This window comes from Equus asinus, chromosome X (genome assembly GCF_041296235.1).
Source record: "Equus asinus isolate D_3611 breed Donkey chromosome X, EquAss-T2T_v2, whole genome shotgun sequence".
NCBI lineage: Eukaryota > Metazoa > Chordata > Mammalia > Perissodactyla > Equidae > Equus > Equus asinus.
In genome coordinates, this window is record NC_091820.1 from 118,940,954 (window position 1) to 119,083,899 (window position 142,946).

At 46.6% G+C, this 142,946-nt stretch overlaps 3 protein-coding genes, 1 long non-coding RNA gene, 1 other non-coding gene and 1 pseudogene across 12 annotated transcripts; 4 read left to right on the forward strand and 2 right to left on the reverse strand.

The window, feature by feature from the left end:
- Nucleotides 1-21,513: 21,513 nt before the first annotated feature.
- Nucleotides 21,514-49,954, forward strand: XPNPEP2 (X-prolyl aminopeptidase 2). The gene is made up of 21 exons (XM_044763911.2): nt 21,514-22,000; nt 24,359-24,432; nt 25,875-25,985; nt 27,319-27,382; nt 28,389-28,493; nt 28,749-28,826; nt 29,699-29,845; nt 32,439-32,540; nt 33,161-33,242; nt 33,541-33,736; nt 34,522-34,611; nt 35,721-35,830; nt 36,551-36,628; nt 37,744-37,815; nt 39,844-39,904; nt 41,235-41,304; nt 41,820-41,924; nt 42,332-42,391; nt 42,914-42,990; nt 45,444-45,533; nt 46,180-49,954. The coding sequence occupies exons 1-21, from the start codon at nt 21,952-21,954 to the stop codon at nt 46,372-46,374; spliced, it is 2,016 nt and encodes a 671-aa protein (XP_044619846.1). The 5' UTR covers nt 21,514-21,951; the 3' UTR covers nt 46,375-49,954.
- LOC123282547 (uncharacterized) lies at nt 22,008-36,187 on the reverse strand. Of its 4 annotated transcripts, none has more exons than XR_011499684.1 (7): nt 35,751-36,187; nt 35,438-35,513; nt 33,587-33,717; nt 32,646-32,672; nt 32,403-32,538; nt 24,675-25,116; nt 22,008-24,260 (listed from the first exon to the last, which is right to left on the reverse strand). It is a non-coding gene; the product is annotated as an uncharacterized lncRNA (long non-coding RNA). The 4 variants fall into 4 exon arrangements; XR_011499683.1 differs by having other exon boundaries at nt 32,646-32,710; XR_011499685.1 differs by lacking the exon at nt 32,646-32,672 and having other exon boundaries at nt 32,412-32,538.
- On the forward strand, nt 23,341-23,402 carry LOC123282766 (U7 small nuclear RNA). The gene has a single exon (XR_006523005.1). It is a non-coding gene; the product is annotated as a U7 small nuclear RNA (small nuclear RNA).
- Nucleotides 49,955-56,097: 6,143 nt separating the features above from the next.
- Nucleotides 56,098-69,124, forward strand: SASH3 (SAM and SH3 domain containing 3). Of its 2 annotated transcripts, XM_014866234.3 has the most exons (8): nt 56,098-56,376; nt 62,824-62,919; nt 63,258-63,404; nt 64,885-65,026; nt 66,284-66,432; nt 66,583-66,792; nt 66,947-67,097; nt 67,605-69,124. In XM_014866234.3, exons 1-8 carry the CDS (start codon nt 56,320-56,322, stop codon nt 67,793-67,795), a joined length of 1,143 nt encoding a protein of 380 aa, XP_014721720.1. In that variant the 5' UTR covers nt 56,098-56,319; the 3' UTR covers nt 67,796-69,124. The 2 variants fall into 2 exon arrangements, with proteins under 2 accessions (XP_014721720.1, XP_044619902.1); XM_044763967.2 differs by lacking the exon at nt 62,824-62,919 and having other exon boundaries at nt 56,144-56,376.
- Nucleotides 69,125-78,172: 9,048 nt separating this feature from the next.
- Nucleotides 78,173-107,452, reverse strand: ZDHHC9 (zinc finger DHHC-type palmitoyltransferase 9). 4 transcript variants are annotated; one of them, XM_014866235.3, is made up of 11 exons: nt 107,210-107,433; nt 106,798-106,863; nt 105,342-105,643; nt 95,577-95,737; nt 91,439-91,597; nt 86,538-86,675; nt 85,581-85,629; nt 84,706-84,808; nt 83,811-83,914; nt 83,332-83,428; nt 78,173-79,709 (listed from the first exon to the last, which is right to left on the reverse strand). In XM_014866235.3, the coding sequence occupies exons 3-11, from the start codon at nt 105,506-105,508 to the stop codon at nt 79,593-79,595; spliced, it is 1,095 nt and encodes a 364-aa protein (XP_014721721.1). In that variant the 5' UTR covers nt 105,509-105,643; nt 106,798-106,863; nt 107,210-107,433; the 3' UTR covers nt 78,173-79,592. The 4 variants fall into 4 exon arrangements, with proteins under 4 accessions (XP_014721721.1, XP_014721722.1, XP_014721723.1 ...); XM_014866236.3 differs by lacking the exon at nt 106,798-106,863 and having other exon boundaries at nt 107,210-107,452; XM_014866237.3 differs by lacking the exon at nt 86,538-86,675 and having other exon boundaries at nt 107,210-107,427.
- A 21,598-nt stretch (nt 107,453-129,050) lies between these two features.
- On the forward strand, nt 129,051-129,683 carry LOC106847109 (coiled-coil domain-containing protein 169 pseudogene; annotated as a pseudogene).
- Nucleotides 129,684-142,946: the final 13,263 nt, after the last annotated feature.

A 142,946-nucleotide genomic window follows, 5' to 3' on the forward strand; every position in this document is an offset into this window, starting at 1 on the left:
GGGAGTGAGACTGATTGCAATGGTCTTCAAGAAAACTTTTTGCCATGATCAAAATGGTGTAAATCTTGATTGCACTGGTGGTTTTCCACACATGGCCATTCCTAGGGTGCTCAGAGGCTGGGAAAATACCTTTTGCACAGCCCCTGTCTATAGACACTATTTGAATCATCCAAAATCAGTATGTCAGTACCATTCCGGTTGCCCAATTTCACGTGAGTGTGGCAAAAAAAAAATAATAATAATACTGCATTGGCTAGTGGAGCAATTCACCTGCCATGCTGCCCTCCTGGAACCAGGTCCCAACCGTGAGTCCCATAGGTGAGAATTCTGGAGTTCCTTGGGAAATATGGTGGCCCCCAGCATGCGGGGGGGGGGGGGGGGGTCTAGAGGCTCAAAGAGCGCCTTGAATGAGAGAAACATGGATCCGATCCCATGTCAACCTGGGACCAATTCTGTGCTACGGGCATCCCACCCTGATGATATTGCTGGCCCCGGCTACTCCCAGGCACTAAAGGGGAACTTTGAAAATTTTAAGGAAGGTGTTGCTAGAACACTGGCCCCCTATCCCTGAGATGCAGGGCACAGGGCAGGAGCTCCATTTGGCCAAGGTATAAAGGTGGTACTGGTTACATGGCTATATACATTTGTCAAAACTCATTGAACTGTACACTTACAATGGGGACATTTTATTGTATAAAATTATGCCTCAACAAAGTTGAGGATAATTACAAACAATAAGAAAACCCCTCTATCTCAGATTCCCAGGACCCACTCCAGACAAAATCAGGTTGTTTTCTGTCCGGGCACTCTGAGAAACCCTTCTCTGTTGGTTCTCAATTGCAGAGAGATCACATGCAGGCCCTTTAGGTTGGCATATGATGCACTTTCTGACTCAGCCCTGACCTGCCCCTTCAGCCTCAGCCCATGCCATTCCCTTCCCTGCCCGTTACTTCAGACTCACTGAACTTCGAACCAATTTCAATCATTCCCCTATGCAATCATGTGCCTGTACACATTAGGTTTCCTCTGCTTGAAATGTCTTTCTAGAGCTGCACCTTCTCCATCCAAGGAATTCCTACATATCTTTCGAGGTCTATCTGGCATGTCACTTTTGTCTGTGTAGCCTTCCCCAACCCCCAGAGTTGGATGATCCCCTCTCCATGAGTCTTGGGACACACTGTTTACTACTATGACACTTGTCAGCAGTCGACTGTTGGCCCCTGTCCTGGGGTTTTCTCCCATACTAAACTGCAAATTCCTCCAGGGCAGGGACCATACCTTCTTCAATCCAGCACCCAGCACAGCACATAATAGGCTCTTAATAAAAACTGTTGAATGAATGAATGGATTAATGAGTCAATGATTGAATCTGTTCCCCTCTTGTGACTCTTTAATGCGAGCCTTCATTGGAGAGTGGCTTCACCACAAAGAATGACCTATAAGCAAGAAATTTTAAGAGCTGACCCAGCCCAGAGAGGAGGGGTATTTGGCCAAGGGTCCATTTTCACCCCTCAGATTATGTCACTGATGTATTTCAGCTCACCCAGGACCTGTATTTGTGAGATGGCCAGAGCTGGGCCTTAATTTGTGGCCAGGGTTAGGTGTTAGATACCCACTGTCATCACCATCATCATCACTATCCTTTAGTGGGCACTTATTATGTGTCAGGTGCTGATATAAACACTTTCGTATATTACCTCATTTAATCTGCACGGTAAGCCTGGGAGAAAGGTGCTATTGGGTTGAACCAATATGAAATTGCCAATATTCAACCTTTCTTAACCTACAAAATAGCATTTTCATGTGGTTTAACCCAATATTACCATCCCTTTTTTGGAGTTGAGGAAACTGAGGTTCAAGAAGATGGAGTTCCTCGCATAAGTCTGGTCAACTGGTGAGCGGCGGAGCCCAGATCTGAATGTCACTCATCTGACTCCAGAGTCCAGGCTATTTCCTTCACACTGCCCGGCTTCCATCAGCTGTGAAATTCCTGCTATAAGCCAGCCCACAGAGGCCAAGAGGTCGGACAGGGGCGAGCATGGCTAGGGTTTCAAACACTCTTTTGCAGGGGGGGAGAAGCTGGCTTGGCCTGCAAATGTTAGCCTTTTAGTGGTCATGTTTCCAATTTCTTTTCATTCTCTCCCTCCTCCAGAATCCACCTCCCGCACCACACGCACCTACACACACACACACTCGGGAAGGAAAGAGCTAAGCAGCTGACGCACACGCCACACCGCAGTTGCCTTGACTTGGTTCACATAGGCTCAGCCGCTCGAGACTCCTGCCTCAGGCTTGGTGCTGTCCTTAGTTGGCACCCAGAGGATCCGCTGAATTCTCCCCCGGATGCCTGGAGTAAGCGATGGCTGGACTGTGTTCTTGCCCTGGGGAAAGACAGCCATTAAAGGCTGGCAGAAGCTCAAGTCCGAAGTCAAAGGTGGTGCCCCACATTTGAAAGAGCACAGGCAACAGTGGGGAAGTCCTGCCAGCTAGGTCTTTGGGCCTGGGACAGAACTAGCAGCAGGTGACGCAGACCCCACCCCCGACGACATCTCGCCTGCCCTCTTACAAAGCCCTGGGTGTGAGCTGTCTGCTGGGACAATAGGCTTAGCAGTGTTGGGGGTTAGGAAGAGAGGAGACATGGTACAGAGCGCAATGACCCCCGCCGCCCCCGCATCCAGGAGAGGCTTGCACTGACTGCGGTTCCCAGCCTGATGGCAAGGACAGAGCGTTGCCTGGATGGGGGTTGGGCAGAGAATGGAGGGCAGGGAAATGCAGCCTTGGGCAGAGCCTCAGACATCAGGTGGGCCTGAGAGGCCTGGCTGGGGAATGGAAGGAGAGGCTGGAATTTCAGGCAGACCCCCATGATGTTTCACCTTGAGACGAGTGCCGGTAAGGGGAGAGTCAGGCTGGCTGGGAGGCTGGCTGGGGCTACAGGCGCTGGGCCACAGGAGGAGAGAGGAAACTGGAAGGGCTTCCTCCAAGAACCCCATAAGCCTCTGGCCTTTCCTGGCACAACTAGAAAGAGAAGCAGACAGGCCCCAGGATCTTAATAAAAGACGGCTCAAAGCCTTGTCTTCCTGTTTCCTCTGTCATGAAGGGGCCACCTGAGATGCTGCAAAGCATCCTGGGTGGAAAGTTAGGAGGCCTGCGTTCTGGTCCCATCCTTGCTTCCTGGAGCCTTCCCCTTCCTGGGCCTCTGTGTCCCCATGTGTACAGATGATGAGGCAGAATAGATAGAATGAAGTCATGGTTTTCACACTTTTTCAGTTTGGAGCACTTTGTTTAAACAAAATCTGATGTAGCAGCTCAACATGTAAAGCAGACGAAAATAAAGCTACTCCAGCACCCCCTTCTGCTCCCACCGCTCAGAGGTTCCCCAAGAACCTCCACGGCAGCTCAGATCCCCCCCTTTTTTTTAAGAAGTACTCTATTTATTTATTTATTTATTTATTTATTTATTTTATTTATTTATCTTCTGAGGAAGATTAGCCCTGAGCTAACATCAGCTGCCAATCCTCCTCTTTTTTTTTTGCTGAGGAAGACTGGCCCTGAGCTAACATCCGTGCCCATCTTCCTCTACTTTATATGTGGGACGCCTACCACAGCATGGCTTGCCAAGCGGCGCCCTGTCTACACCCAGGATCCGGACCGGTGAACCCCGGCCACCAAAGCAGAATGTGCAAACTTAACCACTGTGCCACTGGGCTGGCCCTCAGATCCCCTTTTAAAGATAGCTGGGTTACAGCAGTGGTCCTCAGTCTTGAGCGTGCATCAGCATCCCCTGGAGGGCTTGTTAAATCACAGATTGTTGGACCTCACCCCGAATTTCTGATTTGGTACATAAGGAATGGTGCTGAGAATTTGCATTTCCAAGAAGTTCCCAGGTGCTGCTGATGTCACTGGTCCAGGGACCACACTTTGACAACCAATGGGTTATATTATACCTATGGGCCTTTCTAGGATTCATGCCCAATCATTCAATATTTACATTAATCCACCTCAGATAGATTGTCTATGATATCCAAGCATTGGAGAGCACCTGGCATCGTGCCTGGCACATAGTAGGCACTCAGTCAAAGCTGGCAGGATCCATTTTAAATGCCTTGCCTATAAGTCTCTTTAGGTGTAAAGCCATGCTAGCAACTGGTCGAGGGATTGACAGGGGCATCAGCCTTGCCTTTAACGAGTTTACCATCTGCCATGCCCCTTCCCCCCCGCCGGAAATAACACCCCCGCTAATTCCACCAATAGAGGTTATTCCATGTTAAGCATTATCCTTTCCAGACATTCTCTTTTGTCCAGGTAAACTCCCTGGGAAGGGAGTGGCCGTTTGGTCCCTGACCCCTCAGCGTTTCCCAGATGCTTTCCCCATGTGTAGGGAGCACAGCCTCTATGCTCTGCGAGTTCTTCTGGGCCAGAAGCTTACCTGTATTATTCTTCTCAGCATCTCCCATGGCTCCTAGCCCATCGCCTGGGCACAGAGCGGGCACTCAAAACAAGTTTGCCGGATAGAACAAAGGGAGCCTCAGAGCCCCACCTGAACCCACCACACCCCCTATCGTGCCTGGCTCAGAGCCCCAGACCCCAGCCTCTGGTCAGGGCTGCTCACTTGAGGACTTGGGAAGGGTGTGTGGGGAGGGCCGGCCTCTAGGCGCGTTCACCTGGGATTGCTGCCCCGGAGATTTTCCAAACCGGCTGCAGGAATGTACAGGGCCTCCCATTCCCCACATCCTCCTTTTCAGCCTCGCCACTTTCTTAAATAAATTGGCACTGACCCTGGTGACAGACTTGATCATTTCCTTTTGCTCCGTGATTGTGTTAAGTGGCTGCCAAAGGCCTGTTCCTGAGTAGTCAGCACATTCCTCAGGACGGCGAGTGGGAGCCCATCTGCTCCGGGAGCGCTTCCTTTCCTTTATTGTGCTATTTTGGCTTCAATTTCCCATTTGGACAGGAGCATCTTCCAGCCGGTGGGGAAGGGGAGAGGGTGGAGGGGAGTGCCACCATCGTTCTTCATTTCTCACTCATCTCCCTGGTTTCTCTGGAAATAAATCAACAATAATCATACTACGTGCCAGGCGCTGCTCTAAGCTCTCTACACGTGCTCACGCAGTTAACCCTTGTGAGGATATAACACCCCTGTGAGGAAGGTACACGTACTGTCTCCATTTTCCAGATGGGGAAACTGAGGCACAGAGCCATGCAGTGACTTGCCCAAGGTCACACAACCTGTGATAGAGCTGGGATTGAACACAGGCGGGTGTGGCACTGGAGGCGGAGTTCTTCCCATTGGCCCCACCACCTTGCAGGGCTTGGATTCCTGAGGCTGTAGATCTGGGCTCAGTGGTAGCAGAGGCCATGGCCTCTTTCCCTCTTTACTGTTTGTCAGCAGGACGTAAGGTCACTTGCATTAAGCATGGAATTCCTTGCATAGCAAACGGGGTTCCCCAGCCCTTGCCAATGACTCACTCATTTAAGGTTTGGACTCCCAGATCCTAGGCCAACAGGAGAATGTGGCCTCTACCCCAGGGTTAGCTGCAAGGGCTGGTGGAATGATGCAAAACAGCTGCTGGGAATCAAGTGCTCACCGTGTGCTCTGCTCTTTATGCATCGCCTCCTTTAAGTCTCACAGGAACCCTACAGTAGATTGCGGGGAGGAACTGAGGCTCCAAGAGCTCCCAGCCAACCACAGACCTAGCGCTTGCCCACTTCATTGCTACATTAGGTATTAAATAGCCAGGTCGCCTTCCCTGGGTGCCAGATATTGTCTAAACACTCTCTTGTATTGATTCATTCAATGCTCACAACAACCCCATGAAATAGGTACTATCATTACCCCTATATGTCTATTTCACAGATGAAGAAGCTGAGGCACGGAGACGTCCAGTAACTTGCCCAAGCTTACACAGCCAGGAAGTGGTGGATCTGGGATTTGAAGCCAGACTGTTGACTTAGACTGTTGGATCCCTGGCGAATGCTCTTAACCACCGCCTCTTGACATTGAGGCCACCTCAGGGCCCTTGAGGTGCCATGTCACCATAACCCCCTCCACCTCTTCTCCATGTCACCCCGCTGTGCCAGGTGGACTTGATCTTTCTAATAACCACAATTGGAGGCTCTGGAGTCAGACAGTTCTGGGTTCAAATTATAGCTCTGCAACTCACTAGCCGTAGGACCTCTGTTTCTCTCTGTGCCTCAGTTTCCTGATCTGTAAAGTAAGGATAATAACGATAATGACCTCATAGGGTAGTTGTGAGCATTTAGGTCAAGGAGGGTAGATCCCCCCATCACCACCACCACCTCCTCTTCTCCAGGCCAGCTGCAGCATCCTGCAGGGGGAAGCGGTGCTTCACGCCCTTGCACTTATCAGTCTCGCCCTCCGTGTCTGTCTCTTCCTGTCCCAAATGAAAGGCAGCCTTCAGTTACAGATTCCCTAGGCTTTTCAAACTTGGTGATTACAATTCCTCCCAAGAGATCAGAGAAACCCATTTCCCTAGCATTCTAAGCAGGAATTCTATTGTCATTTGGTAACTCAAACATGGTCAAGGTGGCCCAGCCCATCTCCTTTCCTCCCCACCCTTACTATAGGCAGAGAAGAGACAGCTTCGCTGAAACATACTCCTGCCATACCTTATGGCCAGAGTCTCCCAGAGAGAAATTCACAGCAAAAAAAGGCATCCATTTCAAATATTCATTTGAAATCCGAGAATCCCTTGCTACACCAGTGACTGTAGAAGTCAGCCTCTCCTTCTTGCTTTCCTTACAGAACGTGTTTAAGTACTGGGCAGGGAACATAAATTATCCAGTATCTTTCTTCTCCATCCTAAATGTCTTTGTCCCACAATTCCAGTCTCCTCTAGTTGTCTAGTGTCTTGCGTCTTAAGCTCAGAGGGGTAGAGCATTGGGCCACCTGTAAGTAGGCAATCAGGATTAGAAAAGGAAGCCCCCCTTCAATTAGGTCTTCATCCATAGGCTGAGCCCTAACCCCGGCCACTGACGGCCCTTAATCTGGCTCACAGACTGAGAATTCATCGTGGAATGAAGTAACTTGAACCTAGAGTGCTGAGGTAACTCGAACCTAGAGCCGTAAAGCAACTCGGACTTCATCACACAGAACCCATCCTCCACCCCAGGCATATACTGACCATGAACTTCAGCCCATGTTTTTACCCACAAGGGACAAGACTACAAGCATGAGGATGCATCCGTGCAAAGGGATCCCTATTACTAAGGTTCCAACACAAGGACGGGTGACTGGACAGCAGATCTTTTTCTCTGAGTGAGAGCCCACTGTTCCAGTCCTCCCAGAGAGCTGGGCTGTTCGAAAGAATTCTTGCTTGGGGAGAGTGATTTGAGTGAAGAAAGAAATCTGTAAATTGCTATTGAATGCAGTCCAACCTCACTTACTCAAACTAATAGGAGGTAGCCCTTCAAATTAGGGAACCATTTATATTGTAGGTTACTTGTGAAGAAATGAAGCTTTATTGCTTTGAATAATTCACTGTAGCTCCAAGTAGGCTAACAAATTGTAGCCTAATCGAGGTCTTAGGAGACTCGCCTTAATGAAATGAAAAGAATCCTCAGCATCAATCATTTGTATGCAAATGGTGCTGTCAAAGGAGTGACAAGTTTGCTGCCTTGAAGTGTGGAAACTCAGCGCACAGAGCCCATTTATTCAGACGACTCTTTCTGCCGAGAGTGAGTGAAGTAAGGCCAGGTAGGGCCCAAGCCATCCCCGTTTGGTACTCAGGGAGTGTCTTCTTATGAGGTTTAGCTGTAAAAGGAAACAATCAGAGAGTGACCTTACAAGTAGCAGGTGCAATCCATCCACGGATGGAATAAAAGATGGTTTGGGGATACTGTCACTTCCTTTCATATTTTTTCCTAAGAAGACATTAGGAAAAAAGTTACCAACGCAAGGCAAGTACCTCAGTGCTTTGTCAAAACCCGGAACAAACATTAACAGGAAAAAAATCTGAAGGTCGAGGAAGGGAAATAAACAAGAAGAGTAAGTAAAGCATGAATCATCCATTACCACCTGATGGCTCCTTAAAAATAAAAATAAAACCGTGGAAGGAAATACAGTCTCTGCCACAGTTTGGCATTTTGCTAGAGGACCTGTGCCCTTTTATTTCACAGATGGAAGTGACCTTTGGCTTCTGACTTCGATTGCCTTTTCCCCAAGGCCTCACAGAGCACAGGGTTAGATGATGCTCGCTCAGCACCGGTGCCCACTTCTCTCCGGGACACTGGGAGTGGAGACGGGAGAAGTGCATTTTATTTGCATGGATTTAGTTCCTTATACCTTATTTCCCAAAGACTTTAAGATGTCTTACAACAATAAAATAATGATAAAGTAGAAACGAGAGTGGGGACCAGGGGAAATATCAATAGAACTTTAAAAGATCAAGTGTAAAAACACCTCAAAGGCCATTACAGAGTTGAGCTATAGAGAGGTAAAAACAGCAGAGCTGAGATTCAACCCAGCGCAGTCCAGGGGACCACCTCCTGAAAGAGCACAGGCTCCCCAGATGGACCTATCTATAAATATGATCTTGGGCCAGATATCTCACGTCTCTGAGCCTCAGTTTCGTCATCTGAATGATAGGCCTAATAAACATTACCTATTTCGTAGGATGTTACAAGGATTCCGTGAGACGATGTCTGTAAACCACTGAGCCCTGCTGTGTGGCAGAGAACACACGCTCACTAAATGGTACATATGAGAACCGATATGAAGACAGCCTTACGCTATGCGGTACAAAGCATTTGCCCATGATGGCGTCTCATTTGCTCCTCACACCAAGCAGGACTTGGGCCCAGGGTCACAGAGAAGGGACAGCAAAGAAAGCCGGGAGCCTTCCTGCAGGAGGTGGTACTCCCACTGGATCTTCTGAAGGACAGAGAGGACTTAAGTAGATGGAACTGAAGGACAGAGGAGGAATGAGAAGGCAGTGTATAGGGAAGTAAGAAGACCCTGCCTACTTAGAGCAGAGGGACAGGTAGGAAATAAGGGTAGGGAGGCGAGATTAGGGAAGATCGGCTCATGGAGTTGCTTGACTCTGGCCAGATGGTGAAGGAATTTGGATCCATTTTGACAGGAAATGGGGAGTCACTGAAGAATTTTGAGCAGGTTGAGCAGGGCAAGGATGTGACGCGTTGAAAGGGATGTTTGCAAAGGTGGAGTCTGTCTGCTGCTGTCTGCTGTGTGCAGGCTGAGGTGGGGGGTTGGAAGGAGGCAGAGACTGGCAATCCAGCTGCAGTGACCCAAGGAAGGGACAGACGGCGAGAGCTCAAGCTGAGGCAATGGGGATGGAGAAGATGGGCAATTCTCAGTTCCAGTCAAGGGCGCTTGAGAGGGAAAGATTTGCAATTGACATACTTTCCTTCCAGACTCAAAATTCCGTGAGGGCAGGGACCAGGCACGCCTTGGTCATCACTGGGCCCCCAGGATCTAGCATAGTGCTTGGCACATAGTGGGTGTTCAGCAAGCGTTGAATGAATGAATAAATGAAGGAATGAATGCCTCCATGCAGACACTGAATAAGAATAAGAATGGTTGCTTGGTCAATAATAAGCAATAGTACAAGGAAAACCAAAGATCATCCCCCCCAAAATCCCATCACTTTAACTGACTTTTACTGTCCCTGGACCTACACTGACAGTCTGATGTAGGAAGGTAGCCCAGGAGAGAGCCAGAGCAAGCTGGGAAAGAAGCCACCTAAAGCAGAACACACATCAGCATTAATGCTCTGTAGGAAGCATAGCAACCACACATCCCCTGGACAGTTCACACAATATAGGAACATCACAAAGCAGATAAATTATAGACTAGTGGAGATTTTGTTTAAATGGTGGTATTTACCTTACAAGAGAACTACCTGAGAATCCATTTAAAGTAGGAAACTGCCTTGCTATTATACTTAATTTGAGACCAGCATATGACTTACTAAAATTGGATTTCCATCTAAGACAATGTAGACTAATATAAAAGCCCTGACTTCGGGGTCTGGAGGCCTAACCCTTGGCCTAGGCGAGTAGCAGAATGTGGTGGTCAATAGCACAGGCCCTGGACTCAGGCTGCCTGGGTCTACATCCTGGCTGCACCTTGGGCAAATGGCTTAACCCTGCTGAGCTTCAGTTTCCTCATCTGTAAAATGTGATAAAACAACATTTGATTCTGCCTCATTAGGTTATTGTGAAGGTTAAGCAAATAAACGTGTGTAATATGCTCATCAGCTCCTGTAGGGTCTCAGTAAGCATTGACTTTTACTTTGAATTCTAATTATATGACCTTAGGCAAGTCACTTCCCCTCTCTAGGCTTTGGTTTCCTCAAGAGCCTGAGGTTTCTTTCATCCACACCTTAGGGATGTGGCTCCTACGGTACTACGAATTCATCACTGAACACACAGAAGGGTATCTCCACCCTCTAGGGTCCCCAGTTGATAACTCTGCCCTTAGAAAGACCATCGAGACTCTGAGAAAAGAGAGAAGGCCCAAGTAGACACAAGACTAGGATAGACGCCTTTTCCTTAATATATTTTGTAAGCATCCTGACTTAGCTCCCACCCCTAAATTCTAGCCCTTTCAGCCCCTCTCAAGCTGCCTTACTTCCTTAGTCATCTTCATTCCAGGCCCTAAGAGCTCTTGTCTCCCCTGGTACCTTCCTCAGCCCACCCCGCATTTGGAATTCGTACCCCAAGTTCTTCCTTTAGGTTCTTCTTCCCCACCCCCACTCCAACCCAGGGAACTGCAATCGCGTCAACCTCTGCTGCCCTCTGCTGTCTCACTCCAGACATGCTGGCTCCAGTTGGGCAGGTTAAGTCAGCTTCCAAGCACCTATCAGTCTCTTCAGGCCCTAGCCACCACCCTGACCTCAGAAATACAATGTAGATGTCTTCCACAACACCACACTCGCCCCTAATGAACACAAAGGCACACACGGTCTTCCGAATTCAGACCCTACATCCCTAAGCTCCAGCTGGTGTGGTCCATGAGTTCAGAGCTGTTGTCTTCAGCAAAGAAGGTGGGAGAAATGAAGAGATTCATTTTGGGCATGGTGAGTGTGAGATATCCAGGTGGAGATGGTCAGTGGGCAATTGGTTTTATGAGTCTAGAGCTCAGGAAAGAGGTCTGGGCTGGTATCAACTTATAGATGGGTAGGATTATCCAGGGAGAGTGAGATGCAGGAGAAAAGAAGAGGGCTAAGACCAGAGCATCAATATTTAAGGGGAAGGTAGAACAAAAGAAGTGTAGGTAGAGGACGAAGAAGCAGCAGCCAGGGATAGAGGAGGAGAACCAGGAAAAATTGACAAGGAGGTCTAAGAAAGAGAAAGTTTCAAGGAGGGAGAAGTTCTACCATTCAACTACCACAGAGAAGTGAGTGCCCCTAAAATGTTCCTTTAGATTTTGTCATGAGAAGGCTGTTCTGGTTAGTTATAGCTATGTAAAAAAAAAGTCACCCTAAAATTTAGTGACTTAAAACAACAAAAATCACTGATTTATCCTATTATCTCTCATGATTTCTGTAGGTTAGGAATTTGGGGGGCTGAGTAGTCTGGCTCAGGGCCTCTCGTATAGTTGCAGTCAGAGAGTGGCTGGAGCTGGAATGCTGGGGAGAGGGACGTGGCTGGAGAGGCTGGGGGCTGACCAGTATCTCTCTGTCTTCATCATGTCTCATCATATGGTCTCAGGGCCTCTCCAAACCACCTTTCTGCATGGGCTACTTTGGGCTTCCTGAAAGCCTGGAGGTCTCAGGGTAGGCGGACTGCTTACATGGCAGCTGAAGGCTTCAAAACTGAGAATCTCATGTTTCTAGACAATGGCAACAAATAATCCAAAAAGAACTTAAGAAAGCAATTCTATTGATAATAGCAAACAAAATAATAAAATATCTACAGTAAATATAACCAAGGAAGCGAAAGACTCGTATACTGAAAAGTATAAAACATCGCTTACGGAAATTAAAGAAGACCTAAACAAATGGAAAGATATCTTGAGTTCAGGGATTAGAAGACTTGACATTGTTAAGATGACAATACTGCCCAAAGTAACCTCAAGATTCAATGCGATCCCTGTCAAAATGCCAATGGCCTTTTTTGCAGAAGTGGAATCGTTGAGCATCAAATTCATGTGGAATTACAAGAGGCCTCAATAGCCAAAACAATCTTGCAAAAGAATAAAGTTGAAGGACTCACACTTCTCGGTTTCAAAACTTCCTACAAAGCAGCAGTAACCAACACAGTGTGGTGCTGGCATAAAGACATACGTATAAACCAATGGAATTGAATCGAGAGTTCAGAAATAAACCTTTACATCTATGGCCGATTGATTTTCGACAAGGGTGCCAAGGCCACTGCACAAAAACTAGCTCAAAATGGATCAATGATCCAAATATAAAAGGACAAATTATAAAACCCTTAAAAGAAAACATGAGGGTAAATCTTCATGACCTTAGATTTGGCAATGGATTTTTAGATATAACACCAAAAGCACAAGCAACAAAAGAAAAAAATAGATAAATTGGATTTCATCAAAATTTAAAACTTTTGTTCATCAAGGGAATTACCAAGGAAGTAAAAAGATAATGTATAGAATGGGAGAAAATATTTGCAAACCATATATCTGATAAGGGCCTAGTGTCCAGAATATATAAAGAACTCTCACAACTCAACAACAAACAAACCAATTTTGAAATGGGCAATGGACTTGAATAGATGTTTCTCCAAAGAAGATAGACAAATGGCCAACGAGCATGTGAAAAAAATGCTCAGCATTGTTAGTCATTAGGAAAATGCAAGTCAAAACCATGAGCTACCACTTCATACCCATCAAGATGGCTATAGTTAAAAACAGAAAATAAGTATTGACAAGGCTGTGGAGAAATTGAAACCATCGTACATTGCTGGTAGCAAGGTAAAACGGTGTGGAAAACACTTTGGTGATTTCTGGAAAAGTTGAACATGGAATTACCATATGACCCATCAATTCCACTCCTACATATATACCCAAAAGAATTGAAAACAGGTGTTAAAACAAAAACTTACACAAAAATGTTCACAGCGGCACTCTTCACAAAGACCAAAAGAAACAGCTCAAATTCCTATCAATGGATGAATGGGTGAACAAATTGTGATATACCCACACAATGGAATATTATTTAGCCACAAAAAGAATGAAGTACTGACACATGCTACAGCATGGATGAACCTTCAAGACATTAGGCTAAGTGAAAGAAACGAGACACAAAATGTCACATAGTAAATGATTTCATTTAAACAAAATGTCCAGAACAGGTAAATCTACAGAGACAGAAAGTAGGTTAGTGGTTGCCAGGGTGGGAAGAAGAAAGGGAGGAATAGGGTATGACTGCTTAACAGGCGTGGGGTTTCATTTTGGAGAGATGGAAATGTTTTGGAACTAGATAGAGGTGGTGGGTGCACGATGTTGTGAATGTACTAAATGCCACTGAATTGTTCACTTTAAAATGGTTAATTTTATGTTATGTGAATTTCGCCTCAATTTGGAAAAAAAAAAGGGGGAATGTTCCAGCAAACAAGGCAGGAGCTGTGTTCTCTTTTCTGACCTGGCCTCAGAAACGGCATGGTGTCACTTTCATCATACGCTGTTGGTCACAAAGTCCCGCCCAGCTTCAAAGGGAGTAGACATAATTCCCCACTCTCAATGGGAGAAGACCCCAAAGGTCATGGTCTAACAAGAGCACCTGTAGGGGAGTGGGAGGGACTAAAATCAGGTCACAGGGGGTGAGGGTGAGATGGAAAACTTGACCGAAGGGCATAAAATCCTGACTCAATGAAAAGACATGGTATGTTCCAGGATAAAAAGACTCAGTCTTATAAACATGGACATTCTCCCTAGATTAATCCATACAGTCAACGCAATCTCAACTTGAATCTTAAGATAGATTTTTATAGGACTTGAGGAGCTTATCTTGAGATCATCTAGAGAAGAAAATACGCAATTATGACAAAGAAGTATTTGAAAAGGGGGGAGGGAGCGTTGCACTACCAGCTCTCAAAGCATAACCCAGACTGTAGTAATTAAAGCAGCGTGATGCTGGCACAGTAACAAACAGATCAATGGAACAATCAGAGTCTAGTCCAGTCCCGTGTATATGTGCGAATATAACAGACACTGGAGAAAGCATCACAAGTCAGAGAGGAAAGCTATACTCGTCAATAAATGGCCTTGGGACAATTAGTTGTCAAACTGGAAAATAAAAAACAATACTGTTGAATCTGTACCTCTTATATCCAAACCTAAATTCCCGATGGAATAATGAGCTAAACACACATGCACTCACAAAAAAGAATCTAGAATGCTATAAGAAAATGCAGGATAATAGTTCCCTTTCAACTAAGTCATAAATCCTAGAAACTATAAAATAATACCTTGCTAGATTTTTTGACTCCATAAAAAAACTCAAGTTTCTAAAATCAAAAACAGACAAAGCTAAAATGGAGAAAATACTTGTGGTATATAAATATTTATAATATGTCAAACAGATAAAGGAGTATTATGCAAAATATATAAAGATCTTTTCGGGGGCTGGCCCTGTGGCCTAGTGGTTAAGTTTGGTGCACTCTGCTTTGGCGGCCCAGGTTCCATTCCCAGTGCAGACCTACACCACTTCTTGGCGGCCATGCTCTGGCAGTGACCCACATACTAAATAAAGGGAGATTGGCACAGATGTTAGCTCAGGGTGAATCTTCCTCAAAGAAAAAGAAGAAGATTGGCACAGATGTTAGCACATGGCGAGTCTTCCTCAGCAAAAAACAAATAAAAAACAAACCATAAAAAACATATCCAACCTCTACTAGCAGTTAGGTAAACACAAAACAATGAGACTAATGTTCATCCATCTAGTTGACAAAATTTTAAAACATTGATGATATCCAGTGTTGACGAGGTTGTGGAAACAGTTATTTGCATGCCCTCTTGGTAGGAGTGCAAACTGGTGCAGCTTTTCTTGGAGGCAAATTTGGCAAAATCTACTGAAATGAAAAATGCACACTTTTCTACTTCTAGATATGGATCCTAGAGAAATCCTTCTATGTGTGCACAGATTTTCAGGCCACCTGTTTGAAATAATGCAAAGTCGGAAGTAACTTGAAAGTCCATCAGTCATGGAATGGAGGCAGGGTAGGGGTTTGAGGACAGGGTAAAGATCAGAATTGCCGACAAGGGCAACAGGAAAGGGAGCTGACCCAGGACAAGTAAAAGGATTGCCAAGCAGCATCAGGGAGATTGCTGAGGTTGGACACCATGAATCTGGAGTGACTCCAACCCAAGGAGTTGTGATATTTTCTCCTGTGGAGAAAGACAAATGGTTCAAATGCCCTGGGGTTCACTCATGCATCAAACAAATATTATGAGTACCTACTAAGTGCCAGGCAGTGTTCTAGGCTCTGGGATACAGGGGTGAACAACATAAATAGAGTCGCTGCTCCCATGGGGCATGCACACTAGTGGGGAAGATGGACAAAAATTATCAAATAGATGTATAATATAACATCAAGTAAACGCTCTCGAAGAATAAATAAAGCAGAGTAAAGGGATAAAGAATAACAGAGGTGCTGTTTAAAGGAGATCAGGGAAGGCTTCTCTGCAGAGGTGACATTTGAACGGAGGTCTGAATGAAGCGGAGTGAGCCAGCTGATATCTGGAAAAAGAGCATTCTTTTTTTATTGAGTTCATAATAGTTTACATTGATGTGAGATTTCAGTTGCACGTTATTTCGTGACTGTCACCACATAAGTGCTCCCCTTCACCCCCTGTGCCCATGCCCACCCCCACCCCACTTCCCCTGGTGACCACTGAACTGTTTTCTTTGTCCCAGTGTTTGTTCATATTCCACATATGAGTGAAATCATCTGGTGTTTGTATTTCTCAGTCTGGCTTATTTCACTTAGCATCATTCCCTCTAGGCCCATCCATGTTGTTGCAAATGGGATGATTTTATCCTTTTCTATGGCTAAGCAGTATTCCATTGTGTATATATACACTACATCTTCTTTATCCAGTCATCGGTTGATGGGCACCTAGGTTGCTTCCATGTCTTGGCTATTGTGAATAGTGCTGCAGTGAACATAGGGGTGTGTAGGTCTCTTTGGATTGTTGATTTCAAGTTCTTTGGATGAATACTCAGTAGTGGGATAGCTGGGTCATATGGTATTTCTATTTTTAGTTTTTTGATGAATCTCCATACTGTTTTCCATAGTGGCTGCACCACTTTGCATTCCCACCAGCAGTGTATGAGGGTTCCCTTCTCTCCACACCCTCTCCAACGTTCGTTATTTTTGGTCTTAGTGATTATAGCCATTTTAACAGGGATAAGGTGGTATCCTAGTGTAGTTTTGATTTGCATTTCCCTGATGATTAGTGATGTTGAACATCTTTTCATGTGTTTATTGGCCATCTGTATATCTTCTTTGGAAAAATGTCTGTTCGTCTCCTCTGCCCATTTTTTGATCAGGCTGTTTGCTTTTTTACTCTTCAGTTGTGTGAGTTCCTGATATATTATGGAGATTAACCCCTTATCAGATATATGATTTGCAAATATTTTCTCCCAATTGGTGGGTTGTCTCTTTGTTTTGATTATAGTTTCTTTTGCCTTGCAGAAGCTTAAAAAGAGCATTCTTATTAGTGGAAACAGTATGTGCAAAGGCCCTGGGGTGGCAGCATGTTTTACTTGAGGATAGAAATTGGCAGGGTGGATGTAGCTTAAGGACAAAGGGACGGGAGCACTAAATATGCTAGTAAAAGGGAGATTGGAGTGATGAGTTATGTAGTTTGGACCAAATAGGGAAGGAAGTGAGACCAGGAGATGCTGATAAATGGAGAGGAAGAACATAGGGCAAGTGACAGGAAGTTTTAGCGAGGTCAAAAAGCAGGTGTAATAGGAGTGAGGGAGAGAGGACTATCGCCAGAAGGATAGGAGGATGTGGTTGGAGAATGGGAGGTTGGACTTCATTTCACCAGAGGACAGTAATGCCAAGCAACGATGAGGCCCAAGATGCTGCTTTCCATGTGGGAGGCTGAGGAGGAGTAAAGGAGAAAGGGTTTTGAACTGAGGGGCTTTGAACTTGAAGAACTAGGACTGAAGATGGATCATTGACAGGAAGTTTGATGTCACCCAGGGTACTGGCAGACGTGTGGGGGAGAGGCAGCCCTGAACTGGTTGCTGTGCTCCTCTCCATGACTGGGGAAGTGTTGGGAGGCAGGCGACAGGAACTGTGACACAGATAGCAAGAGGACTAATAAGAGGATTTGACCTAGCCAGCGGGTCAGGGAAAGCTTCCCAGATAAAGTGTCACTTGAGGTGAGACTTGAAGGAAAAGGAGTTCACAGGGCAAGAGAGGAAGGAAGGGCATTGCAGGTGGAGGCAAAGGGCCTGTGGTAGAGGGAGCATCTCGAGTAAGAGGGACTGAGAGCAGGGCAGTGTGGCTGCAGTGGAGATGGTGAAGAGAGAGGCATAAAACGGCAGAGAAGTAAAGGGATCAGACTACTGAAGAGGACAGATGGTTGGGAGAGTGCCCAAGGACCACCAAATGGAGGCTTGAGTGGCATCGAGTGGAACCTTGGTGAGCCACAGTGGTGCTCCAGCCACGCATCCTGAAGTAGTGCAAGGCCTCCGAGGGGGCAGCACAGGTTTGTGACATGACTGGCTGGGCTTAGGACTCAGGCCGGGCTCGGATCTGACTTAGTCTGTGCCCACAGAACCGAACCAAGCTAACTAGATCACACAGGGCTCCAGCCAGGCCCACTGGGTCTCGCTAACAAAGTTCCTGGACCACCACCACCAACTTATTCCATGGGAGGAAGAGTCCTAGGCAGCTGGGGAGCTGCCGGAAAGGAGCTGCCCACTGGCTCCACCAACCACAGCGAAGGACAGTCCAACCCTCACTCTCAGGGGATAAACCCCCTTCCTGCTGCCTGCCTGGCTCGGGAGTGAGGCTCTGGGTTGCATCACAGCAAAGACCAGCTTCCAGGAAACGGACTCTCGCTCCCTCCCCTGTGACCACTCCCTACGCGTGTGAGCGCACGCACACACACCCCTGACCCAAGCAGGACTGGCTTTTTGTCAAAGCGGGGCAGGTGTGATGGAAGGGACACCCAAGGGGACCACAGCAGCCTTCTGGCGCTAGACAAGCGCCCTCTATCAGGGCGCTTTCAGCTTAGGATGAGGAGGCTGGACCACACATTGTTGGACTTTAGCATCAATTCACCAAACTTGCGTCGAGCCCACTCTTTGCTGGGCACTGTCCTGGATGCTTTGGTGCATGCAAAGATTTATAAAAGCAAGCTCCTGCCCTCAGGGATGGGTGACCTAGGAGGGGAGGGTCAGGAAAGCAAAGGGTTAATGCAAAGGTTTTAAAACAGAGACTCAAACAAAATGTTATGGGAGCCCCCGTGGTGGAGGGATGAATTTGAGAAGGAGGTTGGGACTTGGCGGACAAGGTGACTTTTGAACTAGACTCTGATGGATGGAGAGAATGTGGACAAGAAGAGATGGGCAATGGGACATATCAGGCAGGAAGGGCTTGACCACTGGGCTGAAGAGATTGACTTCCGTCCTGAGGTCAGTGGGAGCCATGGAGGAACTTGAGATGGGGGCAACAGTGAGGCCCAATGGAAGGAGCAGGGGCTCTGAAGCACCCCCGACCCAGGTCTCAGGTCTGAGTCCCAGCTCTGCCACCAAACAGCTTGGACGCGGGCCAAGCCACATTTCTTCTCTAAGCCTGTCTCCTCTTCTGCAGGTGACACTCCACCTGTCTCCCAGCATGGTTGACAAGCCTGATAGAAGGGTGGGAAGGGGCTGTGGAAGCAGCAGCCACATGCTATGTCCATGTGGCCAAGGGTGTCCAGTCTCTGAGCCTCTGAGGTCACCTCGACAGTTAGATCCGATGTCCCTTCCCACCTGCATAACTGCAGGCCCCCTTTTGAGGTTTCAACCTCAGGATCTTGGGACATTGCCCAGTGGGGTGTTTCACAGTGCTCAGAGCCCCCTTGCGTCTCTGATTTTCCTGCTGCCATGGCTGCTCCAGGCCGTGACGCTGCCTGCCTGTGTTCTCTCAGGCTGCTGTTTATGTTGTTGCCACCAATCTGTCCCCTGATCACTGACCCCCCTGACGAGCACTGCCTGGGGTGCCATTTTTGCGCCCCTCCTGCGCATGTTCGCCCCACTGCTACTCCCCAAGGCTGCCAGGATGCCCTCTGCCGCTCTGGCCTGCTGGCTCTCATCACACTTCTCAGGCCTTCCTCGGGTTCCACTTGTCCAGAGGGTCCCACAGCAGAGCAGCTCATGGCCCCTGGTGCTAGAGCTCCTTGGTCGCCGGTCACCTTGCATGCATTCTCTCAGTCACACACATGAAATGGGTTGTAATCATGATTTGAACCGTGACTCAGGACACCTATTGTCACCGACTGGGAGAAAATGCAAGTCAATTAGGTGCATTCTGGTAGAAGTTAGGTAGGCATTGGTGCCCAGAGAGGGCAAACCCAGGTAGGAAGGCAGGGTGACAAGCCTGGGGTGGGATCAGGTGCAAAAAAGGAGGTGTGGACTGGAGGGACCCTGAAGAACGAGTCATCCAATTTCAGAATTTGGCCTTTAGGCTAGCCTTGGGCCCAAGAGTGAGACAGGCAGAGATGAGCTGCCTGTGAAGGTCACAGCAAGACTTAGGGTTCTTCCAAACAACTGTGATACCAGGACTCTTGGCCACTCACCCTCCCCACGCTGAATCACCTCTTCCCACTTCAGGCCTGCTGCCAACTTGGGTTCAAGTCCCCCAGACTGATGAGTAAAGACGGCAGTTTTGAGATAAGGAGATAAGGAGGAGCTGAGGCTGAAGGCATCCTCCCGAGACCATCCCCGGGCAGAGTCCAGCAGGTGGGGGAGGGAGGCCCGCTCGGCCCGTTTGCTCCCAGGCGTGGCACCTCAGCCCGGCTCATCTTCGGTGCAGCATTAACTGCCGTTTCAGCAGGGTTGCATGCCAGGGGCGGAAAGAACAAGGTACACATGAGACTGGGTTTAGTTCTAGTTATGTATTTGACTTAAACACTTAGATAGCATTTACTCATGGCAAGCACGTTCTGACAGCTTCACAAACATTAACCCACTTAATCCACATCACACTCTGAAGAAGTTAGTACTGTTAAGACCCCATCTCGCAGGCGAGGACACTGTGGGCTCCAAGAAGTGACGTCCCTTGCCCTAGACCGTTAAGAAAGTGGGTGACGGAGCTGGGACTGAAACCCCGGCAGACTGGCTCCTAGGCTCACTGGCGAAGGCAGGCCTGTTTGTCCTAAAAGGCTGTCTTCATGGTCCCGCCCCTGCACAACCCCATCAAGTCTGCCCGCTTGCCCTTCGGGGTGGCTAATCCAGCGCACAGGGGAGGGAAAGGCCTTTGAAGGGGCATTTCCCCAGTCGTCTGGTCTCTGGGAATAACTTCATTCCCACTTCTGGAATGGGAGGAGAGCAAGGAAAAGACAGCAGGTGCATCAGCAGTCCCAGAAGCACACCAGGTTCCCGCAGTCCCTGTCCCTGGCCTGTCCTCTGAGGCTGTGGGCTCTGCCCTCCTCTGTGATTCCTGGACGCGGACCTCACTGAGCCTCCTCCCTCATTTAGACTCCCTTCCTTCAGTGAGGCCTAGGAAGGCCTCCTTTTCCTCTTCAGAATGGTCGATTTTATTGTATTTGGATGGGTTATTTGAAAGCTGCCTTGAACTTGTTGTGGACATGAGCAGAGTGTAAATATATTAAAAATAAGATCAGAAGGAATGGGGTTTGCCTCTGGGGCCCTCCAGGCTAGGTGAGCACCCAGCCATTGGATCTGTTTGTCTCTCAGAAGACTTCCTCTCTGGGGCATAAGGCCGAGGATTCTGGAGGGCATTTCCCAGGAGCTGCTTTGGCGCTGGTGCAGCGAGCTGCCCTCCGATGTGGGTGGGTGTCGAGACGGGCTGGCCTCAGCTCCTCCACTTCCCCACGGGGATGCCGGTTAGGAGCCACCCGCTCTGCAGGGGAACCAAAGCCCTGTTCTAGAAGCTATGGCAGAAAGGGCTTGTCCAGTTAACCAAATTTGTCTTCTGGGAGCCTCCAAACTCCCTTTTCTGGGTCTTCCTCCCTCTTCAGCGGCATCTCCTCTTTCCAACAAATAGGCCTTTGGGGCTTCGTTCTCTCTCAGGTGTGGATGGCACCAACAGCTTGGATCTCCCAGAGTGGAGGACACGCAGTCAAAGGGGACTCCATCAACCTGCTGTCCACAAAGAAGGGCAACCTTCCCCTCCACCTGTGGCTGCTGGCACCTTTACAGAGTGGGCTCTCCTGAGGGGACTCCCTCCGGCTCAAGGAAAGAACTCTTCAGCTATAAGCCACTTCCCCAGGGGCGCAGTGGGGCTTCCCAGGCACTAGGGAGAGAGGACGCGGCCTTCTTCTGAGACTGGCCGGCTCAGAGGAGGAAAGATAAACATCCATCTCAAAGCAAAGGTGGGGCTTAGCCAGAGCCCAGGGTGGGGGAGCTAATGGGAAACAGCTTGTTGGAGGGAGGTGGACAGAATTCGGGAATGGCTAGGGCTGGGCTGCTGAAGAGGGGGCTGGGAGAAGCAGGCTGATTGAGACCAGCTGCTGCTCCTCTGTCCTGGAGATCTTTGGACTCTGCCCGGGGCGGACTTACACCCTATTCCGGGCGACTGGGAGCCAGCAGAGGCTGCCTGGGGCAACCGAGGCTTCTCCGCCACCCTGACTCCTGGAGCCCTCAGAAACAAAAGACCAGGGGGGACTCTCCATCCACCAGCCAAACGCCTCCTCCCCATCGCCTGCCCCCACCCCCTGGCTGCTCCTGTCCCGGAAAGGCCCGGAAGAAGAGGACAGGGAAACAGCCCTGCCTACTCTCCCCCGTCCCTCCATCCACCCAAGCACCGGCATCTGGAGATCCCATGGCCTGGGCTCGCTGGGGCTGCTGCCCCTGGCTTGTCCTCCTCTGTGGTATGTGCATCCCAGCCTCCCCCTCCCAAACAGGGAGGGCATGTCCAGCTGGAGAGCTGCTCTGGCCTTCCCCTCTGGGCTCAGAAAGGGTTGGAGTGAGGGCTGGGGCCCAGATTGTCTCTTTTTCTCTTGGTCTCCCTGTCTGTCTTGAGGAAGAGGAACCCCAGCCCTTGGGGCCCTCGAGACTCAGGTGAAGTCTGGTTTGGCACCTTTCCATTCCCACCTGTTAAAGAAAAAATGATTCTGGCATTTGTTAAAACAGTAAGGAAGATTTTATTCAAGACTATTGCCATAGGGGCACTGCGATAGGGGAGAAAGATTGGGCTCAAATCTGAATACAGAGAAGAGGGCTGAGGACTTATAGCCAATGAGAAGAGTGAGGGGGTCAGTGGATGGAAAATTACCAAGGGGAAGCATCAAGGGCAGGGAGAGTCTTGCTAAACCGACTTAATAGGCAGGCCAGCTGATCAGATCCCAAGGGCCGGCGATGAGGAATTTGATCAGATATCCAGGGTGATCAGATATTAAGGGTGCGGGATGCTCTCTCAACTGACTTAGCAGGATTCTTGCTAAGACTGGGCAATGCTGGCCCGGCAGAGACAGGGTGGACACGGAGTGCCTAGTTGACAAGAGGACCCAGAGGAGCCTAACTAAGTTTGGTCTTTGTCACGCCTACAGTGCCCTGTTTGTCCTCTTTGGTCACAACTAAGTGCCCAGCTCAGCACCCTCCATACCCACTCCACCTCTGGCCTTAGGGAGGCCTCCCCTCCCTTCGCTCTCTGTCAGTAGGACTCTCTTCATTCATTCCGCACCCAGTTTCTGAGGACCTCCCCAGTGCCAGGCCCTGTGCCAGGGGCCACAGAGTGGTACGGCTGCAGAGCCTACCCTCGGGAGCCACAGCCCTGGCCTCACAGAGCAGGAGATCTGGATGTCCAGCGGGACATAGGGTGGCTGTGTTCCGCTTCTTGTGTTGGTGTCTTAGCCCCACTATTTTGCCAGAGATCCGTTCCTACAGAAATGGGGGTTTATTTTCTTGCATCAACAGTAAGGGTCTCATCTCCCCCTTGAGTTTATGAGACCAAGACAGCCAGGCAGGGCATTCACGGTGTTAGACCCAGCCACCCTCCTTCCATCGGCAGCTCAACTCGCCCAGAAGGTAAAAGCATAGTGTCTCCCCAAACTCAGACCCCCATTACCCTCTAAGGAGATTACCCCTAAAAGGTGGGGGACTAGACGGAAGAACTATCAGAGACCACCGAACTTTCACAGCGGGAAGGCCCAGAGCCCATAGGACTTAGCCCAGTACCTGGCACACAGTAAGCACTTAGAAAATGTTTCCTCAGTGTTACGGATCTTTTAGAATTTGTCTAGCAGCTTTTCCCATCCTGACCGGAAGACCCCCCCACAAAAACAAGACAACACAAAAGGTTTGCTCCATGAATACGGGGTGACTGTCCTTAGCTCACATCAAATTTGAGACAGAACCCAAATTGGAAACCGAGTCTCCATGCAGTCTGTCCCTTCTGTGGCACCGCCCTTCCACGGTCAGCTTTTTATACTCAGACAGCCTGGGTTCAAATCCCGCTCTACCACTGACTCACCATGGCAAAACTTGGGCATATTACCAAATCTATCTAGGCCTCAGCTTCCTTCTTTCTAGAAAGTAGACAAGAATACCCACCTCACAGCATTGTCGAATGAGTATCGACAAGCATCGAACGAGACACTGCAGATAAATCGCTGAGTGCAGTGTCTGGCACATAGTAGGAGCTCTTTCAATGCTAACCCACCTTTCCCCACCAGGCGACCATGTTGGACTGGGATCACCTGTCTTATATATTTAAAATGAGCCTGGAATGATAGGCAGAGATTTGGGTGGTAAGAAGTGGAACGAGTGGGCTTTGCATTTAAGTAAACTCAATATATATAAAATTAGATTTAAAGAAGGGTAAAACTAAGGTGGGGATGATTATTTAGCAAGATCCTCTAGAGCATTTCAAAGAAAATCTGATTAGAAAAATTTAATTTACACACAACTTTTCCAGGTCGATAGACCCTGAAAAGACCCAATTAGATTAGAAAGGGAAAATTGACTTAATGAGAACTAAAACCCATGCAAAAGTGGCAATCGCTTGTCAATGAAACAGGATTCTTTGATTGTGACCCAGCGTGCCATCCAGTTCGGCCTGATTTCCCATGAAACGTGATTATTTTCATCCTCAAGTAGAGTTGGACAGCCTCTCGCGATTCAATGGAGGCCCTGCGGGGACAGGGAAGGGGGTTGGAGGAACACGTCCCTGCACTCTCTAGGAGCTATCTGGTCTCCAAGTGACCCTGGATTTTTCTCCCCATTTCTAGCTTGTACCTGGGGCCGCCCAAAGGCAGCGAACCTGACACGAGAGGATGTGAGAAACTGTTCCACCAGCCCTCCGGTGAGGCCCTGGCCCCACCGGGGCCCCAGCAGGCCACCCTTTAAAGCTCCCATCATCCTCCCCATCCCCCATTGGCTGGGTTGCTAGCCTCTCCCTCTATCAGCCCTTCTCCTGGCTTCCGGACTCTGGGGCCCCTGTTTCTGATTAACATCCCTCAGGGCAGGCAGCACATTCTCAGGTGTCTGACATCCACCCCCACATGCTTCCCTCCCACCCTCTCCCACAGCAGGTTAACTACTTACGTCCGGGCCAGGCTTGGGCAGCCCCCGCTAAAGCGAGGGAAAGAGGGCAGGAAGCCCCTAGCTAGCCTTTGGCTGAGGCTAGGCAGAGGCCAGGAGGAGGCTGGGAAGAGAGAAAAGAAAAGTTCTAGAAGGACAGGGTAAGAGGGAGGCACAGAAGGGAGGAGGGAGGAAGAAAGAGGGCAACGAAAGGGCAAGAGAGGGAGGCAGAGGGTATGAAGACTGGGAGAAGGCCCGCCCCGCATATTGGAGCCGAAAGGGCGCCAGCTTCCTGGCTGGAGAGCAGAGTGATCTTTCCACAAGCAGAGCAGGGCAGCGCTTCTCCAGGCAGGGGCGGGTCGGAAGGTGACAGCAGTTCACTCCGCCTCGGGACCCACGGGGAACGTCTTCTTGCAATGTCCACTTTATGAGACCACTGGGACAGGCAGGTGGGCGGGCAAACCTCCTTATGTTTACATCAAAGCAAACACGGATATATCGTTGAGTAGAAGGCAAACCAACCAAACAAACAAAAAAACCCCACGTTTTTTATTGTAAAGCTAAAACAGCCTTTAAAAAAATGTCAGGCTTGGAGAAGAACTTTATAGACAATGTCCCAAACTGCTGGGGATATTCATTCCCTCTCCTCTGCATGTGAGACCAGTGAGTGGAAACTTGAAAAAGCCCGCAAGGTAGGGTTGCCAGATGACACATAGCATGCCCAGTTACATCTGAATTTCAGGTAATGAATAATGTTTTAGTGTAAGTATGCTCTAAATAGTACATGGGTCATACTCATACTAAAACGCTATTGCTCTTTATCTGAAATTCAGATGTGACTGGCTGGGTGTCCTGTATTTTTATTCGCTAAATTGGCAACTCTACCCCAGGGTGTCCAAAGAAGGACCATCCCCCTGGCCAGACCCAGCGCCACAGCTCAGCCCCCCACCCCAGACTCAGGTCCCATTACTGTCACAAAAGGTCCCTCTCCAAGTTCTTCAACACCCCCAACACCACTCAGCCCAGGCACCTTAATCTAGACTAACCCATAACATCAGCTGCCACCCCATCCCTCTCCAGGCCGGCCCAGCCTACCACCTCCAGCCCCTGCCTGCAGAAAGGCAGGTGGCTCCTCTGGACGCTGGAGGCCCAGGCATCATCTTCTCTGAACAATGTGTGTCTGTGTGTGTGTGTCTTGGTGTCTTCCTTCCCGTCACCCGTCAGTACATTCCAGTTACTGCGGTCAATACCACAGAGCGGCTCACGGCCCTCCGCCAGCAGATACAGATGCTGAATCTCTCTGCCTACATCATCCCGGACACGGATGCCCACATGGTGAGGGACAGCTCTTCTTCCCTCCCAACCCCACCCTCTCTGCTCCCCCAGGCTGGCCTATGCAAAGGGAAGGAAGTGGGGAGCTTGGACACAGGCGTTTTAGGGCAACTGAAAGAATGTATGCCTTTACACAGGAGAGAAGACACCGCCAAATTTCCTTGCCCTCCGGCAATGAAACAACAGCTTCAGAATCGATTCCTGGATGGCAGATCCAGAATGAGGATTTAGGGCGCCCCCTCCGTAGGAGGTTACAATGTGGGCTGGGAATTGGACTGGAAGAGCTCTAAGCTCCCTTCCAGCCCAGCCCTGCCCACAACCTGATAGACAAAGCATTGAAATGATCCAGAGTCCCAGGTTCGGACTACACGAGTTTGGGGTGTAGGCTGGGGGAGGAGGAGCAGACAGGAAACCAGAGGGTCCGAACAAGAACTGCCCTTCCTTGGGCCGGCCCTGTGGTCGAGTGGTTAAGTTCGGGTGCTCTGCTTCAGTGGCCCAGGGTTTCGCTGGTTCGGATCCTGGACGCGGATATGGCACCGCTCGTTGGGCCATGCTGAGGCAGCATCCCACATGCCACAACTAGAAGGATCCACAATTAAAATATACAACTATGTACTGGGGGGACTTGGGGAGAAAAAGCAGAAAAAAAAGAAAAGAATTGCCTTTCCCAAAGCAGCGCCCCTACCCACCAATCCCACCCTTTCCCACCACTGGTTCCACCTCCACTCTGCTCACCTTCCCAGCAACATCTGGGTTGGAGGAGAAAGCATTCTCGGTGTCAAGGAGATTACTTGAACTAGTTTTCCCACCTGCTAGGGAGGGCTAAGGACCTTGGGTAAGTGTCTGAACTCCTCTGAGCCTCAGTTTTCTCTTCTGCAAAATGGGAATACTGAGATCTGGCTCCAAGGATTATGAGGATCAAAATACAGTAATGTGTAAAGCTCTCTGCAGAAGTTATTTATGATGTACCCGGTGTCCTGTGCTAGATGGGGAGGAAAGGGGAGAGCTGGAGAGGAGAGCCCGGATGAACCAAAAGACATCATCCCAGACTGCCCAGAATTTGCATTCTGGCCAAGGAGACAAGACTCCTTTGCAGAACAGTCCAGTGCTGGACTGTGGGGTTTAGACTCCAAGAAATATAGTTGTTCAAAAGAAGGAAAGATCCTGAGGGCTGGGGGAGTTCCAGAGGGTTTGCTGGAAGAGGTGCCCAGCGTGCTTGGGCTTGTAGGACTGGTTGAATCTGCACAGACAGAAAGAACTGGGATGTGGTTGGGGGCCTTCCATGTGGAGTCTGAGTCCATGAAGAAGGCTAACGGAGCTGTTGTTGATTTCCTAGAGCGAGTACATCGGTGACCATGACAAGAGGCGTGCGTGGATTACAGGCTTTACGGGGTCTGCAGGTGACAGCCGTTACCCAACCCTCATTGCTTCCCTTGGTAAACCCAGAGGCGGTCACAGAGGCCCTGGTGTGGCTAGTTCTCAACAGCCAGGACCCCAGGACCTGGTGTTCAGAGGCCCTGCTACTCTCTCTCTGCCTGCCTTCCACCAGTCCCAAAAGGGTCACCAGGGCACACATCTCATAGCCCACCAGCCACACTTCTGCACAAGGCAGACGGCCCTCCTGGCTTCCTTCCCATGCTCCCTGCCTCTGCCGCAGCCAAGCACAACTAGCACTCCCGGAGCTCCATTTCTGGGACAGTTTCTGCTTCTATACCTAGCCTCTAGGAGCCCGCTGATTCCTTTCACACAAGGTCCCATTTGGGGACAAAGTTTTACTTTGCCAGTCCTTTTATAGACAACATCACCTCACATGGCCAAATGAAATACAAACGTAGAGACCTTTCATGGGGTCCCAGTTTCTGAAGGGGCTCCCATCCTGATCCTGGCCCGTTGAATAAAATCTAAGCTTCTTTGCTGATCCTTAAACATTCCTCCCCTGGGCTTCAAGCTGCTTTGCCCATCATGGGCCCTTCTTCTCTTTGCCAAAGTCGCTGGGTTTGGCTTCTCTGCCTGTCCTCAGCTAAGCCCCTGGCTTAGCGTCCCTATCAGCCACCAAGTCTTGATACTGACTGCCACGCCATCTTTCCTGAGAGCACCTGCGTGAAGCGTTGACTCTCTTTGACTGCCAAAGTAGACCCCACTGGTCCTGGTAAAAGTCCTAATGGCCCCCTTAGCAGAGGCCCTCGACACAAAGCAGAGATGCCTGACCCAGGGCTCCCTTTCTGCTGGCTTCCCCTAACGCTCACTTGAACATCTCCTGCCTCACTTCCTTCCAATAGAGGAGAGAAACCCTTCCCAGAGGCCCCTTGTCCCGTTCTCAGAGCCAGCACTGTAACGCACACGCACTGACTAAAGCCATGTTCCTCACCGTCCGCCTCACCTCCAAGTGTCTGTGTTCTGCCCCAGGAACCGCAGTGGTAACCATGGGGAAGGCAGCTCTCTGGACCGACAGTCGCTACTGGACGCAGGCTGAGCGGCAGATGGACTGCAACTGGGAGCTCCATAGGGAAGGTGAAAGGGGCTCACAGATTTGTCCCCCAAGCCCTGGACCCTGAACTAGGTTTGGGAAGGTACAAGTGAGGGGGTGCACGCAAGGCTGTGCTGAGCCCCTCTGGGAAGCTTGGGAAATTTGAAGCCATCCCTAACCTTTGAGGCTGCTATCAAGGAGGAAGCACATGGCAGGACTGTCACAAACAGAAGCCTGGCTGGAGGGCCTGGGACTGGCCCTGGAGATGACGTCTTTGTTCCTTCTTGTGTTTCTTTCAGGCAACATTGTCACCTGGCTTCTCACTGAGGTTCCTGTTGGAGGGCTCGTGGGCTTCGACCCCTTCCTCTTCTCCATTGGTAAGTTCTCCTCACAGTCCTGCATTTGTCCGCGCCGGCGAGGGTGACTTAGCTCCCCCGCGGTGTAAAGAAGCATACCTTGTTGGAAGGAGGGGCAGGGTGGCTCAGGAGAGAGTGTTTGAACTTGTACTTGCAGAATATTTTGCAACAAGGATGTATTCATGGATTGTTTAATGAAAACCTATTTAAAAGAATGAATACAGATTTTTTTTTTGAGTCATGAATGCAGAGACCCAACCTAGAAGACTCAGGGAGTCATTAAGGTCTAGCGGATGACTAAGCTAGGATGTCCTTGAACCCTGAACCATCCTCCATGCCGTGGAACTCTATCAATTAGGGCACTAGAATCACTTGGTTGCCCTCTTCTGGAAGGCAGCTTGGAAGGGTCAAAGGAGTTGAGAGGGCCTCTGAGTAAAGAAGCACAGTCCCCTCCCCAGGGCTAGCCAGCCTGTCCCCAAGGATGGAAACCTCATGAATATGTACTGAAAGAACCCATTTCAGAACTGGCTTCTTTGCCAGCCTTTCTGATGGCCTGAATGTCACCATTCCTTTGGGCTGTGACGTTGAAGCTCAGTTAAAATTGGCAGTACCAAAAAGAGGGCCACACAGCCACTGGCACTTAAAAAGAAAAGCTTAGCCAAGTGGCTGTGGATGGTGATGGTGCGGGCTCAGGGCAATTATGCTTTGAAAGCAGAAAGAGGAGGGGAAGGTCAGAGGACATACCCTGGAGAGCCAGACTGCCTGGACTGGCTCTGGACAGCTGCAGGCACAGAACGGGAGGCAGAGCAGATAAGGACTAACTTTGCCTCTGTCACGATTTTTCCTGAGATGTAAAGGGGCAGGGGACAAGTGACTCCTTCGTGTCTCTGCAGACTCCTGGGAGAGTTATAACGCAGACCTCCAAGCCTCTGACAGACAGCTGGTGTCCATCGCAGACAATCTCGTGGATCTGGTGTGGGGATCAGAGAGGCCTGCGGTTCCAAGCCAGCCCATTTATGCCCTGCAGGAGGCGTTCATAGGTATTTCCTAAGCTGCTTCTCTTTCCCCACTTGTAGTAACACGGGTCACGGCTACTGCCCCTTTGGCTGAAAAATTCTTCCTGAGAGGTACCAAAGCAATGGTTCTCGAACCTTCATGTGAACCCGAATAGTTTGAGATGCTTGTTTAGAATGAAGATTTCGAAGCCCCCTCTCCTAAGAGAGTCTGAATCAGAAGGTCCTCAGACCATATTTAGAAAATGCTAGAATAAAGAGTGTTAGGATTTAAAGTGAGAGGGAAGAGAAAGGGAGGAAATAAAGGAGTCAAAGCAAGATGAAAAAAGAAAAACCCTTTGAAGAGAGAAAAAACAATATGAGTTGATTGTCTGGTAGTAGAGACTGGTTTGTATTGAATCATTCAAACCTGGACTTCTGGACCCTCTATGAGAGGAATTTAGATTTGAGGTGGCTGGGGTTGGGTGGGCCAAGATGGACAAAGGAAGCAAATTAGGGTTCAAGTTCTGGCCATACTACAAAGGAAAGTTAACTGACCCCCCCTAAATTCTAACATGAATAATCTTGACCCCGTTGACACCATCTAAATACGTCATAAAAGTACAGTCTGTTCTATGATTCTTGTAAGTAACTAAAATCCTGACCAGGACCAGGCTGCCGATTATGAATCAGTGTCTTGGCCACCACCACCCCCTACCTCCCTGGGAATTCTGAGTGAGCCAATGGACTTTGACTCCTCGGAATATTGGGCAATCAGAGAGGCCCCTTTCCACACACGGGTCCATGCACACGCTTGTTTGGAAAGCAGTCAAAAAGGCAGGAGGGAAATTTCAAAATAGCAGGTCTGATGAAAGCAGTTAAAATTGTGTCCAATTTTCTTTATCCATCCTGATGTAACTCGTGGAATCATTCTTTCTGCATCTCTACATGGTTTCTGAAGAAACTTGCTACCCAACACTGTTCAATCATCAATAAAACTCATCCCGTTCAGATCAAGAAGGGCACAGTGATGTCTGGAAGAGGAGGAGATAAAGGAGAAAATCTACCAGGAACTGGGATAGAATTTGCCTTGGTTTTGTCCCCTCCCACAAGTGAGAGGATGCTGAGCTGTCGCAGGCTGTTAGTCTTCAAGGAAAAGCCATCCAGAGCCAGAACTGGGCCTGGAAGGCCAAGAACAGAGCTCTTGAGTCCCTAAGCTTATAGAGACGAGAGAGACTTTCTCTCCAGCGAGTCATAGGGGGACAAAGGGCAAAGGGCAAAGGGAAGAGCATGAAAAGTTAGTACTCAAAGATATCTGTAACGCATCAGACAATTAAAATTTGCTTTCATCTGTTTTCTCAAAAATGTGTCACATCCTTGAACCTTGAAAACATAATTCTGAGTCAAAGAGCCAGCCAGAGCAAGCCCCATATTGTCAGATTCCATTTGTATGAAATATCCAGCGTAGGCAAATCCATCGAGACGGAAAGTAGATTAGTGTTTTCCAGGGGCTGGGGAGAGGGGGGAATGCCTTTTGGGGTGATGAAAATGTTCTGGAATTCAATAGTGGTGGTGGTTGCACAATCTTGTGAATATTCTTAAAGCCACTGAACTGTGCACTTTGGTTAAAATGACCAATTTTATGGTATGTGTGTTTTACTACAAAAAAAATAAAATAAACCTAAAAAAAGTATCACACCCGTTTGCATACAGTTTTTTTTAATGGTATTAAGTTATTTATGCTAATCTCTGGGTCCAGCTGGGACCCTTAATGCTTATGACCTTCTGCCAGGAAATCCCAGCCCTGCCTGGGGACAGGCTCTTTACACGCATCACAGGGAGCAGGAATAAACGATGCAAACTAAAGTCAGCTCTATGACACAGAGATTACGGACAAGTTTGGAGATTGAGAATGTTAGCAAGATAGCCCAATGTCTGTACAGACTAAGGAGTGTGAGCTGTGTAGTCAAACAGACCTGGGTTTAAATCTCAGCTCCACCCCTTGTCAGATATGAAACCATAGATTAGTCATGTCACTTCACTCTCTGAAGCCTCAATTTCCTTATCTGTAAAATGGGCCAAGTAAGGATGAAAACAATGGACAAATGGCTTAGCCCAGACCTGTGGCTTAGTAAGTACTGGGTTACTGCAGGGGAGACACTTGACCATGGCCCAGCCCCATCCTCTCGCCCTTCAACTAGGGTTGCTGTCCTCATCTCTGTTCTGCATGCTTATTTATTGATCAGAAAGTTAGACCAAACTTCTCATATGCCAAGACACCCTTCTACGTGCATGACCGATATTAATTCATTTGATCCCTATAACAAATCTACTGAGGTAGATACTCTTATTATAATCCATCTCCATTCTACAGATGTGCAAAATAAGACACAGAGGGGTTAAATAATTTTCCCAAGGTCGCCCAGCTAGTAATGGCAGAGCCAGGATTTGAATGCAGACAGTCTGTGTCCAGAGCCCATGTCCTCAATGACTACACGAGTAAGAGTTTGGTTGGAGAAAGGATTCTAAAGGATTCTTTTAAAGAAATGGAAAACTATTGCCCTAAGGGAGCCCTCTCAGGAACAAAATGGCAAAGGGAAGCTACCTCACTCACACTTTCTTTGGGCTCCTTTGCTTCTAGGGAGCACCTGGCAGGATAAGGTATCTGGCATCCGCAGTCAGATGCAGCAGCGTCGCGAGGCCCCGACTGCCGTCCTTCTGTCAGCGCTTGATGAGACAGCCTGTGAGTATGGACGCATGGCCACAGGTGGGCGCCTGGGTCCCCCCAACCCCCAAGCCTCCTGGGCCATGCAGCATAGGACTCGTCCTGCAACCCCCACATACCCACCGGTTCTGAGATCTCTGTGGCCATGGCCTGTGAGAACAAAGAAAGGCGGGAGCAGAACCTCGTGGCTGCAGAAGAAAGAAACCAGGAAGCCCAGAGCAAGTGGGGGCCAGCCCACAGGCCACGGGAGGGATGGACCTACCCCAGCAGCAAGGGCTTCTGTCTCATGGAGGGAAAGAGGCCCAGCAAACTGCTCCCACAGCCTGGCCACTACCCAAGGGCGCTCACACCCGCAGCTTTAGCTTCTCGCCTGACCCCGGCACCAGGCCTCAGACACCCTAGGAACTTGTCCTGGGAAAGTGTCCTGCCTGCTGGCTGGGTATCTGCCTTCCTCTGGGAGAAAGGGTCCAGAGCTCTCATCAGCACCTCAAAGAGCCCGCCGAAGACCGAGAAGCGCTCCGAGCAGGCGTCCAGGCCTGCTGCTGGGAGTCTTTGGGAGCCAAAGAGTGGGCAGAGGTGTCGCACGTGCTCACCTCAGGCAATCAGCCTCAACCCGGCGCCATCAATTCTTTCCCCAGGGCTCTTCAACCTGCGCAGCAGTGACATCCCTTATAACCCCTTCTTCTACTCCTACACACTGTTCACGGACTCCTTCATCAGGTATGGCTTGTCCTTGGCTTGCTGTCGGGGACTTCCTCCAACTTCCGTCCCCTTGCTGCCCCACCACTCACCCAGCCTTCCCATGAGCACTGCGCCTGCCCCAGCAGGACCCTCTGGGAAGCCTCCAATCGGCTTTTCCTGACCCCTTGACCTCTGTGCCCTCGTACTGGAAATCTGGTCTCCTCAGCTCCTTGGCACAGGCTGCTTCTCACCTCCGGGGACAAAGGGCCTCTGGTCCTTTGCATTGACCTTACAGATCCTCCAGACCCTGCCCGTCTTCCCTCCCGACCCGACCCAGGTTATTTGTAAACAAGAGTCGCTTGAGCTCCGAGACCCTGCAGTACCTGAACGCTGACTGCACGCTCCACATGTGTGTGCAGCTCGAAGATTACAGCCAAGTCCGGGACAGCATCAAGGCCTATGCCTCGGGGGATGTGAGGATCTGGATCGGCACCAGCTACACGACGTACGGGATCTATGAATTGATACCCAAGGTGGGTTTGCCAGGCGCCAGCTTGTGGCGGGCACCACCCCCAGCTCTGATAAACCTCAAGCTAAAGTGGGGCCACAGCCCCTCGGCCATTCAGCCAGTTGGGTGGTCAACAATGGTGCAGGAAGTCCCCTTCTGGGCCCCCCCCCCGCCCCCCGCCCCGGGAAGAGGCGGAAGAAGCGGAAGCAGGATGTCTGTCAGCAGAGAGCTCAGAGACTGTCGAGGCAGCGAGAGAGAGCAGCCTGGTAGAGCAGAGGCTTTGAGGTCACCAAACCTGAGACTAAGTCCAGGCTCTGCCCTGAACTGGCTGTGCAATGACCTTGGACAGGTGATTTAGCCAGCCTGGGCCTCTGTTTCCTCCCCTGTAAAATGGCCATGAGAGTCCCGACGCCAGAGTTGTTACTCCGAGGAGCTTTCGAGGAGCTGGGGCTTGCAGAGCCCAGCCTGGCACACAGCAGGCGCTCACTAAACGGTGGCTGCTATGATAGGTGCAGGAAACTCACACTGACAGAACAGCCCGGCGACTGGCGGGACCAGGTTCTGGTCCATCCCAGAGGGCTGCTGGGATGCAGGGGCAGGAAGGGAAGGGAGGAGGGAGGGAGGGAGGGAAGGTTAAGCTGGACACAGACAACTGGGAAAGACCCACATGGCCAGAAAGCACGAAAGGAACAGTCACTGCCACTATAGGGAGCGGCAAGTCTCTCTGCAGCCCGGCTTTCCTGCCAATCCTTTTCAAACGCCGCTGTGCCTGGAGAGGCTCCCAGCCCTCTTCCCCTCTGCCCGTGACAGGAGAAACTCGTAGAAGACACCTACTCCCCAGTGATGGTGACCAAGGCGGTGAAAAACAGCAAGGAGCAGGCCCTCCTCAGGGCCAGCCATGTAAGTCCGTGGGCAGGCACGCTCGCCTTTCGGGAGCTCCTGGTCTGAAGGGGTAGAGAGGAGGCCCTGCCAGAGGAGCCTGAAGAAGCCCCCCAGTGAAACAGAGAACTGGACACCAAACTCTTGGGCACCTGCCTGTGCCTCACCCCCTTAGTGCCAGCATAGCACAGTGGTTTAGAGCACGGGCTCCGGAGCTGGAGTGCCCGAGTTCATGTCCCAGCTCCTCCGCCCACCTCCTTGCTGGGCGACCTTGGGGAAGGCACTTCACCTCCCTGGGCCACAGTGACCTCATCTGCAAAATGAGGATCATGATAGTAATCTGCAGCATAGGGGTATTGTGAGGATTAAATAAACTATACTTATATTATATAATAAATATTAATATATATTTGGATATATTAAGTATAATATATAATCATAAATGTGTGTACATATATACGTTTACACACACATGTGTATATACATATAAATATATTCTAATTATAGAAATATATAATTACATGCATATAAATATAGTTACATAATTATATATATATTTTTTGCTTTGAGCACCGCCTGGCACATTCCAAGGGTGAAATAAGTGTTAGCCGTAATGATTTCCTCACCCTGGCAAGAGGAGGGCTCACTCTTTTGGCTATTCCTCTTAAAATTAGGATAAACCACCTCATTTTTAAAGACTTTTCCTTATGGAAAATTTTAAACATATACAAACGTGGGCAAAATAGCATAACGGTCCCCGTGCACCATGGGCCAGCTCCAACAGTCGTCAGCTCGGGGCCAATCCCGTTCCATCTACGGCCCCACAGTCCTTATCCGCCCTTCTCACCCTCTGCCGCTGGATGATTTTAAAGCGAATCCCAGAGAGCATATCGTTTCTTCTGTCAACACTTCAGGGAGTAATTCTAAAAGATAAGAACTCTGTAAGAAACACGGCCACGCTATGATCATATACATAAAAAACAGGAATCCCTTAATACCATGAAGCAGCCAGCGCCGAGCCTGGCGTCTTGAAAGCCCGGCTCCCGCTCCCGGAGCCGCCCTCCGCTCTCCTCCCCCGGCCCCGCGAGCGCCCTCGGCAGCCGCCTCCCCGCTCCCGCTCCCCGCTGCAGGTGCGGGACGCCGTGGCCGTGATCCGATACCTGGTCTGGCTGGAGAAGAACGTGCCCTCAGGCGCGGTGGACGAGTTCTCGGGGGCCGAGCTGCTGGACAAGTTCCGAGGGTGAAGGACGTCGCCCCCCTTTGCGGCTGACCGCCTTTTAGTGGGGGCAGGGAGGGGGCATTGGTCTTCTTACTTAGCGGGCAGGAAGACCTTCCTTGTATTTAGGGGCCTCTCTGGGACCAGGAGTGATGGGGTCTTGGGTGATCGGGGAGCTGGGCAGGGGGCATTGGACGACATTCCCCAGACCCGCTACCACTTGATGGCCACGACCCAACAGCGCCCCCTAGTGTCTGCTTCAGGCGTGGCCTCTCTCCCTGCAGGAGGCGGGCTCTGCCGGGTGGGCCCCTGGACCCCTTGAGAATATCAAGTTGGGGAGGGAGCCGTCCTGAGGACACGCTTCCCCAGACCGTGGGAGACTGTAGGTCTGAGGTGCAGGATGCTGCTCCAGGGGTGGGGAGTTCTCGGACTCAGGGAGCTAGGCTTCTTCACTCTTGCTTTATCACGAACTCACTGTGGGCGGCACGCGCCTTGCTTTCCCCATCTGTAAAATAGAGGGGGAGGGGAATAATTGGTGTCTCCAGCCCCTCTTTCTCTGACCTTGAGTGCTCTGTAAGTGGTCAGGGCTTGGGAAAATGGAACCAGGAGATGTGCTGGGAGGAGCCAAGTGGAGTCTGGCGGAGGCAGAGACAGCCGTGACCTTCATTTGCCCTTGTTAGCGATCCTGGGCCCAGCCTAGCCCCTGAGCCCATTTATTGACCATTCCTGCCTTGTACTTTGCAGAGAAGAAGAGTTCTCCTCTGGACCCAGTTTTGAAACCATCTCTGCTAGTGGCCTGAATGCTGCCCTGGCCCACTACAGGTACTTTAGAAGAAAGAATTTTCTAGGGCTCTGTGGGGGGAGCCTGGTGTATGTGGGCGGGGGGGGGGGGGTGGAGAAGGGAATGCTCTGGGATCTGAGTCCATGTTTAAGCTTTGAGGCCCTTGGCACTGCGGTGGCTGGGGGTGGGGGTGGAGCCCAGTCGGGGGTTGGGAGTCTCCTTGGAATGAAAAGGCCTGAGCAGTTTTCCCCCCCAAGTGACTGGGACTTTGTGAGCGTTCAGGGCTGAAGGATCTGGAAGGGAGGCAGAGCTGCTGCTGGATGTGTTTCCTTGGCTCGCTATGAGTCACCTACGTTAGCTAATTCTTAAAGCTCGTGAGCACATGGGGAGAAAGGCCAGTTCGCTCAGCCTGAACCAGCCAAAGTGGGCCCAAGATGTAGGCTGGCCAGATGTTTCACTCCAAAGAAAACACCTGCAACCCTGCCTGACAAAATTGGGGGTGCCAAGCTGACCAGATGCCTCAGCCTGGCCTGGGTACAGCAGGGAGAGGTCAGACGCCTCCAAGGGCCCACCCAGCCTCTCCCAGAATTCCCTCCCCAGGCGTCTCCCAAGCCTTCAGCTGCTGTAGCTCAGCCCCTTCACCCCACTAGAGAGTGGCAGTGTCGGCCCCACCAACTCTTGCTCTCCAGCCCCACCCTCAGACACCCTCCCTTCCTGTGCCCTGGCTTCTCAGGGCCCTCTGCTCTCGGAGGCAGCAGGAAGTTAGAGAAAGGGCTGGGGACTGAGCATCTGGTCCAGGCGCAGCGCGCTCACAGCTTTGCCGCGCGGTCTCGGGCGTGCTCCTCCTCTGCGGGCCTGTTTCTCCTCCGGAAAAGGAGATGGCCGCACTGCGTGCCCTCTGAGGCTCTCCCAGCCCCCACATGCTGGGCTCTGTCCCTTATCCCCTCCCTGGGGCCCAGAGCCTTGATTAGTGAGGCGCAGGATAAACAGCTGCACACTGAGGACATTCGCAGCAGCAGCTCAGTCCTTGCCCAGGGCCGTTTGGGAGAGGATGACTTCCCCAAAGGCGTTAGCGTAGAAGCCCAACCCCCAGGACCCCCACCCCACCCAGCTCCGGGTTGCGCTGCTCCTTTCTCAGCCTCTCTCCCCTTCCCAGCCCGACCAAGGAGCTGCACCGCAAGCTGTCCTCAGATGAGATGTACCTGGTGGATTCTGGGGGGCAATACTGGTATGTACTCCCTGCCCCCACTATGCCTGGCTGTCTCAGCTCAGACATCCTGGGCTGGCCAAGAGCCGGCCAAAGCTTCCCCTTCCTGGGCGGGGATTCTTCATCTGAGAAAGGACAGGCCTGGACTGAATGAGCCTGAGCATCCTTCCCATCTTCACACTTCGGGGCTTCCACACAGTGGGAAACACACCGAGGCCAGAAGAGTGGGGCTGCCCGTGTAGCACCTCTATGAGAGTCAGGGGACTCCCTTTGCTCGAGTGAAATGTTCTTTAAGCCCGTGTATTATCACGCATTCGGAACAGCCAGACCTAGTGGCCCTGCCTGGCTGCACAAAACACTGCACCCATATTCTCAACCACTCACGCACACCCTGGACATGGCCTGCACACCTCCAGCACTGTGCATCCTCCTCAGAAGCCTCTCCCCCAACTGCATGGGAGAGGGGACATGTCAGGGGAGGGGCAGGATCAGGCCTTGAAGAGCAGCAGGCAGGTGAAAGAAGCAACCTCAGGGGGTCACCCAGAGCACAGTTGGGACGGGACACACCCATCAGCATAGGTATGTGTCTGTGAGGAAATATGTGTGCGTGCTCTTCTGGGTGTGTGCGCGACCACATATAGGGTTATGTGGGAGGGCATGCTCCCCTGCTCCAGGACTCCAAAATCTGTATGTCCACTTGTGTGCACTCGTTGAAATTAGTATATAACTATGAAGTGAACAGCACCCCTTTAGATGTGTTACCCTTGTACAGTGCACAACCTGAACACCTAGACATGACAGACGTGCAGAATAGGCTAACCCCTTTGCTTCCAAATATGTGACCAATCCTTCATACAGGAGCTGAGATGGGATGAGCTGGAAGATTTTGCCTTCTCATCTAGGATGCAAGTAGACTGCGGGAAGCTTAGAGGGGGAAAGGAAGGGGTGCGCTGAACCGATGGAGGAGCAAGTCTTTTGAACAGTTTCCCATCCTCTGTCCTGTGGCGATGGTGAATGTGCTGAAGACAGACGCTCTCGGCTTGTTCCTGGCGCAGCTCTGGGAGCCAGCCTGGCAGTCTTGGCTACTCACAGGCGCAGCACTATGTGAACTTGAGATGGCCAGTGTGCAAAGGGGAAGTGAATTTGTGGGGCGTTCCTGGACTGGGGCTGCTCAGAGCAGGGTGAGGCCCGGGAAATGGTCACCTCACTTCCCCTTCTCTCCTTCTGAAGAAGTCGGCCACGCCCTGTGACCTGCTCCCAAGAAGGAGTCCCCAGGGCCCTGAGACCATTTCTCCCCTCCCCCTCCACCAGGGGTGGCCACAGGTGCCGTCCTGGGGGCACAGCTGCAACCGGTGTTTGGGAGTCAGACTTTTTGACTCCTGCCTGCGGTTCGCAGTGACTCTGAGCTAATCCCTGGGTCAGGCCTGCGTTTACAATGGAGAGAACTGTGTGGAGAGTCAGTGCTCGCGCCAGGCCTGGCTGCACTGAGGCTCGGAGAGGGAGACGGCCTCGTGGCCTCAGTTGCCTTGCCTGTGAAATAGGGGTATTGAGGCCTGCCCTGCCGTGCCCTCCCTGCCCAGGGAGCTGCAAAAGTGTTCTATAAATGGGGAATAACTATATGAATGTGTGAGAGTGTTATGATCTCTCTGGCCTCAGTTTCCCATCTGTAAAAATGGGACGATCCCCGCCTGCCTCTCAGGAAGCCCGGAAGAAGCCTTGCTTTTAGAGCCAGGCTGCCCGACCCAAGGAAACCCAGATTTACAAAACAGCCCAAATGAGTGGCGTAGGGGTGGAATATGCCTGTGGAGACTGGGCATTGTCAGACAACAGCAATTTTGAACTTGGCGGCTCCGCAGAGCCCCTTGGCGCACAGACGCTCAAGATGGGAATTCAATAATGGCAGCTCTCTTCTTCTGTTCACCTCTCACCCCTCCCCATCCCAGCCCTGCCACTCAAACCCCGGGGGAGAGCACATGAGAAGCACATGGCCACGATCCTTACCCCCAAGTGTTCAGCAGAGCTGGGCATGTTGATTTTCCTTCTCCCCAGGGACGGAACAACAGACATTACCAGAACAGTCCACTGGGGCACCCCCTCTGCCTTCCAAAAGGTAAGTACTGGACCCAGAGTTCCCTATGCACCCTCACCCAAGGGACACCCAAGCAATCATTTCACCAAGAGCCCTTTCATTTTACAGCGAATAAAAACGAGGCCCAGAGAGGCTGAGTAGTTTGCCTAAAGGCACACAGCCAGTCAGTACCAGAAAACCCAGTGCCCCCAGCTACTCCCCCAGAGATATTTCAGGCCACCAGCAGGGCCTCAGCCCAAGCTTATCATCATGCCATTTCAGTAAATCAATGAACAGATATTTATTTAGTGCTGTCTGTGTGCCTAGCCCTGTGCTCCGCAGAAAGGAGGAAGAAAGGCATTCCAGGTGGAGAGAAATGGCACATGCAAAGTCTGAAGGTGGAAAGGAGCTGGAGGTTTTCAGGAAGCAGCGAGGGCTGGTCCCCCGGGGCAGAGGCTGGGACAGCGTCTGTGTGCGCTGAGGAGTGTCTGGGAGAGCTGGGGAGCAGGGGGCCACATTCCTGCACTCAGCAAGCAGACTGTGGCTCCAACATTGTGCTAGAAAGAGAAAGAAAAAAACAAATGCTGGTCAGGACTCAAGGAGCTCACAGCTTAGCAGGCTGAGTCTACTGCCCCAGGCTGTCGCACAGATGACAAGCCTGTGCGTGTGTGTGTGCGTGTGGGGTGTGTGTGTGGTGAAGGAGACTGACCACATCACCACAGGGAGTGACCAGAAGAGGCCACTGTCAGCCCACCTCCTTCCCTCTTTCCACAAGGTGACAGCCCTGACAGGGCAAGGCCAACCCGCCAGATTATCAGGCCTCAACCGAAATTTAAGGCCTTAAGAAAACTCAGGGCTGACCATGATGATGGCAATAAGGGCGCCCACCTCCACTTGAGCGTTTACTGTTTGGAGCACCTTATGTGAATGAGTCTACCTACTCCTCCCAGCAACCTTATGAGCTGGTACTGTGGTCGTCCCATGACAGATGAGGAAAGTGAGGCACAGAGCAGTTAAAGTCACTTGCCCAAGGCCAAGGCCTCAGTTTGGGAGTGGCCAAGTCAGGATTCCAGCCCAGGCACTTTACTTCTCACTTGCCTACTGTCACGGCCTCAGCTCACCACCACCTACAAGCGTCCCTGTGGACCAGCCCAAGAAGCCACACAGACCAAGCCCCAATGTTGGGCAGGCCCCCCTCGGCCTCCTCTGGCCATCTTCCAGGACCTGGGTGATCACACATGAGCATGCACCTCCCCCCAGCCACCCCGCCACAGGCTGGGCCCCCGCACCCGCCTGTACACACGCTGAGCAGCTGGAAAGTCCCCAGGCCCCTCGCCCTGTGCGCCACATTGCCTCTCCCCCTCCCCATCAGGAGGCGTATACCCGCGTGTTGATAGGCAACATCGATCTGTCCAGACTCGTGTTTCCTGCTGCTACATCAGGTGGGTTTCGGAGACCAGGCTGGACCCAGAGCCTCAGGCCCCGATTTCCCTGGACCCAGACCAGCACCCTGGGAGGCTTGTGGGGCGGGGATTATGCCATCATCCCATCCACCGTGTAGATTGGATAATCCAGCCTGGAGAGAGAAAGCAACTTGCCCAAGGTGCCACAGAGGGTTCGTGAGAGAGATGGGCCTTGAACCCGGGCCTCCTGCCTCCTAGTCTAACGCTGGAGCTCAGAGGCGGGGGAGGTCAGCATGGGCTGTGGCAGTCAGGGGAGGGTCCCTGGAGGAAGTAGGTGTCCTGGTGGCTGGGGAGGAATTGCAGTAGCGTGATCAGTCCAGGTAATGGGTACAACGTAGAGTGTGCTGGAGGTACTGTGTGCTCACCTGCCTCTCAGGAGCTACTCTCTGCAGGTACCATCCTGGTAGGTGGCTCTTGGACAAGAGAGCAGGAAGGGGTGAGGTGGACGACAGTCCGGGGTCCAGCTGACTGACTGGAGGCCATCTCTCTTCCAGGGCGAATGGTGGAGGCCTTTGCTCGCAAAGCCTTGTGGGACGTTGGGCTCAATTATTACCACGGGACAGGCCATGGCATTGGCAACTTCCTGTGTGTGCATGAGTGTAGGTGTCTCCCCAACACTCCCCTGGGGTCCCCCCTCTTACAAAGGAGGTAGAGCATTTCACAGGTATGGAAATGACCAAGACCCACAGAGGTGCAGTGACCCACCCAAGGTTGCCCAGCCGGTAAGAAGGGACACTTCACAGGGTAAGTGAGAAATGCTGGCAGCTGGCGACTCCTGCTGCCTGCTTGGCATCCAGGAGGCCCCACAGAGAGGAGCGGCGGGTCAAGGCCTAATGGCTGACTGGCATGGCCCCCAGAGAAATGAAAGCCAGAGCCAATCTGGCCTGTGTAGCCCCAGGTAAACAGTAATGCCCAGGGATCCCCAGTTACCTGCTCCCGCCAGAGCCTGTTCGTTTCCAAGCTGGTGAGTACAGGAGAGCTGACGTGCCTACGTCTCCCTTTCCAGGGCCAGTGGGATTCCAGTCTAGCAACATTGCCATGGCCAAGGGCATGTTCACTTCCATCGGTATGGCTCTCGGGTTCCTCCGCCCCCTCCCCACCCCAAGACTAGTCCAGGACTGCAGTCTAGGGAGCTCCAGCCTTCAGGGAGCATGCCAGGCACAGGCACTCCCTCACCTCCCCACCCCCAGCCACAAACGGACTGCCCCCTCAACCCCAAGCCCCTTCAGCTCATGCCCTCATTTTGCCCTTGGGAGTTGGTTCCCAGCTGTACATCCAAAGTCCGGAGTCTCCAGTCAAATTCTGGGGCAACAGGACAGTGGCCCACAGGGAGACGGGAATGCCTCCAGGACCCGAGTGGGCTCTTAAATCATCCTGGCTGGGCTACAGGGGAGGCTGGGGGATCTGAGGCCCAGCAGGATGTCTCTGCATAGCCAATGAGCGTCTAACAAGTGGTGGGTCTGCCCCAGCCAACAGCCAGGGGGCGGCCAGGCAGCTGGAACCTTCCAGCCATTCCTCAATTGGTACAGGAAGCCCGGGCCTGGGTCCACCCCGTGCTTAACGCCACCAGTATCTCTGTGTCTCCCAGAACCTGGCTACTATCAGGATGGAGAATTTGGGGTCCGTATTGAAGATATAGCCCTCGTGGTAGAAGCAGAAACCAAGGTAAAGTGCCACTGGGACAGACTGGAGGTGTGGACTGCATGGCAGTGACCTTGGGCCGTGGAGGGGGGGCGCGGGTAAGGAAGGTCAAAGGAAAAAGGCATTTAATGTGTGGGCATGAATTTATTTGGAATCTTCCTTAACTCCAGAAAAATACCAAACATCAGTTTCTCAAACCTGTTTGCACATGGGAATATTAGAATCATCTGGAGAGCTTTGTTATTAAAATGCCAATGCCCAGGCCCCTCTCCAGCCCAAATGAATGAGCACCCTGCCCTAAATCATTGGTTCCCAATGCACAGAATAATCCTGGGGGAGCTTGTTAGAAATAAACATTCCATCTAATAGCGCCAGCAAGATAAAACACCTCGATATAAACTTAAAAGGACTTACATGGAGAAAACCTCTTCTGAGAAACATAAAAAAGATTTACGTAAATGGTGCTCACTGGAAAGAAGCCTCAATATTATGAAGATGTCAATTCTCCCTAAATCTATAAATTCAAGACAACCTCAAGTTCAATGCTAACTGGATACTTTTGTAACTTCACAAAAGGACAGTAAAGTTTATTTGTAAAAACAAACATGCAGAGATACCTAGGTAACTAGGAAAATTCTGGAAAAGAGGGGCAAGAAGGGCAACTAGCCCTTTCAGATGTTAGCACATACTCAGAAGCTTCCAGAATGAAAACAGTCTGACCTCAGAGATGGGAGAGACAGAATGGTTAGCCCAGAAGTAGACCCTCTAAGTTCCATAAGTGAAATGGGAATTTACTTTACAACAAAGCTGGTGCTTCAAAACAATAAAGAAGAGAGAAATTGTTTAATAAATGGGCAGGGGGAACAAATCGCTAATAATTTAGGGGACATTAAATTCAAGAATCTCACTGTTACACCCAAATAAGATTCCAAATGGATTAGGATTTAAAGGTGAAACCATAAAAGATCTAGAAAAAAGCCTATATAAATTCATTTGTAATCTCAGGATGGCAAAGGGCCTTTCTATGCAAGACCCAGAAACCATGAGGAAAAAGACGGGTGATTCTGACTAAATTCAATACAAAATGTCTATAGGGAAACGCTACTGTAAAGTCAAAAGGCGTATGACAAATATAGCACATATGTCAGAGAACGGGTGACTTTCCTTCTATTATTACCATCCGCTTTTACAAATCAATAAGACAAAAATAGGGAAAACCGAAAAAAAACAGGCAAAGGATATGAAGAGGCAGTTCACTAAGATCAACACAAATGGTCCATAAAGAAGGAAAGATGCTCAGCTTTATCCTTAAAGAAATATAAATCAACCACAATAGAACACCACGTCTCTCCTCCGCGATTGGTAAAGAGGAGAGCCTTTGGTGATCCCCACGGCTGGTGAGTCTCAGGGAGGCGGGCACTCTCTCCCATTGGGGGCGGTACAAATCCCCACAACCTTTCTGGAGAGCAGTTTGACAATATCTATCAAAATACCTTTTAAAAATGCCTGTGCGTTTTGTCTCAGCATTCCCTCTGCCGGGTATGTCCCTTCTGCATATAGTCCCAAAAGGTCACCAAGATAAGTTTATGCAACGATGTTGATTGTAGTATTGATGGTAACAGTTTAAAAAGTGGGAACAGCTCAAACAGTCGTCACTGCATAAATCAATCATCATCCACATCCTGTGGACCTTTACGCGGCCCCTATAAAGAACGAGCTGGCTCTCCGGGGGCTGACATGGAGCGCTGGCCTAGGCTTACTACTCTGCAGGGGAAGGCGCAGAAAAGTGTATGGTGGGATCCATTTTGCATGACTTGCTAAAATATATACATGTATATAGGGTATATGCCTAAAATATTTTCAGGAAAGAAACCGGGAGGGGAGGACACTGAATTTTTATTGTGTATCTTTTTGTAGTTTGAATTTTCTAAGCATGTACATGCAAGAGCTCTCTGGAAGATGGCAATTTGGGGCTATTTTTTCTTCTTTATACTTATCTCTATAGATAGATCCATCGATAGATACATAGACAGAGATATGGAGAGACAGAGATAGAGATATATAGATAGAGACATAGAGTAGACAGACAGATATAAAAACCTAATACTTATCTTTAAATTATTTAAATCTAGGCTCCCAGCACTGCCCCGGAGATTGTCCCTCCAGTGGCCTGGGGTTGGGCCCTGGAATCCACTTATTTGACAAGCTGGGTGCAATGGATGTGCACACTTTGAGAAACACAGCCTTAAGTTTACCTTCAGGAATCAGGAGGGAAGCAGCAAAGGCAGGGCACTAAGTGGTAGACGGGGGTGGCCGCGGGCACTGTGGGGGACTCAGGCCCTCCTTGAGTCTTGGACTTGACAAAGGTCAGTTCCTTGTGCCCTCAGCTTCTGGGTGGAGGGTTCTGGCCCCCCCTTCAGCCTAGCTCCTCCTCCTTGCTCACTTCCTGCTTTCCCACCTTCCCTGTGGCCTCCCAGTACCCAGGGACCTACCTGGCCTTTGAAGTGGTGTCCTTGGTGCCCTATGACCGGAATCTCATCGATGTCAGCCTGCTGTCCCCTGAGCAGGTGAGTGCCCCTCAGCACTGTCCACCTTCAGTCCATGAACCACTGCCTGCCTTCTCCCCACCCTGGGCCTCTCTCACCTCTGCTCCCCCTACCCCAAGAACCTCTGCCCCTTCCCCTCCCCTGGGGAGGTCCACACTGGTGGCACCTGTAGGCACACACTGGGGCTTCCCTCCCCCACTCACTGGAGACCTCAGAGTTTCTAGAACTCTCCAGTCAGACTAGCCTGCCCAACCCCAGGTAGTGAACTCCTGGGGAGTCTGAGACTGGGTTTCTGGACTCTGCCACCTCAAGTCCTAGAACTATAAGCAATCCCTTCCTCTCTCTGGGCCTCAGTCTGCCCTTCTGTAAAATGGGGGTGATAACGCCTTCCCTACTTACTGTCATTCCTGGGCCTGGAATCCACTCCCACCCCCACCCACCGCATGAAATCACTAGGACATTAAACAGCCACCATGGTGCACTGCCTCTGGAAAGCCCCAGAGCGTGCCTGTGGCCTGCTGATGGCTGGGGACCTGTGGGGACCTCTGGGGACCTGGGCTAAAGTGGGCAGCTGGAGTACCGCAGCAGGGGATGGGATGGCACCAAGACCTCGCCTCTTGGCAGCAAGGCTTGGGGGGGTGGGGCTCACCCCTTCGACCGTTTGCAGCTCCAGTACGTGAACCGCTACTACCAGACCATCCGCGAGAAGGTGGGCCCCGAGCTGCAGCGGCGCCAGCTACTGGAGGAGTTTGCATGGCTGCAACAGCACACAGAGCCCCTCTCTGCGAGGGCCCCGCGTGCCGCTTCCCTGGTCTCTCTGTTGGCAGTCTCTGTGCTTGCCATCCTCGGCTGGAGCGCCTAGAGGCTCGGGACTCCTCTACTGACCCTCTCACTCAGCTCCCCTCACCCTGCAACTCCCATGCCCCAAGAGCCCCTGCCAGCCCACTGCCTGGAAACCGTTGCCCTCAGCCTCCTCCCCAGGACCAAGCCCTGGGGACACAGGGCTTCTTGGCCCTTCTTACACCTCATCCTTGGCTCCCAACCCCCAGCCCTGGAATAGGAGAACCAGCTAGTCCCTTTCCCACTGTGAGCCCAATAGGCCTAACCTATAACCTGGAAGAGTCTGCTGCCGCTGCCCCCCCAAAAAAAGGACCAATATGGCAGTGCCCCACCCATGGCCCTGGGCGAGCCCTGCCATCACCACCTGCTGGATAGACCAGAGCTGTTCCCACCCAGTGGCTCCTGAATTCTTGGTCTTCCCATGCCCTTGAGGCTGCCTCTGGCCACCCCCGCCTATCCCCGCCTTACAGTGGCCTCCACAATGGCTGCAGCCCACAGACTGAAGGAACAAAGAGCTCCCTACTGTGCCTGTAGTGGGAGAGGAAGGGAGGGTGGCCCAGTCCTCTGGTTTCATACTGCCACCCCAAGGGTCAGGGAGACCAGTCAGAGAAGGGGCACATACAGCGGCCCCCTCCATGGGTGAGCTCAGCACCCCTAAACGCAGGGTGGTCCCGTGCCAGTCGACAGGATAGGGAGTTGCGCCATAGCAATTTCTCCACGGGGAAGGAGGGAATGCGGGGAGCCCTCTGGAATATGGCCCCACCCGAAGGTGGGAGCAACCTGAGCAGTGGCGCCCAATCACTATCCCAGACTTCCCAGCACGCAGGTGGCCCTTTTAACTTTCCAAAGTGCAGCCACAGTGACAGTGCTGTTCAATCCTCCAGGATCCTTGGATGGCCTTTAAAACCTGGGTGGGCAGAGTCTGATTTGGCCATTTTATAACCAGGAAAGCTGAGCTCCATCCAGGCGTGGGACCTGCCCAAGGACCCCCAGTGTTTGGGTGGAACCTGGTGGGACCAGAACGGGCTGCCAGTCCAGCTCTTTTGCCCTTCAGTACCATGCAGAATCCCTTAGCTTGCCTCCCGCCCCCTCCTCGTTCGCTGAGCCCGCTGGGGGTTGGGGGGAGGTGAGAAGTTTTCTCCGGCTGGCCCAGCCGTTAGCCACCTGGGCTCACATCCTGCTAGATGCTTAAAACAGCCTGGCAACGAAGCCTGCCTCTGGGTTTTGCATTGTGTCTGCTGTGTTGCTGGGGACTGCTGTTACCTGTGGGTTTTGTGGTGGGGGAAGAAGGGGAGGGGCGAGGTGGGGGCGGCGATGTGCAGCTCCCAGAAGCTCGGCCGGGCGCGCATGTGCTTGAGAATGTGCATGTGAGCATGCGTGCATGTACGTGTGCGAGCGTTCATCTATTCACATGCATGCCACGCCCAGCCAAGCACCTCCTGTGCTAAAGGTGGTGTAGCCTTGTGGAGGGGACAGGCGGGAGTCCCACACTGAGGGACTTGTTGAATGTGGCCCAGGAAAGTCGGGGCTAGCACCTTTGCTCAGCGGAGCACAGTCAGGGAGGAGAGAGCCAAGTCTCTGGGGTAGAGTGCTGGGCAAAGACACCCGGCAGAGGAGTCCTCCCGCCTAGTTTGCCAAGTGTCAGGGTGACCTGTGACAGTTACCACCACTGATGCTTGCATCCGAAGGCCCCACCTCGGACCCGCCCTCGCTGAGAACCTGTAGCAGCCAAGAGGCAGCCCCTGGGTGCCGAGTCATTTGCTCTCTCCCCTGCTCGCCCCACAAAGACAGCTACTACTAATAAAGTTCGTCGTCGTCAGCAGCATCAGAGCTGCCATGCACTGAGTGTTCAGTATGTACCAGGCACTGCGCTGGACGTGCATTCATTTTTAAATTGGTTTATTTTATTGTGGTGAGAACATGACACATCGCATCTGCCCTCTTAATCAATTTTAAGTGTACAAGACATTATTTCATTTTCCCACTTGATTCCCACCAGCTATGAGAAGGTACCTTTATTATTCCCATTTTACAGGTGAGGGAACTGAGTGAGGCTCATAGAGATTAACTAACTTGCTCAAGGTCACTCATCAAGGAAATGAAAAAAGCAGGATTCAAAGCAGTCTGATGAGGGTCAGCCAGGTGGCGTCATGGTTAAGTTGGCGGGCTCTGCTTCCGCGGCGGCTGGGGTTCACAGGTTCGGGTCCCTGGCCTGGAACTACACACCACTCATCAAGCCATGCTGTGGCAGCGTCCCACATAAAATAGAGGAAGACTGGCACAGATGTTAGCTCAGCGACAATCTCCCTCAAGCAGAAAGAGGAAGATTGGCAACACATGTTAGCTCAGGGCCAATCATCCTCGCCAAAAAAACAAAACAACCAGTCAGATGATTCCAGAACCCACTCTCTTAGAAAAGGGCAAGTGGTATGGCTCTCACCATTTTACAGATGAGAAAACCAAGGCTGAACCAGGATCATAACGGCTGGTGAGAAGCAGAGTTGGGACTCAGACCCAACAGGTGTTCTCCAGACCATCCCGCTTCCCCAGGGCCTGCAGGCCAAGGCCTGCACTTTGGAGCCCTGACACTCGCTCCTGGGACTCCGGCAGGCCATGGGCAGCTGGAGGACCCGGGTGCCTGACCAAGACCCACTCGCAGGCACTGCCGCCCAGGGCAGCTCACTCGTTCCCCTTACTCCCTTCAGTGCACGACCCTGGCCTCTGCCTCTTCTCCTCCTCCTAACTTCACTGCCCCTGCAACCCCCATCTTGGGATGGAGAACCCCACTCAGAAGCATGGCTGCAGAGGGGGCCGCTGCCACCCCAGCCCCTCCCTTCCTGGACCCCTGATGGTCGGCACACTGAGCATCCTGCTTTAAGGGCTCCACTCTGGATTGGGCAGGATACATTCAGGGCACACCCAGCAGGGCTAAGACACGCAGGGGCACTTGAGACATCATGAGGAATTGAAGAGAAATAAATGCCTCCTTGGGTTCTGATCCTTCTTTTTTATGCTAGAGGACAGAGCTTACCAAACTCCTCTCCCCTGCTGAAGGCCACTGTGGAGCGGGCCTTGTGGAAAAACTCCTTTTCCTGGAGTTAGGATTCTGGGGTTCTAGTTCCAGTTGTGCTAGCTGTGTGGCCTCGGGCAAGTCACTTCACCTCTCTGGTCTTCAATTACTCCTTCTGTAAACTACCTGTACCGCCTTCCTCATGAGGTTACAGTGAGAGGCCCAAAAGAACAGGATGTGCCAGCTCTGGGTAAGCCAGGAAGCCACACAGACAAGAGATGGTAACGCTATTATTCACTCAGCATGAGTTCAACTCTTGCCTTACCTTTGGAGGCAGGTAACGAAAAGGTTTGAGACCCCAATTGTATATATAAATCATCAAAACTAGACAGGCTTTTGAGCAAGTATCTAATTTGTCTTTTTCTAGCTATGCTCCCTCGAGCCTGAGGTTCCTTAGAAATGCCACAAGGGCTGCATGGACAGCAGAGCTCCCGCCAAAAACAGCCCATGTAGGCTTCTCATAAAATCGTATTGGAAGTGGTTACAAGGCCAACTTCTGAGGAATTGACCTGTGCCGTCATGCAGGGCCTTGTGCTTAGAAGAGCCCCGTGCTTGGTTTAAGGCTCCACTGTCACCATGTGGAAATTTTTAAGAATTCTTGAACAAGGGGCCCTGCATTTTCATTTTGTACCAGGCCCTGAAAGTCCCACAGCCATCCCTGACTTGGAACCCCATGATCAAACAAACAAGCAAAAAGCCACTTCAGCCCCTTCAGTGTACAGACGAGGACACTGCAACAGCAGCCCAGAAAGGGAAGGGACTTGCCCAAGGTCACACAGCATGTTGGGGCCAGAGCTGGGATTAAATCCCCAGCATCCTGACTCAGCTTTGAGCTGGCCCCTCTCTCGCTTTCGGTGTGAGCTTCTGTCACAAACTTGCCACCTTCTAATGAGCAAGCTGAGGCCCAAGGAGACCTGTTTGAGGTCACACAGCTGTGACACCAGTGGTGATGATGGGACTGAGCTGCATTTCTGGACACTTTAAATCTTGTTTGGAACAGGAAAGAGCACGCGTAAGTTGATACATACATACATACACAAAGTCTAAAACCATAATTCAGTCAGTCCTGTCTCACTTGCCAGCCAGCCAGCTCCAGCTCTTCATGGGCTGGGACGATGGAGGGGACAGGACTGGCTGCTCTTCACCCCGCTAGACCACGTCAGCAGTGAATTTTACCAACTCACTGGGCACTTCCTCAAATCAATGGCCGGGTGCTCTTGGTGCGAAAGAAAAAAACTAGAAATATGAAAGATTCAATAGCAACTGTTTCTTCCCTGTGCATCCTTGCCCTCCAGGGCTCTCAGCTCGGAGTGGGAAGCACTCCCCAACCCGCTCAGCCAGCCTGGCCCTGAGGCCGACCCATCTCCTCACTTCCTTGTTTCTTTGTGAAACAGGAACTGAGCAAGCAGCTCAAGTGGGGTGGGATGGGGGGTTGAGAAAGCCCCAGGGGTCCATGGCAAGGCCATGAAGCTGACAAGATCATTTCCCTCCGAGCGTCCCAAGTAGTTGTAGGCCCTCTCGCTTGTCACCCCTCCTGTGTTCTAGAATAGCTTGGGCCGAGGGACCCTGCCCTTGACAAGGTGGAGACACACAGGATATGGGCCACAGGGCCTTGCAGTAGCGATTCAGATGGGGCCCAGATGAGATGTAGAAGCAGGTGCCAAGGCAAGAGAGAAACTCCGAGTGGAGCCTGGAGTGAACTGATGCACAGTTACCCACCAGGCACCAAACCTTCCATGAGCTGAGTGCTGGCTGAGGGCCCTCTTTCTGTACGTGTCATCTGTTAACTGGTTACTCTCTCTCTCACACACACACAGGCATGCACATACACACGCACACCCCCCACTCCTCCCCACAAACACGGCCCGCATTATCACTGTTCCTGTCTTCACCAGAGCTCTCTGCCCAAGGTCATGCAGCCAGTAGGCGATGTATGGTGATTTGAATCCAGTTCCACCTGCCTCCATTTCTGGGAGGTGTTCTCCTGCTCCCCTTCTTCCCAAAGCCTTAGACAATCGTCCCCTAGACTGCTCAGCGACCTCTGTCCTTGTAACCTTGGGACAGAGTCCTAGGCAGAGGAGCCCATGGAAAGGCCCTGCAGTGTGAGTGTGTTTTCATCCGAGCACCAAAGCCCGGCTGCCTCTCCTGATGCTAATTGTCACAGCTGCCTGCAGGTGTTTTTTGTTTTTAAACCAAGACCTTATCACGAGTTCAGAGATTCAGAGATGACTGTCCTTCCCTCCCGTCAGCCCCTGCTGCCAGGGGCTCCCCAGGGTTGCCAGAGCTGCCACCTCCGCGTGCGCCGTCTGTCCGTGTGCATGAGGAATGGGTGCATCCTGCCGGCCGCTGTTGCTCTGCTCTGCCCTCCTTCTCCCACCTGCACTTTTGTTCTTCTCGCCCTCCCTGCCCAAGATCACCACCATTAAATCTGCTAACGGGTCGGGCTACCAAAGTGGACTTCACCTTGGAAATGCCCAGATATTTCCAAGAGACTATATGGTCTCTGCTTGAACATTTTTAGAGCCAGGAAGCTCACTTCTTACCAGGGCTGAACTAGTACCATCTGAATATCAAAAATGCCTTCCTTGGAATGAACCCAAACCTTCCATTTATCTGTTTCCCATCATTCCTGGCCACCCGGAACCCATCCCCCTCCCCTACATGACAGTTGCTTGAAGTCAACTTGCTTCCCCACCCCAACCCTCCAAGCCAAATACTATTACAGGTGTCAAATACTCCCCAGGTTGACAAGGGCTCCCCTATAGATCACCCCCACTTAACCAGCCCGAGCTATCCAGCTGTTGTGCATATGATGTGACTTCCAGATGCCCTCCCCATCCTCTTCACTCCTCTCTGGGGCTGCTTCAAGGTGACCCCATGGCACCCGAACCAACCTAGGATGCCCATTCTCTCTCCGCCTCCTTCAGGAACTCAGCATCAGATGCGCTGAACCTACTGGTTAACAGCAAGGACCCGGGACCAAGATCCGACATTTGTTTAAAACTTGGCTCCTGCCACTTTCTAGCTGCGTCGTCTTAGTTTGCTGAACCCCCTCTGAGCCTCAGCTTCCTCCCTGGAAAATGGGGATGACGATGGTGCCAGCCCCATAGGGTTGTTGTAAAGTGCACCGCGTGCCACGTAGTGCTATTATTTTCAACTGGATGTGTATATGTGTGGCGGGGAGAGGTGCGACTAAGAATCATTTGAGAAGTTTTTCCAAATATAGGTAGCCCTCCCTATCCAAACCCTCACTCTCTCAAATCAGGACCGTACCCACTCAGAGAGCAAGGGGCGCTTTCACACCTGTCTGGTCCTACCTGCCCCCAAAATCCCCCGCATGATCTTCTACCAAACTAGAATCTCTTGGGGCGTGCGGGGTGGGGGGCTGCTCTATGCCAATGCAGCCTACCATGACCTTTGTGTCTTCGCAGCCCTCCCTCCGTGGGTTCAGACGGATCTCATTGTCAGTGGAAGCCCTGCAATATCGCCGCTGAATCAAGGTTCTCCCGCCCCACATCGATAGTGGGCACGTCTTTGAGATAATAATCCCAGCGTAAACGACTTACCTCAGGGGGTTGTGGCGGGATTAATGGAGTGCTTGGCAAACAACTGCTGGGCAAATGTAAGTTTGCCGCCCTGCGCCCTGCGTAGGATGTAAGCTCCTAGGTGCAAGGGACCTTGACGGCTATTTATCTCACACCTACTCAAAGCGCCATAGCACAAGGCTCTGCCCAGAGCTGGCTCCTTGATCCTGTCTGCCAGCCCGTTATCAAGTTTGAGGCAGCCTTGTTCACTGAACTACTGACCCGGATCACTTCTTAGCTGAGGGCTCTGTGTACCTGGAACATAACCTATAAAATGCAAATGTGCTGCCCAGAAGGGAAACCTATTACAAAGTGTTTAGGACCCATTAGCCAGCTGGGGCTTGACCTCATGGGACTCGGGCCAAGGCAATCTGTTGGGAGAGAAAAGTTGGGGGAAGGAAAGCCCGGATGGGGTGCCCTGGACCCCTAGAGCGGGGCGGGGGGCGGGGCTGCTGACCGGAGGAGACAGATCTGAAAAGGAGACAGAAGGGCGGGGCTGAAAACACTCGCTCCCTCGTGCCCTGAGGTCCCTCTCTGTACTTCTGTACTTCTCTACTTCTCTCGAGGTCCCCTCACCCCGCCCCGCCCCCCCCGCCCCGCCTTTTCCCAGGCCTCGGGCGACCGCCCTGGTTAGATGGCTGCCTTTGAAGCCTCTGCGGTTAGTGTGTGAGCTCGGCTCGCTGCCGGGCTGAGCAAACAGGAAGCGGGGCACATCCTGCGTGCGGGCCGGGGACACGCCGTCGCGGCGCAAGCCCGGAAGGTCCTCCGAGTAGCTCCCTGCCTGGCCAAGCCCCAGATGCCCCGCGTCCCTGCAGTCGCGTCCCCCTCCCAGCACCCCGCGGGGCTGCCCTCCCGCCCTTGATTGCACCGGGCACTCGCCGGGCCCGCACATCGCGGCCAGCTCCTTCCCACGCCGCGAAGCCTCAGCAGTTACCGCACTCGCCTCCCGGGGCGGCCTGTGGGGGGCTTTCAGGCTGGAAAGCTCAGGCCTGAGGGGAAGAGAGCTGGAGGCGCTGATCTTGTCATGCGTCTGCCTGGCAGGCTGGGTAGGACCGACCAAGCCAAAGAAGTATGGTTTCAGCTTGGGGGAGAAAGACCTTGTCTTTCCTGGGCTCCCTCCCACGACCACGGAGGGATGGTCGAAAGGCATGGGGCAGGCTGGGGGTGAAGGAAGGAAGTCTTGGGAACAGGGGAGTGCCGGCCCAGGATTTCGCAAGTACCACAAGTGGAAAACTTTAAACAGATGCACACCTTTTACTCTAGGATTCTCTTTCTGGAAGTCTATCCTAAGGAAGAAATCGTGGATGTGGATATTTACCTTAAGGATGTTCAATGAAGAATAAAATAAGTAAGCCAACCTGAGCCCATCGGCAGGGCCCTGGTGAAAGCGTCCTGCTACGTTCACAGTGGGCTGCTCGGCGGCCATTACGAGTCACATAGTTGATGAATATTTCCTAGCCAGACAACATCGTGATACTGTGTTCAGTGTGCCAAGCAGATACCAACATGGTTTGTGAAGTGTGACTTTTTTGAATTTTTAAAAATTTTAAAATAGCTTTATTTAGGTGTAATTGACCTACAATAAACTGCACCTTTTAAAAGTGTGCAATTTGCTGAGTTTTGACAATGTGTACACCCATGAAACCATCACCACAAGCAAGATAGTAAACATATCCATCACCCCAAAAGTGTCCTGGTGCCCCTCGTAGTCTCTCGGTCCCTTCCCCATCCCCTCAAACCACTGATCTGCTTACTGTGCAGTACAATTTTTGTAAAAAAAAAAAAGGAGAGAGAGACAGACAGATAGTTAACTGCTCAAAAACAGAAAAGGATATTCATCTAAACACTATGGAAGATAATTATAGAGAGTTTTTGAATTTTTTATCTGTTTGCTAAATTGTATATAATGAATATGAATTCCTTTTGTAATAAGATGTCATTAAAGTTATTAAAATATCTGCCACATATAACCCACAAAATGAACATTCTAAACTTAGCACGTAGGCATTCAAGAAATGCCTGTTCGATGGGACATTTGCTGGTGGTGTGGAATTGCTTGCAAATGCTTTTTTTCCCATGGTGATGGCTGTGGTGGTGGTAAATATGTGGGTGACGGCCAAGGGGTGTTGATCTAGGTGTGACTGCCCAGGTGGGGATGGCTGTAGGCATGCTGGTGGCAGTGGGCATGATGGCTGTAGGGTGATGACTGAGAGGTGATGGCTGCAGGAGCTATGGTTGTAAGGGTGAGGGCCTCGGTGGGGCTGACTGACAACAGTGACAGTGTCTGTAAGGGTGGTGGCTGGGAGGATGATGCCTGTGCGGTTCATAGTAGCAGTGGTGAGGCAGATAGAGGCAGATGGCCGAGGGGGGTTGACTGTGGGGTGGTCGCTCTAGCAATGATGCCTGCAGTGGTGCTGATGGCAGTGGGCATGACTGCAGGGGCGATTGTTGCATGGGTGATGGCTGTAAGGTGTTGGCTGCAGGGATATGGTGATGGTTGCAGGGGTGATGGCTGTAGGGATGGCAGTTGTAGGGGTAAGGGTGTTTTGTGGGGGTGACTGGCCATAATGTCCATAAGGGTGACAACTGGTGAGGATGATGGTTGCAAGGGTGATAATGGCAACGATGATGACGGTAGGGGTGATGGCTTAGGGTATTGACCATAGGGCAGTTGCTGTAGTGATGATAGCTGTAGGTGTGCTGATGGTAGCGAGGATGACTGGAGGGGTGATGGCTGTAAGATGATGGCTACAAGTAGGAGTGATGGTTGTAGGGGTGATAGTAGTGGTACTGATGGCAGTGATGACCTTAGTGATGCAAGGTGACCAGGAGCATTGGCCCAACAGGCAGAGAGGTGGTCGAACTTCTGGTTTCTGGATTGTGATCGGTGAGCTAACAGGCCTGCCTAGGCCACATAACATCTGATTGATTGGCCACGGCGGGGGAGATGGAGCAGAAGGACTGGTGATGATTGACATGAGACAGCAGGGTCGGGACTTTTCTCTGCTTGTTCAACCCAAGAGCAGTCTGCATCAGAATCTCTGGAGACTGAAGCTGGGACTTCCTTCCTCCCTAGGGGCCAGCAGGGGCTGCGATTGCTGTAAGAGTAGGTCACGTGGCAGGGCTTCCTGTACTCTGCTGCTGCCGGGTGTCCATGGCCCTCACCCCCAAGCTGCCACTGCAGCAGTCAGAGTGGCAGCCAGAGGCTCGGTCCATGCTGTGCCCCTGGATGGTGCTGGTGAGGCTGAGCAAGAGGCCTCCACATCTCGACACCTAGGAGAGCAGGGACAGCGTGCCACCAGGGTAGAGGACCATGTTGCGTCGTAAGCCCTCCAATGCCAGCGAGAAGGAGCCCACTCAGAAGAAAAAGGTGAGGAACATCTCTGGGAACTCACTTCTTCCTTCCCTCTGCTCTCTCAACCCATCCCCTCCAGGACTCTTAGGAGCGGGAAGAGCCAAAGACCATATGTTGAGTCTGTAGGCGAGGGCCATTCTCCCAAGAGGAGTGGAACAGGTTTACGAGTTTACTAGAGTAACAGAAGTACAGAAGAGACTTCCAAAATTCTGGAGAAATGGAGTTACAGAATAAACTCTTAGAAGTACCCGACAATGGTGGGACAGAGACCTAAAATTGGAGGCTAGAATCCCAGACTAGAGGTCGAGACTTACAAGATACAATTCTCAAGTTGAATCCTAAGACTGGACTTAATTCTCTCTCTCCTCTGCTGGTCCTGCCACCACTTCTGCCTGAGCATGGCCTCTCAGGAACCATCTCACTCAAAGGGCCCCATGGGCCACCCAGCTGGGAGTCATGATGCTCCCAGGGCCCCTGGCCCTCTGGGCATAGCCCAAACTCTGCCCACTTGGCTCAGCTCTCTTGCAGTCCACTGAGATGGGACCTGAGGTGATTTCCAGACTCAGGGAAAGGGCCTCCAAGCCTGCAGTGGGATGCAGGGGACATACAGGTTCTTCCCAGGTGGGGAGAAATTATTTGTGAAGACTGAGAAATGAGGCTGGTGAGATGGGGTGTAGGAGTGAGGGCTGAGGAAGAAAATTTCAGTGGGGTGATTTTAAAGGCCAGGAAGAAAAACAGTTATCATGGACAGCTGAGGTGTTCATCTTCCTGGAGCAGAGGCTGCACTAGAAGATTCCTTGAAGACTCTGCCAGATCTAGATTTCTCTGGCTGGATTTGAGGATTTCTGGACTTAATTCTTTGATCCAATTGTAGGGTTCTCCCAGGCAATCAGCTAGTACATCCTGCACATCCAGCGGGATCCTGGGACCACCCCAAAGCAGGCCTGAACCAGATCCAAGAGGCCTAGGCCTACCCCAGGCCAAGGTCGGGGCCTCCAGGCCCTCACCGTGCCCTGCCAGTTCCCCCTGGAGCTCAGCCCAGGTGCCCTGTCGGGGAGTCCCCTTGTCAAGGGAGCAGCTCCCGGGTGAAGGCTGAACCAGCTGAGACGATGAGCCTCAGGGCACCGGGGTGTGCATCCTGCCCCATCTCAGGGCCTGGGGTGGCTGCCATTTCCGGCTGTACGCTCCCCACACCAGCTGCTTCTCTAAGGTTGCAGGGGAGGTGGGCAGAGGGGGGAGAATCATGAGTCTTCACACAGGCTCTGTCACCCTCGTCCAAGCCCTGCACGGTGCTAGGCCCAGCAGACTTGCCATTGGCTGCCACTCCTCGGCGAGTGGGTCCACTTCCCCTTGCTCTCTGGCTGATGGGGGTGGGAAGCAAAGACTGTTCTAGACGCTGCTGGGCCCCAAACCACAGGAGAGCTGAGCTGAAGGAAACAGTCTGAGAAAGAACTGATACTTTGACACTGGGACCTTGTGCCACCTCAGGCAGAGGTACCCAGGGGCACACAGAAACCAAAAGTCCCCGTCTTCTTCCCAACTGCCATCATCCAGATTCTGTGTTTGGTGGCTGGGCCTCTGGGATCTCCCCCAGGCCTCTCACAGGAGAAGCAAGGTCCATGTGGCACTCTGACGTCCACATCCTCTAGAAGAGGTTTGTCCAGGCAAGCCCTACCTCACCCCTGCCAGAGCCTGGGCCCACCTCCAGAGCCACTCTCCAAGCCTCACACCATGGAAGTGCCCTTAGAAAAGCCAAGCTTCCAGAAGGTGGAGACAGCATCTCCCCTACGCCTGGAGGCAGTGGCTCGGCTCCAGCACTGTGACCTTGGGCAAGTCCCTTCCCCTCAGAAGCCAAGGTGACACAGTGGAAGGGAAAGCACAAAGACAAGCGAGGTCTCTCCTGCCCCTGCTCTTCCCCCTGGGCCTGCCCGATGGAAAGTGTTCTGGGCAGGGGGCAAGCAAGTTGGAATCCCACAGGTTCTAGCCGGAGGACCTTGGACAGTTCATTGGCCTTCTTTGGGCCTCAGTTTCCTCATCTCGGAAAAGGCGGATTGCTCCTGATCTGCCCACCAGGAGGTTGCACGGATCACCTGGGACAATAAATGCGAGAGTGCTCTGTCCCATGCGTGAATGTGCAGCTGTAGGTGGGAGTGGGGAGCACAGGGCAAAGGAGACTCAGTTGGGCCCAGCCCTGAAGTGGAGAAAACAAGACTTAATAGCACTAAGAGCCAGCAGTGAGTGAGGGCTCCTTGGGCGCTGGGCTCTGGGCTGTGCACTTTACTCATCTCTTAGCGTGTTGACTCCTCATGACAGCTTTGTGAGGGAGGGGCAGATAATGTCTGCATCCCTATTTTATGACTGAGCCTCAGAGAGGTTAAATGACTTACCCCAGGTCCCACAGCTAGTAAGCTGCAGAGCAGGGATCCAAGCCAAGATTAATCAGTCTCTAGAGTCTTAACCGCTTCTTCTTCTACTCTCTCATCCCCCCACTGATCTCAAAAGCACTAGAAGATTCTGATGAGCATAAAAGACTCAACCCATCAGTAGGTGAGCTCTGTAAGGCAGACCCAGAAGGCCGTAGAATTAGTGACCTTCCAGACAGAGGGGGAAGCAGGCCCTCTGAGATGGTGGGGTCAGGATGTGGCACCTACTGTACGTTACGAAGGATTGGGGATGCCCCAGATGGAGGGGGGCATAACCCTTGGCTGCCCTTTGGCGTCTTTGCCTCCCTCAAGCCCTCTCTCTGCACTCCCTTTGATCTGATTTCACCCAAAGGCCAGTGTTGGAGTGTAGGGAGTGGGAAGGTGTTTGTCCTGGGACCTGTCTCCCCTAAGGATGGTCCTTCCCCAACACACCCCGACTTTCCACCACACCACAGACCTCTCACCGGGGGAAGTGGAGAAGAATCTAGGCTCCATTCCAGTGCTCAGCTGTTCCCTACTTCCCATCTCTCGTTGCCCCTCTCTCCCCCAATCCCAGCATACCACTTCCCCCAGGGTCCCTTCCTACTGCACACCCCTAGCATGACACTCCCAGCAGCATGCACTTCCTATGTCCGGTGGCTCCTTATTGTCCACAGGCTAATGCCCAAGCTCCTTGGCATGGCTGGCAAGGGTCTTCCATGGCCATTTATGCTCCACCTCCCACCACACGCTCTGGTGTACTCACCGTTCCATCACTGCTGCGAACATCCCTAACTCACTCTTGTTCAAACCTCTCCCAGCTCCACCTGGAGATATCTTGGCTTTCCTGCATGGCCCAGCTCAAATGCGCCTCCTCCACGAAGCCCTCCTGAGCCCTTCCTCCTCCGTGCTCCCACCTGCTCTCCTGGTAGTGCCCTCCAAACACCACCGTGGTCACCATTGCATCTAATCCATTTCTATACTGGAGGGCAACTTTATGAGCTCTCAGCACAGCAACATGGACGGGCTACCAGAGTCACAGACCTGAGTTCAAACCCCTGCTCTTACTGCTACCAGCTGTGTAACTCTGCCTAGGACACTTCATTTCTGAGTCTCAGTCTCCCCAGCTGGGCAGTGGGGATGTAAGACGGGCCTGTGGTGAGGCTGTGGTGATGGATTAGTTTGGCCAGGTTTTGAACTTTCCATCCAAGGAAACATACAGCCTCCTTTTCAGTGGCAGCCCCTTCTGCTCACCAGTGTATCTGTAAGATTCATCCCCATTGTTGGGAGAGCTGTACTTAGCGCATTGCTATGTACTATTCCCTCGTATGACTCTGCCACAATTCATGGATGCATTCCACAGTTGATGGGCATTTGGGGTATTTCCAGTTAAATTGGATTTTGAAGGAGGGGAGAAACTGTGATTGACAGAGAGGAGGGCGGAGTGTTCCAGGTGGGGAATGGCCTGGGTCAGAGGCTGGAGGTGGATCATAGGAAAGGCCAAGCACACACGGACATCGCTGAGGGGTTGCTGTGTCAGGCGCTCACTCCCTTCATCCTCACAATCACCTGATGAGGCAGGTACTCCTGCCTTCATTTCACCCATGAGGAAATGGAAGCCCAGAGAAGCTGAGGAACTCACGAGGCTTCACCCAGCTGGGGAATGGCAGAACCAAGATAGGAACTCTTGCCTTGCTGACTGACAGAGACTGAGGTTTGGGGGCATTAAATAACTTGCCGAAGGTCACATATCCCAGAGTTGAACCCAGCAACGTCTGAAGCCAGACAAATAGTTCGTTCCACGATGCCCACATGCTCTCCTTAGACACGACAACGGGAGGCCGGGCAGAAAGTCCAAAGGGGCTCCAGGATTTCCACTCACACCTGGGTGAGGGGTCACTTCAGGGTCACCGAAAGGCATTCAGGGTATTTGGGGCTGCCCCTGCGGTTGGAGGTAGGCCAGGCAGAAGGCCACTCTGGCCAGCCCTCATGCTTAGTCACCCAAAGAACTTATCTCGTCCTTTCCATGTCCCTGGGCTGAGGAGCGGTCAGCTATGCCCAAGTCCCAGCAGCACCCCCACAGCCCTTTTGGATTATTTCTTCCTGCTTTTGGCTAAAGCTGGGACAGAGGGGCCCTGACACAGGTCCGGGGAGCCAAAGGCCCCCCTGCCAGCTCCTAGACTGCAGATTAATGACAGGAAAAGGAAAGAACTGTGCGATTAGAGGGCAGCCTGGCGGTGAGTTTACTCTTCCCCAACAAAGACCACTTCCGGCCCCACGCAGGCCCTCCTGCTTGCTCTCCGGGCTCCCAGTCCCTGGGGCTTCAGGGGCGACTCTCGGCCTCCTGGTCTGCCGACCAGGCTGAGGGGTGGTGGAGAAAAGGCCACAATAGCCCCATTGGCCTATAAATAGCAGCCCAGCCTGCCCTTCTTGGGCCCAGGCCAGCCTGGTGCCCACCCTCTCTCTGTTCCCTCTTTTCCAGGCAATAAGTGGAGGAAGTTATCCAGGCAGCTGCATCCTAGCCATACAAGAGGAGGAAATAAATGGAAGGTGGAGGAGAGAAGGGGAAAGAAAGGGAGAAAAAGAGGAAAGAATAGTGGGTGGGGAAAACCAAGGAAAGAGGATGGAGGAGATGCATGGGAACCAGCGCGGTCACCCCACGGTCACACTTTCCCCTCCCCACTCACAGCCCCCTTTTCCGGCTCCCAACGTGGCATGGAAGGGGCTTTCTGACTGAGGCTGCAGGTGCCCCACCCGGGAAGCCCTCAAGATGGTGGTGTCTGCTCCGCCTGACCGCTGACCTAGTTTCTGGTCAGCTAGCTTGCTGCGACCTCTAGGAAGGTGTGGCCCTGACCCTGATTGCTGGTTTGCCTTTGGTCCAGACCCACCAAGAGAGGGGAACTCAAGTGCTCTACTGCAGTCCCAGGCGGCAGAGCTAATTGTGTGTGTGGTGGGGGCACGCAGGTGATATTGCCCCTGCCCTGGGGGGTTGTCACTGGACCCCCCTTTCGTAGGAAAGAGGATGTGAAACTTTCGGCTTTGTGCGGGTTCGGGGCTTTGCTTCCTCAAGCCCTTATCTCTGGTGTCTGCAGTCTATCCCGCTCTATCTGTCTGGCCATCTGTGAACCCGGTTCCTGTGTGTATCTCTGGTCTTGACTGTTGATCTTGATTCAGGTTCAGCCTCCTCTCCTGTGTGGGAAGCCTGCCCTCCTTATCTGCCGGGCCCTGGTTTCTGGCTGCTCTCTTGGCGTGTGCATGCATATCCAGTTCAGAAAGCTCACTTCCTGAAAACAGTCTCTTCACTGCAAACCATAGGTCAGGCCCGACGTCCGAACACCGGCCCACGCCAGCAGCGGCCAGCTCATCACGTTAGCGGTTAGGGTGAAAAGCTGAGATGAAGAAAGAGAAAATGGCGGCTTTCTTTTTTACTAAATTAGCCCCAATCGTTCATGTCCCAAATCTGTGGGCACACAGTCCCTACTGTCATTTTCCAGAAAGCGTAATGCCAGGTCTTGCTGGCTTCTGGGGGATTGTTTTGCTCCTCTTGGGACACAGATGCAGCAAGCTGGAGGTCCCAATATGTTTGCCCCAATTCACTGTTACAGGAGACCACAGGAGACACGCTCGGAGCAGCCCAGAGCCCCGAGGCCGGAGCGAGGGGTTCAGAGGGTTTGCTGCCCGGTTATCTAACGATGATGCTATTGTCCGTGCTGAGGGCTGTCTCTAGCAGGAGATAAGCGTTTACTCTGACTCTTTTAGTCTTTCACTCCAGGGTTCTGGGGGCCAAACTTCAGGTACTGGGGGAAATCTGGCATTAGGCCGAGGCCTGACTGAGGTCAGGAGCTTGCTTCATTAGGGTCCCTTTACCACGGAAGATCAAGATAAAGCCAGGTAGCTCCAAGGACGTCTTGGCACTTCACTCGTTACCCCTGGGCCCTCAGGACACGAGCGACTCTGCCCAGGGCTGGGTTGTGTGCGTGCGTGTTGGGGGTGGTGGAACAGCTCCTCACTCTGCCAGCCATTTTAGCAGCGCTGATTGCAACACCTCTGCTCCTTCCAGCTCTCGCTGCAGCGCTCCAGCAGCTTCAAGGATTTTGCCAAATCCAAACCCAGCTCCCCGGTGGTGAGCGAGAAGGAATTTAATCTGGATGATAATGTGAGTCTCAGAGCCTCCTTGGGGGATCTGGCTGCACGTCCTGGCGGGGGCGGGGAGAGGGGAAAGAGGCGACTTTAAGATTGTTGAGGCAAAGCCCACCTCTCCCACCCACCAAAATTCTGGGCCCTCAAAACTCACCTGCATTCTTTTCAATTACAAATTAATTGCCAAATTAATTACAAATGAACAGGGTTGAGGACAGGGCTGGGGCTAAGGGGGAGGGGGCCTGCCATTCTCACCTCTCCAGCCTCTGTCCGACTGAAGCCTCCTTTGGTCCCCAAGTCCTGAACCCAGACAGGGTCACCAGGACCCCTGCACCTCCTCCTTTGTTGTTACAGATTCCAGAAGATGACTCAGGCGTCCCTAGCCCAGAAGATGCTGGGAAGAGTGGCAAAAAGCTGGGGAAGAAGTGGAGGGCCGTGATTTCCCGAACCATGAACAGGAAGATGGGCAAGATGATGGTGAAGGCCCTGTCGGAGGAGATGGTGAGGCCTGGGGATCCAGGGGAGACACAGGGGACAGGGAGGACAGGCGCCACTCTGACAGAGTGTGAGCATGGTCACCTTGACAGCCAGAGCCCCGCGGCGATGCCTGAAGGCCTGACTCAATACCAGAAGGGTCACATGGGAGGGGAGCTCCCTCTCAGCCATGGATATGGCAGCAAGACAGGGTCCTGAGAGAGCAGTGGTTGAGTTCAAGGAGAGGTGAAAGTCTGGGTAAGAGAAGCTTCCTGGGAAGGCAGGCCTGAGCAGAGGGCACGGCTGAAAGGGAGATGAGATCTCCTGAGGTAAATTCATCCACTTCAAAGTTTTGCTTGGAACTACCCCCAGGGTTGGGAAGGCTTGATTGGAAGAGGGGCCCTATGAGAGAAAATAGAGAAGGCTGGCTTTGGCCCAGGGAGGGAGGGCAGGACAGACAGCTGCGGAGCTGACACATCCAAGTAGCTGAAGTCATGTAATGAGTCTGGTGTGCTTGTGGCTCTTACAGGAGGTGTCCCAACAGTGGTGTGCTGGAGTCAGCTCCTGCTGGCTCATACCAGCTCAGGACAGCAGTTGGTCAAATTTCCAGGAAGTTTGTGAGCCAGGTGTGAAACATAGCCATTAGTAAAAATTAAATTATGTGAACTTAGAATTAAATAAATTATATTAAAAATAAAGGGAATACAGTCAAGCTTCAAAATTCATCACTTCCTAATTCTTGGACTACCTTTCACTATTCTCTACACCCTTGAGGTGATTTGTACCTATAGTCTCTGTGCAGTGGAAACAGTTGATGATAGTGTGCTGCTCGTTCAGAGACGTCACAGTGGTAGCTTGACCTTGACCATGGCAGGTGTATTTACAGTACAGGAATTGGCAACTGCTGCAGGTCGGGGTTCTTATGCCAGTGAGCCAGCTGTGAAAGAGTTACTACCACTGTGCTGAGGCATGGGGAGGTGAAGGGGCCCTGGTACCAGGCCCACTTGGTTGTGGGCTTCTGCGTGGCGTTGGGGAAAATTCCTCTGTTACTTCTCATCTGTAGACTCGGGACAATCAAGCATTTACCCTCAAGTGAGGATTAAATGAAATGACAGGCATGCCTGGCACATACAAGCACCGTCGAAAGTGTGACTCTCCAGCACCATGGTGTGCTTGACCGTGCCCCAGGTGCAGTTCAGAGTCGCGCTCTGGCATCACGGCCTTTTCTGCACGTGCATCGGCACTTTAAGCTGACACAGCACGTTCACACGGCACCCTAGGGGAGCCTCATTCCGTGAGGTAGGCCGGGCAAGGACTGTCATTCCCACTTTACGGAAGAGGAAACGAGGGCTCAGAGAGTGCCGTACAGCCTGTTGGGGCAGAGCTGGTGCTCAAGCCAGGCCCCAGCTCTCCACCGAGCCCAGGCCCACTTCCTCTGCACCCAGGGCTGCCCCAAGTGCACCCTGGCCAGGGCTGCTTAGGGCTTCCTGCCTCCCCTCCCCTGCAGGGAGACCCTCTGGAGGAGGGCTCAGCCTCCCCGACATCTCCAGACTGCAGCCTGGACAGCCCTGGCCCTGAGAAGATGGCGCTGGCCTTTTCTGAGCAGGAGGAGCGTGAGCTCCCAGCACTTAGCCGCCAGGCATCCACGGGTGAGTAGGGGAGGTAAGGGGACACCTACTGAGTCCGCAGAAAAAGACTGAGTTAGGACCATGCAGGCAGCTGTCTGGGGTTGGGGGGTAAGAGAAATGAACCTTCACATTTGCCTGCTGGGAACTTTCCCAGCTCTCCTCACGTTCAGTCTTCACAGCGACCTCATGGGGCCTGCACTGTTATTGTCTCCACTTTATTGATGCGAAAACTGAGGCTCAGGGAGATTAAGTGACTTGCCCAAGGTGACCCAGTCTTGAACTTAGGTCTGGCCTAGAGGAGCTGCCACTTGCTGTCCCCAGGCCCTGGACAGGCCCAAGAGCAGAGGAAGAGTCTCATTGCCCTGTGGGACCAGGCCACCCCCACCCTTCCAAGGGGAGCTAATGGCTACAGCTCCCTGGACCTCTGACATCCAGGCGGGGGCTGGGGGTGTAGGGTCTCCAGCTGTGAAGACTCAGCGTCTTGGATGCCAGCCCTTGGTTTGCTGGGCTCAGGGCATGACTTGGTATCTTCTAGATGTCCGTGAGGCTGGATAGGAGGTTCTGGCAGCCCTGCCTGGAGGCGGGGCTGTGGGCCATGAGCTGTAGGCCCACTGCGCCCTGCCTTTCTCACCCCTGGGGCTAGTTCCAAGTCCCCTGCTCTCTCTCTGGCTCCACAGACACCTCCCTGCCCCCACTGAAAGCCATTTAAAACCCCCTTCGTCTTTTCCCCTCCCCAGAGAGAAAGAGCCCATCTGAGTTTCCATGTGATGTAACTAGACACTGAGTCTTATTAAGTAGAGAAAGTAAAATAGTGATGTAGGGTGTGGCTCCCTGGGTGGAAGGAGCACTGGAGTGGAAGTCAGGAGACCTGGAGTGGAATAGACCCAGTGCTGCCAATTAGAAGGTGAGAGGCCTTGGGCAAGTCACTTGGCCTTTCTGGCCTCAGTTTTCCTTATCTGTTCCTTGGAGTGTTGGCCCAGTTAATGTCTAGAGGCCCTACCCATTTTCCCATTCTTTGGACTGTGAGCCGTTTCTCCTCCTGCTTTCAACTGTTTTCATGTCTGAGGCCCCCAGAGGTGAAGCTGTGCTCCTGCAGGGTGGCCGAGGGGCTGATGGGTAGGAATCCCTTCTGCAGTGTGACACTTGCCAGAGCCCAGCTTTCTTCCCCAGCATGTATCCCTGGGACTTCCAGCCAGACCCCCCGGAAACCCCCTGCTGGGCACTGCCCCAGCTGTCCTGGGACAGAGGTGACCCAAACCCCTGCCCCATCTTCTGCAGGCAGTGAGCTCTGCAGCCCCAGCCCAGGCTCTGGCAGCTTTGGGGAGGAACCACCTGCCCCCGAGTACACAGGGCCCTTCTGCGGCCGGGCACGAGTCCACACTGACTTCACTCCCAGCCCCTATGACCATGACTCGCTGAAACTTCAGGTAAGGTTTGCATCCGGGCCCCACCTGAGCCGGGAAGGCTGTACTCATAAAGGAGGCTGGACTGAGACAGGGTAGGACAGTGTCAGTGGAGGCCAAGGGACCACCCCTCATCTCTCCCCTACTCTGCTCTGCTCTCCTTTCTTCCCACAGAAGGGAGATGTGATCCAGATCATTGAAAAGCCACCTGTGGGCACATGGCTGGGCCTGCTCAATGGCAAGCTGGGCTCTTTCAAGTTCATCTATGTGGATGTGCTGCCCGAGGAGGCTGTGGGGCCTGCACGCCCCAGCCGCCGACAGAGCAAGGGCAAGAGGCCCAAGCCCAAGACTCTGCATGAGCTGCTGGAGCGCATCGGCCTGGAGGTTTGAGCTGGGACCGACACTGGTGTCTAGGATCAAGGGAGGCACACATGTCCCAGGGATGGGGGCCAGGGCATGTCAGCTATAGGGGGAGGGAGGGATCCCAGGCAGGGGTGGCTTGTAAGCGGCCTTGCTGGTGGCCTACCTCCGCCCACAGGAGCACACATCCACCCTGCTGCTCAATGGGTACCAGACGCTGGAAGACTTCAAAGAGCTGCGGGAAACACACCTCAATGAGCTGAACATCATGGACCCGCAGCACCGGGCCAAGCTGCTCACGGCCGCTGAGCTGCTGCTGGACTATGACAGTGAGTGGGTTTAAGACTGGAGAGGGTGCCCACTGGTATCCCCCCCACCCCCACCACTCGGCCCTGCAGCCCTCTGCAGTGGGAAGGCACTTTGCACATTTGAACTTCAGTCTCAGGCAGTTCATGGGAAGAAGGGGTTTTAGGGATGATGGGGCCCAACTCCGTTTGGGATCATAAGGAGACTTAAGGCCAGAGAAGGTGAGGCAGGTACTACAGCCTTAAAGCTGGGTGGTGACAGAGCCAGGATTCGGGTGCAGATTCCAGGTCCTGGCCAAGAGCTAAGCTTCAGCTCCGGGGCCAGGCAGCCAGTGTGGAAACCACTGCCATCTGCTTCTAAGCCAGAGCGGGCAAGAAGGGCAGGGGTGGTGGTGGGCCAGAGGGAGGACTGCCTGCAGTGGACTTCCCAGGGTCTCTACCCCGACGCGGGGGCTCCTTGGGGCTTCTGAAGCCGCCCCGCTAAGGCCCACGCCCCCTCCGTATTCTGTCTCCCTCCCTTGGCCCTGGCAGCCGGCAGCGAGGAGGCGGAAGAGGGCGCCGAGAGCAGCCAGGAGCCAGGGGCGCGCACGGTGTCGGAACCCAAGGTGGACATCCCACGCGACTCGGGCTGCTTCGAGGGCTCGGAGAGCGGGCGCGACGAGGCAGAGCTGGCGGGTGCCGAGGAGCAGCTGCACGGCCTCTCCCTGGCCGGGGCGCCTTGAGGCGGCGGCGGCGCAGCCCAGGCTGGGCCCGAGCAGCACGGCCGTGAGCATGGACCCGGCCTCCCGCGGTGGCCGGCCCGGAGGACTGGCGCCCAGCCTGGGCCTGCTCTCCCGGGGGCGCCTATGGCCGCAGAGGCCGGCCAGGGCCCTACAGGCTTGGCTGGAGTGGATGAGGAGCAGTCCACGGGCACATTCCACCTACCTGGCCCCTTCCCTCCACCAGCTGCTGACAGCACAGCCCTTCCAGGCACTGCCCGCTCCTAGTGCGGCCACAGCAAGTGGGACACCGAAGGGCCACCCTGCCCATGTCCCTCACCACCAAGGCCTCCAAACTCTCCTTGCCCCCACACCACCTTCCCCTGTCATGCTGCTCCTGAAAAGGGGACCAAATCAGTGCTTCAGGTCAGTCTCAAAACCCTAGGGGAGCTGGCCATTTAAAAGGACCCTAACTGATCAGGGCTAAGTCCAGAATTCCCTAAGTAAGGTTTGAAGAAAGTCATACCGACCTTTCCTACTTTCCTTCTCCTTAACTTTCTTAGAAGTTTGGCCACTAAATCACTATGTGTGTTGAACCAAGTGCCTTCCCCAGTCTGGGTCTAGGGCTGGTCGGGATTAGAATGGATAGTTACTGAGGGCCTTGCCAGCTCTGACATTCTGTGACATTAAATGTCTGCTTGCCTGTTACCTGTGGCCCAGGACACCAGTGGGGTTTGCTGAGGGGGCTGGAGGGGCCTTGGGCTCCCAAATGAAATGGCTCCTCCTGCTCATCCGTTCTGTACCTCGCTACATAACTCAGGTCAAGCTGCAACTTCCCCCAGCTTAAAACAATGCCCATCCTCACACAATACACACCCTTCTCTTCCACTCCTGGCCCCTCCGACGGCACTTTCCCCCAGGCCCATGGCAGACGGTCAGACCTGGCTTCCAAGGACAGAACAGCCCCTCAGAAGCCAAATGCAGGTCTGGGCCCAGACTTATCAGTCATGTGGGTCCACACAAGCAAAAAAGAATGAAGCTTGACACTGAGGAGTCAACTACTTTGCCCTGCTAAAGATTTTGACGTACCCTGAGCTCCAAAAGGGTAGGGAGAGTACCTGTTGATGGGCGCCTCCCTTGATCCCAGCCCTGAATTCCCAGAGTAACTCTTCCCCAGGGCTCACCTGGCCCAGGGACAAACTGCCACTATGTCTAAGACTGCCTGCTTGGTGAACACTTCTGGCCCTACTACCAGGAACCTTGGTAAATGTCAGCTTGGGGAAGGGTTTGGGTGTAAATATGAGCGGGGTGGAGACAGATAGGTTGGCAGCAATAAACATAGGTAGAACTAAATGACCGTCTCCAGTTATCTTTCCTATGGAGCGAGGGTGGGGGGAGAGACAGAGCAGTCTTCTTCAAAGTCGGACGCCGCAAAATGTCCTCCATTGTCCTTTCAGGGCCATCGGCCCCTTCCCTGAAGATGCTTACTGCTCTTGATCCTGCTGACCTAAAGCCCCAGTCAGAAGCCCTAGCTGGCTCTGTCCTCCCCACTAACAAGGCCCCCTCGGAGCTCAGGCTCCTGTGGCCACAGGCCCTGCTGGGGTCTCCGAGTGGGTAGCTACTTCCCATTTCCTAGAACTATTCACTTAACAAGAGTCTTGAAGACTTCCACCCCAGTGAGGAATGGCCTGCACTGGGGGCTGTCCAGGTCCAAGAGGGGAAGATGTGCATTCAGCATGGCCTTCCCTCTGAGGCCACCTCTTCCTGGGCCCCACCCTGTGCCCACTGAAGCTACACCGTCTCCTGGGAGGTGGGATAGAGACGACGACCCCTGGCTTCCTTTGTTTCTGCTGGCATTAACTGCATTAGGGAGGGCAAGTTGGAGGGAGAGCAGCCACCAGAGTGAAGACAAGGTCACTCTGCCTCCAGGCTTTGTTCTGAGCTACACTCATCCCACTGCTCTTAGTGGCTGTGGGCGTCAGGAAACTGCAAGCATGATCCTCACCAAAGAAAGGAGGAGGAGCCCAAACGGCCTCAAAGCCCCAGTGGTACAAATAATTGCTGTCATTTAGTGAGCACCGACACGGGTGCCAGGCACCGAGCGCTCTGCATTGATTCTCTCATAGAATCCTCATGGGACCCCCTGAGGTAGGTACCGTTGTCTTCCCATTTTACAGAGGAGGAAACTGAGGCTCAGACAGGCTGAAGAAGTTGAGCAGGAAGCCAAACAAGCTTTCAGAGGCCCCCATCCTCCAGAGGGCCATCTGACCTCCGTAATGCACACACCCTTGGTTTGACACAGCCATTCCTCTCCTAGGCTTCCATCCACAGAAAGAGCCACATGGGTGCACACAGATATATGGACAAAGACATTCGCGGCAGCTTTGTCTGTAAGAGTAAAACGTTGGAAAAAGCACAGATGGGGAACTAGTTAGATATATTATGGTTCATTTACACAATACCATGCAGCCATTAAACATGATGTGGTAGAAAAATACTTAATGACAAGGGAAAAATCTTCATGATTTTTTATTCTTTAATTTTTGATTTTAAAATTATACCAATAAGGTACAAACTTTCTCTCTTTTTTGTGAGGAAGATTGTCCCTGAGCTAACATCCATTGTCAATCTTCCTCTTCTTGCTGGAGGAATATTGTCGCTGAGCTAACATCTGTGCCAATCTTCCTCTATTTTATGTGGGACGCTGCCACAGCGTGGCTTGATGAGCAGTGCTAGGTCTGCGCCCAAGATGTGAACCTGCAAACCCCAGGCCGCTGAAGCAGAGCGCACAAACTCAGCCACTATGTCAGCGGGCAGGCCCCACAAACTTTCTTGTTGCAAAAGAAGTCGGTGCTATATCAAGGGGAAAAACAAATACTGAAACATTGTTTATAGGGTGATTCCATTTTTATTTAAAAAAAGGAAAACACACACACAGAATAAAGACTGGAAAGATCTGGATCAAACGGTTACCAGTGGTGATCTTGTAAGGTGGGTGGGGGGGTTGGGGGAGTGAGAGAGAGAAGTGTTCACTTTCTATGTTCTTGTTTTATTTGAGCCTCAAAAGTATTCAAAAATTAAAAGGAACAATATTTTAATTTTTGAAAACAATAAAGCTAAAGAAACAAATAGGCCCAAGCCTCTGGCCTCCAATTTGGGGTAGCAGCAAAGTCTTTATCCTACGGCCTTTTGGCACAGGCTTCTGGAAAGAGGGGAGTGGGGGGTGAACAGGCCCAAAGTGCTTAAAATAAACACACACCAAGAGGACCCTATCAGAGGAAATTCCTAAACCTTTAAAACCCCTGAGTAATACTATCTATTAGCTCCAAGCTGGGGAAAGAAAACTATCAGACAAAGAGGAATGACTGAAGAAACAACCTTTTGAAATCCTCCCCTGTCCTGGGGAGGGGGACGGGGGATGTGAGAGCGATCGGGCTGCAGCTGGTCTGTTGGCCGAGTCCAGGCTGAAAGTAGCCAGTTGTGCAAGGGCTCCAAGATCACAGGACTTTGAGAGGGGCCGGGGAGGAGGGGCAACAAGGAAATGTAGACTCCAGGCCGAGAGAGGGGCGAGAAAGGGAGTGCCTCTGGGGGTCTGCAGCCCAGGGCCTCCAGGCAGGGCTGCCAGAACCTCCTGTCCAGCCTCACAGACACCTGCAAGATGCCAAGTGGCGCCTTGAGCCCAGCAAACCAAGGGCTGGCATCCAAGACACTGAGTCTTTACAGCTGGAGATCCTACACCCCCAGCCCCCACCTGGATGTCAGAGGTCCAGGGAGCTGTAGCCATTAGCTCCCCTTGGAAGGGTGGGGGTGGCCTGGTCCCACAGGGCAATGAGACTCTTCCTCTGCTCTTGGGCCTGTCCAGGGCCTGGGGACAGCAAGTGGCAGCTCCTCTAGGCCAGGGGAGGCCTAGCAGTTAGGAACTTAGGCCAACCTGAGGTCAAGTCGTGGCTCTGTCACTCATTAGCTGGGTCACCTTGGATAAGTCACTTAACCTCCTTGAGCCTCACTTTCTACATCAATAAAGTGGGGATAACGTACTAGCCCCATGGGGTTGTTACAAAGATTGAATGAAGTAATGTACGTAAAATATTTAGCACAATGTCCATCACAAAATCAATGCTCAATGAATGATACCATTCACCACTCTGCTACCTCCATTTCACTCCCTTCGAGGCCCATCTCCCCTTGGACCCCTTGTTAGTGCAGTGACCAAGAGCAAAGTCTTTCGAGATAAAGTGTCTTCAAACCCTGGCTCCACCACTTACTAATTACGTGATTTCAGATAATTACATACATATACATTTATTTTCTGTAAAATAAGATTAATGATCTATATTGCAATATATAAATGTATCAAGTCAACACATTGCACACCTTAAACTTACACAATGTTATATGTTAATTATTTCTCAATAAAAAATAATTTAAAAATAAAAATTAAAAAAGAATAATGATCTAATAATACCTACCTCTTGGGGCTGTTAGAGAAATAAATGAGTTCCATATAAAGTTTCCAGCACATAACTGCAATAAATGGTGGCTTTTTGACCTTTTTTTAACCTGCAGGGTGCTGAGCTCAAGACTGGGCACAAAGGCTGTGCTAACGTGTCCTTGTCTGCAGACTAATGCTAGGGCCCAGAGACAAACTGACAGCCAAATTCCCAGAGGGCGTTGGGACTCAGAGTAGAGGGTGCCAGCTCTGGTGCCCACAGAGACTGGTGACAGAGGGAAAGCGCCCCTGAGGAGTCTGAGGCAGCCCCGGTTCTGCCCAGTTCACAGCACGATGATCAGCCCTGGGCATTAGACTTATTTTAGGCAACTCCCTTGGACTTCCCTGGGCTGCTGGAAAGAAGAGGATAAAGGCCAGATTCAAGAAGAAAGACTTGGAGTCCAGACAGCTCCTCCCCAACTCAGGCTTAGAGGCACCTTCTTCCCTGGCCCATAGGGGGAAGCAGCGGGGGGCATTGGACCATCCCAGCTGAATTATCGCCCCTCTCACTCACTGCCTCTATTTCTCACGATCTTACCTTAGACTCCCCCAGGCAGGTTCTGATCAGCCCCTCCAAAACCCCACAACGAAGGCTGCCACCTCCACAAATTCCCTCTCCTACTCCTAAAGCCTATAGCAGTGTGGTCGGACACAGGCCCAGCCGCTGCTCCAACTCTCACTCTTCGAGACTCCCACCCAGCTTTCTCACGTGAAGTGGAGGCTGCATTGGGGCCATTAGAGACCAAGGGCATTAAAACAAAAGCTAAAAGAGGTATTTAAAGGAGAAAAAGGGCACTGATCGCTGTAGTCTCAGGGAGGTCCAACACCGTCCCCCTCCCAAGTCAGGAAATTCAGGATGAGGTATGAGTTTTCCCAGCTGGAGAAAAGCAGCAGCTCTCCCACTTCTCCTTCACAATGGAGGCTACCTTAGCTTCTCCCACGACTCAGCCCCATTCTACATTATTCAGCCAACAACACAATCAAGTGGGAAGGAACTGCCTCCCCTCTAGGCCCAGCCAAGACTCCTCCTCCAGGAAGACCCTAAATAAACGGAATTCTATAGCACTTGATCCGTAGGCTTCACCTTTTCCTATAACTTCACAGTTACCAATATAGCATTTGTATACTATTGCCTCTGGGACTTGCCAGGGATCGCGTCAGAAAGAGCCCAGGGCAATGGCCCTCACAAAGGGACAGCCAACTTGACTGTGGGAACTCGGCTAGGCAACTTCCTGACTTTCTGTGCTAAAGAAACCCCACCATCAGTTCAACCTAAGTGCAGGGGTCTCGAGAGAGATTTAAGAGATTTAAGCTTAAACAAAAACCCAATAACCACCCCCATATCAGCCAGACCATATATAGTCAGCCATCTGTATGCCTAAAATGGAGAGATTATTGGTAAAAGTAACCCAAAATGGCAAAAAAAAAAACTAAAAGTATTGCTGGTTCTCAACTTACTTATAAGGGAATAGGGCCAGCAATGCAATTTCTCCCAAAGTTAACAGCAGCATATGGTCAGTTTTCAACAAGTATTTACAGAATGTCAGATACATGAAAGGCTCATTTCATTCAGGTGACACTTGAAGTTATTCAGACTCCTTTATCTGTCTACACCTGGGTTATGCCGGAAAGCTCTCGGGACTGGGAGTCATGACATTCGGGTTCTGATCTCGGCTCTACTAGTAACTGTCTATGTGACCTTAGGTAAGTCACAGTACTGAATGTGATGAAAGAGAGAGAGCAAGAGCCAGTGCAAGCAGCACAGACTGACTACATGATCAGTATGTTCCTGTCAGCAATATCATTTGACAGAGCCCGGGTTTTGTGACAAATAATCATCATGTCTCTAATTTGGGCACAAAACTCCAACCTGTTTAGCCACGTTGGAACAGCCAGACAGCTACAGATAGGCAGCGGCTGACAGAAAAGGGAGTGGGAGGGGCAGCCTGAAGAAAGTGATGGAGCACGGAATGTCAAAGTTGGAAAACCACCTCTAAATCAAGGCCCCCTCATTTACTGGCCCATGGCAGAGTGTGAGCTCCAAGCTTGCATTTATTAATCGAGTAGAAAATCCCTCTAATACCAGAAGAAAAATTAACAAAGAACTTGGACAGCCAATTCACAGAATACAAACAGCAAGAAACATAAGGCAGAGGGGAGGTGTGGAAAATATTTAACCTCATTATTAACGGAAGAAATAGAAATTAAGTGACATTGAGATAACAGTTTACGACTATCAAATTACCAAATGTTTAAATGAGATGTGTATAAAGCAATTTGGCCATCAAGAGCCTTTAAAAGAGCACTCCCTTTGAATCAATAACTCTACTTCTAGGAATCTATACAAAGGAAATAATCAGAGATATGCCCATATATAAAGAAATCCATCACAGCATTATTTATAATAATGACAAATTGGAAACTCCTAAATGTCTGACAATAGGGGAAAGGTTATGTATGTAATATGGAGTCATCAAGAAGTATTTTCAAATAATTTCTAATGGTATGGAAAATGTTAAGTAAAAAAAGCAGGATTACAAAACTATAGTTGAATTCCAGTTATGTTTAAAAATATACATACACAGAAAAAAGACTAGAAAGAAATACACCAAAACATTAACAGTGATTATTATACTCTGGTGATGAGTATAAGGTGATTTTAAAAATCTCCTTACTTTCCTCTACCTTCCCAATTTTCAATGATCAGTATGTGTTACTTTTAAAATTAAAAAGCAGTGGCTGGCCCCGTGGCCGAGTGGTTAAGTTCACACGCTCCACTTCGGCGGCCCGGGGTTTTGCTGGTTCAGACCCTGGGCACGGACATGGCAGCGCTCATCAGGCCACGCTGAGGTGGCGTCCCACATGGAAGAACTAGAGGGACCCACAACTAAAGATATTCAACTATGTACCGGGGGGCTTTAGGGAGAAAAAGGAAAAATGAAATCTTTAAAATTAAAAAGTACATTAAAGGTGTGAGGGGAGGGGAATGTTTGTTTATTTTCTAAGTTTTCCAAATATTTAGAGTTAGAAAGAGACCTTTGAGATAATCTAGTCAAATGGTTCTAAACCCTATCGGCCCCAACCCTCCCTTGGTATATATAATATTTTGTAATGTACCTTTTACCACCCTGAAATGAATTTCATGGTTAATATAACCTGCTTACATATATACTTTCCAGAATAGCAATATAATACACTAACTGTCATATAAAGGAGAAATAAAAGGAAAGTAGTTTACGGTAAGATAATGTGTATTTCAATATGCAAATGCATGGACAAGACTACACTAAAAGATATAATAAAGTAGTCAGATGCTTCCACTTATATATGTAGATTTACTGTGAATGCAGTTGCTGCCAAGGAAGACTAATACGGGTACATGGTACCGGCAACTTCAAAATCCATGAAGGGCCCTGCTGTTGGTGATAGGATTTTCAAAGTCACAGCTCTTGGTAAAATTCTAAACAAAATAATAAAGTGCCATCTTCCTTCGACTTACACAATTGTTGCACTCCTGGAAATTCAGTGTATATATTAAAACTGTACAAACATATTTTGTGTTTATCTGTATAATAATTAGGCCCAGCTAATTACACTATGTTTTTCCACCTACATTGATGTCCTATAGGACGTTGGAAAGTTTACAGATGTATATTTCTAGTTCCATTCCCCTTTCATATGTATCTCAAACAGGAAAGCCACAATGACTCCCTTTTTTGGTGAGTTAGGCTTACATCCTTTAATAATATTCACAGTTTTAGCCTTTGATACTATTTCTAAAACCTATCACCTAAGAACAGCAAGTGATTTCTAGAATGTATTCTCAAAACTGACACAAATGCTTTTTGAGTTAGTGGAAGCATTACTCTTCTCTAGCAGCACCAAGTCATGAGAGCAAATTAGCACTTTTTAAAAACCATTTACTGTGATCCCTTGGTGATTTTCCCTAGCCTGGCTCCAGCCTCAGGAGTATAAAATGAACTGAGCTGGAAGAAAAGGACTAACAGGGCCAGGCCATGGAGAGAGGGAGGGGGGCCAGGTTGCTAGGTTACCACTGAGCCAATCCAAGTGGTCCCAGAAGGGTACCAGACACAGGACAGGTCCCCCTCTCTGCCCCACTAGATTGAAGGCCCTCTCAAAGGAAGGGGGTCAAAAAGCAGGGGAGGGAGCCAGTCACTCACACTAGGCATAAGTAAAGAAATGAGGCAGAAGCACAAAGAAGCAGACACTCCTATATTTCTAAAACCATTGAATTCTCCTCTATCAATTGGCTTCCTCCCAAAAAGAAAGATTTCTTTATTAAGAAATACCAGAAAGTGAAAAACCCACCACACATACACATTTGTAGGCTCACACAAAGGTGCAGAGATTTACATATTAAATTGCATTTAAGTTAGAAAATAGATTTTAAAACAAACTATTTTTTTGCCCCAGAAGATAAAGAGATTTGGTCAGTAGGGAAAGGAGCCTTAGGGGTAAAGGCAGGAAGAATGGAATTGAGCTGCTATAGCATTAGAACCCACCTCTGCCCTGGAGAAAAATGCAAAGGGCGAGATGATGCTCTCTGCCAGGACAAGGAGGGCCCCAGAGCCAAATGGACACAAAGGAACAGCCCCAAATAGCCAAATTCCACCAGCCCTTAGAGGTTTTGGATGCTTGCTGACCATCCTGGCCTGAGAAAGGGAGGTGCATAGAAAACTTAAGGAATGGGGAGGAAGGGGAGAGGTGGAGAGAATGTCAACCATTTAAAAGAGCAAACAATTTAAGGCCTGTTCCCCTGGGAAGGAGCAATTCATCAATCTGCCCTTAGATCAGAATTCAGACAAGGGACAGTGCTTGCTGGTGCATGGTATGAACGGGACAGATCTTGAGGTCAAGATCTTAAATCCAGAAGATTTACAAAGAAAAAGAAAGAGGGCAGGGAGTATGAAAAAGTAGAAACTTTCAAAAAAAATCATTTCCTACTAGACATAAGGGATTACTGTTTTGACCTTTCACCTCAGAAAGAGAAAGCTTCTCTGACCAACCTAAAGGTCAGCAGAAGAATGGCTGAGGTAAGGTGAGGGAGGAGAGAAATCCGTGCTAAGCCGAGAGAGGAGATGGGCTGAGACAGGATGGGCTGAGAACTGACTAAAGAGGGTTCATCTGGGTGGCAGGTTAACTGGAACAATCTACTAACTTCCAAACTCTCCAGGCTTGGCCTTGTTTTGAACTAACTAAAATCTAACCACAAGACAAAACTGAGCGAGCCAGAAAAAGAATGGGAAAGTAGAAGCAGATAAGAGAGGAATATGAGTCAGTCAGAGTCTTTCTCTCTCTCTTTCCCTCTCTCAGGATTGCTAAACTCAAATCCTGCTACAAGGAAAATAGGAAGATGTAGAAAGAAATCTGGGAGCAGCCAAATTTCATCAATTCAATTAACTGGGAAGAGTGAGATAAGCATTGGTAAGGAGTCTTGATTATAGCCATTTAAAAAGAAATATATACCATCACCTGTAAACGATCGCTAACAATATATTTCCGAGAGGAGGCCCTGATGAGTCTGCTTTAATAACCAAGACTCATTTGCACTTACTAGCATCCATCTGCATCAAGCAATATCCTAATAAAAACTTGTTCTCTTGAACAAATGTAACCCCCTGACCCTCCCAATCTTGCTAACACTGTAAATAGTCTTGACAATCCTTTCTTCATGGTCCAGAGTGAGGTAAACTTCAGCCCAGAACGTAGTATAGATCAGTGGAGAGTTTGGGAGCTCTCTCTACAACCCAAGGGTCTCCTGGAAAATGGAAGTATGGGTAGTAACAAGCAACCCCTTCAACCCCGACCCCTACTCCAAGCACCCCCCCCAAAAGACATTCACACCTTCATGGGGGTTCTTGAAACGGAAGGGGGAAGGAGGAGGCAGGCAGTTTGCATTAGACACAGTTTAATCACCTTCAAATAGATTAAAAGTTCTGGTTTACACTTCCCCCCTCCCCATAAGTCATCCAGACAGGACCCTGGCTTAGAAAGAGAACACACAGGTACTCTAGGAAATATAGCCACATATAATACATAAATCTTCTTCCCTGAAATAGAGCAGGTCCTGAGCAGAGCTGACTGGAGGCCACAGCCCACCCCCAGGGTGAAGTGGCTCTGGGACTCTGCCGGTGGAAGTGCTGGAAGAGTGGGGCTTGGAGGAAGCCCCGGTGTGGTTACCAAGCCCAAGGTGGGCCAAGGCCTTGGAGTGGGTTTACCCGGGAGGGCAGCAGTGCTGGGCTTTCCCTCCTCATTCAGCCGAGGCCCAATGGAAGTACTAGTTAGCTTTTATTTCTTTTCTTTTTCGAGGGGACATAGGGGGAGAGGAGAGGAGAGGAGAGCCTCTCTGTGCCTTGCTTTCCCCATTTGTGCATTCAGGGCCTCTGTAGGCCTCACACAGGGAGTCTGAGGGGGTAGTGTTTAAGTGAGCACTCAGGCTTCCTGTGAGGAAAAGGAACCACCAAAGTGCAGACTTTTATTACTGCCATTCCTGCTCCTGAGAGCAAGAGTCAAAAGGAAAACAAAAGGGGCTAATGAGAAAGAAAGAGAGATGAGACAGAGTGCGAGGGGCTATGCTGTTGGCATCTCATAAACTCTTATTGAGAATGGCACAGGTATTAAAAGTTTACGGGTAGTCTACGAGAATGTAAATTGTTATCTCTACGGCAACTACTTACATATAGCTAATTGGAAAAGAGTGGGGCTTGGGTGTTAGAGAGCGGATGGGGGACAAAGGAGAAGCTACACGAATAAGCACAAGTGGAAGGTACCTGCCCCATTCCTGAAAGGATTTGCTGGCAATGTTGGCACTTTGTAGCCAGGAGACTCCTGCAAGCCCACTCTCCTTCCTCTTCAATTCTGAAGGCCCCAAGGATCCAGATAGGATTCCCTGGCCACAGTTCTCTGTGACTGCCTCTGGACTCATGACACACAGCAGCTTGAGAGCAGTCTCAAGAATCGCTAATCACAGAATTAGACCAGTGACCCCAAGCAGGAGGGCTGGGATCTGGAGGGAAGAGAGAGGAATCCAAGGAGACTCCATGGCTGAGGCCACGGAAAACCAGTGCCAGGGCCCAAGAGACCCATTTGTCCAGTTACCAGAGGTGACTGGCATCTTCTGCGACTACCAATGGTCCAAAAACTTAAAAAAGCTTGCAGCAAGAAAATGCCAGTGTGCAGTTAGGTGAATAAAGACCAAAGAAAACTGGTAAAAGGGACAGCTTACTTCCTCTCTGTCTCAGGTTTATCTTCTCCCCTTAAATCTCTCACAGCCCTAATTAAACACAAACGAAAGTCTCTTCCATAGATAGGCTACTTCTCAGCTTCAGCCACCTCCTGCGGTGGCTCTGGGGGCTCTGGAGGTGGCATCTCTTCAGGAGTGCTGGTGTCCTCCGGTATCTCACTTGAGCTCAGATGTTCTGTTGGGGCCTGAGAAGGAAAAGATATCAAATTCAATACAAAGCTCTTCCTTAAAATCCAAATGGAGATAATCCATAGACACTGAAATCCTCTGAACCCATCACCACATCAATGCTACAGATATGTAGCCACCAACACCAAACTCAGAACCAAGACCACACTACTGTCTTCTCAGCAGAATGCAACTGAAGCTTGAGTTCTATTCTTAACTGTCTGTTGTGGACAGATGTTTCCATTATTATTCATGACAATAATAAAAGGGACCACAAATTATTACAGACACCACTCCTTCCTAACAAGGCCTGATCTAGTGGTTCTCAATCTTCTTTCTGCCCTGACGCACAGCTCACTAAACCAAAGAGGGTGGGGTGGCAAAATCTTCAGATAATATATGCGGTTTGAAAATGCCCCCTGAGTGATTCTCAATTACCACCCTTCTCCACATTCAATTGAGAATCGCTAACCTAGATTGTTATGATTTAAGACCAAATTCATCAGAAAAATGATATTCAAAATGATAATAATATATAAACATGAGCTTGCTGTACATTAGAAAAGAAAATTCAAAATTTAGGAAAGGCAAAGTAGAGAACCATTATCTACCTTACAAAAAGCATTCACTTAAAAGTAAGGATTCTATTTTGAAAGGAAGTTCAAATCTACTAAAAATCTATTAGAACTAATAAACAAGTTCAGCAAAGTTTCAGGATACAAGATCAATATACAAAAATCAATTGTATTTCTATATACTCCCAATGAACAATCCGAAAATGAAATTAGGAAAATAATTTCATTTATAATAATATCAAAAATAATGAAATACTTAAGAATAAATGTAACAAAAGAAATGTAAAACTTACACAGATCTTCCTCAACTTACAACAGGGTTACATCCTGATAAACCTATCTATGTCGAAAATGCATGTGACACCTAACCTACGGAACATCCTAGCTTAGCCCAGCCCACCTTAAATGTGCTCAGACATCAGCCTACAGTTGGGCAAAATCACCTAACACAAAGCCTATTTTATAATACAGAGTTGAATATCTCATGTAATTTACTGAATACTGTACTGAAAGTGAAAAGCAGAATGGTTGTGTGGGCACAGAACGGTTGTCAGTGTATCGGTTGTTTACACTCATCATTGAGTGGCTGACTGGGAGCTGCAGCTCGGTGCCGCCACCCAGCATCATGAGACAGTATGTACATCGCTAGCCTGGGAAAAGACCAAACTTCAAAATTCAAAGTGCAGTTTCTACTGAATGCATATCGCTTTCGCACCACCATAAAATCGAAAAATTGTAAGCTGAGCAATCATAAGTTGGAGACTGTCTATACTCTGAAAACTACAAAACATTGTTGAAAGAAACTAAAGAAGACCTAAATAAATGAAAAGACAGCCCATATTAACGGCTCAGAAGACTTGATCTGGTTAGGATGACAATACTCCCCAAACTGCTCCATAGATTCAACGTAATCCCCATCAAAATTCCAGCTGGCTTCTTTGCAGAAGTTGACAAGCTGATCCTAAGATTCATGTGGAAATCGAGGGACCCAGAACAGCCAAAACAATGGAATAAATAAAGAATAAAGTCGGAGGACTCACACTTCCTAACTTCAAAACTTATTACAATGCTACAGTAACCAAGACAGTGTGATAGCGGCATAAGAATAGACATGTCGCTCAATGGAATAGGATTGCGAGTCCAGAAACAAACTCTCACACTTACAGTCAATTGATTTTTGACAAAAGTGCCGAGACAACTCAATGGAGAAAGAATAGTGTTATCAACAAATGGTACTGAGACAAGTGGATATCCACATACAAAAGAGAGAATTTGAACCCTCTACCTCATACCATATATAAAAAATAATTCAAAATGGATCAAAGACCTAAATGTAATAGCTAAAACTATAAAACTCTTAGAAGAAGACAGAGGCATAAATATTCATGACCTTGGATTAGGCAACGGTTTCTTAGATCTGACAACAAAAGCACAAGCAACAAAATAAAAAAAAATAAATTGGACCACATCAATATGTAAACCTTTCGTGTTTCAAAGGACACCATCAAGAAAGTGAAAAAACAACCTACAGAATGGGAGAAAATATTTTCAAATCATATATCTGAAAAGGGACTTACATAGATAATATATAAAGAGCTCTTATAATTCAACAATAAAAGAAACAAACAACTCAATTTAAAAATGGACAAAGGATCTGAACAGACATTTCTCCAAAGAAGATATACAAACAGCCAAAGAGTTAATGAGAAGACACTCAACATTAGTAGTCATCAGAGAAATGCAAATCAAAACCACAGTGAGATATCACTTTACCCCCACTAGGCTGGCTAGAATCAAAATGTCAGATAATAATAATAAATGTTGCCAAGGATGTGGAGAAATTGGAACTCTCATACACTACCAGTGGGGATGTAGAATGATGCAGCCACTTTGGAAAAGTCCAGCAGCTACTCAAAAGGTTAAACATAGGGTTACTATATGACCCAGCAATTTCACTCCCAGGTATATAGCCAAGAGATATGAAAACATATATGTCCACGAAAAAAACTTGTACACGAATGTCCATAGCAGCATTACTCATAAAAACCAAAAGGTAGAAACAACCCAAATGTCTACCAATTGATGAAGTGAATAAATAAAATGTGATCTACCAATATAATGGAATATTACTCAGCCATATAAAGGAATGAAGTATTGACGCACACTACAACATGAACGAACCTTGAAAAATATTATGCTATGTGAAAGAAGCCAGTCACAAAAGACCACATATTATATGATTCCATTTATATGAAATGTATAAAAGAGGTAAATCTACGGTGAAAGAAAGTAGATTACTAGTCAGGCTATAATAGATTAATGGGACTGAGAGACCTGGGGGGAATGGGAGAGTGACTGTTAATGCTACGGGGTTTTCTTGGGCGGGTAATGAACAGGTTTTACAATTGATTGTTGTAATGATTGCTTAACTCTGTGAATATACTACAAACCAGTGAATCATACATTTTAAATTGGTATTTTATGGTATGTGAATTACTGGCTCAGTAAAGCTACTATAAAAAAAGAAAGTTCAAATATCTGTTTAGGAACATACTTGATAAAGTACATCTCGAGCAGGACAGGTGGGAGAATTTCCCCAACATCTGCATATACCAGTGAGGAAGCCCCATTCTCCCAAGTTAACCACCATCAACTCCAACCGGCTCCCCTGACCTCTGACCTCTATCATTGCTCCTGTAGAATTTTACGCTTCCCTCATCGAGGCACTTTTCACAACGTTAAGCAAGGGCTGGTCTTCTTATCTCTCATCCCCACTAGACAATGAGCTCCTGGAGAGCAGGGACATCATTTGCTTTGTCCACCAGTGTATCCCTAGCATCTGGCACAGTGGCTGGCACAGAATGTTGAAGAAATGACTAGATCTTAATCTTTCTGAAAGCCACAAAGCTCAAAAGGCAATGTCAAGGCAGAAGCAGAGGCAGGGAAGCTGGAGCGACTGGACACAAAATTGCCTAATTACATCTCTACAGTGTAAACGTAGCCTACACCCTCCATCACCAACTGAGTCTTAAAGTCTTAAAGCCTTAAAGTCAGGAATACTTACTGGGCTCTGTGGCAAGAGGCTGCTACTGGTCTCTTGAGTACTAGGAGGTCGACTTCCACTTTCCTCCAATGGCAAAATACCCCTTCGATCCAGCACACTGAAGGAGACAGGAGAGTTAATAAGGCGCTTTGCATTCACCCCTCCACCCACCCACCCGACCGAACTTTGCTGTGTGCTGGAAAACAGAAACCCGCCCTTTGGCAGGTTAGCCTGACCCTAGCACATGCCTCCTGTCTTCCATTCACTTTTTCTTCCACAAACCAAGGAACACCATATTTATCACGGAACAAACAATGAAATAAGAATGAAAGGTCCTCCCTTCAAAACAACCAGCCCGTGGTCTATGGTCCATGTAGATATGGCATCAAGGGACAACCCTGGGAAGACCTATTTGACACCAAGAGGCCACATTCAGTAGAATGCATCAGACCAGGTAACAAGATCGCAAGAGTTCCAGAACCTTCTAGTCCCCTGAGTACCTGGGGGGCAAGGGGCCACACAGCACTTCACAGCAGTTCTTCACAATGTTGCCATGGCTGTAGGGATTCTGGACACGATTCTTCCCTGTCCACGAGCCTTTGATCTGCAAGATAAAAGCCAGGGCTTAAATTAAACAGTATGTTGAAGAAATACATGCAGCACGGGAAGATGAAAAAGTTCTGGAGATAGATGGCGGGGATGGTTGCACAACAACGTGAATGTACTAATGCCACTGAATGGTACACTTAAAAAATGGTTAAGATGGTACATTTTATGTTACATGTATTTTACCACAATAGAAAGAAAATAAATACATGCATAGCCATGGAAAAATATTCATGATAGAGTGAAAAATGCAAGTAACTAAACAGTATGTATTATTTTCTTTTAAAAATATGTAGAATATTCACATAAACAAACATGGGAACAAATCTAGACAAGTCTAGAAGACTATAAATCACACCATTAACAATGGTGATGCCTAGGAGGTAAAGTCACAGGGACTTATACGTTATTTTTTGTTCATCAGTATTTTCTGATTTTCCACAATGAATATGGATTAATTGGTAACTTTTTAAAAGCAAGGATTTATTCAGTGCAACTATCCTTCCCCATTCCAAATCCAGAGGCACCAATTAGCCGGTAAGGATCCATCAATAGCTGAAGACCTTGCACTCACCCAACCATTCAACCTCTTCCTAATTCCCCACAGGCATTTGGCTGCGAACAAAGCAGTCGGCTTTCTCTTCCACGCATTGGATTTAACAATCTCCCACACCAGGTTCCTGCCTGCCTTGACCTCCCAGACCCTGGAGACTCAGTTCTCTAGCAGGTAAAGAGAGAATGGGCTTTGGGAGCAGAACACTTGACGAGGAGAAGGGAAAGTTGACTCACGTCTTCATTGGTTGTCTGGTTGAGAGCCACGAGGAAAGTATGAAATCCAGTCAGTCCCACGACGGACCAGAGTGTGAAGAAGCAAATGAGTACTTCTAGAACAGTGGGGTGATGTTAAGGACTGTTGGAGAAGCCACACCAGGGGACTCAACGCCTCAGTCCATACTCATGGCACCAGTTACGCCATGTTTACCTCTTAGAACTTACATCACAAACGGCCAAGAAGCCATATGTAACAACAGATGAATCCTAAACTTGCTGGATATACCCCTTATGGAAGGTAAAGGACTCCTGTTTATTCACTACGAGTAGCTGTCTAACATCGCTAGTGCACTGAAGCGCTTGTCTGTTTATTCCTCATTAGCTCTTCGAAGGGGATTTTCAGGAGGGGCCCAAAGCTAAACAAAGCCAAACATCACTGCCAATGGAAAACCCATCAAAAATACACTTTAAAAATGAAAAATTGGTGGGGAAAAAAACAGGATGTGATTTATAAATATCCCATCTGAATCTTCTTTTCAGAAATGTAACTGCTATACAAAATAAGGCTTAGCTGTAACAGAAAGGTGGGGCTTCCGCTAAGTGACATAAGAGGTATATTGAGGCAAAGCCAGCCCACTAGAGGAGGCGGGCTGAGCCTGGGATCAGACTGACGTGGGAGGGAGGCAGTAGGCAAGGGGGTGAGGGAAAGACCTCCCCTGAAGCCCTGGCCATCTTCCACTCTACTTGCTACCACTAAGATCACATTTCTTTATTTTAGAATTTGGCACTCTCTGATGTCTGAAAACTGAGACGGTGGGAGAACTGCAGAGAGAAAGCACGCTGGAAAGTAGTTAAAGAGGGCTTCACAGGGACGTACTGCCAGGGGAGGATATGTTCCAGGAGTTTCTTTCAACGTCTCCAGGAAGCCAATTTTCAAGGATTCTGTGAAATTGGGAGGAGTAAAGAAAAAATTAGTGACTTTAGTAAAAAATGCACACTTATCCTTTACCTACTCACTTCTTTCCCTCTCTACCCCTCGTTACAAGGTGGCAAAAGATAAACCCTCAGGCAGGCAGGGGACTCACCTGCAAGCCGGCAGTCTCCCGACTAAACGGCTCACATTTGCAGTGCAGGACCCAGCACTGGACTAGAGAGTTGGGCAGAAGCCAAGCATCCGGCTCCCTTCCCTTTTTCTTAGCCCTCAACTACGGACATGGTTCATAGTCATTCACAGACAAAAGAAATAAAAAATACCCAAGAAAAATCCTCTCTCCTCACCAATCCGTGTCCCTCCCTTCTTCACAATCCAGCTGAGAACTCATCTCTTCCCAGGAAGCTGTCATGATCGAGACCACTCCTTCAACTCCACATCCCATCTGCCCGTAGGCTGATGTATGTGTGTGTGCACGTGCACACATGAAGGTGTATATTTTCTATCTCCCAAAGTAAACCATGAGCTACTAAAAGGAATTTCTCTAGTGTAACCTTCTACCACCTGGCACAGAGAAGGTCTCCCAAGGCATACGAGAGGATGCATACAGCAAAATACATCCCCAACTTTTGGGATCACCTCAGAAATGCCTACTACTCTGGGTACAGACCAGTAATTACGGCCCCATCCCCAGCAGAGGGCCAGTGAGAAGGCCAACAAGGTGGTGAATACTGATTGGCGTGAGCTGAGGTCTGGAGCCTCCTCATGAGCAGATAGTAGTGCTCATTTCTAACTGTTTCTAAGGTTCTTTTGAATGGTAAAGTCCCACCAGGACACCCAACCACTCCCCTAAGCTGTCCTCAAGTCTTCTCCTATCCCAACCCCCACTCCAACAGCAGACACTGCCCTGCATACTCACTGAGGGCCACATAGACAATGTTGAAGGCGAACACATAGATCGTGAGGAGGGACAGAGAAAGGATGAAGAGGTAGAAGTAGCGGTAGTTCCTCTTCCCAACACAATTGCCCACCCAGGGGCAGTGATGGTCGAAGCGCTCTGCGGGAGAGAGAGAGAGTCCAGTGCCAAAGCCTCCAAAACGAAGCGCAGCCGCCATCCACGCAATGCCTAAGTCAAAGACCCGGGATCGCCACCTATTTCCATTGTAAAACACGTGCTTTCTATTTTTCACTTTTTCACAAAGATTTCGTAGCCATCTCATTTGATCCTCACAATCACCCTGGAAGTTGGGCAAAAGAAGATATTCTCTTCCCCGTTTTACAGATGAGGAAACTGAGATACCAAGAAGTGACGTGATCTGTCTCACAGCCAGTGAACAGCAATGACCTTGCTTTTCCAAAGAAAAATCTTAGTAGGTGGGCCTACAACATTCAGGAAGAACAAAGAGATGAAAATAGCCAAAGAAATTTTGAAAAATGAGTAGTGTGGTTTTTCTTAACCTCCAGTTAGTAAAAAATTATAGAACTCCGATACTTAAAACAGTGTGGCACAGCTCAATGGAATGGAAAGCACTCAGAAACAGACTCTGGAATGTATGAGAATTTACTGTCTAACAAAGGCAGCATTACAAAATCAGTGGTGAAAGGAAGTCACTATTCTATAAGCAACTCTGAGACAATTGGTTATTGGGCAGAAAATAAGGTTAATTTTTTTCCCCTCGCACTATTTATCAAAATTAATTCCAGATGAATTAAAGAGTTCGATGTAAAAACAAAGTGAGACCATAAAATAATTATAAAGAATAGATGAATATTTATGGAGAAGGACTTTCTAAGCATAAAAGTAATGGAAGAAAACACAGATGACAAGGAAAAACATATTTGACTCCATAAACTTTAAAACATATTTTATATATGTTAAAAATTACTATAAAGAAAATTAAAGAGGACCAAAAAAAACAATGGGAATGCAAATTTTGTACCTTAGTATATGAGAAGTCCTTACAAATCAATAACAAAATACAAATAGTCCTTCAAGAAAATAGCCAAAAGGCAAAAATAGGCAGTCAATAAATATCATATAAACATATATTTAATTGTTTTCAGATTTACTAATGATTCAGTGCAATACCAGTACAACAATATGACACTTTTTTGCCTATCAAAATAAGAATACAAAAAATATCCAATACTAGTGAGAACAGGGTAAAAGGGCCCCTCTAATATACTGTTTGTGGGAGCATAAATTGAGAGAACTTTTCTGGAAAGCAATTTGGCAGTATGTATCAAAAGCCTTTATAATGCTCACACTCCTTTGGCAGAACAAATCTATTTTCAGTAATTTCTCATAAGGAAATAGAGATGTGACAAATTTAAGTTCAGTAACGTTTTACTGTTTATTGTCGTAAAATACATAGAACATACAATTTGCCATTTTAACCATTTTGAAGTGTACAATTCAGTGGCAACCAATGTCGTGCAACCACCACCACTACCTATTTCCAGAAACTTTCATTTCCCCCAAACAGAAACTCTGTACCCATTAAACAGTAACTCTCCATTTTCCCCTTCCCCAACCCCCGCTAACCTCGAATCTTCTTTCTATCTCTATGAATTTGCCTATTCTAGATATTTCATATAAGTGGAATCATACCATATTGGTCATTTTGTGTCTAGCTTCCTTCACTTAGCATCATGTTTTCAAGGTTTACCCATGTTGTAGCATGCAGCAGCACTTCCTTCCTCCTTACGATTGAGTAACATTCCATCGTATGGATATACCACATTTGTTTATCCATTCATCTGTTGATGGACACTGGATTGTTTCCATTTCTTGGCTATTGTGAACAATGCTGCTATGAACACTGACGTACAAGTATGTTTGAGTCTTTGTTTTCAATTTTTTTTGGTATTATTATGGGCAGAATTGTGCCCCACCCCCCCAAAAAAAATTCGTATATTGAAGCCCTAACTTCCAATGTGACTGTATTTGGAGACAGGGCCCCTAAGGAGGGAACTAAGGTTGAATGATGTCATAAGGGTGGGGCCCTAATCCAATAAGACTGGTATCCTTACAAGAAGAGGAAGAGACACCCGGGAGTGCACAGGCACAGAAAAAAAAACATGTGAAGACATAGCAAGAAGATGGCCACCTGCAAGCCAGAGAGAGAGGCCTCACCAGAAATCAACCCTGGGGCACCTTCATGTTGGACTTCTAATCTCCAGAACTGCGAGAGAATAAATGTCTGTTATTTAAGCCCCCAAGTCTGCGGTGTTTTGTTATGGCAGCCCTAGCAGGCTAATTAATACAGGGATATACCCACGAGTGGAATTGCTGGGTCATATGATAATTCTACGTTTAACTTTTTGAGGAACCACCAAACTATTTTCCACAGTGGCTGCACCATTTTACACTCAAACCAGAAATGTACGAAGGTTCCAGTTTTGCCACATCCTTAAATTTAATAATTTTGATTGCAGTGTTATAATAATGAATGAAATGTAATAATGAATAATATCTAATGACAGGAGACTGCCTAAATAAACTAGAATATAGCCATATGATGGATTATGGAGTCATTAAAAAAACATTTATTAAAGACGTAGAAAAATGCCCAGGATATAATGTTAAGCAGCAAAGGCAGGACTAAAAACTCTGTCATGTGTGATTGAATTTCACAAACAAGAGAGAGATTGAAAGGAAATACAGTAAAATGGAGAGTGAGTTTGGGATTAAATTTTATTTACACTCTTTGTACTTCCCATATTTTCTATAATGAACACGTGAAATGAACCAAAAACACGAAGAATATATCATTTTTGAAGAACACTGAGCTGTACTGTCAAAAAATATTGGTGTGTACTGGTCAAAAAATAAGGCTGTGAGAATGGTATATCTCCTCATCAAAGGGCTACAATATATCTTTTTATAAAAGGGAAGGAAGATGTAGAGAAGAATGAGATGTCCAAGTGGTTAATGTCTGGATCAAGAATCATAAATATAGCCTTACTTTAAGCAAATGTGCCACGTAAAAACATCAGAAAATGCAGATTTATACAGATACATTTTTACTGTATTTTAAATCACACTTCTTTCTGGTAATACAAGTAATACATGCTCATTGTAGAAAACTTGAAAAAAATTTTTTAAATGAAAGGAACAAAATCACTCATAAACCCACAACCTATAGATAACCAACTATAAACGTTCTGGAGTATTTCCTTGCATATTTCTCTATACATACTTACATTGTTTTAAACGTGTAACTGAGATCACACTATATGTAAATATAGCCTATCTTCTGTTTCATTTCATTTAGCTTCCTGGAATGAACTTTTCCCATAAAAGTCTATTGTATGAATGTCCCACAACTTTTTTGACCACTTATCTACTGGTGGACAATCAGGCTCTTTCTTATTTTTCATTATTATAATAATCCTAGGATAAATATTTCCATACATAAATCTTTTTACCACATCCCTGATTATTTTCTTGGGGCAGATTTCTAGAAACGGCATCACTGGCATCAAACGGTAGACATGCTTTAGGGCTTTTATGAATCCTGCTAGGTTACCTTCCCAAAAGTTTGTTCCAATTTACCCTCCTACCAGCCGTGTAGGACTAAGTATTATCAGGCTTTCCTTGCTCATTTTCTAGATTAAAAAAGATCTTGTTCTAATTTTTATTTCTTTGATTTTTAGTAGAGATAAATATTTCTTTCATGCTAACTAACTAATTGCATTTCCTATTTTATCTGCTGTGCATACTTCTACTGGAAAGTTAGTGCTTCTTTTCTTAAAATCAATTTGTGTGAGTTATTTATATTTAAGAATATTACTAAGGAGCGGGGATTCTTTATGAAAACCTTTACATCAGACCTTCTTAAAAAATCAAGTTTCCTGGCTCATTTAAAATGAGTTTCAATTTATAGAAATTCTATCTACATATAGCTTCTTACCATATAAAGTAAGATCTATCTTCCCAACCTTTGCCTAAAGAATTGGCTAATAAGAGGAAAGCAGTGTACTCAGGCTCCATGGCATATGTAAAGAAAGCTGGAAGTAAGCCCACTGATAACGTAAGGAGTTGCACACATATGCCTATCGACAGACATATTTACTGCCTGTCCCTTATCTTTCCCAGGGTTCAGCACACACTAGGCAGTGATTACAACTAAGCCACATATACGCCGATAGAAGCACAGACCCATGTATTATGCACACATACACCTGCCCCCCTTGCGGCACCAGCAACAGCAGAAGAGGCAATGAGGGTTCTGGAATCAGATCTGTTCCAGCTTCATCTCATCCTAATTATATGAACCTACACAAAGGTGCTTCACCTATTTCCTCATCTGTAAAATGGGGACGATACCTGTCATACGGGGTTCTTATGAGTCTTAAATGAGAGAAAGGGAAAGTACTTAGCACAGTGCCTAGCATATAGTAGGAACTCAATAAATGCTAGCGACTCTCTTCTGGGAACACAACTTCTTACACAGCCCTCCCTTCCCCGCTGCTGCCCTCCAGTGGACTAGGGCTCTCCTCTCCCTGTGGAAGGGATCAGGTAGAGCAAAGTCTAGATTTGAGAAACAGGTAAAGTTTATGTCTCCATTTACCAAAAAGCTGTTATTTTTTCCATTTTAGCCTAGACGATATTTAAATTAAGATTTGATCTACAGAAGTACAGCTAATTTACAGTTGTTTGGAAGCTTTTTCCCTTTCCTTTTGTAACTAAATCTAGCTTGTTTTCTATCTAAAGTTATCGTCCCACTCCTACTGATTTTTCCAGAGAAAAATCCCCCTGCCTCTCCTCTTCAACTCAGCCTTTCCCTCAGGCAAAGTCCCTTTGGTTTTACTCACCCACACAGTTGTCACAGATGCTGCAATGGGAGGCCCGGGGAGGCCGGAAGATCTTGCATGTATAACAGTATTTTAGCTTCACAATCTGGTTGTTTATCTGGAAATTCTTGATACGAGGGGGTGGTCGCTGGCCCTGGGGCACGGCACCATTGGTAGCTTCTGTAGATCAGTAGAGACAGTTAATATCCCCATCAGCCATTATTTGAGCTCAAGAGTCTCACCACCTCTCCAAAAGCAATGGGAGTAATCAAAGGTGCCCTAGGCCCACTGTCTTCTCCAGACTCGCATTTCCAGACTAGATTCTCAACATCAGAGTGTCCCCCCAAAACTCTACTGAGTGCCATGCAATTCTTTTGTGTACATGTGAAAAAATGTTTCTTCAAGTTTGGGGGCTGATTACAAAGAAAAACATTCATAAAAGAAAAAATAAAAATGGCTAAAAAACATATGAAAACATCCAACTTCACTAATAATCGAAGAAATAAAAACTGACACAAAGACACCATGTCCACCTACTATATCAACGAATATTAAACAGAACAAGAATAGTCAGTGTTGGCAGGGATGAAAAGGTATTTTTATACATTACAGAAAGCAATATGGTAGTGGCTACCAAAATCTTAAATGTGTGTATTTTTTGACCCAGCAATTCTACTTCTAGGAACTTATCAAAATTATAAAGAGATAGGGCCAGCCCAGTGGTGTAGTGGTTTAGCTTGTGTAGTGGCCACTTCGGTGGCCAGGGGTTCACACATTCAGATCCTGGGCGTGGACCTACACATTGCTCATCAAGCCATGTTGTGGTGATGATGTCCCACATAAAAAAAAATAGAGGAAGATTGCCACAGATGTTAGCTCAGTGACGATCTTCCTCATCAAAAAAAAAATTACAAAGAGATGTACAAAAGATGTTGACCCAAGGATATTTGTCATAGAGTCTCTTTTAACAGTGAAAAACTGAAAGTAACCTCAATGTCACAATAGGAGGTTGATTAAAGTAAATTATGATGCATGCACGGGATGGAATATTATGTGACCACTTAAAATGATGCAGACGAGCAACTGACAACACAGGAAAATATTCAAAATATACTGCAAAATAAAAAGGCATGCTAAAAAGCAACATGTATAAAAGGATATTATCTTGCAAAAATAAAATATATGCATGAAAAAAGATTTGTAATACTTATAATCAGAAAAACAATTATTTAAAAATAAGAGTAGTATACGCTTATTGTAAAAAATTTGGAAAGAAACAGGAAACATAAATAAGAAAAAGTAAAAATCACTGACAATCTCTCAACTTAGGGATATTCATGCATTTTGGTGCATTTCTTTCTATCGCCTCTTGACAGATAAACAAACATTCATGATTTTTTAAAATTTGAGGTCATATTATAAGTACAATTTTGTATCCTGTATTTTCCACTTAACATTATATGGTGAATATTCTTCCACAGTTGTCAATTTTTTTCTGAAAACATCAGTATTGGCAATATAATATTCCATCATATGCATGTATTTTAATTTATTCAATCATTCCATATTGGTGGCATTTAAGTTGCCTATGTTTTTTACTATTTAAACAATGCTGCATGCAAAAACTCAAAATATTACAGATAAAGCTTAAACTCTTTTGATCGCCACCCCAATCCCCATGCCCTCCTCCCTTCCTCAAGAATATAGTCATGTGTTAAATTAATTTCCAAAACAGAAAGAAAGAAGAAAAGCATGTTGAAGTTTGAGCAGTAATATATGAAGTTGCTGGCATTAAAATAGCTGGCCCATATTAAAAAGGAAAAAGAAAAAATGATGCACTAAAAATCCTTCTACAGTAATTTGTGTAAATCTTTGCTTATTCCCTTTAGCTAAACCCTGAGAGAAGTGGAATTACTGAGTCAAAGGGTATGAACCCCTCCAGCCCATATTACTTATTGTCAAACTGCTTCCCATACAGATCGTATCAACTTGCACGCCCGCTCATCTGCAGCATAGAAGAGTGCCTGTCTCGTTGCACCCTCGTTGTGCAGGATAATTCTAAAAACAGAATATTTTTTCAATTCACTTTGACTTTAAAAATATCTGCCATATGGAACTTTTTTCCTTTTTTTGCCGAGTGGGGTGGATGCTGTGAAATCAAACAATAACAGTGTGTCACAAGGCTTAAGAGGATGGGGATAGCTATTCATTAGAGTATGATATAAATACTAAATGCCACCTTAATATTTCTTTGCACATGCATTCCATGAGGGCATCCGGGAGACAGAGTTCATGGTTCATCCTCCCCATGAGGCGCTAGGATGCAAGGGAATCACAGGTCTTCTTCCCTCTACCCCGCCCAGCCCCCACTCACAGCATACCCAGTACAGGGCTGAATGCAAATTGACAAAAACTTGCTAACATAAACAAACATACGAACTCAAGAAGGCACTCTTCTATTGAAAGAAACATGCTAAATGCAGAGGTCACAACGTGACAGCTCAAGCCTGGGCCCCAGGCCCAGTGATTTGGCAAAACAGAGCTAACCTTGCTAACAACCGGCTGTTAGATGCAAAAGACAAGTCAAGGCACTGCCTTGACCATCAGTTTCCCCATATGTGAATGGAAAGGGAATGATAAATAAAAGAATGACCCAGATGGAGCAAACGCGGCACTCACAACTCTCCCTCCCTATCTTGCTCCTAACTACCCCAGGTCTCCCCCGAATTCTAGCTGCGCCAACACACCTCACCTCTGCTTTCTTCCCACCATTCCCACCCTCACCTCATCCCTAAGTAGTTTGAGCCCAGATGTGTACAAACCTATGTCCCTTTAGCTCAACTATAACAGGCCAGAATTTTTGAAAAAGAAATTCACTGAGAAGCTGGAGAGACACAGCTAAAACGAACAAAAGAAATACAAAAGCTTGGAAGCTTTTAAAGCACCCTAAAAGAGTATCAAATCGACACATTGTACACCTTAAACTTACACAATGTTATATGTCAATTACATCTCAATAAAACTGGAGGAAAAAAGGAAATCAAGTAGAAATGGGAGAAAACATTTCATTGATGATAGCATGCATATAAACATTAGGAATAAATTCAATATGAGAAGTATGGAAACTAGATAAAGACAACTATAAAAATTTTATTAAGGGGCATAAAATTTAATCTGAAAATATAGAAAGACATACTATTTTCTTAGATAGGCAGATGTTATTATAAAAATGTAAATTCTCTCAAAAATAATATATAAATGCAACACCTATTAGAACCCCAATAGGTTTGTGTGTTTTTAATTAAAGTAATATTAAAATCTAAAAAACAAAAAAACACCCTAAAAGAACTAAAGGCTAACCACAGATTGGTGTTCCACTGGGCCAGCTTTGAGGGTTACAAGTCCTGGGTCCCTCTCTTCCACTCTATCTGGTTGAAGGCTGACTCAAGCTACTGGGGTGCAGGACTCGAGAACAGTTTAGGCAGGCACTGCTGTTGGGTCTGGTGAGCTCCCAGACCCTGCAAATACTGGCATCATAGCCTTCTTTGCCAGTGCAAGCCCCCAGGATACCCCCTCCTCCAGTCCTGGGATGTTCTGCTTCAATCCATGAAGCCACCCTGGCTCCTGGGTAGTGTAGCACTCTACCTCTGTCCCAAAGAGTCCTACCCCGAGCTGCAGACTGCACTGTCATGAACCTGTACCTGCTTCCTTCACCATTCCTAGAATTCTCAATGGTTCCTGGCACCACAGCTGTCCCCCCTCACATTGTGTATTCCCCTAAAGCAGGAATTCTTGCTCAGGGGCCCATGAGTATGTTTCATAAGATCTATGAATCCCTGAAATTACATTCAAAATTGTATGTATGTGCATGCATATAAAAATATTTTTATGAAGAGAAAGTTACAGCTTTCATCAGGACCTTGGTAACAAATCCCTCCTGAAATGCAACCCAACACACGGAGGAATGACGCATATGACTTTCGAGTCTTGCTACACCTGCCATACCAAACTGACAGAGTGGTCATGACCCCAGATTCAGGATCTCAGAGGGAAAAGGCTAGAAGTGATTCTTCATCTGCAACTATTCTCATGATTCTAGTCTCTTACTGATTAAAGCCACCCACTGCACGGAGTCTCACCAACTGGTTGGAAAACTTACCTATCTCCATTTCTATGAAAGCTGCTTCATCTGGTAGGGCCCGAGGGATCACTCCAGGGTCACTGAAGCTGGTCCTCAACAGTGTAGCCATGGAGAAAAGGAAGAGCATGGCAGCAAACACAGGGATGGCAGGAGATAGCTGGACAGCCAGGTAGCGGCATCTGAAGCAAGCAGGCAATTGAACATTTAGTAATACCTACCCTACATTGACCCCAAATTGTTACCCATGTGTCAATCTGGTCTCCACAACAAAATCAGCAGTACCTCCAGGGCAGGGACCATGCTTTTACTTCTCTTGAACTACCCAAAACTAACATATGGTTCTGTATATAGTAGGAGCTCAACTAATACTTAATTGATTGATGCCACATATAATCTACAGAAGACAGTCTCAAGGGACCTCCCCTACCCCAAGCCCACTCCCTCCTGTCAGCCTGCTGGAAGCCACATTTCCTCTGTGCCTCAGGAAAGGCTCATACCTGTTAAGGTCAGGGAAGCAACCGAGACTGGACTTGTAAGCACCACAGGTTGCTCTCACTCTGGGAATGTCAAGAGCTTTTCATACCCACTCATCTGGCATCAGGCCTGAGCTCAAGAAGGAGGAAGAAAAGATGAGGACCAATCAAGAAGCAGGATCCCAGTGTCAGACAGAAGCTATGGCCAGCGTGCTTCAAGGCCAGTGAAAAGCTTCAGGGCTGCCAGCTGACTCTGCAACATGCATTCCTCTTCCCTCCTCAGTGAGCTCAGCTAGCAGGTGACTAGTGACCGTAAGCAAGGGAATAAGAAAACTGTATCACTCTAGCACTCCTTCCCAAACATCATGCTTGCTCCCCCACTTTCCTCATAATTCACCTGGAAGGCCATTCCTCTTCCTCTCTGGAGATCCCAGCTCTACTCATCTTTCAGGTCCCGGAGACACCAATGCCATCATTGTCACCATCGCAACCACAATTCACTGAGCACTCACCAAATGCCAGGCACTGCACTAAGCTCTTTATACGCATTATCTCATCCAGTTCTCACACGAAATCTATGAAGTAGAATCTGTTATACCCATCTGATAGACAAAGAATCTGGGATTTAAAGAGGTCTTGCCTCCTCCAAAAGGCCTATCCTAAGCTGCAGTAATCTCTCTTCTCTACCCCTGTTGTCCTCACTGCCAGAACCTTGTATTCTTTCCCAGGTGATTTCACTATCTTGACCTCATCTCCCCCTACCGGACTTCAGAAGAGCAAGAACCCTGTCTTTGTGGAGTGGGAGTGCTTGGGTTTGAATTCTGGCTCCACCAGTTCCTAGCTGGGTGCCTTAGTCAACTTCAGTTTCCTTATCCGTGAAATGAGGTTAATAGTACTTCATGGGGTCACTGTGTGGATGAAATGCATGAATATAAATAAAGTGCTTAGAACTGCACTTGACACACAGTAAACGCTAAGTAAATGTCAGCTATCAACATTATCATCATGGTTCTAAATCTCCCAGAGCCTAATACAAGTATGGGAACAAAGAAGCTTTGAACAAATTCTTGTTGAATTGAACTGAATTTCAAACCAAAGAAATGGGAATGTGAGATGACAGTTATCACGGACCTATCTTTATTCTCCTCCTGAGGCACATTTTCCCCTTCAACACGGAGATCTCTTGGAGGCAGACTATACATGGATGAGCAAGGACCAGAGGGGGAGCAGAGGAAAGGAAAGCAAAGGAAAAAGGCTTACCTCGTCGGCATGGGGATTAAGCAAGCTGCTGTCCACTCGGAGCAAACATTTAACCCTGGGTTGTACAATAGCTGCAGTTTTGGAACAATCCCCACGAGACCCTCCCCAGCCTCCCCGCCCCACGTATAACCACACGACAGGTGCGAACCAGCAGTAGTATCAGGCTAAAAGGTTTGTCATGGAGGTGAACATATGTAGTGAACTTGAAAAATGATTTCCGTGGCTTTTTGTTTGCTTGTCTGCTTGTTTTAAACATCTTTGGTCTTAGCTTGCTTTCGTATGATCTACTTCTTTCTCTTAAAAGCCAAGGGGGGGAAAATTTGGAGAACTGAAGGATATGGCTAACAGATTTCAGGGTAATTAAGGTCCTTGCACCTCACTAGCTTGATTGTCCCCCTTTCCCATTGTTCTCCTTCACTGGTACAGAGAATCAAGAAGTGAATTCAGAAGCGAAAGTCACCTCCACTTATCAGGGACCCAAAGGACAGAGGAGAAACACAAGGCTCCATTTCAAGAACAAGCTAAGTAAAATTACCACGCTAACAGAAAACAGCCATCTCCCTAGCCACTGCCCATCTCTAAGATCTCTCTTGAAAACAATGAATTGATATCTCCAGAACTCAAACTGCCCTGGGTGTACAGTCTCCAATCAAAAGGCTTAGAAAAATCAGAGCTATCTGATTGGCCACCAATGGGAATTTAAACTGTTTTATTACAGGGAAAAGATAGAGAGAGATTAGAACAACCACACACTCTCACACACACACACAAATTAACGTTACTCTCATGTACAGAAGGACCGGATCTTAAACAAATCCCATTTCAACACCTGCTTGTTGACTGGACAAAGAGCAACTTAGATTTGAATTACACTACGCCATCAAGGATAAAGGTCTCTGTAGTCTCCACACAGACTATCTTCTGCACCTGCTAAAACAATCCACTCTGTATGTCAACAACTACACAACAGGCCCATTGTTTTCTTCTCCAGAGACGAGGCTACTGGCAGCCAGTTGTCACTAGTGAGTGGGTGTGTCTGGGAAGGCAGATGTGGGACCAGCAGGCCTTTCTACTCCAAGTAAGAGGAAACTTAGAAAGCCAACAGCTAAGAGTGTTGTGAACCACAATCCATCACGTCTGTCTTTAATTACGATCAAAAATACCCCCCTAGGATAGTCCCATAATTGCAGGAAGCTAGAGATCTGTCTCTGACAGGAATAAACGATATGAAGATTTGGCGTTAGTTCCAATATCAACCTCAAAAGTCAGGAGTACATCCTCGAACATCACCAATTTGTCTTAGTGAAAGACTGGATCTGTCATCCACAAACACAAGGTAACAGAACTTTCCTTTGTCTTTCAAGTACCAAGACGCCTTCTCCCTTCCAGGGGGTTAGAAATTGCTTTTCTTCCTTGTGAATTTTATAAATGCCACCATGTCCCCACTACGTCCTCATTTCTGCCACGTGAAGAGAGACCATCATTTTAAGCCACCCTCTACCAACCTCTTGACTGGCCTCAGGCTTCCATAGCTGGGCTAGACGATAGGACTCCCACATGTCCCATGGGCCACATGGTGGTACTGACCAGCAGTAACCAGCAGTGCCAGGCTGGGCTGGTGTGTCATGTCCCATCCCCCATCCCTAGCATGCTAGTTCATTGGAGGGACAATGATAATGACACAGACTTCAATTCACATGAAAAAACTCAAAAGAGACTCATGAGTGGACCTGGGAAGAACTCAGACAGATTCCATGGCAGGGCTATGCTTCACGGACTGGCAGTGTGGCTTTGTGTTCTAAACAATACTCCCTAACAGCTTTCTTGCTATGCTTTTTGTTGTTATTCTTTCATAAGTGCAATTAATCAGCCAAAAAGTATTTATGGGTCTAACAAAGGAAGAACCAGAGATATTGGAGTTAATTTTGTTGGGGAAAACAAAACATACATATGAAACAGCTAAAGAAAGATAAGCCCAATAATCAAGTATTAGGATGGTGATTCAGACTCCGAGGGCTGTAAGTGGTCAGAGAAGAGCTCTCTTGGGAAGCTGGTGGCTGCTTGAAACTGCTCCCATAGCGGCCATTAAGGGTGGCTTTAAGGAAGAGCTATGCTTGGAACAGCAGGAAGGGCCAAAGGACTAGAGTTCCACAATGCCCCTTGGTCCCACATAACAGAAATAAGCCTTTGCTATAAGTCCTCCCTGATATGGATGGTTGTCTGTCCTCTTACATACTACCTACCTCTAGAGCACAGTAAACCTGTAGAACCACCCACAAGACTGGTTCAAGGTTCTTCTGATAACACTCAGAGACTGCTGAGAGAGAAAAGGTTTCTTTGGACACTAATATCATAATTTAAAATCAGCCTCCAGATTTATTGCTATGTGAAGGTCAGAGGAAAATGCACAACCCTGTTTTGCTTCAGTAGCAAAAGAGAAAATTAATCAAAGAGGAACATTTTCAACGCCGAGGTGATGAGCCATCCTCTCACAGAGGAGGGACAAAAATCTCTATCCAGCAAACCTGCGAAGTAGTTGCCAAATATCAGTTCCAATAACAAATTTCACATTCCAATTATAACATATAACAAATTTCAACTATAACATACCCCTGCTCAAGAACTTAGAACAATTCCCTGCTGCCTACTATAGGAGGCCTCAAACTCCACAGGCCAATATTCCAAGGCCCTCCATTAACTGGCCTTATCTACTCATCATCACAAGGTTCTTGCCTTCTCATTGTTCCATTCAAGAATCATCCCCCTAATTACCCTGAATTCACCAGCTTCTTGCTATTGTGAGAAGCATAAGGTGCCTCTTTTGTTCTTAAACACAATACCAGCTCTGGCATCTCTGAGGAGGAAGATTTAGGAAGTCTCTTCTCTCCCTCGATAAACATCTCAACTGATGTCAGCATGCTGGGGGACATCCCTGCTTGTTGTGCTTGCTTTTCCCAAAATAGAAGATCACTACCCTCAATTAAGACTCATTCCCAAAAGAAAGGGGATGCAGTCAGTGGAGATTGACAGCATGAAATTCATTACCACAAAAGGTAGTAGAGGCTGAAAATATACAGATAAATTCTGAATGACAGAATCGTAAAAGAATTGTTAAAGGAAAGCACACTGTTCAGGACATAACCCAACCCTCCTCCGGTGAACGTGCTTTATCAGGAAGCTGAGCTTAGCTAAGCACTGTAACAGATTGATAAAGAGGCAACTATGCCTTTCTAAAACTGTCATTTGGTTGGCCAAGTCACAGACAGAATCTCGGGCTGGATAAAGCACAAGGCTGAACCTCCACAGAGCAATTCTCCGGAGAATGCTCTCTTGGTTAGAGATCACGATAAAGTCACTTGTTCCTCTTCCCAATCTCACTTACGGAACTTCAGGAACCTGGACCTGGTCACTATAGCCACGGATTTTCTGCCATGTCAGAGTTTGCCTTTGGTCTAGATAGCCCTGTGTCTCCTCAAATCTGGTAACCTTGTGTTGTCAGAGTGCCTTTTCTCTTTCATCTGTCCACAGGGTGCCCCTTTCATCAGGACCACCCACAGAGTAACAAGGTAGGGAGCACACACTGCTTAATGTTTTTCTGAGTGTCCTCATCCTGGCAGCAGGGAGTAGGAGTGACCACAGAGGCAATGATCCCTCATAACTCACACAGCTTACTTTCTAGGTTCACGTTTAGAGATGGGCTTCCCTGTTCCCGCAAGGCTAGCGGAATGCCATCAGTTTTTCACAAATACGCCTTTGTTTCCTAGTAGCATGAACTGGGGAGGCCCAAATAACCTAGACGCCAGTAGGTAATACAAACACTAGCTAGCAAGAACCCAGAATATGCTAGTCTAGCATTCGGCACTATGCACTGCTTTAGTAATCTGAATGTCTTCAGGATTCCATATTCAAAAGGTAACAATGAGATGAAAGGTAGTATCATATGGAGGCACTAGCTGGCCAACCGATCCTGATGAAGTAACCTCACTTCTCTGGGCCTGGTTTCCACACCTGCAAAAGGATGGCGATAGTCTCCAGCTCTACCATTCTATGATTCTGTGAGTCAAGACTATCATCTCACATTTTAAGTGCATCCAGAATGTATTAATTCAGCAACATTTATTGATCACCTACTCTATGTAAGGCCTTGCGGAGGGCACTGTGGGGGGCACACAGACGTAGGAGATAGTCCTTGCCATTGAAAGAGCTCAAGGTGTAAGAACCATAGAATTCAGAAATATAAGAAATGTCATATGACTATGTGTTAAATGAGTGATATGTACAATTAGTCCTATGACTGCAGAAATTTCATGAAAGAAGATCCAAGAAGGGACTTGAAAGAGAGGTAGAATTTGGATAGGCTAGAAGTGGGACAATTACTAAGCAGTACAAAGCTTTCTTCAGCTCATCCAACTCAATGACTCCTCTGTACATCAAAAGCACCCATGAGGGTCAGTTCACCAGGGTCTGTAGTGCCTGGAGACGATTTCCTCTATAGACAGCACAGTGAGGCATACGCCTCACACGGCAAACTGCTGATCACAGCACCAAACTGCTTCTAATTCAGGGGTCAAGAGGTACACAGTCATTCTCGCCACAAGAGAAGTCTGGGGACCTTGACCCCACTAGTGATCTGGTCACAAAGTTAAAAGAGACAGCTAGGAAGCCAATTCCAGAAGACAGTGCACTTGGTCCTTTTCCCAAGCTTGATCAGGAAGTTGAGTTTAACTAAATACCACAATAGCCTTTCAGTAGCTGGACAGCTCGCAGGTTGTCAGTGTCATTCTGCTACAGTGTCTGGACATTCCCTGCCAAGGTAGCTATGTTTTCATCACACAAGCTGGACAGGGTTTGAGCAGAAAGGACTAAGAATGGCTCAAGTGCTCAAAGCTGAAACTGGCATACACACTCACATTTCCTAAATATCTCACCCTAAGAATAAATTAGGAAATCCGTTTTTTTTAGCACTGTACAATTCTCACTCTGCTTTTAAATTCAAATGTATTTATCATAGATATAATTACATTTAAATGCATAAATACATTTAAATACAGCTACCTACTGGTAATCTTCTATCCTCTCCTTTTCTGTGTTTAATTGAATCTTCCAGACAGACACAAGAGTTATACAGAATTTCAGACTCTTGGAGTTGCAAGAGGCTTAGTGATAATCTAGCCCAATTTCCCATCCCGGGCAGGAATCCACTGTGACAGCAGCCCTGACACGGCCACCCAGCCTCTTTGGAAACACTTCTAACAATACAGAGCTAACTAGCTCCTGGATGGACAACGTTTTTTCATTTTATGTATTCAACCTACTGTCTGTCCACTGAAAATTACAGGTCCCTCTTTTGAGAAGTCTAAACGTGTAGAGGCAAAATCCAAAAATAAAGAGATGTTCACTGGCACTACTAACACTGCATGCGTTCCATCAAGGGGCACCCACAGGCCTGACCAGATTTCTCACGCCATCTGGCCAACCCAGGGCTGTGCCACGAGCAGCTATAAATCAACTCGCGCTTGTTCCTAAGCACCTGCTGCAAGCAGGACCCTGTAACTAAAGGGCAGGACCAGACGTGCCTCAAGATCTAGACTCTCTTCCCCAGGGCAAAAATGCAGCAGCCAGAGGATGCGGAGTCTATGCTCCTGGACAATCTGAGGATGAAAATAGATAGCCCTTTATCATTGGGGGTTCAGAGCCTCTCACCTGCCTGAAGGCAGGGGGCTAGATCAGCTGATTTCTTGAGATCTTCCTAGTTCTAATACCAACGAGGAAGCCCATATTCTGTCCCCCACACCCGACCCACCACTGTGCGGTTGGCAGTAAATTATATACTTCCAAAAGAGATAGACCAGAAAGAGACTTCACTCCTCAGAGGCATGCTGGTGTCCTTCGGACAGCCTGTCATTGGCTAGGCACAAGGCAGCCACCACCTAGACTATCTGTGTGTCTATATATCACACACACACACACACACACGCACGCACGTTCACAAACATAGATTCCACCATTCTCAGTAAAAAGGATTCATCGCCAGGGTCCTCTCCCCTTTGGTCAGATTTATACTTCTCCATTCCACTCCTCAGCTAGCACATTTACTTCCTTCCCCCCTCCCCCTCTCCTTTCTCCCTCCCCGAGTCCTACCCTCAAAAATATTTACTCTATTGCACAGATAACTGGAACTCCAGGCAGTTTGCAAACAACTTCACCCTTCATATCTGAGGGCAAAGCTCAAGAAATAACTTGGGAAAAAAGTCATCTTGGTAGAAAACTCAACCTGCCCCTGTCGAACAGTAACTGGGCTAATTATAAGGTTCATCCCACAGGCAGTTTTCTTCAGAGGCCCTTGGGGCCTAGTGGAACAGATCCAAATCAGACTCTGTCTGGCTCCCAGGTACAAAAACGGCCAAACGCCAAGAGCTCCAAATTTCAAGTTCCCCCAGCCAGTCAAACGAGAGGTTTTCTGGGCCCAGAATTACCAGCTCACCCAGGGCCTGGAAACAAATTTCATCTCTGTTTTGAATGGTTCCAACCACAAAAATGTAACCCCGAGGTGGAGGGTGGGGGGTAGCAAAAAGAGCAAGTGATTCAGCAGGGGGAGGAAGGAAAGAGAGGGAGAATGATAGAGAGCAGAGTTCGGCTCCGCACTTCCAAAAAGAAGACAGGCAGGAAGAAAGCAAGGAAAATTTGGAGACAAGGATGAGGAGAGGGGAAAAAATGTTTTACTGTTAACGCGTATGCCTGCCTGACCGCACACGCTCACTCGTAGCACACACAAGCACACAGACACAAACACACACTCTGGCATGAAACTCACACTGGAAAGCAGCTAAGAAGACATCATCAACCTGCCTGACTTTGCCAAGTACTTCACAAAGTCGGCAGGCAGCAGCAGCAAAAGTGCCTGTGACCTTACTTTCCTACCCCTGTCGTAAACTGGGGCCCCCTCTTCCCTCTGCTGTTGCTCAAGCCAGCTGCCACCATGATAAAGTCTGGCAAAGCAGCCCGAAAAATCACTCTTGATGCACTGGGAAAGCCTGAAGCCCTTAGAGAAGGACAAAAATGAGCCACAAGAGACCAGAGCTCACTTTAATTACCCACAAAGGCTGGCCGAGGAGCCCCCTCCTCCCTCCCATGGCCACGTCCCAGCACGGGAGCTCCATTTTCAGGTCACTCGAGTACATGAACTATAGTAGGTTCCCATCAGGCATGGCTTGTAGTCCACACACACACCTCTTGGCTCCTCAAGGCCCTCCTCATAATAATCCCAAACCAATTAGCATTGCTCCCATCCCTAGAGTGTACAGCATTCTCAACACACCCAGTAGACATGCTGCAGTAGCCTAGAACCCAAAAGTGGCCACCTCCCTAGAGCAGTGACTTACACAGACTTCAAACAGTGGCTCTAGTACGAGCTATTATGTCACAGGAAAAAAGAAGTCCAAGGCTGGTCTGAGGCACACACAAAATAAAGAGTTGTTTATGCTGAGTGATTTTGAGTGAAAGAAAGAGCAACTCACATTTAATAAGTACATATGCGCCATGCACACAGCTAGTTTGTGGCACAGCTAAGGCTGGAACCAACCTGCAGGTTCCCAATTGAGTTGGCTTTTCAATCTAACAGCTAGCTGAGGACAGAGCCCTAAGGAAATAGGATCCAGAATAAGAGAATGAGTATTGTAGGGTGGAGTTACGACCACGAGGGGTGCCCCTAGGCTGGGTGGGTGGGGAAGAGGCAGTCTGTCACTAAGCACCTAAGGAGACCACTGAAAAGGGGGATGAGTAAGAAAGACAAACTCCTTTATTCCCCAAGTGTGCCAGGGGTAGCCCCAAATCAGTGCTATAAAATTGGTGTCAAAGGTTTAGGTCTCTTAGGAAGCACGTACTCTGCTATAAGCACAAAGCAATGAATTCAGTTTGCATGATCTACAGACATTGCTCAAGAGGACAGTGACAGCCATCCAAGGACCATCCACAAACTCCCCAGAAAGAAGGTTCTTCCCCTGGACCCAAAGTAACCGTAATCAGGCAACTCTACTCAATGGAAACTCACTCAAAGGCGAAGAAGAGTGTACACGTCCCCAGGATGAGGAAGAGCGTCAAATAGAAGATGCCCTTTTGCCGGGCCATCATGACACGGCCATCACAGCAGAAGGTGTTCCTTCCTGGGAGTTTCTCCCACTTCCGGGTCACCTTCTTTCGCACCACCATCACAGACATGATTGGAATTCCTGGTCCAAAATGGGCTTTGTGATTACAAGAGAGAAGAAACAGAAGCTGAGCCCAGCTTTGAAATCACGTTGCCTGCTATCGCTGCAGCTGGGTCAAACATCATCAAAAGTCCAATTTCTAGCCCTATGAAAAAGCACAAAAAGAGAAAAATGAGGCAGGAACAAGAAAATGCAGTTCAATCCTCCTTTCCCAGAGGCAGAACGACGAGCACTGCCTGAAGGGGTGGGGGTGGGGAAGTGGGAAAAGTTTACTTCCAATCCCTGTTTGTACTCTAAAAGGAGAAAAGGTTAAAGGTTCTCAAAAAAACAAGGGGGCTAGTATAACTTCTTAAATACACCCCTATGCTTCCAATGATCATCATAGAACCTCGGAACTAGAAGGGCAGTAGCCCTAATTACTTCATTTGGAAACAAAGTGAAAACCAGAGAGAGGAAATAATTTACCCAGGGTTACCCAGCCACAAAGCTAAGCCAAGAAAACACGTCTGCTGACTTTCAGTCCAGGGCGCTTTCCACTCTACCACACTGTTCTGTAATCATCATTAAGAGAACTCTAAAAATAATAGTAGAGTTTCTGTCCTTAAAGAGCCGTTCCCTCCCCTCCTCCACTTCTTCACCTTCTTTCTTCAATTAGCCTCTCAAATGAAATATGAATCACACCAGGGACCGAGTCCTCCTCTGGCAGGGCTAGGAGGTTCTGGACACTCCGTACGCATGCCCAGGTTGTATTTACCCAAAACAGAATTCCCCTAATCAAACCCTCTGTAATTTCCTGAGTCCGAGAAATGACCCAATCTTGCTGGTGGAGCCTAACATTTGTGGGAATCTTAATGAAACCACATCACAGACCTGTAGGTGAAAGGCTGATTAAGCAGGAGAGGTTCTGGAAGTGGAGGGGGGGGGGGGAGGAGATGGCAGCAGTCAAGAAAAGTCATAAAGGTGCTTTCTGGGACATTTCATAAGTACCATCTTTACTAAGCATCCTGAATCCCCAGGCCCAGCCTTTCTCAGCCACTGTCACCCTTCTCCTCCTCTCAGGTGTGGTGCTGCGGCCTCTATTTACTGACACCACATGCCCCACGCTGGCAAGAATGAGGCGGAAGCCTGCAGCCCATCTGACTGATGAGAAACAACCCAGTCGAAATCAATACTGGGCTGGAGGGAGCAAGGGTCCAAATAGAGCCCAGGAGATGAGTGGGGAAAGGAGAAGGTGGAAGGCTTGGAGAAAGGGAGCGGGCACCAGAGGTGCAAAGAACACTTCCTTTGTGTAAAACTAACCTGGAAAACAATCTCCTCCTGATAAACCAGCCCGGCGGGAGAACAGACCAGGAAGGGGAGCCAGGCCTGGCAGAACAAAGATCAAAATCCGTCGAGAAACAGCGACCGGCCCACCAGCCGGGGACCCGAGGCCCGAGTCCCAGGCCAGGCGGCGGGCGCGGCCTCGGGAGACCCGCCCTGCCTCCGCCACGCCGCGGACCACCGCCCCAGGCAGGTCGGGACGCGCGCCACCTCCACACGCTCGTACACACTCACACACGCCCTGCCACGTGTAGTCACCCCCGGCCAGGGGCTCGGCAGCTGCCGAGTTGAGAAGGGCAGTGCCAACGTTCGTCCGTCCCGGTGCAGCGGAGGGGCTGGCAGCCCAGCAGGCGGCCGAGCCCAGGAGACCCCCACCCCCACCCCTTGTTACCTGAACCCGGGAGACCGAACTGGGCCGGGAACTGAGCGCAGGAAGTGGACTGTCCCGGGGGACCGCGTCGGCCGTCAGAGGTGGCCGCGACTTCTCCTACCCAGCCCGGAGGCTGCCTCCTCCTGACAGGGGCCCCCAATGGTCGGGGCCCTAAACCAGCTGTGGCAACCGCCCACCGCTGGCCGAATGGAACGCTCCTCACGTCACCAGGTCGTTCCAGTAGTTGCTCGCCCTCCATTGGCTGATCGGCCTCGGTGCCTCCGCCCCTGCCACCCCTGCCTCGAACTACCATTGGCTACCCCGAACGCCACTCGACTATGCCTCCGCCCCCTCCCCCACCCATCTCCCGGCTTCGTGCCCACCTGCCAAGCCTCTGCCAACCTCCCTTTGGGGTTCGAGCCCCAATATGTGAAGCGTCGCCTTCTATTAATATAGTTACGCAGAGAAGGCGGTGAACGGTAGTGCCAATGGGACAAGGAGGGACGGGGGACCAGCCTCCCCCCACAGACAGTGACACGCTGGAGCAACACTGGCTCACAGATCCGGGTGCTCACCCAAAACCAGGTCCGCCCTGGGCCTCTCCAGCCCTACTTTCATGGAATCAACCGCGACTCGGCATTTTACTCTTTATCCGCATGGAAACAAGTCCTCTGCCTCGCAAGTCCCATTCACTAGTTAGGGACACCCCCACCCCCTAGTCATCCTGGCCTGCATCTCTAAGGCTTTCAGAACAAAACAAACATAAAAAGGAACTTGAAAGGGATGACTGTCCCTAAGAACATAGAAGCGTTTTGCAGTGCCGAAAACAAATAATTGACAGTGACGAAGTTAGAGAAACTCTATACTGACAGGACCCAAATTCTTTCAGGTAGGTAATGAAGTAAAGCTTGCCAGAAAAAGGTGGTAAATTACTATAAGCTTTGGAGATCTTATGATAATGGCAGGGAACGGGGAGAGGGATCCGAGGCAAAATTCCCACCCACCAACCACGTTGATTCTTTCTTTCTGTCACCCCCCTCTGCGGTTATTGCCACAATGAGCCACTGCTACTGACCTGAGTGAGTCGCATTCTTTAGAAGTTAAAGATTGTGAGTGGGGAATACCGTTGAGAACCACAGTATTAGTATTATATGGCGGACTTTAAAAGGCAGTGGGTCTGTTTCCACTCGTATGGCTCTCGGCTTCCAAATATAAGGGAAAATATGAGAAAGGGCTAAATGAAGGTGACCTCTCCTTACCTGTCACACTTTTGGGGAGAGTGTCTAGTTTGCCAGCTATTTTCCTGAGCTTAAATAAAGTTTCTTAGGGCGAGGGTATTTGCAATTAATACACAAGAGACAGCCAAAACTCTTCCCAAGGTATTTTTTTGTGTTAGTCGAAGGACCACGTACATGGTCAAGAACTATTTCTCCTTTATGGTATCTGGGTCCCACATGATATGAAACAAAAAGCTACCTAATGATAATTAAATTTGACATTTCGTGGCACCTTTCAGTCAAAAATTTAAAAGGATTTAAAAAACACTAGGTAACTCTCTTATGAGAGAGATGTATTATAATTAATTTGTCGGGGAACGTATGTCTTTATAAAGCTTCTATTGTTCCTTAGCACTCATGCTGATTATAATCATCAGTTTATAAGGAGTGTGATCAACATCATTGCCTCCAATTCTCCCCTTTGAATTCTGGAGGATGCTGGTATTGCACACATTTGATATGGAAGGGAGAGGAACTTCCTTCAGCCCCATCAGACCCCTGGATTCCCAAGCACCAGATGCCCTTAGGAATAGCATGGTCATCCCAGCTGCCATTGTCCTGACTGTAGAGCAGTCAAAAACAAACCTCTGAAGCATCCAAACATATTTTGTCCATACCTCGGGTACAGGTGAAGCCCGGGGACTTCTGGAAGCTATGTGTCACGGCCACACATTCCTGAATTCTGCCCCTCCCTGCTCTGGGTCACATTCCCTCTGAGATTAAGTGGCTGTATAGGTCAGGCTTGTTTTATCACGGTCTGTTATTATGTGTGCTCACCACCAAAAGAAAAATAAGGAAAATTGATACAGATAAACATTCCATAGCACTTCCTTCTATGAAATTACATCATTTTATATAACCCTAAAAATCTTAATATCTACACACAACTAAATTGTGAGTGTAAACTAAGATTGTTTTTTCTTTTCTTTTCTTTTCTCTTCTCTTTTCAACAAACCTGCCAGACTTTCTGTATCAAATCAGTGTTGGCTCCTTTGAAGGGGAGTTAGTCACACAGTGACCACTAGAAACACCGCTGGAATCAAGGTATAGGCTTTCACTGTGTGGTGGCAGACATTCTGGTGTGCTTGTTGACTTATCTCCATGTGTATGGCTCCTGTGTGGGTGTGTGCTTGTAGGTGTGTAGGTGTAAAGTGCTGCCTGGAGGGCCTCAGATCCTGAGTACCACCACTGAGTTACAGCTTGCCAGCTAGTGTTGCTGCAGATATCTCTTCTGCAACCACCCAGAGACCCATTCAGTGCTGCAGGCAAGAGCAGACCCCCCAAATCAGCCCCCATCCTGCATTCGAGCTCCCGATGGCCCCTTTTCTCTCTATGTTCTCTAGCCTCAACCCTCTCATGTCCCCTTGCCCTCCTCCCACACACACGTGTCCCTTCCCACCCCATCTACCTGACCTGTACTCCTCTCCCAACTTTCTGGCTATAAATAAATATATATATGTAGAATGAATTTGATGAGCAAAAGAAAGAACCATGGGACACCCTGCCTACACATGACCAACTAGTATTCTTAAACAACAGCTGTTTCCCTGAGGCCTGGGCTGCTTATCACTGACATAGAAGAGGCAGGGTGGTATGTATAGTAGAAAGCACAAAAGCTTTGTGGCCAGACAGATGTAGGTTCAAATCCTGGCTTTGCTACTTAGTAGTTTATGTAAAATTCTGCAAGTGATTTATCCTTTCTGAGCCTGTTTCTTCATCTGTATATGGAGCTAATGCCTACTTCATAGAGTTATAATGGGCATTAGAGAGAATGTGTGCTAAATGTGTGGCATAAAGGAGAAATGCAATCAATCCTGTATGTTATGATGATGTCTATAGACAACTGCTCTCTCCCGCCTCCCTCCCTTATCTACACTGCCGACTGGGGGCAGAGAGGTAAGCAGATTCATCCTTCACTTTGTTGAACCCATGTCATTCATGTGTCACTATGTTTTCATAGCTTCTAAATTTGTCACTGAAGTTAATCCTTATCTGGCTGCCTGCTTGGTTTCCCAGTCCCTGGGGCCCCCCAGTCCCTGGTAGGGAAAAGCTTGGCCAGTAATCTTGCTCTAGTCAAATGGCTGTTCTCTGGCACCGTCATCTCAAGTGAATCCTCAACGTTGCCACCACATTATTTGTTTCAAGAGGTGAGAGACCAATGGAATCTTTTTCCTTACATACCTCCTGTGTTCACAGCACTGTCCTGGATTGTTGGCTCCTCTCAGAGACTGAGAAGCACCTTTCTGGTGCCACTGCCCAATAAATACAGAAAGCCCAGTAAAAACTGCCTGGGGTGGAGAGAAAGATGACATCACAATGCAAGTGCACTGCTCAACCCAAGCCTCTGTTTCTGCTTCTGATGCCGGTCTGCTCCCGCTGGTTCTCGATCTTGTTTCATCTCTAGACTGTGGATTTCTGACTCCGCCCAGAATGGTTTTAGGTGCTGTGCTCGAGCCCTCAGCTCTAGCCCCAAGACTACCCTCTCACTAAACAGGAGTCATAATAACATCAATGGAGACCGTTTATGGAGGACCTCCTCCGAGCCGGGGATCGTGCCAGGTGCTTTACATAGATTAGGTTCCTAGAGTATGGTCTACAATTGATGTCCAAGTGAGAGCATCTGACACTGACCCAGCACAGCCCTCGTCTCTGACTCTGCCCAGCCCTCTCATTCCAGGAGATGACTCAAGGGATTGTGTAGTCCAAAAGTATAAACTAGTTGATCAGTCAATCATTAAGTATGTATTGAGCGCCCATGGTTTGTCCAGCCTGTATTAGGCACTATGGGAAATACCAAAGAAGTATATGACATAATCCCAACCTATACGGAACTTAAAATATTCTAAGGGAGAAAAGACCAGCTCATGTGAAGTCATGAAAGATGAATAAAAATCAGTGCAGAGTCCCGTTCTCAACTATGCACAGCAGGGTCCCCAACCCTGTAGAGAGAGCTTGCCTCAAAAGATTGTACCCTCTCAAATACTGTTGGTAGAAGAGTAAATTGGCAAAGTCTTTTAGTAGGGCTATTTGGTAGTATCTCTTAATGTGTTTACATTACATAACCATCGATCCAACAATCCTACTTCTATCTAGAAATACTAGCACAAATGCTCAAAGATCTATGTTCAAAGATGTTCACTATAGCATTGCTTATCATTGAAAAAGTTAGCAAACAAAAAGCCCTTTAATTATTGCACAGCCATATAGTGGAGTACCATGCAGCTATTGAAAATAATGAGATACAGCATATATACAGAAAAGAGCAGGCCATCGCCTTTCTGCCTGTGTGAATATTTCAATAAAAATTTTACATTAAAAAATTAAGTATCTATGTACTAACATGTAAGTATGCCCGATATATATTAAGTTTAAAAAACAAGTGTCTTGGGGCCGGCCCGGTGGCGCAGCAGTTAAGTTCACACGTTCCACTTCTCGGCGGCCCGGGGTTGGTTCAGATCCCTGGTGCGGACATGGCACCGCTTGGCAAACACCATGCTGTGGTAGGCGTCCCACATATAAAGTAGAGGAAGATGGGCACGGATGTTAGCTCAGGGCCAGTCTTCCTGAGCGAAAAGAGGAGGATTGGCAGTAGTTAGCTCAGGGCTAATCTTCCTCCAAAAAACAAAAAACAAAAACAGAAAAACAAGTGTCTAGGGGCCGGCCCCATGACCTAGTGGTTAAGTTCAGGCGCGCTTCGGCAGCCCAGGGTTTCGCGGGTTCAGATCCAGGGCGTGGACATGGCACTGCCCATCAGGCCATGCTGAGGCGGCATCCCACATAGCACAACCAGAGGCACTCATAACTAGAGTGTACAACTATGTACTGGGGGGCTTTAGGGAGAAGAAAAAAAGATTGGCAACAGTTGTTAGCTCAGGTACCAATCTTAAAAAAATAGTGTCTAAACGTTTATAAAATTCAGCTTTTATGAAATAAGAAAACTAATTTTGTGTATGTGTATGATTTTATAAATGCATATTTTAAAAGACTGGAAGGATATTTAGCAAACAGTGGTTACCTCTGGGGTTGAGGGTGATGAACAAAATTTTTAACTTTATACACTTCTTTATTGTCTGAATTAGTTACAAGAAGCATTATTCATTTTAGGACTTAAAAAATAAAGATTTTAAAAATTATCATAAGAATCTATACCTCTTGTTCAGTATTGCAGGATGACCCCACGCATTTATCTCCTCTCCCTCCTAAGACACCATTAGAATTATAGTAAAGGGACTAAAAAAGTATAAGCCCACAAGAAAGAAGAGAAGAGGGACGTCAGATGACAATGTATTTCACAAATGTCTGGAAGATAGAAATTGGAGGAAAGGGTGTTGACTGAACATGCAAAAACTAAGGCTGATATTGAACCTGACCAGCCCAGAAAAATGCCGTAGAGAACATAGAAGGAGGATTCCAGGAAAAAGGGAAGTCAGCAAAAGAGATTAAGAGCTAGGAAAATTGAGGATACAATAAAGGCAAAGAATGCAAGAAACAAACCAAAAAAGGCAACAAAGAAATGCCAGGAAAAACAAAAGCTGTATAAGAGGTCCATGAATCAAGTATGAAGAATTGGTTCTAGTTAGCACAGGAAGTGGGCCTCAGGAATAGAATTTTTTCTGAAAAATAGACAAAATGAGAAAGAAGCTGGAAGATAGCAGAAATATGGTAAAGAAGGCATATATTTAGTCTGCCCACAGTAAAAATTTAAAAAGGCAATCAAAAATACAAGGAAAATACGCAGCTGTTCAAAACTGCCATTTTCCAATAATGAAGGCAACTAGAACGTGGAATGATATAGAGCAATTGATAGAGGTTGTAACATTAGAACTATAAACAAAAAAATATAATTGAGGCCCATCCCTTGGCTTGACACTGAAAAATATTTATATAATTATAATAATGTAAACACTGTGTTTATTAGTTTTCAACTTTTGGAATCCAACCTAGAGACAAATCACAGGAAACTTAACTATGATTACAAAGTATAAAGTAAATGTTAACAAACAAAGTCAAATCATAGCGTACAGAAATTGGAAAGCAGACAAAGTCAGGTGAGGTGGAAGGATGTGTAGAGGCACTAATATTCTAAGTGTAGAATCAAGAGATGCTCTCTGTAGACAATGGAACAAATAGAGATTCATGTGTCTTATATAAAGGCATAAAGATAACCAAACAGCCACACCAAAAAAAGGTACACTTTAGAATCGTTGTCTATGGGGAGGAGAACTAAATAGAGGAACTAAAAAGAGTGACGTATTAAGAGGAAGAGGGGAGTGATGCTGCAGTGTGAGTGAGCTAATTCCCCATCTGTTATTAGAGCAGGAAGTCACTAGATGATGTCTAGAGCTGGTAAACCAAGGAAGGGCAGTATACGTGTATCATTCAGAGGAAATGGATTATTACGGTACTCCCCTTACTGGTCTTCCTGCTTCCACCCTTGCCCCTTTCAGTCCATTAACACAGCAGCTAGAGAGATTCTTTTAAAAGTTAACTCAGATCTTGCCACTCACGGCTTGCCCAATGGCTTCCCATCTGTGAAATAATAGAAAAAAATACGTAGTGGTTCTCAATCGGGGCGATTTTGACCCCCAGGGGACATTTGGCAATGTCTAGACATTTTGGGTTGTCACAACTTTGGGACCTTGCTACTGGCATCAGGTGGGTCAAGGCCTGGGATGCTGCTAAACATCTTACAATGCACAGGACAGCACTTCACAAAAGAATTATTCGACCCAGAATGTCAACAGTGGTGAGACTGAGAAACCGTTTGACATAAATGTGTGGATGATAGATCCATAACAAGTTATTAAGGAAAATTATGGCTGTTTAGTAAATAGAATTAACCTCTGAGAAGAACATAATGCAGGAAATTTACCTTACTATCCTACAATCCATTCTTTGGTGCCTCTGTTGGAGAAAAATTCTGGGCTGAATGATAGTTCTGATGGCAGTGCTAGGAACATGAAAGGCATAGTAAATACAGAGGGATTGACTGACTTTGGTCCATAGATCCTTATACAAACCTTTGATATATACAAATGCAAATGGCCATTCATCCCATATGACTTCACTCTCACTACACTGCCTCTTCCTGCCAGTCTAATTCACCCCTCTGCTCTTCATAAATCAACACTCAACACTCCCTTCTTTCTTTTATCCCAAATGCCAATTCCAAGATTTCTCCCAGACCGTAACTCATGCTGGAATGCCTTTGCTGCTCCTTCGGGCCAAGATTTCTCCCTTCTGTCATTTCACAGCACCTCTCTGATGAAATCTTCTCCAACTCCTTGGAAAAGAGTGAACAATTTCTCACTGATTTCATCTTGCATAAAAACACAACCCCCTCCTTGCTCAACAACCTACCAAAACCATCTACTTTTTCACATTACGCAACTAAGTAAATATTTAATATATGGATCTGTGAGGTGTTTTGGTTGCTGTGTATTCATGATAAATGCATCTGTGTTAGTGCTATGTCCAATTAGAAGCAGTCTAGACAAATGTCTCATGATCTTCTCTGGGAATATGGTTTCCAAGGAGGGATGTGAGAAGGAGCGAGGGCGGTCACTCTTCCATGCTACTGCTCAGAACATCATTTCTACCTCAGAGAGCAACATTTTCATGCTGCCAGATACTGAGAGCCTGCTAGGGAAGGGCAAAGATCCTGTTCCAGAGTCAATGCACCGTGGAATATCTGTAAAAGGAAACACAAGAGACTGGTAACAGTGGTTGCCTTCAGGAGAACTTGGAGAAAAGGATGGGAAAGAGATCTAATTTTTAGTGTACACCCTTTTATAACTGGAATTTTGCTCCATGTGCATACATTAGCTATACAAAAATATTAATTTTTATGTCAGTCTACTGTACAAAACTACAGTATTTTGATCTCAAACCAAATCCCTACCTAATTACAAATGGATGTAAAATTATCATGTTTCTTATATTCAAAACTGAGGTATTAAATATATATTGTGGTAATTTGTTAGACTCTGAGTCCCACACTGAGAAAAAATCTAAAAAGAATTAGTCTACAATAATATATTCCTTGTTGATGTGATTTTCTTTAAATTGCACAGAAATAAGCAGAAGAAAATTGACCTAAACTATAATGTCCATATACCTCACTAAAGCAACAATTTTAAGGATAATTGGAAGTCTGAAAAAAATGCAATGGCAAAATTTTAATTACATTTTAATATGATATATAATTAATTGAACAGGAGTTCTAAGCACTCTGTGCTATAGATGACAAGAGAAGACCATTCTCTTCAGGAATAACTCGTTCCCTGCCTTCTTTTAATTTGGCTGTAATAATGATAGAGACAAAGTCCCATGGGAAGAAAGGCTGCTTTATTGAGAACTCCATTTCCTCAAAATTTCCCCATTACCCCAGTGACTGTAATACCAAATGTCACATGTTAAAAACGAAACCAACATGGAAATGTCCCTTGTCCAAACTGAGCCTCTAGTATTAAGATACACTCCTTTTTTATCTGACCTCTAAGGCCCTTCTGAATGTGAGAATGTCTACCAGACCTCTGGCCATCCAAGGTAAATGGTCATCATTCTGATGTATTTTACCCTGGCAACACCAGAAAATTGATTTTAATTCCTATTGATGAACATCGCCCTGCTGGCACCTCCCATCACATCTTGCTTCTAATCTCTGAATTCATTTGCACAGAAGGTAAGCTGAAGGCTAATTTTCAAGAGATGATGTGGGTATGGTAAAGAAAAGAAAGAATGTGCTCCTTAAACCCTCTTCTAAATGGGGAAAGGAATCAGGCTAAGCTAAATCAGCTGAAACAGGCTATCTACCTACCTGGAGCTATTCAGTATACCTCTGTCCCTCCACTGGCTGTGTTTCTGTTCTGGGTTGAATAATGTGCCATCAGTTATTATGTTTATCTGTAGAAATTTAATCTTTGTTATTCTAAAATTAAAAAGTCATCTCTTTACCCTTACAAAGTCTGTTCCTATCTGATAACAGCTTAATTGGTGGTGTATGTACACCGATGTATTTGTCTACTCAGGCTGCTGGAACAAAATACATAGACTGGGTGGATTCCACATAGAAATTTATTTTCTCACAGTTCTGGAGGCTGGAAGTCCCAGACCAAGGTGCCAGCTGATTTGGTTCCTGGTGGGAGCTCTCTTCCTGGCTTGCACATGGCCACTTCCTTGCTGTGTCCTCACGTGGCCTTTCCTCTGTGGCATACAGAGAGAGGGAGAGATCTCTAGGCTCTCTTCCTCTTCTTATAAGGTCACTAGTCCTATCAGATTAAGGTCCCACCCTGATAACCTCACTTCGCGTTTATTCCCTCCCTCTAGGCCCTGTCTCCAAATACAGTCACACTGGGAGCTAGGGCTTCAACGTAGGAATTGAGGCTTGGGGGACACAATTCAGCCCATAACAACTGGTGTAATACTAAAACATACTGTTTCATATTTTAGCAAATTAGCAGGTCATTGGGGATATATGCAGAGAGCATGTATCTACCTACATAGATACAAACATTTACAACTGGCCAAGAGGCAAAGTGAACAGACTGCTTTGGAATTGGTAGATGTGGTGCATAGAATGCATCTGGAGAAGGAGGAATAAGGATGTTAGGGAGGAATGGAAAAATCAGCCGGTGGAATAGGAAAGGAGGAGCAACAGCACCCTGTACTGGCAGTCTTTAACCAGGGGAATGTTGAGTTGCTGGTAAAGTCCTGTATCAACACAAACCAATTCCACGAGAGCAAATAGGCCGCTTTGAATCCCCACTCCTCCTAATAGCCACTGGGGCAAAGCTCTGGCTGGCGGGCTGGACCCTTGGCCTAACCTGTCCCATCCTGATTGCAGCCCCACGGGAGAGTAGCAACTATTTCCCTTTAACTCACTCTCCACAGTATTGTTGGGCAAAGAAGCACTAAATGCTTTTGATGGTGATGATTATAGAGAAAACTGGAATATAAATGGCAACTGACAAGTTCCATTGTAACAACTTTTATAACCCCATTATTAAGGAGATGAATATCTTCATATTCCTAAATAAGAGGTAATCACATGTCTAAAGCCTCTTCGTCCCTCACTTATTTTCTTAGAATGCTATTCTCATTTATTTTCCATCTTTTCCCCCGAGTGTGCATTAGTTACTATGGAAACATTGGGATACTATAGTTTGAACATATCAACATTCCAAAATTCTATGAAGTATGAAGCCAATTTATATCAAGGTATTGGGGGAGGGAGCTGTTACTGAGGATTATAAAGGAATGCAAGACAAACTAAAATGTATGGCTCTGCCAGACAAACCCAGGCCTCACTTAAATGGTACCACAGGAGTAAGTCTCATCTCTTCTGCCTACTCTGTGTACCAGAATCCTGACTGTAGTTATCAATGAGTTTATCTTAGTCCGTTTGTGCTACTATAACAAATACCATAAACTGGGGGCTCACAAACAACAAACATTTATGTCTCGCAGCTCTGGAGGTTGATAAGTCTAAGATCATGGTGCCAGCATATTCAATGTCTGGTGAGAAAGTGCTTCCTAGACAGCTGATGCCTTTCACTGTGTCCTCACATGGCAGAAGGGGCGAGTGAGCTCTCTGGGGTCGCTTTTATAAAGGCACTAATCCTATTCATGAGGGCTCCATCTTTGTGACCTAATCACCTCCGAAAGTCCTCATCTCCTAATATCATCACTTTGGAGGTTAGATTTCAACATACCAGTCTGTGGGGGACACAAACATTCAGTCTGCAGCATAGGTCTACTAAGCAAAGATATTTATAACAACATCAGCACAGGTTGTTTGCTTTTTTCCTATAATTGTCATTTATTTATAAACAATTTGTAATTTGTTTCATTTCCACTTTAACCCAAGATTTTTCAGATGAGTCATTTTAAATTTCTAAGTGGCTAGATCTTTTTCTTTGCTATGGTTTTATTCATTAATTTCTCTCTCTCTCTCTCTCTCTCTCTCTTTTTGGTAGGAAGATTGGCCCTGAGCTAACATCTGCTGCCAATCCTCCTCTTTTTGCTGAGGAAGATTGGCCCTGAGCCAACATCTGTGCCTATCTTCCTCTACGTTGTATGTGGGATGCTGCCACAGCATCACTTGATGAGCAGTACCTAGGTCCGCGCCCAGGATCCAAACCTGTGAAACCCAGGCCAACGAAGCCGAGCACATGAAATTAACTACTCCACCACTGGGCCAGCCCTATTAATTTCTCTTTTTTATTTTATTGTGGCAAGAACCTTTGCCCACGTGAGTGTGAGTACCTACTATACGCCTTGACCACAGTGTGCCACATACAACTAAAACTGAATTAATCATCCTCTGTCTTGAACCAGATACTCCTCCATATTCTTTTTTTTTTTTAAAGATTGGCACCTGAGCTAACAACTGTTGCCAATCTTCTTTTTTTTTCTGCTTTTCCTCCCCAAATCCCCCCAGTACATAGTTGTATGTTCTGGGTGCAAGTGCCTCTGGTTGTGCTATATGGGACACCGCCTCAGCATGGCCTGATGAGCGGTGCCAGGTCCGCACCCAGGATCCGAACCAGCAAAACCCTGGGCCGCCAAAACGGAGCGTTCGAACTTAACCACAGGGCCGGCCCCCTCCATATTCTTTACCTCAGTTGTAATACCACATCCACCCAATCACTCAAGCTAGAAATCTGCAAATCACCTTTGCCTCCTCCCTCTCCCTTAATCACTAAATTAAATCAATCACAAAGCCCTGCCAATTTTACCTCCTAAAAATTCTTCAAATTTGTCCCCTCCTCTATAGCTCTTCTTTGACATTATCTATTAAATAATTCTATGAGAGATGAGGATTAAGCTCACTTCCGCCACTCCCACCTCCCATCATCCCTTCCAATACAGTTTTAATATTATTTTTATTTCCTGTAATGGTTATCTTTCTCACCTTAAATAGTATGCATAAACTTACATTTCCTGTTTGACCAATCACAGGGAGCTTCTCCTAACTTCCCACTTTGTAAGATGAAGACTTTAGCGTCCTATATTTCCCTCTACCTCTTCTCACCCCTACCTCGCAACCTATGTCCATTTTGCCACATCTCTGTTTTCACACTTGTCCAAGCCATCAACTTATCAAGCCTCCTACCTGGCCTCCCTATTTTCCCTCTTAACTCTCCACGCAACAGCCAGAGTGAACTTTTATAAGTATAAATCAATTTCTGCTTCTGTCAATGGCAAACTAACTTATTTCAGACTAACGATCCCATTGAGAACAACTATAAAAGCTGATCAACACATAAAAAAAATTGAGGGTTACATTGAAAGGCTACCAAGCTAGCAAGGAATTGAGAGGCCAAGATTCTGGAGAAGAGAGAGAGATGGGCCAGACATCTGACTGGCATTTACCAGTTTGAAAGCTATGGATTGGGGAGCTAAGAACCTGAGCAGAAATTAGTGGCTGAGAGTCTGAGAAGCTGAGCCAAGATTTCAGAAGTCTCGTGGAACTGGTTGGGGGAAAACGGAGTTGGGTGCCCATGAAGGAGGAAGAGCCCTGTAAATACCGCAGAGTTTCAGCTGAATCCCCCAAAACGCCATAACCTAGGAGTAAGAGACAAAGAGAAACAGAACAGCCCTCAGAAAGACTGAAGCCCAGTCTCCATCTCTAATCTGATTAAGGTGATCTATCCCTACCTTGAGGGCTTGCCAGAGCCAAAATTCAGTGCCCTCTGGAGGAAGATAGAATCAGCCAGCACCTCACATTCTCTCTTCAACTCTTTCTATGTCCAACACTCAATGACTAATAACGAAACATGCAAAAAGGCAACCACTGACTGAAAATCAATAGAAAAATAGACAATAGATACAGACCCACAGAAGACCCAGATGTTAGAGTTCTCAGACATAGACTTTAAAATAATTATAATTAATATATTCACAAAATTAAATGACCTGATGAAGAATTATAGCTATACAAGATTGTTTACATATAAGAGGATTATATTAAGAAAAATTGGAGCCAGGTTTCTCATCATTAATCCACTGAGAGGGCCTGGGAGCGGCAACACCCTTGTCTTAGTTAGCTCCAGCTGCTATAACAAAATGTCATAGACTGAGCGGCTTAAACAACAGACATTTATTTCCCACAGTTCCGAAGGCTGAGAACTTGAGATCAGGGCGGCAGCCTGGTCAGGTTGTGGTGAGAAGTCTCTTCCTGGTTTGCAGATAGCCACCTTCCCACTGTATCTTCACGTGCTGGAGAGAGCTCTGGTCTCTTCCTCTTCTTGTAAGGCCACTAGTCCCACCACAGGGGCCCCATCCTCATGATCTCATCTACACCTAATTATCTACCAAAGGCCTCATCTCCAAATACCATCACATTGGGGATTAGGGCTTCAACATATGAATTTTGTGGGGATACAAAAATTTAGGCCATAACAACTCTAACAACAATGAGCGCACCTAGCACCCAGACCTTGGTTTCTAAATACCATTCTCCACTAAAAGGAACCAGGGCTTTTTGGAGAAAAGGTTAATTCTAGGACTGGGGCATGGAAAGCATAAGAGGAGCTTGAAACTTCTTTTTGTCCCTAAAAGTAAAGAAGTGCTCAAAGAATAATGGGGGATGGTCAAAAGGACACAGAAGCCAGCCTAAAAGGGCTCCCACTGGCTAAATTTGAGCATCACAGTAAATAAGAATAGTAATCAATTAAAACCCACTGAATAAAGTAGGAAGTCAGGAGTCCCTACCGATATGAATGAATGAATGAATAAGAAGTTTGATAAGGAACTGGGGAGTTATATAGATATAGATACAGATATAGATATAGACATAGTTTTAAAGTACCTCTCTACAAAATACTTACTAATTGCAAAGGGAAAAAGAATAACATTACAGTGGAGAAGCTTGGAAGACACCACCTTAATGCAATGAAAGAACAAAGCATCACTTCCATGCTATTCCTACCAAAAACTTATAAGCTATTAATATAATCATGAGGAAACATCAATAAAACCAAGTTATGGGACATTATACAAAGTAACTTGGCTGTAATCTTCAAGTGTCAAGGTCATGGAAGTAAAGGAAAGACAGAGGAACTGTTGCATATTGAAGGACACTAAATAGACATGACAACCAAATGTAATGTTTCATTCTGAATTAAAATCTTTGGCTATAAAGGACGTTATTGGAAAATTGGCAAAACTTGAATGGGATCTGAGTATTGAGTAATAGCGATATATCAATGTTATTTTCTGATTTGATGGTCATATTATAGTTTTGTAAGAGAATGAATGCCCTTTGTTTTTTAAGAAATATACATGGGAATATTTTGAAATGATAGGGCATCATGTCAGTGACTTACTCATAGAAGGATCAGGGGAAAAAATTCTTTGTACTATACTTAAAATTTTTCCGTAGGTATGAGATTTTTTTTAAATGTCTTAAGGGGTTTTAAAAAAACATGAATTAAAATCCATGACATTAACAGAACATGACAACAGCTCAATTTACAAAGGAATAAATTGAGTTAAGGTGTTGAAAGTTCCTTACATTAAGCAGCGGTAAAAGTACTAATTGCAGGAAGGTTTTAGTCAAGAATGGGTGTTGTAATTTTTAAGTTAACAATTAAAAGAGTAATAAAAGGCTGTGTTAATAGTAAACTAAAAGATGGAAAATAGAGTAATAAAAAACACTTCACTTCACACTTACTGACTCACCTCCAAAGAATAGAGTATGGAAAGGGGAAAAGATAATAACTTCACAATGGAGTAACCTGGCAGACACCACCTTAATGAAGGTTAATGTACCAGTAATAAGTCATGATGATAGCATGTACCCTCTGATATGATGTGACGAGAAAGGCACTTTGTCTCCATGGTATTCTTTCTCAAAACCAAATAACCCAATCTAATCATGAGAAAAACATCAGACAAACCCAAATTGAAGGACATTCTACAAAATACCTGACAGTCTGCTCAAAATTGTCAAGGTCATGAAAACAAAGGCTGAGAGATTGTCACAAATCAGAGAAGACTAAAGGGACAAGACAACTAAATGCAATGTGGTATTGTGGGATTGGATCCTGAAGCAGAAAAAGAACATTAATGGGAAAACTAGTGAAATCCAAATAAAATCTTTAGTTAATAGTGATGTGGCAATGTTGGTGTTTTAATTTCAAAAAATGACAAGATTGGGGAAATTGAAACTGGGTAAGGGGTATATGGGAACTTTCTGTATTATCTTTGCAACTTTTCTGTAAATCCAAAATTGTTCCAAAAAAAAAGTTTCCTTAGAGCCGGCCCAGTGGCGCAGTGGTTAAGTTTGCACGTTCCGCTTTGGTGGCCTGGGGTTCACTGGTTCAGATCCAGGGTGTGGACCTACACACCACTTGTCAAGCCATGCTGTGGCAGGCATCCCACATATAAAGTAGAGGAAGATGGGCATGGATGTTAGCTCAGGGCCAGTCAACCTCAGCAAAAAGAGGAGGATTGGTGGCAGATGTTAGCTCAGGGCTAATCTTCCTCAAAAAGAAAACGTTTACTTAAAACAAACTTCATAAATCCAAAAGTAGACAAGAAAGGGGAAAAAGGAAACAAAGAACAGATATGGCAAATAGGAAACAGAAAGAGGGCAGATATAAACTTAAATGTGTCAATAATTACATTATATATAATTTGATTAAACAAACAGTCCAACTATATGAAAAAACCACATGCTGCTTGCAAAAGACACATTTTAAATGTAAGGATACAAAATAGTTAAAAATAAACAAATGTCAAAATGACATACCATGCAAGCAGTAACCAAAATAAATCAGGATAATTATGAATATCAGACGCAATAGACTTTAAGGGAATCAGCATTGTAGAGATAAACAGGGACTTTTCATAATGACAAATGATTTGACTCAATAGGAAATGATAACAATCTTGAAATTGTATATACCTAATAACATAGTCAGAAAGTATATAAAGTAAAAGTGACAGAACTAAGAGAAGAAATAAAGAAATTCACAAGCAAGTTGGGAGATTTGTACACATCTCCCCCAGTAATTGGTAGAAAAAGCATATTGGTAGAAAACATCATTAAGCATCTACAAGAGTTGAACAACATGATCAACAAACTTGATCTGACAAATATAGAACACATATTCAACAACTGAAGAATACATATTCTATTCAAGTGTAAATGAAACAGTCACCAAAATTGACCATAATGTGAGCAATAAAGCCAGTCTTAACAAATTTCAAAGGACTGAAATCATACCGAGTATGTTATCTGACCACAGTAGAATTAAGCTAGGAATCAATAACAGAAAGACAACAACAACAACAACAAAAAATCTCTATTTGAAAATTATGTAATACACATCCAAATAACCCAAGGATCAAAGGAGAAATAAATAATAATGAAAAAATATGTTGTACAAAGACTTATGGGATGCTCCAAAAACAGTAAGTAAAATTAGAACCTGTAAGACAAATATTGGAAAAGAAGTGTCTTAGCCATGGTTCCCCACAAAACAACATCATTTGAAACAAGACTTTGAGTGCAAATAGTTTATTTTGAAAAGTGGTATCAAGGAATAGGAGTGGGAGATTTGGATGAGTGGAAAAGGAAGAAGGGAAAGCCAACCCAAGGGTATGAGGTTACCAATCAGGTTCACCACTGTGTCCAAGTGGGGCTCAATCTCACCGGAGGGTCCTCTGAGGAAGCATGTGGATTATGACAGAATTGTCCATTGAAGGAACAAAGAGGGAAGAATTTATCCACAGACTCACCCCCAATAGGGAGGGTTGTCCAATGGGGAGTTAACACCCTTGCACTCCCAGATTACATATGCATCAGAATAGCTGAGTGAATTCTAGCAAGCATCCCACAAGGTAGCCCCAGAAGAGCCCTAGAACAGAAAGAAAAAGATGAGCACTCCAGCTGAAGTTAACTAGTGTCAGTTTATACCTATACACAGCTGTATGCCTCAGCGACAAAATTAAAAAGTGGGCAGAGATATATGAGGAGAGGCGCAAGATTTGTCTGATAGAAGGAAAACAAAGGTTAAATACATTTTCAGATCAATGATAGGTGAGAGAATTCATCAAAAGCATACCTGTACTGGGAGAAATGCTAAAGGAAGTTCCTCAAGTGGAAAAGAAATAATACCAGATGGAAATTCAGATCTTCAGGAAGAAAAGAAGACTATTGAAAATGAAAATATGGGGGCTGGCCCCGTGGCTGAGTGGTTAAGTTCATGCACTCGGCTTCGGCAGGCCAGGGTTTCACTGGTTCGGATCCTGGACTCGGACATGGCACCATTCATCAGGCCACACTGAGGTGGCATCCCACACGCCACAACCAGAGGCAGTCACAACTAAATATACAACTATGTACTAGGGGGATTTGAGGAGAAAAAAGCAGAAAAAAAGAAGATTGACAACAGTTGTTAACTCAGGTGCCAATCTTAAAAAAAAAATTAAAATATGCAAATATTTTTAAAAATCTACTTTTTTCTTTCCTTCATTTTTTAAAAGCCAATTGACAGTTTAAAGCAAAAATAATAACATGAATTTTGGGGTTTGTAATGTAGAAAGAAGTCAAATATGTGATAACAATAGCACAAAAGACAAGAAAGAGTGAAAATAAAATTATGTATAATGTTCTTATATAATATGTGAAGTTGTATAATTTTAATTCAGGTAAACTGTGATAAATTAAGGATACCTATTGTAATCTCTATAGGAACTGCTAAAAAATTATACAAAGAGTTATAGCTAAAGCCAACTATTTATATTAATTATATTATATTATATTATATTATTATACTAGATATAGCTAAAGCCAGGTAGAATAGAATACTAAAATATAATTAATCCAAAAGAAGATAAGAAAGGAGGAAAAAAGAAACAAAAACAGGGGACAAATAGAAAACAAAGAACAAGATGATAGACTTAAAATCAACTATATCAATCATTACATTAACTATAAATACCAATTAAAAAGCAAAGACTGTCAGACTGTATCTAAAAAATGGTAAGGCTCAACTATATGATGCTTACAATAAATATGCTTTAAATATAAAGACAGATAGATTGAAAGTAAAAGGATGAAAAAAGATATCCCATGCAAACATTAAGGGTAATGAAGATTGTATGGCTCCATTAATATAAGGCACAGGTATAATGCACTTCTAGACAAGTATTACCAGAGATCAAGATAAAGAAGGTCATTTCATAATGATAAAAGAGTCAATTCATTAAGGAGACATAACAATCCAAAATATAAATGAACTTAATAAGAAAGCTTTAAAATACACGAGCAAAAATTGACAGAATTAAAAAGAGAGACAAATCCACAATCACAGGCAGAGATTCTAATATCCCTCCCTCAGTATTGATACAAGTACACAAAAAAATCTGTAAGGCTATGGAGGATTTTGACAACACTATCAACTAACTTGATCGAATTGATTTATATTTATAGAATAGTATACCCAACATCTGCAGAATGCATACTCTTTTCTAGAACACATGAAACATTAACCAAGGTAGATGATATGTTAGGCCATAAAATATGTCAACAAATTTAAAAGACTTAAAATCTTACAAAGTATATTCTCCAACAACAAAGAAATTAAATTAGAAACCAATAATAATAAGATATCTAGAAAATCCCCCAAATGATTGTTTCTGCTTCTAGACCAGATGGATTAACAGTTACTGGATCTACCCTCCCAACCTGAAACAATCAAAAAACCTAGACAATATATATATATGAAATGGTTGTCAAAACACTGGACATCAGATAACAAAATACAATGATCCCTGAGAGGTGGGGAACAAATGAGGATAGCCCTACAATTACTCCATCTTACTGCCTGGAGACAGTTTCAAGGCTGTGGCACATGAAGGATGAACCTAGTTTGATGCCAGCAGACTCCCAAAGTTGAGATGGAGCTGAGAGTTCAGGAACAATATGGTGACTAAAGTTCTCAGAACAGAGTACCAGAGGGAAGAAAGCAGCATAGAAAGAGAACTTGAGAGATTTTCAGAGGGTCCTCCTCAAGGATCCATCTGAGTACTGACCAGCACATGTGTGTGAGGATACTACCCAAGTCTGGGGAAAGAACACTCTAAAAGGATTAGAGGTAATAGTGCCCGGCACTCTCACAAGACCAGGAAAGTTGTCTGTTGTCAACTGACCAGATTGAAAAGTTCAAGATTCATGAGCCATTGGGTAGAGTACACAGAAAGGTCACACCTCAATAGTGGGGAATAATTAGTGCTAAACTAAGCACTACTCCAGTCCCACATAACAAATCCTAAATGCAAGACCCAAAAGGATCAAACTGTTTCTGAGTAACTTTCAATGCATCTGAAAACATAATTCAAAAATATTTAGGGGGCTGGCCCCGTGGCCAAGTGGTTAAGTTCGCGCGCTCCGCTGCAGGCGGCCCAGTGTTTCGTTGGTTCGAATCCTGGGCGCGGACATGGCACTGCTCATCAAACCACGCTGAGGCAGCTTCCCACATACCACAACTAGAAGAACCCACAACGAAGAATATACAACTATGTACCGGGGGCTTTGGGGAGAAAAAGGAGAAAATAAAATCTTTAAAAAAATATATATTTATAAGAATACAAAAATATGCAGCACTCAACAAGGTAAAATTCACAAGGTCTGGTATGCAGTGAAAAATTACTAGGCATGTCCTAAAATTAGATTGTGGTAATGGTACAATTTATATGAATGGAACATATGGTATATGAATTACATCTGCAAAAGTGGTTCAAATAATGACTTCCAGAATGGCCCAGTGAGGACCTTGCCAAAGCCTCTCCTCAAAAAAGAATGATAAAACTGGATGAAATTGTCAAAACCAACAATTTCAGACCCCTGGAAATTAACCAAAAGCATACAAGACATTGAAGAGTGTTTATATGAGAAAAGCTGCTGAACTACAGCAAGAACAGCAAGATCTGTGATATTTTAATTTGAGGCTTCTCCCATACCCCCAGTTCCAAAGTGCAGAAGCCTTGGGGACTGGAGGACTGGCAGTCTCAGGTAGCTAAAGGGGCTGACCCAATCTGACGCTCCACAGAAAAGCCCTGCCCAATAGTGATCTCAGGGGAAAATAATCAAGGAAGGCCAGCATCACAGCTACCTAAAGCTGTGATACTGGTTAGAGCAAGCAACAGACCAATCAAAAATTTATAAAGAAGATCTGGAAAGTGAGATGACCATAAGGAGCCTTGATAACCTCCCATACATTTGGGGGGATCTGCAAGGCTGTGCGCATACACAGGGCTTTACACATGCTCAAGGGAGATCAGAGATGGCCCCAGTTATGTACTCATTCATGGCTGACCTTGAGGCCCTGTACAAGTAGAAAGTGAAAATCAGAGAAGATTTGTAAAACTGCCTGAATTTAGAATGAGTGTACCAACACATGCACAGATTCCTTAGGAAACTTTACTGGCTCAAAGTGTTTAAGCAAAATCTCTGACCAGTAATTAGCTGACCACTAAGCTATGATGACCGAAGGGTGAACTCTAGGTAGCTAGGCTTAAAAATAAGAACAATCATTTTTTTTTTAATGGAGCAGAGATTCCGGTTGTCACACACTGCAGGGGAAATACAGTCTACATAATTAATCCAAGCACATCACCAAACAAAACCCCCAAAAAATTAAAATTAAAAAAAGAAACAAGGTGCAGCCCATACACAGAAAAAAAAAAAAGCAGCTAATATAAATTGTCTCTGGGAGGGCCTAGGCGATAGATTTAGTACATAAAGACTTCAAATAAGCTACTACAAAAATGTCCAAAGAACTAAAAGAAACCATGTTTAAAGACTTAAAGGAATGGATGATGACAATGACTAATTGCATAGAAAATGTTAATAAAGAGAGATGAATTATAAAAAAAGAATGAAAATTCTGGAGTTAAAAGGTACAAGAACTGAAATGAAAAATTCACCCAAGCAGCTCAACAGCAGATTTGAGCTGATAGAAAAAAATATCAGCAAACTCTAAGGTAGATCAATAGAGATTATCCAGTCTAAAGAACAGAATGTAAAAAGAATGAAGAGAACTAAAGAACCTCAAAGGCCTGTGAGACCCCATCAAACACACCACATGTGAATAATGGGAGTTCTAGGAGAGGGGAGGAGAAAAAAGGGACATAACAAGTATTTGAAGAAATAATAGGTGAAAAAGTCTCAAATATGATTTTAAAAAAACACATTAATGTACACATTCGAGCTCAATGAATTCCAAGTAGAATAAACTCAGATATTCACAGCTAAAGAGATCATAGTCAAACTGTTGAAAGCCAAAGAGAAAAACTTGAAAAGCAAGAGGAAAATTACATGTTATATACAAAGAAACCACAGTAGGATTAACAACTGACTTCTCATCAGAAACAATGGAGACAAGAAAGCAATGTTGTCACACATTCAGAGTGCTGAGGGAAAAAAACTGTCAACCAAGAATTCTAGGAGTCAGTTCACCATAGCAACAGTTCATGACAACAATTCCTCCTCCCCAGCTTCTGGGTGTCCCTTCAGGTCTGCTCTAAACTGTGCTGAGAGGAAAGGCGTGGGAGGTCTCTGACTTGCCACCATGGGAGATGAAAGAGGTGACAACTTTGAAGGTATGAGCACCGAACGCCTTAAACTGGAGTTAATGGAAGAAATCCATATGAGAAACTTAGTACAACTCTCAATACTTGAAATAGGAAACATGATTGTGGAACTCAATACTAGAAATAAACCCAGTAAGTGGGAAATCCGTTATAAAACACAACTTGTACTGAATCATCAACTAGAAAAGCAAATTGCTACTCTCAAAGAGAAAATGGAAATGGTCCGTGGAAATCCTTCAGATAGACTATCTTCTATTCATCTCTATGAGCAAATGCCAGTGGAATCCTTAAATATACTACTTAAACAGCTAGAAAAAGAAAAAAGGATCCTTGAAAATCAAGTGAAAGACTATGCACTTAGACTGGAACAAGAAGCAAAGGCTTACCGCAAGGTCAGTAATGAACGCCGTATATACCTAGCTAAAATGTCTCAAGTCTCTGGCTCACGCCAAGTTCCTAAAAGGCAACAGATGGATCAACTGCATAGAATGAAAGACAATCTAGTGCAAACGGGAAAACGTAATCCAGCTAATCAGAAGATAGTAAATGCCAAGAGAGAACCAGCAAAAAAGACCGCAAGATCAAACTATCTTCCCAAACTCAATCCGTGATTCCAGAACTGGGTGGATTTCTATTTCTTCTCCTTTTTCATCTGTAATATTCAACTTGAGAAGTTAATGTTCAAGACTTTTGCCAGGGAATGAAATAGATAAAAATGAGCTATTAAAACTCTTTAGTTCCTTTTCCAGAAGTTTGTTCCTTTGTCTGCATGAAAGTAATTTTCTTAGTAATTTAGTTTAGATTCAAAAATAACTTTAGAAAGTAATTGCAGTGACCCTAAAATATCTAATAGCAGTGTTTGTGATTCTTAAAATATCCTAGGAAACCTGAAGTTTGTCATCATTAAACTTGCTTTTAATAATATACCCATGCTCTGATCTGATAGTAACATTGTTATTATATTTGGTTTCTAGTTGGCTGTTAGCTAAAAATGTGAGTTCATGAAAACTTTTTGCTATTCTCGGCATATTATGTTCATTTTTTTAAACCCAATGTTTTAAACAAAGTTGCAAATCAGATGCATTTTAAACTTGGGCTTGAAATATTATAATATTGTGGAAATAGCGTTCAATCAGGAATAAGCTTGGTCCTGGTCTCCACTCTGCCATGAACTTACGAGATCTTGGGAAAGTCCCTTTACCTCATCTTTATTTCCCATGCCTGTGAAATGACTGAGGCAAACTATGCAACTTCTAAGGTTTCTTACCATTCTAGACAACCAATACTTATCCAACTACAAGGTCCTGCCACTTAGCACACGGTGATTTAAGTCATTTTGTGACATTTAGTAATTTATAGTGATGCCCTAGTTTTTTGGACCAAACTTTGCAAGTGTCCACCATACTCAAGTTTAGAAATGAAGATGGAAAGAGAATAAGAGAAGGGTTCTTTTAAGGCATTTTCAAAAATTATTTAATTTTCCCATTCACATTTAGACTATTTTTGTAATGGTCACATAGGTCTGGAACATATATATCATTTATTTGCCCAACGTAATAAATGAAACTATCAGACTTCAGATTTCCAGAAATCACCCAATGGTAAGTATAGTTTCTAGCTAATGGTGTTCTCACCTTATATCTGGCATTAAAACCTAAATTCTCTTCAGTATCACCAGTAATGAATACCAAATGCATTTCTATAACTATCTCTATATTCACTTTATTTATTTAAGGAAGAATGCATAAATTTTATATAGCCACATAATTTTTATATGACTTTAAAATGTAATGAAGTGAAATATAAAGTAACTTCCTATAAATTACTCTACATTGGAGCTGTTTGGAAATATTTTCCCCTGTTCTTAACCAAGCTAACTACAGATATTAGCTACCATGACCCATATCATTAAACAAATACTAGATTTTTATGTTGTATGCCATCTTTCTTAGCATTAGCAGCAAATTGATCATTTGAATATTAGTAATAAGTATAATCATCACAGATATTCACTGAAGAATAAACAAGTTCGTTTCTATCATACTGAGGTAAGCCGTTACAGGGACTGGATTGAGGAACATCTAAAATTATCTCAATCATTGTGATGGTATATTAGTTGAACATCTTATCATGGGGACTCTATCATGTTTAAGTATTAGTTCTGTAGGAGCTACTTTGGAATATTTTCCAGATGTCAGAAAACATTTGTCTTAAACTGAGTGGTGGAATATTAGTGGGGTAGTATAAAAACTGAAATGGGAGGAGTGACGTCAGCAATATGGCAGAGTGAGCTGTTCCCTTTATGTCTCCCCCTTTGAATTACAACTAAATGGACATTCATTGATCAATGCAAGATACCTACACAGGACAACAGGACTCCTGAGAGACCCACACAGCTATACATCTGAGGGTGGACAGACTGCCCCTTGGGAAGTGGTAGAGATTGGTGAGCACTCTTCTGCCCCCCAGCAGCCCTGTGCAGGTGCATGAATGCTCTCCTGACTGGTGAGAGCACCCATAGTACCACTGCAGCCCTGAAACTGGGAGCAAGCCTCAGCATGACTGTGGGAACTCAGACCACGTGAGGAAGCTCCACCCACCAAGCACAGCAGCCGGTGCAACCATAAGAGGCAGCCGCAGATCTACACACCTGGGTGAACAATTCCCCAGTGCCCTGAACACCCATAGTACCACCATGGCCCCAAGGGTGGGAGTGCAGCTCGGCACAACACTGGGAAAAAGCAGTGGAAACCTGAGCCCCCACATGATCACTTTCCCTTCTGATGGGAGAGCCCACAGTCAGACCTGCACCCGGTGGGGAGGCCTCGCCCACCAAGCACAGGGGCCAATGCCACCATAAGAAGAGGTGGCAGCAATTAGGCAAGAAAAAGAAATAAAATGAATCCAAATAGGCAATGAAGTGAAACTCTCGCTGTTTGCAGATGAATTGATTTTGTATACAGAAAATAAGAATCCATCAGAAAACTATTAGAAATAATCAATAGCAAAGTTGCAGGGAACAAAATCAACTTACAAAAATCAGTTGCATTTCTATACTCTAATAATGAACTAACAGAAAGAGAACTCAAGAATACAATCCCATTTACAATCACAACAAAAAGAATAACATATCTGGGAATAAATTTAACCAAAGAGGTGAGAGACCTATACAATAAGACATTAGTGAAAGAAATTGAGGGGCCGGCTCCATGGCCGAGTGGTTAAGTTCGCTCACTCCGCTGTGGCAGCCCAGGGTTTGGATCCTGGGCACGGACATGGCACCGCTCGTCAGGCCACACTGAGCCGGCATCCCACATCCCACAACTAGAAGGACCTGCAACTAAGATATACAACTGTGTACGGTTGGGGGGGTGGTTTGGGGAGATAAAGCAGGAAAAAAAAAAGATTGGTAACAGTTGTTAGCCCAGGTGCCAATCCTTAAAAAAAAAAGGAAGATTGGCAACAGTTGTTAGCCCAGGTGCCAAACTTTAAAAAAAAAAAAGAAAGAAATTGAAGAAGATATAAAAAAATGGAAAGATAGTCAATGCTCATGGATTGGAAGAGCAAACATAGTTAAAACGTCCATATTACCTAAAGCAATCTGCAGATTGAACGCAATCCCAATCAGAATCTCAGTGACATTCTTCACGTAAATAGAACAAAGAATCCTAAAATTTATGTGGAACAACAAAAGACCCCAAATAGCCAAAGCAATCCTGAGAAAAAAGAACAAAGCTGGAGGCATCACACTCCCTAATTTCAAAATATACTACAAAGCTATAGTAATCAAAACAGCATGGTACTGGCACAAAAACAGAAACACAGATCAATGGAACAGAATCAAGAGCCCAAAAATAAAACCACACATCCATGGACAGCTAATTTTCTTTTTTTTTCTTTTAAAGATTGGCACCTGGGCTAACAACTGTTGCCAATCCTTTTTTTTCCTGCTTTATCTCCCCAAACCCCCCTCCCCCGTACATAGTTGGATATCTTAGTTGCAGGTCCTTTTAATTGTGGGATGTGGGATGCCACCTCAACGTGGCCTGACGAGCGGTGCCATGTCAGCGCCCAGGATCGGAACCCTGGGCTGCCGCAGCAGAGCACGCGAACTTAACCACTCGGCCACAAAGCCGGCCCCACAGCTAATTTTCAACAAAAGAGCCAAGAACATACAATGGAGAAAGGAATATCTCTTCAGTAAATAGTGTTGGGAAAACTGGACAGCCACATGCAAAAGAAGGAAATGAGACCATTTTCTTGCACCATACACAAATTAATGCAAAATGGATTAAAGACTTGAAACCAAAAAAGACCTGAAAACCATAAGACCTGAAACCATAAAACTCCTAGAAAAAAATATAGGTAGTATACTCTTTGACATCAGTCTTAGCAACATCTTTTCGAATACCATGTCTACTAAGGTAAGGAAAACAAAAAAATTAACAAATGGGACTTCATCATACTAAAAAGCTTCTGCAAAGCAAAGGAACCCATGAACAAAATGAAAAGACAGCCTACCAACTGGGAGAAAATATCTGCAAATCATATATCTGACAAGGGGTTAATTTCCAAAATATACAAAAAACACAACTCCATAACAAAAAAACAAACAACCCGATCAAAAATTGGGCAGAGGATGTGAACAGACATTTTTCCAAAGAAGATATATAGATGGCCAACAGACACATGAAAAGATGTTTAACATCACTAATTATTAGGGAAATGCCAATCAAAACTACAATGAGATATCACCTTACACCTGTCAGAATGGCCAAAATTAACAAGACAAAAAAATAACAAATGTTGGAGAGGTTGTGGAGAAAAGGGAATCCCCATATACTGCTGGTGGGAATGCAAACTGGTGCAGCCACTATGGGAAACAGTATGGAGATTTCTTAAAAAATTAAAAATAGAAATACTATACAATCCAGCTATCCCCCTACTGTGTATTTATCCAAAGAACTTGAAATCAACAATCCAAAGAGACATGTACCCCTATGTTCATTGCAGCACTATTCACAATAGCCAAGACGTGAAAGCAACCCAAGTGCCCACTGACTGATGATAAAGAAAACGTGATATATATATACAATGGAATACTACTCAGCCATAAAAAAGACAAAATCGTCCCATTTGCAACAACATGGATGGACCTTGAGGGTGTGATGGTAAGTGAAATAAGCCAGACAAACACCACATGATTTTACTCATATGTGGAAGATAAATAAACACATGGACAAAGAGAACAGATTAGTGGTTACCACAGAGGAAGGGGGTTGAGGGGTGGGCAAAAGAGTCAAGGGGCACATATGTATGGTGATGGATAAAAATTAGACTATCGGTGGTGAGCCCAATGCAGTCTATATAGAAACTGGTAAATACTAATATACAACTAAAATTTCACAATGCTATAAACCATTATGACCTCAGTAAAATAATTATTTAACAAAACTGAAAAGCGAGACTCTCTAAGATCTGTGTTCTGATATCAGTTTTGCCACTTCTAAGCTTCTGATTGAGTAAGTCACTTTTCATTGCCTCACTTTCATCATTTGTAGAATTGGGAATATTTACCCTAACTATTGCCTTGGGACTGCTGTGCAAGTCAAGGGCACTTACTCAATATTTATTTATTTACTTCTTTATACCTTATTTCCCTTTAAAAAGGAGTTAGCTTTACTAAATATAGAGGTATAAAAACAACACTCATCTTTATAAAAGATAAAAATAAGAGTTAGTTTTGGAAGAACTCATGACTAAGAAAAACTCTAACTTTAAGCTTTTTAGCAGCCAGTACAAAGAAGGAATGAGTTAGCAAGCTCTCACTTTTTTTGTAGAAGGCATATACAAGTGGAGAAAAAGGTTTACCGAGTTCTAAGCTCTGAATATAATTTGTCATGTGAGGTTTTATAAGAAAATGCAATTATTTATTGCAATATGCAATTTATTGCAATAGAGCAAAATTGATAGAATGGCGCCTTTTTTGGTTTAATACTGAAATTTGTATTAATGTAAGTATTTTTTAAGTCCAGAATTCATAAAGCAAAAAGAATATTTTTAAATATTTATAAATATTGTTTATCAGTAAAACAATATTTAATATAGTTCAAAATTTAAAATGTATTACAAAATATCAGAAATACTATTTATAAAAACAAATGTTGCTATAACCAAAAAGACAAATAACGAGTGTTGGTGAGGATATGAAGAAACTGGAAACCTCATGGACTGCTGGTGGGAATGGAAAATGATGCAGCCACTTTGGAAAACAGTCTGTCAGTTCCTCAAAAGGTTAAACATAGAGTTATCATATGATCCAGCAATTCCACTCCCATGTACATAGCCAAGAGAAATGGAAACTTATGTCCACATAAAAACTTGTACATGGATACTTAAAGCGCCAATATTCATAATAGTCAAAAAGTGGAAACAACTCAAATGTCCATCAACTGATGAGTGGATAAACAAAATGTAGTATAGCCAAACAATGGAATATTACTCAGCAAAAAAAAGAGATGAAGTGCTGATATATGCTGTGATGTGAATGAACCTTGAAAATAATATTCTGAGTGATAGAAGCCAGTCACAGAATACCACATATTGTATAATTCCATTTATATAAAATGTCAAAAATAGGCAAATCCATAGAGACAGAAAGTAGACTAGTATTTGCCAGGGTCTGGTGGAGCCAGGGGGAGGGTCGATGATGGGGAGTGACTGCAAAGGGTACAGGGTTTCTTTTTAGGGTGAGGAAAATGTTCTAAAATTGATTGTGATGGTTGCACAAATCTGTGAATATAGTAAAAACCATTGAACTGTACAATGGGTTAATCGTATGTTGTATGATTTTTATCTCAATAATGCTGTTATTAAAAAATAATTCCACACCTTGCAAAAGAACCCTTAAAAAATGAAGGCCCCACAAAAGAAGACATTCCTAGAAAAAACAAAGCCAGCAATTCCATTGTAGTTTCTGTATACTATTGGAAATAAGTTAGCATTAATGTGAAGTATACTGTTTTAAGTTAGGTTGTATATTGTAATGCCCAGAGCAACCACTAAAAAATTATTCAACAAATAGAGTAAATACAGAGAATTAAAATGGCACCCTAGAAAGTATCTATTTAATGCAAAAGTAGGCAGTAAAAGAGAAATAGAGGAGAAAAAATACATGAGACATAGAAAATAGCAAAATGGTAGTTATAAATAATTATATTTACTTTGTAATCAATAATTATATTAAACGTAAATGAAATAAGCACTACAATAAAAAATAAGAGGTTATCAGACTAGATTAAAAACCAGGATCTAACTGTATGCATCTAGGACAGATACACTATAGATTCAGGACATGAATAGGCTGAAAGGATGGAGAATGATATACTATGCAAACAGTAACCATAAGAGAGCTGGAGCGACTGCACCAATGCGTTAGTTTTCTATTGCTGTGTAACACATTGCCACAAATTCAGCAGCTTAAAACAATACTCATTTATTAGCCCACAGTTCTGCAGGTCATAAGACCAGACAGGTTCTCCGCCTAAGGTCTCAAAAAGCCAAAATCAAGGTGTCAGCCACCCCCGCCTCTTATCTGAAAGCTCCAGGGAAGAATCTGTCTCCAAAGAAAGAAAGACTCTGCTTCCAAGTTCAAAGACTCTGCCTCCAAGTTCACGTTGTTGGCAGAAATTCAGTCCATTGCAGCTGTAAAACTGAGGTCCCCGTTTCCTTGATACATGGTTTCCACTGTCTTCAAGGAAACAACAGAGCATCAAATCCTTTTTATGCTTTGAATCTCTGAATGATGACCTCTTCCAGTGCCAGCCAGAGAAAACTCTCTGTATTTAAAGGGCTCACCTGATTGGGTCGGGCCCACTTAGTATGTGAAATAATCTTCACACAGTAAGGTTAACTGACTTGAGACTTTAATTACACCTGGAAAATTAATCACTTCATAGCTTCAGGTTAGTATTTGATAGAATAAGAAGGGAACAGAAATCTTGTGGAGCCATCTTTAGAATTCTGCTTACTGCAACTAATATCAGATAAAACAGACACAAAAAATATTGCTAGAGAAAAAAACATTTTATAGTGACAAAGGTTTAATTCATCAGGAAGACATAACAATTATAAATATACGCCTCACAAAGGAGCCCCAAAATAAGTGATACAAAAACTGACGGAACTGAAGAGAGAATAGTCTCCAATTTCTTCTTTCAATAATTAATAGAACAGCTAGAGAAAAAAACCAGCAAGAATAAAGAAGACCTGAACAACACTATCATACAATTTGACCTAAATGATATGTATAGGATTCCACCCATCAATGGCAGAATACACAATCTTCTCAAGTGCACATGGAACATTCTATGTTGTCTATGTTTGTGGCCTATGCTAGGCCATAAAAGAAGCCACAATAAATTTTAAAGGATTGAAAATTTTTAAAAAACAATTTAAATTTTACAATGTATAAATCTGACCATAATGGAATTAAATTAAAAATCAACAACAGAAGGAAATGTAGGAAGTCAAGAAATATTTTCAAATTACACAATATATTTCTAATAACCCATAGGTAAAAGAATAAATCACAAAGGGAATTAGAAGGAAATTTGAACTGAATGAAAACTGAAACACAATATGTTAAAATGTATGGCATGCAGCTAAAGCAGTGCTTAAAGGGAAAAATTATAGCTTGAAACGACTATGTGAGAAAAAAGATTTCAAATAGATAATCTAAGTTTTTACCTTAAGAATCTAGAGAAAGTAGGGCAAACTAAACCCAAGGCAAGCATAAGATGCAAATAATAAAAATTACAGCAGAAATCAATGAAATAGAAAACAGAAAAAGAATAGAGAAAAATTAATGAAATCAAAAGTTAGTTCTTTGAAAAGGTCAGCAAAGTTGATACATCTTTAGGTAGACTGACAATGAAAAAAGACAAAGGAGTTAAACTACTAAAGTCAGGAATGGAAGAGGGGACATCACAACTGACCCTAGAAAAATTAAAAGGTTTATAAGAGAATATTATGAACAAGTTTATAACAACAAATTAGATAACTTTGATGAAGTGGACAAATTCCTATAAGATGACTGCCCGAAGTTTGGCCAAGTGTGTTGTTTTTTGGTTCTGTCCTTTGTTAGAGATATCCTGGCTAAGGGATGGAAAGCTGGAAAGCAGCAACGTTTCACTGAGCTCTACCATGTATGATCGTTAGCAGTGCCATTTGCATAGTCTAATAACCCCCATTGTTGTTCATCAGTTAATCCCAGGGGGTTTCCCAGGTAGCCAAGGGTGAAGGAGAAGGGTGACTTCCTCCAGCACCCTGGCATCTGGCAAGGAACTGAGGACATGGGATGCCACCTGCTCCTGCAGGTGGAATATGTCAGAGGGCCCAGGTTTGGTTCCATCCTGTTTTAAGGTGGTCTTAGTAACTGTACTGAGCTTGTGGGGTGCTGTTTCCATGACTCAAAGCATAGTGGGCACCTGAGTTTGGAGGGTTATGGGCTCAGTGTCTATGATAGCCTCTATTTTTAGGAAAGCCCAGTAGGTAGCCAGTCATGTTTTGCTTTAATAGTGTATTGCATGAGGCTGAGAGGGACAATTTCTTGTGCCAAAAGCCCGTGGGCAACTTATGGCCATCAGAAGTGGTCCAGAGACTCCAAGAGGTATGAGAAGAGGTTGCCAAAGTTTCTTTAGTGAAGGATTTTGGCGGGGGCACTAACAGGAGTGCCTGTTGATTTTAATTTGGAAGTAAAATTTGTGAAAACGGAAGATGTTGTCATTAGAACCCAAGAAGAACTAAAAGATGTTGGAGTTGTAAGTCCTTAATGAGTGTGTCAAACAAATCTCCTTGGAGGAGGATGTTATCAATGTAATGTCATACCTGTGCTCCTGGAGGAAGGTGGATGTAGTTAAGGTCTTTGTAAAGACTGTGTGTGACGGCAAAGCTGTTGAGATGCCCCATGGATAGCCTGGAGAAGGTGTATGGTGTCCCTTCAGAGGTAAAGGCAAACTGCATCTGAGGGGCTATTGAAATAGCCAAATCTGTTCGAGCAAAGTATTTACCAGCTGTTGACTGAACAGAATCAGTAATTTTAATAAGATTGGATATCTGGTATGGGGGCCTTGATGGATGGGACCACAGCATAAAGGTAGTGGTAATCTATCATGAGGAGTACCCCCACAATTGCCTTTTTTCTTTTTTTAGATTTAAGAATGGCAAAATTGGGCTGTCAAACGGAGAAGCAGTGGGGATAATCTTATGCCCCTTTATTAATTAGGTCTTATGTAATAAGTTTTAACCCTTGATCTCCCTGTTTGAACTTATATTAGGCCAGGTTAACTATTGTAACTGGGGGTCCATGGGGTCCCATTTTATAAAGCCAATTTGTAAGTGTCAAAGACTTACTTTAATTTTAATATATTATTTATTGTGTCAAAGCACCTATGTCCAACATGGAATATTTTAGGGCGATGGGAATTATGATTTTGGAAATTTAGGCAAGGCGACAGAGTGAGGCATCTCCATTTTTTCTTCACTTTATATTTACTTTCTTGAGAGTATAGGGGACCCAGTGTTTAAATTTAGTGGGATCCCTAGGTATTACTATAATTTGAGCCCCATCTTGATTAAGTCCATAAAGTTCTGGTCATTTGGTTTGTTTCAGCAAATGTTAAAGTTAGTTTAGAACCAAGGTTGTAGAGGGGCAAAAGCCAATTAGCAGTCTGTTTACCATTTTGCTATATAAATACTTGAGTATATAAATTTAGTATATAAATTTTGGATTTCCAATTGGGTCAAATTCTGGGACTTTTAAAAATCCTATTTTTATATTACATGCATGTATATACAATTCATCTATTATATATTGATATTAAAATATATGTGTATACATAATTCTTTAATTGCTTTTTATTTTCTCCCCCTGTATCTGAGGGCTTGTTTTCTATTTATTTATTTATTTTTATTGATGTATAGTTGACATACAATATTACATTAGTTTCAGGTGTACAACATAATGATTCGACATTTATGTACATAATGAAATTATCACCATGATAAGTCTAGTTACCATCTGTCACCATACAAAATTATTTACAATATTATTGACTACACTCCCTATGCTGTACATTATATCCTCGTGGCTTAATTTTAAGCTTTTGCACAGCAAAGGGAACGATCAATAAAATGAAAAGACAAGCTACTGAATGGAGGAAAAAAATCTATTAATATGTCGGATCTTTGGGAGATGATTCATTCATGAGGGTGCAGCCCTCATGAATAGGATCAGTGCTTTTATAAAAGACATCCCACAGAACTCCCTAGCCCCTTCCACCATGTGAGGACCCAGAGAAAAGGCCTCAACTCTGAACCAGGAAGACAGCCTGCACCTGACCATACTGGGGCATTGATTTTGGACTTCTAGCCTCCGGAAATGTGAGAAATAAACTTCTGTTTTTTCTAAGCTACCCAGTCTGTGGTGTTTTGTTATAGCAGCCCGAACAAACTAAAGTAGGTAGCAGGCAACCCAAGTGGCCATTGGCAGATGAATGGATAACAAAATGTGGTCTATATATACAGTGGAATATCATTCAGTCTTGTGAACGAAGGAAATTTGGGCACATGCTACAATATGGATGAACCTTGAAGACATACGCTAAGTGAAATAAGCCAGTCACAAAAGGACAAATATATAATTCCACTTATATGAGTAGTCAGTCAAAGAGACAGAAACTAGAACAGTAGTTTTCATGGGCTGGGGGGAGGGGAAGTGAAGTTAGTGTTTAATGGATACAGAGTTTCAGTTTGGAAAGTGAAAAAGTTCTGGAGATGGATGGTGGTGATGATTGCACAATAATGTGAATGTACTAAATGCCACTGAGCTGTGCACTCAAAAAGGGTTAAAATGGTAAATTTTCTGTCTTGTATATTTTACCACAATTAAAAAAATTCTCAAAAAAGTCAGAATAGAAGGTAAATTTCTTTTTTAAAGATTTCATTTTTTCCTTTTTCTCCCCAAAGCCCCGCGGTACATAATTGTGTATTTTTAGTTGTGGGTCCTTCTAGTTGTGGCATGTGGGATGCTGCCTCAGCACGGCTTGATGAGCGGTGCCATGTCCACGCCCAGGATACGAACCGGCGAAAAACTGGGCCACCGCAGCGGAGCGCGAACTTAACCACTCGGCCACGGGGCCGGCCCCGAAAGTAAATTTCTTAAACCGATAACGGGCATGAGAAAAGCCTATAGTTCACCTCATAACATCATCGTAGCATCAATGGCGAAAGAGTGAAAGGTCTCCTCGTAAGACTGGAAACAAGTCAAGGACATCCACTCCTGCCACTTGTATTAAACACTGTACTGGAGATTCTAAGCCAATGCAATCAGGAAAGGAAAATAAATGAAAAGCATCCAGATTAGAAAGGAAGAAGTAAAACTGGCTGTCAAAGAAGAAAGCAAATGTAAAATTATAAAGACGGACGATAACAAAGTTTTGACCTGGCTGTGGAGAAACTGGAAGCCTCATCCATCGCTAGTTTGAACGTAAAACGGTGCAGCCTCGTTGGAAAACAGGTTGGCAGTTCATTACCATATGACCCAGCAATTCCATTCTTAGGTATATACCCAAGAGAAATGAAAATATAAATCCACATAAAAACCTGTACAAGTATGTTCATCATGTATGTAACACCAAAAATAATACCATCAAAAAGTGGAAACAATCCAAATATCCATCAACTGATGAATAGATAAGTAAAATATGGCGTATCTATAGAATGGAATATTATGCTAAAATAAAAACAAAGTACTGACGCACGCTATAACATGGATGAACCTTAAAAAATTATGCTAAGTGAAAGAAGCCAGTCACAAAATACGACATACTGTATGGTTCTATTCATATGAAATGTCCACAATAGACAAAAAGTAGATTAGCGGTCGCTACAGCTAGGAGGGATTGAGGGGTCCATATGTGTTTTTTTTCCACACCACCAAGCAATTCTCCAGTTCTCAGTGACACTGAGAGGGTGTCCCACAAATTAAACTCAATTCTGACACTATGTACCTGGAGACAGCATCAGATCCCACAGGTTAAGGGCCCAGTCCCCCAAACTCTTCCCATCCCACTTCAGATGCCAATCGCAAGTCCAGATTGTTACCTGTGCTTCTCACCGACTGACTATAAGTCAAGGGTTCCTATGACCCTTCCTCAGGTTCAATTAATTTGCTAGAGTGGCTCACAGAACTCAGGAAACCAGTTTACTTACTAGATTACTAGTCTATTTTAAAAGGAGGTAACTCAGGAACAGCCAGGTGGAGGAGATGCAAAAGGCAAGATATGTGGGAAGGGGCGTAGAGCTTCCTTGTTCTCTGGGCACGCCACCCTCCCTGCATCTCCATGTGTCTACCAACCCGGAAAATCTCTGAAACCTGCCCTTTTGTGTTTTTATGGAGGCTTTATTATGTTGACATGATTGATTAAATCATTCGCTATTAGTGACTGAACTCAATCTCCAGCTTCTCTCACCTCCCCGGAGGTTGAGGTGGGGGGAGGGGGGAGGGGCTGAAAGTTCCAACCCATTAATCATGGATGGTTGCTGGGGGTTGCCAGCCCCCACCCTTAGGTTACTTAGGGGCTTTCCAAAAGTCACCTCATTAACACAAACTCAGGTGTGGTTGAAAGGGGCGCCTCATGAATGGCAAAAGAATCTCCTGTCACTCAGAAAATTCCAATGGTGTTGGGAGCTTTGTGCCAGAACCCAGGGACAAAGACCAAAAACACTTCCTATCATACCACAGGGGTGGTGGCTAAAGGGTACAAGGTTTGTTTTTGGGGTGGTGAAAATTTTCTAAAATTTATTATGGTAGT

What these genes read in the sequence shown, in the direction of transcription:
- XPNPEP2 (XM_044763911.2), top strand. Translation starts at nt 21,952, where the DNA reads ATGGCCTGGGCTCGCTGGGGCTGCTGCCCCTGGCTTGTCCTCCTCTGT. An exon ending in GATTCTGGGGGGCAATACTG is followed by an intron (nt 37,816 to 39,843) that starts GTATGTACTCCC and finishes CCTTCTCCCCAG; the next exon opens with GGACGGAACAACAGACATTA. An exon ending in CTTCCTGTGTGTGCATGAGT is followed by an intron (nt 41,925 to 42,331) that starts GTAGGTGTCTCC and finishes CTCCCTTTCCAG; the next exon opens with GGCCAGTGGGATTCCAGTCT.
- SASH3 (XM_014866234.3), top strand. Translation starts at nt 56,320, where the DNA reads ATGTTGCGTCGTAAGCCCTCCAATGCCAGCGAGAAGGAGCCCACTCAG. An exon ending in TGGAGCGCATCGGCCTGGAG is followed by an intron (nt 66,793 to 66,946) that starts GTTTGAGCTGGG and finishes CTCCGCCCACAG; the next exon opens with GAGCACACATCCACCCTGCT. An exon ending in GCTGCTGCTGGACTATGACA is followed by an intron (nt 67,098 to 67,604) that starts GTGAGTGGGTTT and finishes TGGCCCTGGCAG; the next exon opens with CCGGCAGCGAGGAGGCGGAA.
- ZDHHC9 (XM_014866236.3), bottom strand. Translation starts at nt 105,508, where the DNA reads ATGTCTGTGATGGTGGTGCGAAAGAAGGTGACCCGGAAGTGGGAGAAA. An exon ending in TTTCATAGAAATGGAGATAG is followed by an intron (nt 91,598 to 95,576) that starts GTAAGTTTTCCA and finishes ACTGATCTACAG; the next exon opens with AAGCTACCAATGGTGCCGTG. An exon ending in ACCAGACAACCAATGAAGAC is followed by an intron (nt 83,915 to 84,705) that starts GTGAGTCAACTT and finishes TTTATCTTGCAG; the next exon opens with ATCAAAGGCTCGTGGACAGG.